The 141,758-nt window shown below is 52.2% G+C and overlaps 2 protein-coding genes across 2 annotated transcripts; one reads left to right on the plus strand and one right to left on the minus strand.

The window, feature by feature from the left end:
- Positions 1–15,522: 15,522 nt before the first annotated feature.
- On the plus strand, positions 15,523–74,567 carry IL6R (interleukin 6 receptor). Its single transcript, XM_075562509.1, has 10 exons — positions 15,523–15,645; positions 37,083–37,325; positions 38,827–38,950; positions 40,319–40,503; positions 40,985–41,145; positions 41,697–41,841; positions 54,691–54,737; positions 56,651–56,744; positions 61,517–61,610; positions 70,216–74,567. Exons 1-10 carry the CDS (start codon positions 15,561–15,563, stop codon positions 70,460–70,462), a joined length of 1,425 nt encoding a protein of 474 aa, XP_075418624.1. The 5' UTR covers positions 15,523–15,560; the 3' UTR covers positions 70,463–74,567.
- A 13,726-nt stretch (positions 74,568–88,293) lies between these two features.
- Positions 88,294–109,465, minus strand: SHE (Src homology 2 domain containing E). Its single transcript, XM_075562510.1, has 6 exons — positions 108,869–109,465; positions 106,011–106,137; positions 94,713–95,018; positions 92,594–92,753; positions 90,943–91,062; positions 88,294–88,613 (listed from the first exon to the last, which is right to left on the minus strand). The coding sequence occupies exons 1-6, from the start codon at positions 109,463–109,465 to the stop codon at positions 88,427–88,429; spliced, it is 1,497 nt and encodes a 498-aa protein (XP_075418625.1). The 3' UTR covers positions 88,294–88,426.
- Between the last annotated feature and the right edge of the window lie 32,293 nt (positions 109,466–141,758).

Here is a 141,758-nt window from a genome sequence, read left to right on the forward strand (position 1 = left end):
GTTCACTCTCCAATATAACGTTAACACAAAAGGGAGAAATGACAACACAAAACAGCTGATGTCGAAAGAGCTGAAATGGAAAAGATTTCAGAGGGCTGCCAAGAAGACAAGGCCGCACCATAATGAAATGCACAAAGACCTGTGTTAGAAAATCAGAAGGGGGTCCATTTAAAAAAAAGAAAGAAAAAAAATCAAAAAGGAAGACCAAGCTAAGCATTGGTCATGCTGGAAGAATTGAAGAAAATCCATGCCTTGAGCAACGTGTAGTCTTGGAGATTCGATGGGTAAAATATTGACGGGAGAAAGAAACATCGAAAGATGATGGGCGGAATACACACTCACTCAGCCACTTCAGGAGGTCGCAGATGATCAAGAACCGATGGTACTAGAGGAAGCAGCCCAGGCTGCTTTGGCAAAAAAACCAAACAAGGCTCCAGGGATTGACAGAAAGATGTCAGTGGAAATGTTTCACTAAACACATGTACTATTGTAAGTACTCACTTGTCTATGGAAGGAATTTGAAAGACCACCACAGACCAATTGACTAGAAATGCCTATTCCAAAGCAAGGTAACCCATCGGAATGCAGAAATCATAAAACAATATGATTGAAGTCACACAAGTAAAATGTTTACATGAAGTTGGTTGCTTCCCTTTCATTGTTAATTAAAATAAATACTCTTTGAATAAGGTCATGGAAAATCCTTTGCTTATTCATGCAATAATTATATTTTGAGTATCTACCCAAGCCAGGCATTTGTTCTAATTCGATAATGACTAAACAGCCAGGGTGCCCACAGGAAGGCTATAAGCAGTTTTAAGCAGAAAAATGACATGACAGGATGTAATTTTTTTTGAAAGATCATTCTGGATGAAGTATGGAGACTAGATTAAGGGGGCAATAGTAGATGTGGGGAGACAGTTTTCGAAGTCCAGGAAAGAGATGGCAGAGACTTGGAGTGGTGTGGCAGCCGGGACTGTGGAGACAGGCAGATGAATCCCGAGAGGGACGAGTTAGAAGCGGCATTCTCATGGGCTGGATGACTGAGGAGCGGGAGAGGCGGCATGAAGGGTGAGTCCTGGGTTTCGGCCGTGGACGCAGGTGGCGCAAACCCAGGAGATAAGGATCTGAGGTAGGGGAGCAAGTGGTGAAGGGAAGATGGTTGGACAGATGGAGCTGCACACCTGAGCTCAAATTTCAGGTGGAAATCGGCAGTTGCATTCCTTGGTTTAGAGTGTAACAGAGATGGTGGGCTGGAGAGAAAACTGAGGAGGGAATGTGTGAGGGAGAAGAAGGACCGGAGGGGATGAGTGTAACATGGTAACTTCAAAGGAGCCTGGGAAGGGGCCACCAGATAGGTGGGAGGAGAGTATGGTGTCATCGAAGCCCAAATAACCCATTCGGCAGGAAGGAGCGAAACAGGGAGCTAATACTGATGAGTACAAAAGTGGTGACAGTGCTCTGAAATTGATTGTGGTGATGACTGCAAAGCTCTTTGAAGAAACATATATTCAGACCACTGAACTGATGGCATGTGAATTATGTGGCAATATCACTGTTAAAATTAATTTCTTTTATTAAGAGATCATTTTATTGGGGGTTCTTACCACTCTTATAACCCTCCACACATCAATTGCATCAGCATATTTGTACTTATGTTGCCATCATTCCTTTCTAGACAGTTACCTTTTTTTTTCTTTTCTGCCTCTTCCTCGCACTGTCTGCCCCCTGTCCCTCTCCTCACCCAGTACTGACTAATAACCGACAGTACTTTCTATTGATTTGAGCCCTCGGTATCAACTCCTCTTTTTGCCTGCCCCCCACTATCCCACTCTCGTGACCCCTTGATCAATTATAAATTATTATTATTTTCATATTCTTACATTGACCATTGCCTCCCTTCCCCATGGTTTCCGTTGTTCCTCCCCCTGGGGTGGGGTGTGTGTGTCCATCACTGCCATTGGTTTCCCCTTCCTCCCCTCCTCTCCCCACCTTCTCGCCTGGCTACTCCCACTCCTGCTCCTGGATTCCGTGTGTACATGCTCCGGTCTAGTCTTCAGTGAAAGGCAGTACCCGGGTCATGATAGTGGGGGGTAGGGCAGCCCCAAGGATAAAATGTATAACTTTCTCCAAGGCTTCTCTGAGGTTAAATACAGGGACCCTGGAGTGCACCACTGTGTTTTTCTATTTCCTCCTGGGATGACAGTATAACGATGTTCATTGTAGTTTTGTTTGGTAGATGTTAAATATTGTAAATATTGCTATTATTTTGAGATGATTTTAAAATATTGTAAACAAGATTTTATATAATTTAAAATATTGTAAATAAACAATAAAATCAGTAGTAAGAGGCACTAGAGCATTTTTAAAAAAGAGCTTTAAAAGTGAACAAGATTTTGGATATCCTGTCCTCCATGGCACGCTGTTAGCTAACGCTGTCGCTGTAGTTCTGGACAGGCAGGCCAGTGAGGGAACAACATGCCTTTGGCTAGGGGCAGTGGTCCTCAACCTTCCTCATGCCGCCACCCTTTCATAACGCTCCTCATGTGGGGGTGACCCCCCCAACCATCACATTGTTTTCATTGCTACTTCATCACTGTCATTTTGCCACTGTGATGAATCGGGTGACCCCTGTGAAAGGGTCGTTCGACCTCCAAAGGGGTTGTGACCCACAGGTTGAGAACCGCTGGGCTAGAGATTCATTACGTCTGTCCTTGGAGGACGAGATGAAAAGCATGAAGAGAAACCACTAGTTCCAAGCCCAGATTCATACTTTATGCATGTAACAAGACAAATTGCTCTTCAATGAGGTATCAGCCTCCGGGAGGAAAAGCCTGACACACAAGGCTGTCCTGCAGGAGAAAGCAACACTAATGCTCCACCGACTTCCAGAATTCCTGCCATGTCACAGAAAGCCTTCTCAGCTCAGCAGCTCTGCTTAAGCTACCAAGATAATGTAGGTACTAACTTATTTTACCACCACCTCCCAAATACAAGGCAGTGAACTCCTATTTTTAAAAATCATTTTATTAGGGGCTCATACAACTCTTATCACAATCCATACATCCAGTCAAGCACTTTTGTACATTTGTGGCCCTCAGCATCTCAAAACATTTGCTTTCTACTTGAGCCCTTAGGATCAGCTCCTCATTTTTCCCCCTCCCTCACTGTGTTAGTCTGGGTACATTAGAGAAACAAATCCACAGAAACTCATGTATAAGAGAGAATTTTATATAAAGGTTAAGTGTACACCAAGAAAACATCCCAACCCAGGGCTGCCCAAGCCCACAAGTCCAACATTAACCCATTAACCCATATGTCCAACACCAATCCACAAAGTCCTCCTCCATCTCACAAAACACACGCAGTGATGCCGACTGCAGGAGAAAAGCCGAGTCAGTGAATGTGTAAGCATCTCAGCGCTGGCAGGGGTCTCCACACGGCTGCTCCAGCACCCAGGGCTGCATCGGGGTAGGTCCATGTGGCTTCTCCTCAGGGATGTCTTGCAGGAAGTGAGCCTTTCCAGTTGGAGCAGGGAACTGGCTAAGGCAGCTGCACCCTGGTCCAACCATCAGAAAGCTAGAGACCCAAGAACTAGAAAGGCGAGGCTCACCGAGCCATTTATCCCTCTGCCCTTCAATTAACCCCACATGTGTTTGTCAGTCAGGTTGGCACAATAAACTAACTACCTTACTCACCCACCTTCCCTCCCTCATGAACCCTTGATAATTTATAAATTATTATTATTTTGTCATATCTTACACCATCCGATATCTCCCTTCACCCACTTCTTCCGCTGTCCATCCCCCAGGGAGGAGGTTATATGTAGATCCTTGTAATCTGTTCCCCCTTTCCCTCTCAGCTTCCCTGCACCCTCCCTGTATCGCCACTCTCACCACTGGTCCTGAGGGGTTCATCTGTCCTGGATTCCCTGTGTTTCCAGTTCCTGTCTGTACCAGTGTACATCCTCTGGTCTAGCCAGATGTGTAAGGTAGAATTGGGATCATGATAGTGAGGGTGGGGGGAGGAAGCATTCAAGAACTAGAGGAAAATTTTATGTTTCATCATTACTATACTGCACCCTGACTGGCTTGTCTCCTCCCCATGGCCCTTCTGCAAGGGGATGTCCAATTTCCCATAGATGGCCCTGGGTCCCCATTCCGCACCACATTTACTTATGCACCTACTTTGTCCTCAGTGACCAAGTTGGGATAGGCTGGTGTGCTTCTTCCATGTGGGTTTTGTTTTTTCTCAGCTAGATGGCTGCTTGTTTATCTTCAGGCCTTTAAGACCTCAGATACTATATCTTCTGGTAGTCAGGCACCATCAGCCTTCTTCACCACATTTGCTTGTGTACCCGTTGTCTTCCGTGATTGTACTAGGAAGGTGAGCATCTCAGAGTGCCGAATTGTTAGAACAAAGTGTTCTTGTGTTGAGGGAGTACTTGAGTAGGGGCCCACAGTCCATCTGTTTCCTTAATACCAAACCTATACATATATGTACATATATCTATTTCCTCCTCATTGTATATAAATATATTTACATCTGCATATGACTGTATTTAGATCTCTATAACTGCCCTTTGCCTCCTAGTTCTTTCCTCTATTTCTTTGTACTTTCCTCTTGTCCCACTATCATATTCAGCCTTCATTTGGGTTTCAGGAATTCTTCTGGGTTACATTGCCCTTGATCCAACCCTGTCAGACCTCCTTGCCAGTGATTTTGGATCACTTGTTGTTCCATTGTCCCTGGGCTTGTTAACACCCACTTTCTTCCTTCCCCCCACCTCCCCCTCTCCCATGTCCCTCCCCACCTGAATTGTCATCCTGTTGTTCTCTCTTCTGGCTTGTTTATCCTGCCTGTCCCTTACAGGTGGACATGCAGCAACAACAATATGTACCATCACAAGACTGAGTACAAGGCAGCAGCAATAGAAAGTAAAACCATAGCTATAACGACAACAATACAATAAAACCCTATAAATGGTTCAGGGTCTATTTGTTGTCCTTCATGAGTGCTTTCCAGTCAAGTCTGATGGGGTACCATACCCTGGCCCACATCTCTCCCTGGGGACTTCATTGCTTTGCTCCCCCTCACCCCCTGCTCTGCTGCATGCCCCCAGAGGCTGGCTTCAGCGTAGTGGGCTCAGGGTGGGCACAATTCCTGCCATGTGTCTCTAGTGTTGTCCACCGTGGTGTTATGGGTCAGTGAGGGACGCTGTGTCCCGTGGTGAGGCTGACCCTGTGATCATCTCTGTGCATTGCTGCTCTGAGCAGAAAAACTGTCCTCAGAGTGTGATGAGCCAGGATGTGCTTCACTCTTTTTTTTTTTTTCCCTTCCCCCTTGTTGGCTCCCGTGCACTCTGATAGACAGGTCCCTCTCCTTGAGCTGTAGCTTCAGTGCTGTCCTCTGAAGTGAATTCTTCTGGGGGTTGGGGGGAGGGGGGAGCTGTCCACTTAGTTGGTAATGGGGCTGGCCCCTCAGGCCTCTCTGTCATGTCAGTGTGTTTTTTTCCCCATCAAGTGTTGATTATGGGGGGGGGGGAATTAAGTGTACAGTTTTAATTGATTGGGAACAAAAGTGTTTCTCTGGTGTAGCGGTTACTTGTTGGGCTGCTAAGGGCAAGGTCAGCAGTTTGAAGCCATCAGCCTCTTTTCGGGAGACAGATACTCTCTTAAAGAGTTACAATCCCAGAGACTCACAGGGGCAGTTCTACCCTGCCCTACAGCCTCACTGTGAGTGGGAGGCAGTGAGCATGGTGAGCTTCTTAGAATGGAATCAAGCCGCCTGGAAATCAAGTCTTCATAGCTCTGTCACTACGTGACATGGTCTTTTTTTCTTTATCCATTGGTTTGTGGATGGCAATCGGCTCATTCAAATGTCATGCATTGGTCCTTGCTGCTTGCTTGAGGCTAAAAGAGTGTCATAGTGTCAGCCCTCACTGTATGGTGACAGAATGAAGGCAAGTGTCTTTAGAAAGACCCAGTCACACTTTACTATCTGACGATAAGGCTCCTCAGCTGCTGGCGTTCAGTAGGTACCTGTTATAAATGCAATAACGTCTCCGAACAACACACTGAGCTGATACCTCAAAAAATTCAAGGAAAAAAGGGATGAAAAGAGCATGGCATTTTCCCCACGCACTTTTTGCCCCCCTGCCCCACAGGAAGTGCTAAGGAGTCATGCCCATGATCTCATCGATCAGTTCATATGCACCCTGTGATTGTGCTCCCAGGGCTGGCCCTGCAGTCACGGACAGGGAAACCAGAGCTGGATGAGAGGACATACCTAATACGATGGCTGGAACCCAATCTGTCTGACTCAAATGATTGACGCTTAGTACATCTTGATGCAATACTGCTTCACACTAAATTAAAAAATCCACCGCACCCCCACCCCCAGCACGATCCACTTTCTGGGCCAGAAAAAGCGTATAATACATTGACTTGGGAGGCTCGTGGAAGTTAATCATAATAGCACTTTTCCTTTGGAGGGAAATTTCCGGCAACTGTACATGCTGAATAGCATCAGCGTTGACACTGCCCGAGCATCAGAATCATGCGCTACGTATTTTTGTTGTCTTAGTTAATCCTCACAACACCCCGTTTTCACCTGTTGCCTTCCGGCAGATTCTAGGTGTCAGAGTAGAATTTTGATCCACGGGGTTTTAAGGGCTGCTTTGGGGGACGCGATCACCAGGCTTTTCTTCTGAGGGGCCTCTAGGTGGGTTCAAAGCTGGACGCTCCTGGTTAGCAGCGGAGCGCTCAGCAGCGTGTGCCACTGAAAGCCTCGTTCTCGTCAGAGACAAGGAAAGCGAGGGCAAGAGAGACTCAGGCATTGGTCTTGGGGTAGAGTCTGCTTACAATGTGCATCTACACATCTGTGAGGAAGCACAGAAGGATGTTTGGAATCCCTCCCAGCTGCTCACTGAAAGGTTACAGGTTCGAGTCTACACCAAGTCTAGTGGTGGACGTTTGTGGTATCAACCTTTGAACCCCCTGCAGGAGCACAGCTCTTTCCTGGCCAGCCAGGGCTGTCCCCAGAACAGCTGCGGAAGAACCAGCTAATCCATGAAAGCATGGCAAAGGACCAGGAACTGGAAGGGCGATGATTGCTCAACCCTCATTCCGTGAAAACCCAGAGCTGATGCTGGGAAGGGGCAGGATGCAGAACTTGCAGCGATTAGTGCGACCCAAGGGTAGACTATCCTCCAGGAATGATGGAATTGCACACAGGGCTAGTGGCTTGAAGAGGCCCCAGATCTGCCAACAGATCTGTGCACAGTGCATGCAAACTCTGATGATAAACTGGCTCGTAAATCAATGGTTCTCTCATCTAGAACAATGCTAAGTCCACAGAGCGAGAAAGGACCTTTTCCGTTAGCTGGTGCTGTGCTGTCCTTAATCCATGGCCACGCCTCGAGAGAAAGATGGGTTTTCCTGACCCTGTAAAGAGGTACAATCTCAGAAACCCGCAGGGGGAGTTCTTCATTGTCCTACAGAGTCGCTAAGAGTCAGAATCAGCTCCTCAGCAGTTGAGTTGGAGACTTTGATTCTGATGTTTTCTTTCCTTTTTTTAAGTCATTATATTAGGGGCTCATACAACTCTTATCACCATACACACATCAATTGTATAAAGCATATTTGTATGTTCATCCCTTCACCCACTTTTCTGCTGTCCGTCCCCCAGGGAGAGGTGATATGTAGATCCTTGTAATCAGTTCCCCCTTCCCACCTCACCCTCCCTCCACCCTCCCAATTCTAATGTTTTCTTTTTTTTTTCACTCCACTGAACCACCAGAGATCCTTCCAAAACAATAAAATGTGTTTAATGGAAAACAGTGACTTACTTTTAAAATTTTAAGTTTTTATTACTTGGAATTCAATTCAATTAAAATTAAGTTCCTTAGTCTCATTAATTACATTTCAAGTACTTATAGTTACAAGTGGCTATTGACTACTGTGACAGATAAGAGACTTCTAGGCCATTTTTGGATATGTTTTCTTACACCTTCGGCGTACATCTTTTTAAAATTTCTTTGTTTTTGTTTTTTAGTGAGAGAGTGAGAGTGTCAGTGAGTGAGAGTGAGTGAGTGGGTTAGTGAGTGAGAGAGTGAGTGATTGAGTTAGTGAGTGAGAGAGTGAGTGAGAGAGTAAATGAGTGAGTGAGAGAGTGAGTAAGAGTGATTTAGAGAGTGAGTGAATGAGTGAGTGAGAGAATGAGTGAGTGAGTGAGAGAATAAGTGAGTGGGTGAAAGAGTGAGTGAGTAAGAGTGAGTGAAAGTGATTTAGAGAGTGAGTGAGTGAGAGAATGAGTGAGTGAGTGAGTTAGTGATTGAGAGTAAGTGAGAGTGAGTTAGTGAGTGAGACTGAGAGAATGAGTGAGAGAGTGCGTGAGTGAAAAAATGAGTGAGTGAGAGTGAGAGAATAAGTGAGTGAGTAAGTGAGTGAAAGAATAAGTGAGAGAGAGTGAGTGGGTGAAAGAGTGAGTGAGTGAAAGAGTGATTTAGAGAGTGAGTGAGTGAGTGAGAATGAGTGAGTGAGAGTGAGTCTCTAATGTTTTCTAACAGCTAAATGTTACATAAAGGGGAGAATCATTTATAACTCCTACCCCAAAATAGTTCTACACACCCAGCATGTGAGAGCACAGCATGCTGTACATCGAGTAGACACATGCTTGGGGCTCCACTTCAAACAGGGGGCGGAGGCGGAGTCAGACGGTTTTGTTGCCAGAACTGAGGACCCTGGGTACCCCAGGCAGGCTGAAGGTGCCTGACCTGGGCTGGGGCTGACTCTAGGGGGCACTCCTGGCCCAGGGCACTGACTTGTGCTGATCAGAAAATCCCAACCAAACCCCGTAGCCCTTGATCTGATTCATGGTGACGCCACAGCAGCAGAGCAGAACTGCTTGTGGGGTTTGTACGGCTTTGGGGAGCAGGTTGCCTGGTCTCCCAAGACATCTCTAAGTGGATTCGACCCACGAACTTTTCTGCTAGTAGATGAGTGCTTAACTGGCCCCAGCTATTAACTGTCCCACGTACTGTTCACCTCCTCCCAGGCAGGAGGAAGAGGCTTCAGGGGCACCTTCCCCCCCCCCCCCCCCCCGTTATTGATTAACCAGCAGAGAACTCAAAGTCAGGCTGGGGGAGGTGCTTTGGATAAAAACCAACAAGGGTAGGTATTTGTCTTGACAAACCTAAAGAAGCTTAAGCTCTTCGGGGTCAGAGGTGAGAGACGCCTTGCTTGCGATGAACGGGTCTGACAGAGGCCCGTAGCTGCAACTGCTTAGGACAGGGGGCAAGTGAGGGAGGGGGCAGGACGGAGGGGTGGGTGTCAGGATAAGGCCCTGAAAGAGTCTCATTTGTCCAGCCCACCAGCCTGCGTTCCTCCCTTTTCCCAGGTGCCTCATGTAATGGGGCCGACCCACATCCCGGTCTGGAGCTCACAGAATCCTTCCCCAGAGAGATTTGAGGGCCAGGAGCCAAACCACACTGTGGACCTGCCATCTGTGGTCTTGGACATAGTGTCACCATTCTGAGTCTGTGTACTCATCTATAAATTGGGGCCCAAACCTCCCAGTCCTCGAGGCTAAGATGCTTACAGAAGGTCAGCTTTAGCTAAAACCCTTGGGAAAGCCGTGTCCTTTGGGTGGGAGTGGGGGATCCCTGTGTACGTGCACTCCAGCAGAGGACCTCCATGCTCCTGTGGCTAGCCGTCCAAATGCAGCTCCCTGCCCTCGGGGCCAGTCGGACTCAGCAGCTCTATGCCAGAGAGTGGGGGTGTTCCACAGGGCTTCTGAGACTGTACGCTTGAAATATAAATGAGGGGGTACCAAAAATGGAATTTCCCACCCCCAAAGCTATGTATTTAAATTTTTTAAACAAAACAACCTTATCACCTTCAAAGTACTCTCCGTTACACTCACCACAGTTGCCAAATCTGCCATCACAATCTTTTTTTTCCCCCTCCCCTGCATTCACAATCTTGGAAACATTTTTCAAACTCATCTCTTTGGATGGTTGTTAGCACCTCCCTTGTTTTTTCCCCGTCACCTCTGCTTCGTCAAACTGCTGTCCTTTCATGTCCTTCTTAATTCACAGAAACATAGAGAAGTCACACGGAGCAAGGTCAGGTAAGTCAGGTGTGTGAGGCAAGAGAGGCATGCTGATTTTGCCCAAAATTGGCACATGGAGATGGCTGTGTGAGCAGGTGCATCGTCGTGGTGGTAAGACCAGTCTCCCGTCTGCCACAAATCAGGTCTTTTTTGTCACACAGTGTCACGGGATCTTTTTAGAACCTCTAAATAGAAAGCTAGATTAATAGTCTGATCTGGCGGAACGAACCCCAAATGCACTACAAGTCGACATTTTCATCTTTAGGGAAGTTGACGGATGTTCAGAATGAGGTTTGTCATCCATCGACATTTCATCTTTTATGAAACAAGAAAGCCACTCATACACTTGAGTTTCCCCATAGCGCTGTCCTTGTAAGCTGTGTTCATCATCACAACAGTTTCTGTGGCATTTTTTCCAGAGCAGGGAACAAAATTTCACAGCTGCACACTGTTCTCCTAAATTAGCCACCACCAAAAATGAGGTTCGAATGAAACTGCTTTTATAAAAAATTCACCATGACCAGAGAGAACCTTCCCAGGTGATGCCACTGGGTGTACTAACTCAGAGTGAGTTGCCAGATGCTCACCTAAGGAGGGAAAAATGCCTATAACGAAAGCTTTGCCCAGAGCAATTCCGATTTTTTTTGGTATCCCCTTACATATACTGGCATGTAAGTCACATATCATCAATTCAATAGTTCAGTCACTGTCTATAAATATTTGCAGAAGCAGACTGGCATAACCCTCTCTCCTGGGGCAGCTGATGGGTTTGAACCACGAACCTTTCAATGACCAGCCCAAGGCTTACCCCACTGTGCCACCAGGGCTCCTTCGATTCGCAGAAGCATGGCTGAAATTGCCAGGCCCCAGGACACCCTTTCTGCTTTTGGATAGCTGATATCCTCATGCCTTTCTGCAATTTTCCCAGGAGCTCTAACTTCCTCCATGCTTCCACAGGCCTGAGTCTTCTCTCCTCTCCTGGGGATGAGAAACCAGGCAGAAAGACCTGATGTCCCATGGGTGCTGGCACCAGGGACCAGGCAGGGAAGGGATTGGGGGACAGATCAGGTTGAATGGAACAGGTTTTCTCATTCTTATTTCCCAACAAAGCCTGGAATGTTGACCCAAGAGTTTGGGGGAGAGTTTAGATCTGGTCTGATAGAGGCCAGAGAGCTTGCTCAGAGAGTTCCTGGGAGAAATCATTTCTCCAGGAAAAGGATCATCCCAGCTGCAAAGCCGTGTGGCGGGAGGTGACGACAGGAATGGTGACAGAAGTCATTGTGGCTTCCAGGGAGGCAAGGTGGGACATCTCACAGGACCTTGTGAGGATGATAGCATTTTAGGAAGCGGGAAGAGACCAGGCAGGCTTCCCAGAGCAGGCATTTAGGCGAGTCCTGAGGGTGAGCAGGGTGTAGGACAAGGAAGGAATCCCTAGCAGAGGAAATGGCTTGAACACACTCCTGCAGCCTGTCGTTGCTGTGGTGGTGGTGAGTGACCTGGGGCTCACGGAGACGCTGGTCCGTGTGAGTAGCCCTCACATAGGGTGCTGTCGGTGACCCTTCAGAAGGAAGTCGTGAGGCACCTCTGGGTGGGTTTCAACTGCCAACCTTTAGGTTACTAGTTGAGTCTACCTCGGGATGCAGAGGAGACTGGGAAGGGAAAGATAGAGCAAGGGCTTTTAGTCTGAACCACCCCACCGTTACTGTGTGCACTCCCTCCCCCCTCCCCCCGTTACATGAGACAGCTTGTCCTTGCCCTCTAATGTTAAACACAATTTATTCTAACGCAGAATCCCTAAGGAGCCCTGCTGGCACTGACCAGTAAGCGCTGCTCATGGCTGATTCGTGGCCCTGAGTGAGTGATGGATCCCAACACAGTCATCACAAACACCTTCATTCTCAGCACCCCAGCTGCTAGACCGGCGGTCCAGCTGGGAGCCTTCTCTTGCACTACCCCGCTGCCCGGAGTCCAGTCCGACTTCCGAGGGCTCTGCCCTGCATCGTGTTTTCAGGCTGTGAACCTCTGCAGAAGCAGACAGCCTTGGCTTTCTCCCCAGGAGCACCTGGTGGGTTTGAACCACAGACCCAGTAGTTTGCATTCTGAAACTCACCTGACAGCGCCAGCAGGAGTCCTTTCTCAAACGAAAACCAAAGCAAACGGAAACTCAAAACCAAACTCGCTGCCATCTGGTCCACTCATTCTAACTCAGGGACGCTGTAGGACAGAGCAGAATCGAACCTTTGGGCTTCTAAACTTTAAATCTGCATGGGAGCAGACAGCCCTACCTTTCTCCGGCAGAGTAACTGGTGGGTGCGGAACCACTGGCCTTGTGGTTGTTAGGAGCACAGTGAGCAACCCACTACAAAAAGTCCAGATAAGAACGCTATGTAGCTGGTCCCACTTACCTACACTCTTAGGAACAGAGCTCATTCATAAGCCAGCGACTGCCTGTCCAGGAAACCCTGTGAAAACTGACGTCTGTGTAAATCAGAAAGCTGCCAGGGAAGGGGGAGTCAAATGCCACTCCACCAAAGGGTCGGAGAGTGGCAAGGCTGTTGAAGAGGGGAAGCTTGCAAGACCCGGCAAACACAGCAGTCCCCGGAGCCCTGGTTCTCAGAGGTTTCTTTCCTTTGCCCTCTCTGTCATAGGTTTCACTCTACATTGTTGCTCTCATTGTACACACCAGGAAATGGAGGTTCAGAGAGATTAAGAAAGCTGCCTCAAGTCACACAGCCATCAAGGAGCAGAACTGGGCTGGGAACAAAGCCTACCTCCTCACAAACTGATTTTGGGGAAGTCCACTTTGGTGCGAAACGCAGTGGGAGATGGTCTTAGACAACTGGTCTCGGATCTCTGCATCCCTCTTTTCTGCTCCTGGTTCTGCAGCTTTCTGGTTTCAGGCTGGCAGCTGGTATCTCACTTTGATTAATTTCAGATCTGCACCTGCCACACCTGGAGAGGAAGGGGGCAACCACAGTGGGGACTAACCCCGGTCCTGCCACAATGCCATTTTAAACAGCAGAAAAGAGGTTTAATGGTCAAAGGATCCCCCTACCACAGCCCTTTCTTCCCCTGTCTGTGGGCACGGCTGCAGCAAGCCCACCCAAACCAGTCTCATCAGGAAGTGCGCCAGGGTGGGTCTGGTTCTGCTTGGCACTGGTGATAGCTGGACCGGGTGCTCCTGTCTGAGTGCTATATTGCTGAAGTTCTGTCCCTCCAGGCCAAGGGTCCCTGGTGGCGTAGTGGCTCATGCATCTGGCTGCTAGCTGTAGGGTCAGTAGTTTGAACTCCATAGCCACAGTACCGAGAAAGATGAGACCTTTTACTCGCTTGAAGAGTTAGTCTCAGAAACCCACGGACGCCTAAAGAGTTGGAATCCACTTGATGGCAGTGAGCTTGGTCCCCCTGTGCCAGAAACTTCGGTGGCACTGCTGGGCAAGCACTGGACTGCTAGCTGCAAGGTGGGTGGCTCAACCCCACCAGCCGATGATAGGGCTCTCTGCTCCCATAAAGATTTACAGCCTGGAAGCCCCATGCAGGGTCACTATGAACTTGAGTGGACTCAGTGGCAGTGGGCTTAGTTTGGGGGTTTTGTCCCTCCATGCCTGGTCCCAGTCACTGGGGAGGCTCCTGCCAGGCCACACCCATTCCGGCTGGTCCTGATCCAAGTTAGGATCTGTCTGAAGCCCAAGGTGGAAAAGCACGTTCTCATTAGCAGTTGCTTGTCCAGAAGCCAGGAGTTCGGATGGCGTAGTCACTACGCTGTAGTGGGTCGTGAGCTGAGCTGCCAACTAACTACAAGGTCAGCAGTTGGAAGCTCCCAGCCCCTCCAGGGCAGAAAGGTGAGACCGCCTGCTCAGAAACCCCAGGGGCAGTTCCACCCTGTCTGGAGGCAGAAATGACTTGATGTCAGTGAGGTGTTTTGGTCTTTGTAAGTCACCCCAGGGCCGCTGACTGCAAGGTCAGCAGTTAGAGCCCACCCTCAGTGAAGGTGAAAGATGAGGCTTTCTGGTTCCATAAGGTTTTACGGCTTTGGGGAAAAAACCATGAGGAGCTGATACCAAGGGCTCAAGTAGAAAGCAAATGTTTTGAAAATGGTGGCAACAAATGTACAAATGTGCTTGACACAGTGGATGGATATATGGATTGTGATCAGAGTTGTACGAGCCCCCCAATAAAATGATTACCAAGAAAAAAGTTGCAGCTTCGGAAACCCAGGTTGACAGTTCCCCTCTGTCCCACGTCGGGTTGCTGTGGATTGGACCTCAGGGTGGTGAGTTTGGTTTGGTGGAGAGTCTTCTTTCTTAGTCTAGACTTTTGAATTCTTCCTTCTCTCCAAACTCAGCTTTGAGACCCCTCTATCCGCTCCAGACCCTGGCAGGGGATTTAGGTTTGCTCCTGAAGATGTCTGGTCAGTTTCTGTCTGCGCAGTCAGGGCGTGCAGGATGCAGGTTCTGACAGTTTTCTGAGCATCTGTGGGCCAGGCCCTGTGTCAGGAGCTTGGAAGCCAGCTCTCGGAGCCTTTGCAACTGTCCAGTCCAGGCTGTCTTAGCTCCGTCTGACAACGCAGCACAGGTTCTAGGGCAGCCACAAGACACCGGTGCGGCCCGCATGGAGGGGAACGCAGGCCCGCTTGCTTGGCTCCAGAGCCCAAAGCCTTCTTTGCCTCTGCTGCAGACTGGGTTGCCTAGGGCGGCGAGAGAAGGTACCTTTAAGGTGATGTGTGCCGATGGTCAGGCCTCACCTGGGCCCCACTACATCGGGTCCGGTGGTGTTGCAGCCCCCCAGGTAACTGAAGCAGATGGTCTAGGCCACAACTGCGGCCGGCCGTTACTTTAGAGTGGCGACAAGGCACATCTGCCGAGGGGCGGGGGAGGACGCTCTCTCCAGGTGCGCCTGGCCCAGCGGTTATCTCGTTCGCGAAATCAGAAATCAAAACCACGCTTGTGGCGGTGGAGTCCCCGCCAAACCTCAAAAACAGGACTTGGAGGAGGGGCCCCGGGAGGTCTGGTGCGCACCGCGCTCCGAGGTTCCTGCCCTCGGGGTTCAGGTGCGGCGCGGAGACAGGAAGCCGCCCCCTCCCGTGCCCGCGGGCCGGGCTCTTGCGCCATCCGCTCCGGGCTTTCGTAACCGCACCCGGGGTTGGCCGAGAGCCGCTGGAGTTCCTCAAATGTTTTCCTGCGTTGCCGGGACCGTCCGCTGCGCGCGGTCACGTGCAAGCGGGGCGTCGCGCTGGCTCGGAGCGGGGCCCCAGCGAGGCGGCGCCGCACGAGGCCAGCGCTGCGGAGAGCGCGCGCGGGCCCCGCGGTGGGAACTGCCCTCGGGGCCCCAGTGCGCCCGCCCCCCGGCCGCCCCGCCCCGCCCCGCTCCGCCCCGCCCGGGCCGCCCGGTCTTGACCAGCGCGCCGCCGCCGCTCCAGAGCATGGGGCAGTAGCCGAGCAGGAAGCATGCTGGCCGCCCGCTGCGCGCTGCTGGCCGCCCTGCTGGCCGCACCGGGGACGGCGCTGGTCCTGGGGGACTGTCCCGCGCTCGGTAAGGGCTTGGCGCGCACCTGGAGGGCTGGGGCCGCCGGCGGCTGGAGGGAAGGGCCCCCTTCCCCGTGGCTAGCGTGGTCACCGCTGACCCCGGGTCGGACTCTGGGCAGAGCCAGCTTTTCGGTCGCGGGCGCCACCGGCCGCGTCCTGCGCGTCCAGCCCGGCGCGATCTTCGCCCCCACCTCCACTCCCCCTACTGCCCTGTGCAGGGTCTGCGGGCAGAACCTGTGAGTCCTCGGGACCCTGAGGCTGAAGTGAGCCTACAAACTCCGGCGTCTCCTTCCCAGTGCCCCTCCCCACCGCGCCGCGGGGAGGAGAGAGCCCTGGAGGGCGCGCTTTGGGGGGTGGGTGGGGGTGGGACATCCATTGTACCAGCAGGGCTCGCGCCCCTTTTCTAATGAGCTCACCCTCCCCGGTACCCCCCGTCTCGTGGGTGTCTGTGTAGATGACAGGGCCCTGACTGTGAAGGGTCTGACATTACGGGCGCTGAGTCACCGACCCTCCCGCGGCTGCACGCACTGACTTCACCGGGCACCAGCTCCGACAAGCCCGGAGCCCCAGCCCTGGAAGTGGGAGGCTGGGCAGGCACTGGGACCTCTTGGAGCTGGCACGCGCTGGAGTCCCCTTCCAGAGAAAGCCAGGAAGGGCGAGGGAGGGCCCAGGGGGCACTTGTTGCTCCTGTTAAGTGTAATCTGTGCCCAGCAGCCAGCCCCTTCGCCATCTTCTGGCTGCGTGCCCAGCTGCGCGTCTAGCCTCATCGCTCCCCGAGCTGAACAACTGCTCTCTCCGGGTTTATTTTAGGACTCTGAGAGCTGCAACCGCGGAGCAGCTGGAAATCAAGAGGGCAACAGGCAGGCTTCTGGGATCTGATGGCTGGGGCCACTGTGGCTCGGCCTTTCTTTGCGGGACCATGCCTGGGCCGATGCCCTCCGCTGGATCTCTTCCCACAGGCCGGGAGCATGCTGGAGCTCAGAGGCTGTAGAGCTGCCTGCCATCTGCTTTCTGGAAGATTGGGCTCCTTTCAGGAGGCCTGGTCCTGTAGGGGGTTATGTGTTGGCAGTTCGAAACCACCAGCAGCTCCGGGACAGAAAGACTGGGCCACTGTGGATGGAGCCCCCTGGGCTTATACCTAGGGCTAACTATCTTGACTCTGCTAGTCAAGATTTGTAGAAAGTCAGAATTAGTCAAGATTTGTAGAAAGTCAGAATCAATCGCCTGGATGGCAGTGGGGCTTTGTTTCGGCTTTACTCAGATTTTCAAATCCTGATCCAAATGTATGGCTTAGTTGCTCTTGCATGGCTTCTGGCCCCGAGCGATAAATACTATGTGTGCCGAGCAGAACTGTGTAAGGGTTTCCAAGGCTGTGACCTTTCATTTCAGAAGCAGAGGGCCAGGCCCTGGCTTTCAATGTGCCCCCAGCCCGCCCGGCCCCCCCGGAGGTTTGAACACTAGCCTTTCTGCTAGTCTTTGAGCACTTAACCATTTGTGTCAGCCAGGGGCTCTGCCCAAAGAAAAACTTTACTCCATTCCAAAGAGGAAACCGCTGCACGAGATTGGTGTGCAAGGTTGCCAGCCCCCCTCCCCGTGTGGTGGAGACCTGCCGCTCCCATGGCTCTGGCTGTGGCAGGCATGGATCCCCAAGACTCCTAAACATGACCTCAGCTCCTCAGGCATCGTTCCTGCAAGCAAGCTGCCACTCACTCCCATCTGCCTTAACTTTGGGGCAGGAACAGCTTTGGGAGAGGAAGTGGAGGCTGGAGCTTGCATACCTTGCTGAGGTGTGGGAAGGATGCCAGGCACTGTTGAGGCCTCCATTGTCAGCCTCTGGAGGGAGGAAGGCTCCCATTGCCTGCCCCTGTTGCTAGTCATGCAGCAGCCCCAGGGCACCTGCCCCTCGGGAGGAGACTGCTGCCAAGGCGGGTTCTTTTGGCTTCTTCGTGGTTGCTGGGCCCTTGGAGGGTAGTTGGACAGGAGCAGGAGGGACGCAGCAAGGTAGTCTCAGGCCTGGACAGCCCATGAAAGGCAGAACCGGGAGTTTGGGGAGGAAGTGAAAGCCCTCCCAGCTCAAAAGGAAAATGCAGAGAAATAGAAAATACTCAGTTTCCCTCCCGCCCCCACGCAGGCTCGGCCCACAAATTGGGGAGTGAAAATAAAACAGTACAGGAAGCATGGAGCAAGTGACCGTGCGTTTCTGCCGAACTTTAGAGAAGTAAGAAGCCAAAGGGTAGAGACTGGCATTGGTGGGAGGGGAAATCCGTTGGCTCTGCGGGACAGTTGAGAGCTGGGAGGTTTCCTGAGAATCAGGTGGGCACCCTCCCAGGGTGCCAGGCCACGGAGGTGCAGGATCCACCTAGGATTAGCTGGAATTTTCAGCTTCCAACCCCGACATTAGGTGCCAGGGGACTCATGTTCCCTTGTTGCATTGAGAGACAGTGCATAAAACAAGGACGTACGGATACGTGCAGGTCTCTCCAATTCTGAATGTCCCCGGAGTGTCACTTTTTCATGTGTGCCCCCTACCCCCCTGCTTCCCTAACTTTCCTTGCCTCATCCTAAACCAATGTTGCTCAGAAGGGTAGTTCCCAGCGTAATTGCATCAGAACCACTGGGGTGTGGATCAGGGGCAGGAGGGCTTAGTGAACCTCGCAGCCCTCACCCCAGGTTCACCAACCGGGCCAAGCGGGACTGATGTCCAGCTGCCCCTAGTGACTCTCGGGCTCACTCCCTTCAGTTTGAGGAGGCCGGGCTGAAGGGTGTGAAAGCCTCCCTCCCTCCCTCCCTCCCTCCCACCCACCAGCCAGCCAGAAGCTCTCCCTGTCTCTGGCTCTCTGCCCCTTGTTTATTCAGTGCAGCAAATATTTATTGGTTCAAAGCTCTGGGAGGCCTGTGTGGGGTCAGCTGAGCAGGCTCCACCCTGAAAGGAGCCTGGAAATGGTCTCTGGTGTCCATTCCTGTGATAGGGACTGACCCATTAAGTACCGAAGGAAGACCGCAGGAGAAACTGGGGCGGGGAGGAGGCGGGGGGGGGGGGGGGAGGGGTGGGCGGGCGTGGAATGACAAGTAGAGGACAGCAGGAGGAAGAAGCTCCTTTGAGAGCCCTGAGCCTCACAGACTCTAGTGTTCCCGGAGTCCCAGCCTTCCAGGCCCTCTCTGTAAACAGAGCCTAAGCTTACAGCTTGACAGGATTGTCCTCTGTAACCATGGCCCCCAGGGCTGGAAACCAGTAAATCTGTAAATCTGCACCACCTCTTCCCACCTCTTCCCACCCCTTCCCACCTCTTCCCACTCCTTCCCACCTAGCCCGCAAGCTAGGACCAACAAGCCGTCTAGAGCATCGGTTCTCTTTGGCGGGGGGTGTCCAACATTCCTTTTACAGGGTTACCTGATTCATAACAGCAAAATTACAGTGATGAAGTAGCAACGAAAATAAATTTATGGTTGGGGTGGGGGTGGGGGTGCCACTACAACATGAGGAACTGTATGAAAGGGTAGCCGCATTAGGAAGGTTGAGAACCACTGATCTGGAGCATTCTTGTCACCAAAGCTCTGTCTTCCAGAGTAGTCTTAAAGACATGGAGCTGAACTCACATGGTAGCCACCAGCTACCTGAAGCCATGTACATTTTAATGAGTGAAGATTACGTCCAAATGAAAGCTTTCTTTTCTTCTGCTCAGCCTCTGCAGGTGGCCAGTGGCTACTGCACTGGGGGGTGGGTAGGGGCACAGACCATTTGCACCCTGCGGAGAGGTCGAGGTCTAGGGCTGGCTTAGGATGCTGAAGGCTTTCTCCCACTGTTTCTTGTTGCCCCTGCCCTTACCCAGCTCTCTCACCTCCACCTGCACAAAGCTGACCTTACAAAAGTATTGGTCAAGGCCCTGGAGCAGGACACAAGCTCTGCCCAAAGCCCAGCAATGCTGTCGAAATACTATAGCGGTGACCTTGGCCAAGTGATTAAACCACTCTGGGACTCTGTGTCCTCATCTAGAAACCACCAATAATGCTGCTACCTGGCAGGGTGGCCACCAAGACTGAATGAGCTGGGTGATGCGATGCCTTAGGCGTTGAACTGTGCCCCCCCACAAATATGTGTTGTAAACCCGGACCTCCCTGCCCATGTTCATGGCGCTGTCTGGGGACAGGTGAGACTAAGGAGGGAGGATTAGGCGAGGGTGTGTTTTGACTCTCTTGTGAGATGCAGAGTGGACTCCGACAAGCCAGTGGAGAGTAACAGAGACAGGTAAAGGCAGGTGCCGAGACAGGGAGCTCTCCAAGGAACCGGGAAGCCCAAGTGCAGTCAGGGTGCAGGGAAAGCCTTCTTTCCCCGAGAGCCCGTGCTCTCCTACCTGCTGAACCGTGAGAACACAAATGCCTGTGTGTGTGTGGCCTTTCTAGGGAAGGGAGACAAGATGTTAGAGAGAATGTAGCAAAGTACTTACACAGAGCAAGTACTTAATTCCGCGGGGCTAGTCAGTCATTCTTATGGGAAATATTTTGGGGCACACACACTGTGTGGCCAGGCCCTGTGCTAAGATGGAGACAGGGGTGGACATAAAGATCCCTGGCTTCTTCAAGCTTTATTCCAGTGGGGCTGACAGCTAAGAAACAGGACCTACGTTAAAGATCGCGTGTCCCGGTGACTCTGCTAAGGAGAAAACGAAGCCGGGCCGGGACAGAGGAGCCGCCATGTACTGTGCTGTGCTGTGCTGTGCTGTGGGGAGGGCCGTGGGATTGAAATCTGATTTGGGAGGCAAGGAAACAGCTCCCTGAAAAGCTGATGCTTGACTGAAGGCCTGAGGGAAATGTAGACACTGTTAGGAATTCCCTGCATATTTCTGCTGCTTTTCTTAAGATCCTGCCATTCCCTGGGGGCCCACTGTGTTCTAGAGCAAAGGGCTCTGTGGGGACATATGGGTGCCCCCACACTGGAGAAGCTTGGATGTCCAGGCTACTGCCTTTCAGTCACCTTGAACTAACTCATCTGACCAGGGGAGTGCTGACCATCGAATCACAAACTGAAAGTGAGTTAAGAGCTAAGGGTCTCACTAAGGTGTGGCAGGGCAGGTTGGCATATCCCCTGGGCTCCACCCGAAGGGGGCGCACCCAGGGCAGTGCCCCTTGCCAGCTGTGAGCAATCATTCAGTTATTTGAAAATGAATACTTGGGTGTTTGAGAGCTTCCCTGGGTCACGGGAGACTGTGTGCGTTATAGAATGGGGAGAAACTGGGGTGAGGTCGGGGGGACCATTGTCACCCACTGTTCACCCCCAAAAGCCAGGAAGGTGCAGTTGTCCTTTTCCGGTAGTGCCACAGTGTGTTAAGCAAGAGAAGAATGAGCTTGACTTGTCTTTTTGAGCTGATATATGACAGAGTACTCTAAAAGCTGTGTGGACCATTGCACAGAGGTGTAATTTCAGGGCCTGACTTAGCCGCCGTGTTCTTTAGTCCCATCTCTGGTTATCTGACTCATCGCAACCCCAGAGAGGGTTTTCGAGGCTGTAGACCTTGGTGGGAACAGACAGTACCATCTTTTCCCCATGGAGCTGCTAGGGGGTTTGAACCATCAACTCTGCAGTTTGCAGCCTACTGTCTAACCCTCAGCGCTGCCTGGGCTCCTTTTAGATGCAGCTCTCACTGTCATTAGCCACCCTGGTGGGCAGGGTAGAACTGCCCCTGTGGGTTTCCCAGGCTGTCACTCTACAGATATAGAAAGCCTCTTCTTTCTCCTGTAGAGTGACTGACTGGTGGTTTTGAACTGCTGGCTCTGTGGTTAGCAGCCCAGTGCAGAGGGGTGCAAAACTACATGTTCTATGGCTAAAGAAGTGGGATTGAGGAAAGAGAGGGTTTTGTTGTTGTTTTCTAAAAGTGAGTGAAAATGAGCATGCTTACATGCTGATGGAAATTAATGAAAGAATTTAAAGGCAAGAAGCCCTTGAATAGGTGAGAGGAAACTGAGGCTCTGAATGGTTAGGCAACTGACTGGAAGATCACACAGCAAGGAAGTGACAGATTTGGGCCTTGAACTTTGCACCTGTCCTTGCACTTCCCACCCTTGCACGTGTGTTTGCAAACAACCCGACCCTTCCCATAGGCCACCCTCTCTCTTCCCAGCATCCTCCTGGGAGACACAATCCCCACACTTACTGGTGTGACTGAGATACAGCCCCCCTTCACCTTTGGAAGTGTCAACTGCCTTCTCTTAATAAGGAATCCCAAAGGCCACGATGAATAATTACGATATTGCAGTGTACCCCCTCCTTCCCCACTCCTTGGCCCTTCTGTTTATGTCTTGTAGCCACTGGGCAGGCAAGCAACAGTTTTGCTAGTGCTGTGGATGGCAGGGAATTTGTTTTTTTGGTAGCAGAGGAGCCCTGGTGGCGTTAGGTGATGGGCTGCAAATCACAAGGTCAGCAGTTCAAAACTACCCGCCATTCCATGGGAGAAAGAAGAGGCTGTCTACGGCTGTAAAGAGTGACTTCTGTAAGCCCACAGAGGCTGTTCTGCCCTGTCCCACAGGGTGGCTCCGAGCGGATGGGCCTGAGAGAGAGTTGCATCTAACAGGAGCCCTGGCCAGACTGTGCACTAGGCATTGGGCTGCAAATTGCAGCATTGACCTTCCAAGGAAGGCTTCAATTTGAGCAAGTCACTAAGGACTTAAAGACTCCTTGAGGCTGAAGTTCACAAAATCCCTCATTGACTGACAAAAGGAGGTGTTTAATAGATGTGTCAAGAAACAAGAAGTAGGTGTTCAATAAATCTTAATTGTTTTGATGGCGGGAGGAGGGGCTAGTAAGGCAGTAGGTGGACTTTCTCTCCCCGAGGGGAAGAACACCAGGGCTTATGTTAATCTGCAAATCACAGCAGTTTGAAGTAGGCATTATTTCCAAGTTATGGAAGGGAAATTGAAGCCAGGGGAGCCTGAGAAACCAGTCCAAGGTCATATAGCTGTTAGCCTCTGAGCTAGGACCGGAGCTCAGGGTCATCGACTGAGGACCTTAGATTTGTAACCACTGCCCCCAAATAAATGGACTATAGGAAATAATATTTATGAAATAAAAATGCTTCCTCTCCTTTTTTGGTATTTCATTTATATGGCATTGCCAGGTTTATTTACCAGTCTTGCTGGCTATTAATTATTTCCAGTCTCGCTAACAAGTTCCTTGCTCTTAGATTCCCTATCTAGTCCATTGCTATTGTTCCACTTTGAGTGGTCTTGAAAGCGGACAATGATCAAGGAAGACATTCTTTACTAGTTAAACTACGCTCTTGGTGTAAAGATTTCAGGTGATATTTTTTATTTAAGGTTTAAAGATTACCTCAAGGCAACAGTTTTGGGAGCAGGGCCTCTTCTGAACTTGATTGTATCTAAAAAGTTACCATTTCCAAATAAGGGTACTTCTCAGAGGCTGGGGCTGGGACTTGGGGCTTGGTTCCCCAGGTAGTGTGGTGGTTCCGCACTTGGCTGTTAACCATAAGCTGCCCTGTTTGAAACCACCAGCCTCCCCACTTCTGTAAAAAGTCACAATCTTGGAAATTCACCGGGTTGGGGGCAGGGAGGGTGGGGGTTGGGGAGCAGTATGCCTTGTCCTATAGCATCACTACCAGTCCCCATGGACCTGATGGCGGTGAGCTTAAAGTCGGGGCTAGGACTTAAATGTATCTTTTGTGGGGATACAATTTAACCCACAACCCCACCAGCTCTGCCACCCACAAGATTTTCAAATCTTCAAAATTCGTGTGCATTGCTCCTGAGGCTAGATAACTGGTTTGGTTATAGACTCATACCTCAGAGAACAAAAACACCATTGCCATCGACAAAATTGTGATTCATAATGACCCTATCGGACAGGGTAGAACTGCCCCCGTGAGTGTCTGAGACCTTTCTCCCACGCACCGGCTGGTGGTTTGAAACCGCTGATCTTGTGGTTTGCCACCCAATTCGTAATCAGTACACCACCATGGCTCCAGCCTCACTCCTAGTTCAGTTTTATAACCTTCGCTTCTTCTGAAAGGACCTGGTTAGCTAATCCTGGTAGCTCATTTGGAACGGGTTCCATGTAAGGAGCACTCTGATGAAGCTATTTGGGGTTATTTTTGAGCCTTCTAATCTCTCTTGTAGCTTTGTCTGCCTGATCCTATGCTAATACTACACCATTTTAATTACCGTCGCTTTACCATATGCTTTACAGTTTGATAGTGCTAATTCCCCTCTGCTTTGTCAATTTTCCTCTTTTTAAAAAAATTGCTTTTCTTCTAGAGCTTTAGAATCCCCTTGGCTGGTTTATGTGGGGTGCACTGTAGCGATAGATTTAGGGAGCTTTGCTGTATTCATAATCCCACATCTTCCTACTTGAGAACACAGTAGGGCTGGTGGGACTCAGTTTCCTGTCCCATTCCAAACGGTTTCCTTTGGGGTGAAGATGACGGAGGTGTATGTGTGTGTGTGTGTACACACATGCACGTGGGAGGGGTGGGCGTGAGCTTGGGCAGGCAGGGTGTGGTGAGGGGAGCTGTGGGAAGCGAGGGCTTTGGAGCTGTTACAGAAATGTTTCACGTCGTGGCAGTGTGGCGTGCACACAGTATGCTCAATATAAAGCCTGATTTCACAGTCTGGAAAAGGGCATACCCAGGCGGCCACCGTTCAGACTAACAACTGGCCGTAAGCAGGCCCTTAGAAGCCTCCCCTGTGCCTCCTTCCGGCCCTTCTCTCACCCACCTCCACTGGGCAGCTTTGAAACTAGCCTTGCTTCCTCAAGCCTAAAGGGGCAGCCCTCCCCCCAGGGGGTGCACATATTGGAACTAAGGAGCCCCGTGGCTGCCTTGGGTGAAGCTGGGCTGCTCCTCACAAGGCCGGTGCTTTAGACCCAGCAGCCCCCCTCTTTGAGAGAAAGACGAGGCTGTCTGCTCCCATACACATTCAGTCAGAGAAAGGGAGGTTTCTGTCCTCTAGGGTCACGGAACCGGAATTGTCGGCAGGCAGTGCGTTTGGGTTCTTTCGGGACTCTTGATTCCCTCGCCTCATGTTCTACACGCTCTGAAAAGATTCCAGGCTCCTGCCTGGACTCGGAGGCTGTGTCCAGACATGCAAAGAGAGGACCCCCGTAGCACTGTGGGTGGCCCTGCTGGCATTTGAAATCCTGGTGGCACAGCATGATAGCCATATGACCGGACGGATGGACAGACAGACAGGCATGTATGGCTAGGGTAATTGCAGCCCTAAAACAGCGATCTGATCCCCAGCCCATGGCTGCAGCCCAGGCCCCTCCTACAACTCTCTTTCTGGACCACTGTCCCTGTGTAGGTCCATCTGCGAGCATTGGTGACTTCTTCTCAGCCCCTCCCCCCAACTCCTGCCTTTAATTTCGTGTTTCTAAATCTGCTGGGGGGCTTGGTGGGGGGCCAGGGAGTTGAGTTGTTTGTGCTTGTTAGATATCCCTTCCTCTCACTGGTTTATAATCCCCAGAGGTGACCCAGGCCAGACCTTCCTGGGGGCGGGGGGCAGGTGGTTATCTGCGATGCTGCCAGGGGGGATTAAGTGCTTTTCTCTGTTGAGTAGGGCACATGGGCCGGTGTCTGGCTCAGCAGCCAGAGGATCTTTTCCTGGGTCCAAAGTGGCCTCCCGGGCCCTCTCTCCACCAGTGTCCTATGCCTATGGGGAGGAAGGGCTGAGCCAAGGCAAATACTGACTCAGCCAAAAACAAGACAAATCCAAGTAGGTACGAGGAGATGTACAAACACATTAGCGGAGAGGAGGGAGCAGGGCTTGGTACCCGAGCTGGTGAGTTGAGAGGAGGGGTGATGGGACAGAGAACTTGGTGACAGGCTCCAGACGTGCCTCCGCCTTCTCACTTCCCACTCCCCACCCCACTGCCCAGGTAGCTCGGCCCTGCCTGCGGGGAGGGGGGGGTCGCCCCCACCCCCGCCCCCAGACGGAGATTAGGAGTGAATGCCCTCCAGGTGTAGGATGCTGCCTCTGTAGGGTGCAGGGAGAGAGGTCCAGGGCCTTTGGCCTTTGGCTCCCCAGGAAGACTCCTGAGAGAGGAGACCCTGCTCGCTCCCTCAGACCTCAGAGGTTCTTCCCAGATAACCTGCAGAGGGAGGGAGGAGCTGGTGGGATGCTCAGAGACCGGCTGCTGGGAGCGGGCCATCAAAGCCACCTGGCTGCCAGGGGTTGGGGTGTGGGGGGTCGAGAGACACTGATAGAGCAGGAGTCGACAAACTTTTGAGATGGAAGAGCCAATCCTGTCCCTCAGAACAATTTAAAAACATTCAAGAGCCATACACACATTTTTACAAACCCATCCCAAAATGAAATCACCTTCTCTGAATAACATCCTTTAAAATGTTGCGATTTTACTTGAGAGTCTCTTACACATAAGAGCCACATATAGCCCGAGAATTGCAGTTTGCTGAGCCCTAAGTTTACTCACCTGCACCCAGTGCGTTCTGTCTCTAGTGCCCACAGCCGTCAGGCTCATGCGGACTCAGAGGGACCCTGTGAAACTCCCAAGCCCAGACTCACTGCCATCGAGTTGTTGCCAGTGTTGAGCCACCTTCTAGGACAGGGTAGGGCTGCCCTGTGGATTCTTGTAACTTTTGATTCTGTAACTCTTGATGGGAGGAGAAAACCTTCTCTTCCTTCCATGGAGCTGCTTGTGGTTTCAAACTGCTGACCTTGCAGCCCAACTCGTAACCATTACGCCACCAAGGATCCTAGTGACCCTACAGGACGAGAGTGTAATTCTGTAGGGTTTTTAAGCCTGTAAATCTTCTTGGAAACGACTGCCTCGTCTTTCTCCCGTGGAGCTGCTGGTGGGTTTGAAGCGCTGACCTTTTCGGTTACAGTGCAACTCTTAATGCACGGGGCCAGCTGGGCTCCTCCTCTCTAGAGAGCTGTGTGGATTCGGGAAGATCCTTGACTTCTCTGAGCCCCTCTGCCCAAGCTTGCTGGGAGGAGCAGAGAGCTCCCAGGTGCAACTCCGTGTGGCAGTGATTGTTAGTTACCATGGTGGAATCAGGAAGTAGAGGACAGTGCTTGGGTGAAGATTACAGTGGGGGAGGGGATGGAGGGCACTGGGCATCTGTCCTCCTTACCAGAGGACCAAGTTCTGCATTTGTTTCCATTTGATTTAAAAAAAACTTTATTGGGGGCGCCCTGCAACTCTTATCACAATCCATCCATCCATCCATCCATCCATCCATCCATCCATCCATCCATCCATCCATTGTGAAGCACATTTGTCCATTTGTTGCCATCATCATTCTCAAAGCATTTGCTTTCTGCTTGAGCCCTTGGTATCAGCTCCTCATTTTTAACCCTCCCTCCCCACCCTCCTCCCTCATGAACACTTGAAAATTTATAAGTTATTATTATTTTGTCATGTCTTACACTGTCTAATATCTCCCTTCACTCACTTTTCTGTTGCCCCGCCCAGGGAGGGGGTTATGTGTAGATCCTTGTGATCAGAGCCCCTTTCTACTCCCACTTCCCTCCACCCTCCTGGTATCGCTACTCTCATTATTGGTCTTGAGGGGTTCATCTGTCCTGGATTCCCTGTGTTTCCAGTTTCTCTCTGTATAGTGTACATCCTCCAGTTTAGCGCGATTTGTAGGGTAGAATTGGGATTTTGATAGTGGGGTGGGAGGGGGGCGGGGAAGCATTAAAGCCCACTTGATTTTTAGGTGTGCACATATTCTCCTTCCCCTGGACACTTCTTTCGGGGGCACCTACATCCTTTCCGGTGTTCTGGTCAAAGCATATTTATCCCTTTAGTTCCCTGTGACCCCACTTGTAATCCTGCACCTCTATAACCAAGAGGCTGTGGAGCTGGGAGCTGCCCTGTGCTGCCAGCTGGTCCTCCACAGGGACCTTGAGTCCCCACGCAGAAACGGGCAGTGGGATTAGTAGGCACACGCTAAGCTTGCAGCCGCCGTGGCACTGGGCAGCTGGTTCACCCCTTACATAAGCAGGCCAGGAAGTTGAACTTGTTTTTGCTGGCAAGAGCAGTGGCAAGCTGCAAGAGATTGAGAAATCCATGTCTCCCTGAGCGTGTTTTTTCTGGTTATTGACATTTACAAGTTTACTCGGTAAGAGATAAAAGCACAAAACAACAAAGCCTTTTGGAGTTCTGGTGTCCAGCCATCGGTCCTTGCCCAGGGAAGAAAGAGCCCTGCCTCCCGAAACTGAGCTGCCACCTCCCCAGCTTGAAGGGTGACTGGGGGGTGGTGGCAGGGCAGTCTAGTGCCTCAGGGGGCTGAGCTGACAGGGACATGGGGCCCTGCTGCGATTTCTGGAACTCCATTCTCCTTCCCTGGCAGCGGAAGCGAGTGAGGTCCCTCCCCAGAAGCTCTGTGCCCTGGCGGCACAGCGGGCAATGCTGCAAACCCGAAGGTGTGCAGTTTGAACCCACCAGCCTCTCGGTGGGAGGAATGTGGCCACCTGCTTTTGCTGGGGTGACAGCTTGGAAACCCCGGGAGGCAGTTCGACTCCGTGCTGGAGTCCCTGACTCCACAGGCGGGTTTGGTCTGAGTGCTGCGGGGTGAGGGGGTGGGGGGTGGAGAAGCAGTTGTTCTCTTCGGCTGTCCCTCTACACGCGCCATCTTCTACAAAATAATAAATCCATAGATGAGTTGCGTATTTCACTGTTTGAGGTAAACAAGCGTGCTTCCTGCTCTCTGAGAGCTAATGATGCAATGTTCTAGAATGGGGTAGTGGGGCCAGGCAGGGACCTTCTGATCAGAACAGTTCAGATCCGAACACATCTGAGGTTCCGCTGTGCTGTGCTAGGCTGGGGTAGGGGGTTGGGTGGGGTGTGTGTGTGTGTGTGTGTGTGTGTGTGTGTTGCCCATGACCTCCTGGAAGTTGCAGGCAAAACAAGGACTGGAGCTCGGGTCTCCTGGTTCCTCTAAGCCGACTGCCTCTGCTTTTAGAGACATGTTTTATCAGAAACAACAGACACAGGCAAGATTGTAAATCTGTGTCGGCCTGACCCCACCCAGCTAACAGTGGCCACACTGAGACCAGACCAGATGCCCAGGATGCTGGACTGTGGAGGAGGGGGTGTGGGGAGACCTGCCTTCAGTGCTGCAGGCAAGCGTTGGACTACTGGCCACGAGGGCTGGCGATTCTAATCTCCCTCCAGCTCCTGGGGTAGGGTGGGAGGTTGAGGCTGTCTGCACCCCAGAAGGGTCCCAAACAGAGCTGCTGTCATCGGGAGTCCAGGACAGGGGTGATAGCCTCTCCACGGGAGCCCTGGTGGCCCGGTGGCCCTGGTGGCTGCCAACCTCAGAGGTCTAATCTCACCAGCCCCTCCTCAGGAGAAAGTTGTGGCTGCTCCTAACCACAGAGGTTGGAGGTTCAAACTGCCCTGGGCTCCATGGGCGAAAAGGCCTGGTGGTGCGCTCTGGTAGCAAGGACAGCCCATGCGCAGAGAGCACTGTTCTCTATCACCTGACTCAGCCACTCGGACTCACAGAAGTGCCAGCTTCTTCCCAGCGGGATTAGAAGATTTGGGAGCAAGAAGCAGTCTCTTCTGCCCTGGGGTGGGAGGTGGGCAGCACTAAGGTTTCCCCAAGAAGAAGCTTGTGAGCCTTCACACTCTCCGAAGAGCCTGCCTCCCTCCTCACTGTGGGCCAGGCCTCCAGATCCCTGCTCTTCCCGTCACTGCCCAGAGGGAGGGACTCACTCCTGGATGCCCTTACACAGACTGTTCCCACTTGGGGAGTTGCCACTCCCGGCTCCCCCTTGTCAAAGGCCTGCTCAGTTCTAATTCAAGTCCCCCATCCCCTGGACCCCACTTTTTAGGCTTCATTTTCCCTCCTGGTGCCCCCAGATGCCCAGCACGTTTGCCTCAAGGCAGCCTGCGTGAAGACCTATAATTTTAAGCTCTGCACAAGGTTTTGTGGGGGCTCAAGAAGATTAAAATACAGGAGGCTGAGAGGAGTGGCTGCGCACAGTAGGTCTCCAGGAACTGCTTGATTATCAGTGTCTGGGCTGGCACATGACGGGTGCACAAGAAACTCCTGACTTCCTAAGGAGGGGCAGGCACAGACTGGCAATCCTGGCCCCAGGGCAGATGATAAAGCCAGTGCTCTTTGCTAAATGTCAGAGGGCGCTGTCCAGCTCCATCCCACCCCAGTCCCCACTCATCCCTGCCCAGCCTCCTGTCCAGGCCACCCTCAGAGCAGCAGGAGGGGTGGTGCCTGAGGTGATTCTCCCCCACCCCCTTTCCCTGCTACATCGCTTCTTTGGGGGAGCTGTGGCAGACTCCAAAGGAACAGAGAGGAAGGACTCAAAGCCAAACTAGGGCTGGTGACTTGTGGCTGCAGGGAAGGGTGAGCTGTGACTGGAGGGAGCAGGGAAGGTGACAGCGGAGCTGTTAGTTTGGAAGCTGCCAGTTGTCCCTCACCTCTCCCTCCTCCCTGGATGTAACAGCTCAGAGATGCCCCTGTTTCCACAAGCTCCTTGTAAGCGTGAGACACACCCCTTAACAGTAAAAGTGAGGAACCACAGAGAGATCGAAGGGAGAAAGAAGTCACCTTTAGTCCTGGTCCTTTGGAGAGGGGACCGGGCTGCAAGGAGGACATCACGTCTTCACAGGGTGGCCTGGGCAGCTCCCACACTTGAGGTGGTAACCCCAAAGTGTGCTAGAACTGACTCAGTTTCAGGTCAAGAGGCAGGGGTGGGTGGGTGGGGAATCGAGGCCTGCTCTGACCTGACCTAGAATCCACGGCCACTACTTGATTCTGACTCATAGCGCCCCTACAGGACAGAGTGGAACTGCTCCCTAGGGTTTCTGAGGCTGTGAATCTTTATATATTTTTTAATTTTAATTTTTTAAATGGAGGCTGTAAATTTTTATGGGAGCATACAGCCTGCCTCATCCTTCTCCCTCGGAGAGACCGGTGGGTTTGAACCATTGATCTTGTGGTTGGTTGCCCAGCCCTTAACCCACCATGCCCCAGGGGCTCTGCTCGGAGCTTAGTGAGCATGTCATCATCTTTCCTTGCTGTGTATTTTATTGAGATCATTCTGCATCAAAAGTAAAGCGATTAAAAGCATAGTTAACATAGTGTCTCCCACAGGTTCCGGAAGAGCGGGATTAGGAGAAAGGCTTGTAATAGAGAGCACTTGCCAATGGGTGGTTTAATTAGCTCCCATTAGAAACTCCCTGTGACTCAATGTAAGGGATTCAGAAAGCCATGAGTCACGTTCCTTGGCCCTGGAAGTGGCCGTTCTGTTGCTCCCGCAGCTCTGCTTTTGTGGAAGAGGGAAGGCATCTTTTCATGTGGTACTCCTGCGCCCCAGCTGCCCGGATCCTTTGGCCATTGTCAGCAAGTCCAGGAGCGGCCCAGTCCCTGCTGTTGTCCAGGCTGGTCACTAAACGTGTAAAGAGTTTCCGTTTAAACTGAGCGGGGAAGGAAGTGAGGCACACTTCCTGGAACTGGCAAAGGCAGAGCAGAAAAGCAAACTACAGGGGCCTCCAAACCCAAACCCGCTGCCCCAGAGCCGATCTGCAGCTTTATGGGAGCAGGGATGCCCGTGTCCGCTGCTCTCCACCCCTATTGATGACAAGCTGGCTCCTGATCTCCATGTGAGACACAAGGGGGCGCCACTGGGGACAGGCGAGAGGCGTCCATGGAGCAGCTGCTGAGTTTATTAAAGGTGGCCCTGAGTGGTGCAGATGGCTGGTGCTTGGCTGCTAAGAGGGAAAGGTCAGCAGTTTGAATCTCCACCCAGAGGTGCTTAAGAAGAAAGGCCTAGCCTTCACCGAAGAGATGGTCCCAGCCATGGAAGTCCCTGTGGAGTACCGCTCTGCTGCCAGTCGGGACTGGGCTGAGGGCAACTCTTGGTGGTGGTGCAGGCTTTTAAGCACCCACTGAGTTCTCCAGCCATGCTGGGCGGAGGGAGCTCACCCGACTGGGGCGGGGACCTGTACACAGATGAGATCGGTGAGCGTCTTGGGAAGAGCGCCCCTGAAAGGAGGAGCTGCCCATGGACTTGACCTCCTCCCTTGGACTTACGTGCAACCTTTACTTGCACCTGTTCTTCATGGACCTTCTCCAGCTGCGAGGTCTGTGCTGAGGGCCACGCCCCAGCTGGAGGAGTCCCGTTTGGGCCGGCAGCGTGCGTCTCCGTCTTTGTTCCGGTGACACTCCGTGCATGAACCTGTGCCTCATTAGGTGTCATCCTAATAGCCACTTTGCTGAGTAGAAAATGGAAAGGGAACGCAGTGCTAAGAAGAGCAGGCCCAGGTGGAAATGACCGTGCGGGCTGGGTCTTCCTCCAGCCCCGCTCCCTGTGGAGCTGTGTGGCCACTTCTGAAGGGAAAGACACATGTGACTGCACACCCCGAGGCCGAAGCCCCAGCAATCACACCCCAACCCTCTCAATAGGAGCATGGGACAGCTGCCGACCGTGGGTGACTCCGGGTGCACTAGTGAGTTTTGGGAAGTAGATTGCCAGGCCTTTCTTTTGAGGCACCAGCCATGTGCGGAGCAGCCACGCACACAGAAGAGCGATAGCTACATGCTGGTAAATCATGGGCTATAATAAACCCCAAGAGCACATCACAGAAGACGATATACAAGGCATTTTTATAAAGCGCAGAAGTCAAGCCAAGTTAAGAAACAAAGGCCTGTGTAGGCAATGAGCCTACTGCGTGTACAACGTGTGTGCTGTGATGACCGACATGGAGTGTGCGATTGGAAAGGTGGGCGGCCGGGAAATGGTCTCACAGAATACAATGATCATGTACGGGTGAGGTTAGTGGACAGCTTGTGTTTTGTTTACACTTTATAGCTTTTCTGAACTAAGTTGCATGTGTTAAATTGTGACTGATACATTTTGAAACAATGCCAGAAGTTCTGGGAATATAGTATCAAAGGTCATGTATGAAGGGCATGTTAGGTATAAGGAGGGCTTGGTATGATTCTTTTATGGAGCCTGAGTGGGGTGTCAGGTTAAGCACTGCGCTGCTAACCATAAGGTGGGTGGTTCTAACCTATCAGTTGCTCCGAGAGTGTGAGATGAGGCGGTGTGTGTCCGTAAAGATTGTTGGCTTCTGAAATCCAGTGGAGCAGTTCCGCCCTGTGCTCTAGGGCTGCTGTGAGCTAGAACGGACTCGACAGCAGTAGGTGAGTGGGTATGATCCTTTTAGTGCCCCACCCCCCAAAATTCAAAATTCACTGCCATTAAGTCAGTGCTGACTCACAGTGACCCCATGTGGATTTCCGGGACTGTAACTGTTTATGGGAGTAGAAAGCCCAGTCTTTCTCCGAACTGCTGACCCTGTGGATCACAGCCCGATGCCAAACCTCTGTACCACCACCAGGGCTCCTCCTTTTTTTTTTTTTTTTTTTACATTTTATTAGGGGCTCATACAACTCTTATCACAATCCACACATATACATACATCAATTGTATAAAGCACATCTGTACATTCTTTGCCCTAATCACTCTCAAAGCATGTGCTCTCCACTTAAGCCCTCTGCATCAGGTCCTCTTTTTTTTCCCCTCCCTCCCTGCTCCCCCCTCCCTCATGAGCCCTTGATAATCCACAGATTGTTATTTTGTCATATCTTGCCCTATCTGGAGTCTCCCTCCCCCCCCCCCCGCCTTCCCTGGGAGGAGGTCACATGTGGATCCTTGTAATTGGTTCCCTCTTTCCAACCCACTCACCCTCCACTCTCCCAGCATCGCCCCTCACACCCCTGGTCCTGAAGGTATCATCCACCCTGGGTTCCCTGTGCCTCCAGCTCCCATATGCACCAGTGTACAATCTCCGCAGGGCTCCTCCTTTCAGTCCTGAGTGGCACCAATGGCTAGTACACTTGGAGGTGCACGCAAGTCCACTCAGAGGTACCCTGGGCGAAGGGCCTGGTGAGCGACTTCAGGAAACATCAGCCCCTGAAGACGCTGGAGCACACGTCTTCCCCGACACAGGGGGCTGTCAGAGTCAGCTCCGTGGTAGGTGCTCTGGACACAGAAGCTTCCCTGTTCCTCTCAGCCAACTCCTAAAGCTAGAAGCCATTGCCATCATTGCCATGGTAGAACTGCTCCTGTGGGTTTCTGAGACTAAATCTTACAGGAACCAAGAGCCTCATCTTTCTCCCTCTGGGGAGATGGGTTTGAACCGCTGACCTTGTGATTAGCAGCTCAATGAGTCTCCTTCTCTGCTAGGGGTCTAAGGAGCCTGCACGTGCTCACCGGGATGCTCAGTGAGAGTCAGCCAGTTTCTCACCCAGGTCCAAGGTTCTGGTAGTGCAGAGAGAGGCTCAGATGATGGTCCTTCGGTCCCTTCGACAGCACGGAGGCAGGGGGCTGTAGCATCATGAGGGACCTGCCTATGTCCCCCTTCCCCACGGCTCTCTTCCCATTCCAGCCCTTACAGTGTCCTTAGTGATGCTTCTGATCAAGTTTAATCACGGTCATATGTGATGTCATTGTAAATTGCTTGCATGTAAAACGAGGAGGTTTCAGGAAGGTCATGGAAAAAATTCCATTATCTTTTCATTTCATTTTCCCACAAACGTTTTGAAGTTATAAAGTCCCTTCATATGTCTCAGATGGCATGCATACTAACACATCTTTCTACATTGAATTATAACGTTAGTTACGTGATTATTTTTAAAATGAGTAATTAGTTTAGAAGTTAAATTATTATTAATAATATTATTTCGAAAATACCTCTCCTTTTCCTTTAATTGCAACTTGAGTCCCCAAGGAGTTTTTGATTTAAGTTCACAAGTATTACTTGCCAGATACTGTACCCAAAATGTCAAAGATTTTAGGGAAAGAAAAAAACAAAACCCAGTGACTCTCAAAACACGGGCAGCAGTGGGAATTGCAGCTTAAACTGGTAGCAGATGAAGCCACGTGATCCAAGCATCTTTGTCGTTGGCTTCACCACGGCCGCTCTGGCCGGAGGGCCCGAAAAGGTTCTAAAAATAAGCGAGCAGAATTGTAACCTGTGAGTCTGTACTGATACGTGTAAGCTGGGCTTCCAAAAAACATTTTTATTGTTGAGCTTTTCAACCCTTTGCTGTCACCCCCTCTGACTGTCGCCCGTGTGGCCCGTACCCCCACGTTGCCCTCCTGACAACACTAGCAGGACCTGCCAGGATCAAGGATGCAGGCAGCAAGGGGTCAGTGGGAAGGATGACGTGGAGTCTGTGTGGCAGGCCGGCCCTTGATGTAAGGTGGGAGGTGTCTGCCCCTTTGAGGCCTGGACCAGTCTCCACAGACAGTGTTGGGGGAAGATTGCCTGGGAATATTGTTGCCCTGGTCCTGCCTCTCCGACAGCCCCCTTGAACAGGGTGGGAGGGAGGACCATCTCCGTTCTCTGCTGCTCTTCCAGAAATGCCACAAGTGGACAGCTGGAACGAAAAAACATGATCTTTCCCAGTTTGGGCTCCTTGAAGTCCCAAACCAGGGGGCCAGCTCTCGGGGTATGCTTTCTTTCTGTTGGCTGTGGGGGAAGGTCCTTGATGCCTTTTAACATCTGTGGGCCTGTGTTCGCTAGAGAGCTCGGTGTGTCTTGGCATCAGTCTTTCGTTGAGTCGAGGAGGTTCTCCGCGCAGGGACCCTGGGTCCAAAGGATGCCCTCACTCCCAGGTCGACTTTCTTGGGTCGGCCTTTCTCTTCTTTCTTTCATCTGCTCCTTCTCTCTTCTTTCATGTCTTAAAAAAAATTTTTTTTAATTGGGGGCTCTTACAGCTCTCTTAACAATCCACTCCCCTCCCCGCCCCAACCCTCACCCCGTGCCTTCTCCCTCTTCAGCTCAAAGCAATTTTGGAAAAAGTTGCAGCTTGAACGAAGCCCTGACCCAGCTTCAGGAGCTGCAGGCGGCCATTCGAGCTGCTTAAAGAGATGAGCCAGTAAGGGCCTGCTTGGCTTGAGCTCACCTACGGGACCGAGCAGCGGGCCTGTGACCTGGAGACCCTGAGAACAAAGCAGAATCCGCCCTAGACGAGCTGACCCTGTGCTTCTAAGCCCTGCCAGGTGTCACCAAGGCCCTGCACCTGGCCATGTGGCTGGAAGAGCAGGCCAGCCAACAAATCGGCAGCAAGAAATGGCCCCAGTGGTGGCTGCACATAAATTTAAAAATAATGGAGATGTGGGAAGTTTCCCACAAACGTGTTGAAGCCCCCTTGTGTAGCTATCACACTAGTTTTGCCTGTTCAGTTATTTACAGGTTTAAACCTTATTAACAGTAATTGCAAGAATCTGTTTGTAAGCTACCATTGTAGTTTCTCCATCTCTGCTACCTCCACCGGCCGCCTTCTCTATACTGACCCTACTAACCACTAATATACTTTGACATCTTAAAAAAAAAGGTTAATTTGCTGTTTTAATCTCTAACCTCCTGTTCCCTTGAGTGGCACCCAGCTCCCCCGGGAGTGGGGAGAGCTTTATCAGTGTGCTCTATCAGCTCCTAGAATAAAATGGCAGAGACCTACACGGTGAAGCCGGCTGCTCTGGGGTGCTCCCGGGAGCACCAAGGAGGGAACCAAGAGCATTTGGCATCCTAGCTCTGCAGCTGTCTTGGGCACGTCTGTGTCTTTGTGTCTCAGTTTATCTGCAACATGGGCCACCCTATCACAAAGACCTTGCAATCCCCCTCCCCAATAGCTTTATTGGCATATAATCTACATTTCATACAATCCAACAGCTCAGTCATATCAGGCGAGGACCCTGTGGTTTTGAGACTTCCTGTGTCCTTGTGCGTCTTGTGGGTACAAACACCCCTGGCATTCATTCACATGTGTCTCCCTGCATGCACCCATTCGGCCAGGCACAGGATGCAGAGGGCCTGTTCTCATAGTGCAGTGGCTACACACTGGGCTGCTAACCACAAAGTCAGCAGTTCTAAACCACTGGCTGCTTCATGGGAGAAAGCTGAGGCTGTTCACTTCCGTGAAGGGTTACGGCCTCAGAGACCCACAGGGGCAGTTCTACCCTGTCCTTTCGGGCCGCTGTGAGTTGTTATCAATTTGATGGCAGTGAGTTTGGGTTTAGAGTCTTGGGCAGGGAGACAGACGTGGAGCTGGTTTTACAGTAGTGAGTGATGAACACGGGATGGGATGGGGGTGTGCTCCTTTCTAAGGGGGTCTGCTGGGGTGAGCCAGCGAGCTTGGACTTGCTACGGACCTGGCAGAGCCTGAGGGCTTTCTAGTGAAAGGGGGGGTGGCCCAACCATGACTTCAGAAGGCTCGCTGAGGGTGGAGAGGGTCAGGCTGGGGCCGGAGGCCACCCGGAAGCTGTTCCTGGAATGGGTTGGTGGCCAAGACCAGGGCGGCGTCTGTGGGTGTGGGGGACAGTGGAAGGACTTGGGTGATGTTCAGCACTGAGGACTGACCATGGTGGTTTCCTCTGATCAGAACCGAAGCTCCCTCTTCTTGTGCTGTGAGCTTACAGAGTGTCTTTTCTCATCCACAGAGGTGGGGCGAGATGTGCTGGCCAGAGTGCCGGGGGCCAACGTCACCCTCACCTGCCCAGGCGTGGGACCAGGAGACAACGCCACTGTTCAGTGGGTGCTCAGGAGGGTGGACGCCCACCACGGCACACAGGCTGGCCTGGGGAGGAGGCTGCCTCTGATATCGGTGCAGCTCAACGCCTCTGGCAACTACTCCTGCTACAGGGACGGCTGGCTAGCCGGGACCCTGCGTCTGCTGGTGGAGGGTGAGTGCTCCCAGGCCTGGGACACAGCCTCTGGAGGCTCAAGTTCTCCTGTGCATTCCAGAGAGATTCCTGGCCCAGCCCTCTAGACAGCAGTCATTTTCTGACTTGGGCGGGGGTGGGGAGACTGGGGGGGGGCGGGCTCAGCGAGTGAGTGGCCAGTCCTGTGGGCAGAGGCATCTGGTTGGTGGGTGCCACGGCAGGCCCGTTGGAGCTTGCTTACGTGGACAGGCTTACATGGGGCCTGGAGCTAGGCGTCTTCAAATATGGATTCTTTCTTCCACCCCTCAGTTTCCTCTTTGGTGAAATAAGGTTAATATTACTTAACCGCGAAGCTTTGCTACGGAGATGAAGTTATTGAGTCTCTGTGTGCGTGTGTGTGCACGACGCTTACCGCTGTATACAGCATATCTGAGCTGTCAGATTCTCCAAACTCACTGCTGTGGAGTCATTCTGACTCACAGTGACCCCATAGGGCCTAGCTCATACACACCACACCACCAGGGCTCTGCTATCAAAGGAGAAACAGGAAACAGCAAACAGCAGAGTCGATTCCAACTCATATCGACCCTGTAAGGCAGGGCAGAACTGTCCTTGTGAGTTTCCGAGACTAACCCTCTACAGGAGAAGAAAGCCTCGTCATTCCTCCTTTGGAGTGTGGGTGGTTTCGAACTGCTGGCTTTGTGGATAGCAGCCCAGCACATCACCACTAAGCAATCAGGGCTCTTTTGTCAGATGAGCTACTCTTATACTAGTTAAGCCTTTAAAGGAGCCCCGGTAGCATATTGGCATTGACTGGATGGCAGTGAGTTTGGGCTTTGGAGTTTTATATTTAAGCAGTAGCAGTCTAACGGCAAGGTTGGTGGTTCAAACCCACCAGCTGCTGAGCAGGAGAAAGAAGAAGCTTTAAAAATTTGTTTAAGAAGAGGCTTTCTGTTCCCATAAGATTTATAATGTCTAAAAAGCTGTAAAAAGGGTTGTGTGCATTGGAACGACGTCATTGGTTTTGGGTCATTTTTAGAATGACCAGGTTCTTGGCTCTCTGACCTCTAGATGAAGAGGCAGGAGGAAGACTTGGGAGCCAGATGTGCATGCGTCCCCTCTCCCCCCGTGTCAACAACCCCTGTTCTGAACATGTTCCTCCTTGGTGGCCCTCAGGGGATTCTCCCAATGACCTGTGAGAGGAAGCATCTTGTTGTCCTGACAGTTTTATAGAGTTTAGGCCTTAGTCAAGGCCACAGAACTCCTTGTTCTTTTTGGTCGCCCCCTTCTCCCTCTCAGGGAGCCTCCCCCCCCCTTGCCCAGCACCCCAGTTCTCAACCTGGAAAGAAGACTGTGATGGCCTTTGCTTTCAGTCCCAATGAGAGTGGCCGGGGGCTTTGGCCAGGTTTGGAGGCTGAGTCAAGTGCTCTCGAACGGGTGACCACACTGTCCCCCTAGCTGGAGGTGGACTCCTGAGGCCATCCGGCTGCCCCCTCACACCTGCTCTGTGATGCCGTTTCAGCTCCCCCTGAAAAGCCCCACCTCTTCTGCTCCCGGAAGAGCCCCTTCCACAGCGTGTGGTGTGAGTGGAGTCCCCACAGCACCCCCTCCCCAACGACCAAGGCCCTGCTCTTGGTGAAGAATTTGTAAGTATCATGGACTGGGCTTTGCCTGTGTCAGTGTCTCTCCCATCTTTACTCGGATGGTGGTGGGTGGGGGCGGGGGCAGAAATTCTCAAGATGACAGCGGGGGCTGAGATTTATGTCAATGAGCTCACCCTGTGCCAACAACACGGACACCCATTCGGTCAATGCCGTGGAGTCGATTCTGACTCCGAGCGACTCTAAGACAGGGTACAACAGCCCCCGCGTGGGTTTGTGAGACTGCAACTACACGGGAGTAGAAAGCTTTGTTTTTCTCTCGTGAAATGACTGGTGGGTTTGAATTGCCGATCTGTGGTGACCAGCCTTCCTGAGCTCCAGAATCCTCCTAGGCCCACCGCCTCCAAAAACATAGAGAAGCCTATGCCTGGTGGGGCGCCCATCCCCACCACCCCCACAATGGCTTTGCCTGGTCGCTCATTGGTTCAACAAGCATTCGGTGCTATGGGTTAGGTGCTGTGCCAGGGGCGTTGGGAGATGCTGAGGGGAATGATGCACATGTCTATCAGCTGAGGATTCCCATGTTCTCAGGGTCGTATTGGGTGGAAGGGAAGCCTGGCTGGTGCCAGGGGGAGGAGATCAGTAGGCTTTTGTCAGCTTTCACCAGAGGCAGAGCCTCCCATGGACTAGACGCAGACCAGGCCCAGAGTCAGAGGTTGATGACTCACCTCGGTGGCCTGGGCTGGGGTGAGTGTGGAGGTGGGCTCGTGGAGGCCTCACCTGCCCACATAGAGGCGGCTATGGCACCTGTGTTGGGCATCGCCCTAAATGGGTGCCACTGAGTTTCCATCTCCAGCCTTGAGAGATCGTGAACCCATTTAAAACTAATTGCCACGGTGCAGTAGTCCATGGCCAGACCACTGGCCCACACGTGTCACAAGTGGGTGAGATCACAGGCCGTCTGACGCACCTGGGAGGCTCCAGTCACCTAGGAACCTGTCCTGGGTTCACCTGCCAGAAGTACACTCTCCTGTCTGCCACCCTGGCTGGTACCTGGTGCTCCTCCACTGCATTTACAGGCAGTCATTGGAGGGCAGGGCTTTTTGTGAGTGTGCCAGTGGCCTTGAGGCTCGGGTGGGGGTCCTGGATTCCTGTCAGCTTCCTAAGGCAGTGCCAATGACACAGGACCGGCATGAGCAGGAGCTCGGCACACATATGCCTGCCACAGAGCTCTGTTTCACATGTGGGTGCCGGCTGCTCACACATTTCTCAGCCCTAACCACAAGGGCCTGTGAACCTCCTTTCAAGTGCCTATGTTTGACTTCACCGTTGACTCTGAGGGCCCGACCATCTCTCTCTTCTTGAAGAAGTGCAGGGACCACTATGCCAACCTTGCCCTGGTTTTATCCCCAGAAGTCAGCAAAGTCTGACCCCAAACTTCCAGAAGGCATGCCAGTATTCTCAGCAACGGCGCAAGTTCTCCTGCCCGTTGAAGGTTCCACAATCAGACAGCTCGCTGTACGCCGTGTCCCTGTGCGTCACCAACAGCGTCGGCAGGAATTCCAGCAGAATCCAAACATTTGAGGGCTTCGATGTCCGTAAGTGAGACTTTTTTTCTTTTTCCCTTTTCTCCCTAGACCCCTTGCCCTCTAGTGGCTTTTGAAAAACGCAATGCAAGCCCTTGGGTAATGATAAAGAGTTAAGTGCTCGGTAGTTGACAGTAAGGCTGGAGCCTTGAACTCGCCCAGAGGCGCGTCGCAAGAAAGGCCTGGCGATGCGCTGTGGAACGCTTGCAGCCCCTGAAAGCACTGGGGCACAGTTCTCGCACACGGGGACCGTATGAGTCTGACAGGCTCCCAGGGAACTGGAAGCCCGTTAGACTTCGTGGGGGCACCAAGGAGGGGGCTGGCTGCGGGGTTTGGAGACTGACAGGTGTGGGCCCAGCCCAGGTGGGCGTGATGTGCGAGGGAAGCGTGCTGGGGGCGGGGCCTGGCCTAGTCTTCACAGCCTGACACCCCTCCCCACCCGCACCGTGTTTAAACGCCGAACGGGCCTCGTGCTGTCTTACCTTTCCCACAGTGCTGCCCGACCCGCCTGTCCACATCAAGGTCACCCCCGTGGCCGGGAAGCCCCACAGGCTCCTGGTCACCTGGAAGGATCCCCCCTCGTGGAACTCTAGTTTCTACCGGCTGCAGTTTGAGCTCCGGTACCGGGCGGAGCAGTCAAGGACGTTCCTGACGGTAAGTTCCCCCGTCACTCTGGACCGAAGACTGCCCCTGGATGCTCGAGGGTCGTAGAAAGGGGGCTAGGAAGAAGCAGCAGGTACAAACTTCCGGTTGTGGGACCGATTTAGACTCAGTAGAAGACAGGAGACCTGCACCACCGGTCAGCAGGGCTGTGACACCCTATGGAAGGAGGTGAACTCATCCTGCTCCTGCAGAGCGACTGGTGGGCCCAAACGGCCCACGCCGCCACCCCTGGGTTCGCAGTGCAACCCAACCACCTGGGTTACGACCTGGGATGAACCCCGTGACCTCTGGGAGCCTCCTGGCTTCCTTTAGGAGGGAGGGTTAATTTGAATGAGATGTGGGGGCTGGGGCGGTAACTTACAGTGAACCCCGTGGAATCCCAGAGGCCCCGCCCCATCCCACTGAGCCTCTGAAGCAGCTCAGCCCCATCACCCATGGGAGCCAGGTCACCCACGGGACCGAGAGGGCGCCCCGGAAGGGGCAGGAGGTGACCCAGTCATACGTCGCAGGCCCTGCCCCACAATCCCCACCTCTGCCAACAGATCACGGAGAAGCAGAATCACCACATCACCATCTGCGACGCCTTGCGAGGCCAGCCGCACGTGGTCCAGGTGCGGGCCCGGGAGGAGTTCAAGCACGGCTTGTGGAGCGAGTGGAGCCCGGAGGTTGTCGGCCTTCCTTGGATAGGTACTGTGGTGTGGGGGTGGAGGGACTGGCTGAGGGCTGTCTCAGCTCTGCTACTCTGTCAGTTGACCCAGTGTTATGTAAATGTAAGCCCCCCCCCCAAAAAAAAAAAAACCAATGGCTCAAAACAGCAACCACTGACAGGGCCCCCGGATCTGAGCATAAGTACTAGGCAGTCCTTCCCCTTGTCTTGCCTGACTTTCTCACTAGTGCAGCCGGGTGCTGGCCTGATGGGCCCCTCACATGTCTGAGGGCTGAGGCTGGCTGCTGGCCTAGCTCCGGGAGGCCTCTCCACAACTTGATGGGAGGAGTTGTAGAGCCTGGTAGCCCTATTTAGCCAGCCGTAATTATGGATGCGTTTTATCTTCACAAAGGCGCTGAGTGCCATAATGGCTACCTTTGGGGATTATTGGGATGAGCTTGCTTGTTATCGAACATAAAACATTTCAAAGAAACATGACTCAAAAGGCAGTAATTATGATGGCTAGCATCTTTATGAAAATAAAATGCACACTTGTCTTGGAAGAAGTCCAGCCAAGCAAGGCTGGTGAGACTTTGTCTCATGGACTTTGGACATGTTATCAGGAGAGGCCAGTCCCTGGAGAAGGACATCCTGCTTGGTAAAGTAGAGAGGAAGGCCCTTCACGACTGGCCCGGTGGCTGCCACAGTGAACGCTTACTTGAGAACAATTGTGAGGAAGGTGCAGGTCTGCGTGATGTTTCATTCTGTTGTGACTGGGTCCCTATGAGTCAGCATGTCAATACCATCTGACAACGACAACATGAATAATCTCGGTCACCAGGATTCTGATCATGTAGAGAACTTGTTAGCAAACTTCTCTCAGTACATGAAGTGTGTGTGTGTGTGTGTGTGTGTGTGAGAGAGAGAGAGAGAGAGAGAGAGAGAGAGAGAGAGAGAGAGAGAGAGAGAGAGAGAGAGAGAGGTGTGGTGGCAAGCATTCTCCATTCCCCGTGTTATTAAACATTTTTTGGAAATAGAAAATTTCATAGCTGCATGATTAACTTTTTTTTTTAACCCACTGGGGCTCCTGTTTTGGGTTAAGTGATGAACTTTCTGCCAAATCAATACATTTGCACAGCAAAGAAGGGACCGTGCTAGTCCCTTGCCCCGCTGTCCCCCATTTTTGACTACACTTTCTAGACCAGTGGTTCTCAACCTTCCTAATGCCATGACCCTTTCATACAGTTCCTCATGTTGACCACCCCCAACCATAAAACTGTTTTCGTTGCTACTTCACAACTGTAATTTTACTACTGTTATAAACCGGGTGACCCCTGTGAAAGGGCCATTCGACCCCCAAATGGGTCTCTACCCACAGGTTGAGAACCGCTGCTCTAGGGGAAGCTACTTAACTCTGTTTCCGGGTCTTCTGTTGTCAACTTCTTTCACTCCAAGTAAAATGCTGACAAGGTTCTTTTTCTGATTAACAACACCTGGCGATGCTATCTACTAGCTCTCTGCTAGGAGAGGTGAGAATTGAATAGACAGCCCCAATGCAGGAATCTCCCTGACCACAACCCAGAGATCAGTCACCCAGACTCTTCTCGAATGTTCTCAGAGAAGGGAGTTGACTGCTCCTTGTAGCCACCCATTCCTTGCCTCCAGTGGTTTATGTTGTGGAAGGGCTTCCACTCCTGCAGCCCAGTCAGAGCTCTCTAATGCCTTTGAGTTCACTCTGACTCATCGTAACCCCACGCTACAGTTTTCATTGATTTTTTTTTAGAAGTAGATTACCAGGCCTCTCTTCTGAGTCAAGACTCAACCGCCAGTATATATGCCACCCGGCCTCCCAAGTCTCCAGCGTTTACTACTGTACTCATCGAGTTGATGCGACACATGGCGACCCTCAGTGGGACTGGATAGATCTGTAACTCTTACAGCATAGTAGATCAAATCGATCAGGCTTACATACTAGGTGTCGACAAAACCCGAACCAAACCATTACTTTAGTGTCTGTGGCTAAAAAGGAAAGGTTAGATGTGATATCAAGTGCCCAGTTCCTCCCCACCTCTGCTCCTTCCCCCTGCCCTGGCTCCAGAGGGAAGACTCCGATGATCTGAGCAGGATAGGTGATGCAATGGGAAGCCTTTGGTTGTACCCAGTGGGAACCTTGTCTTTCCTGTGCCCTGGAGACCCTGGGGAGTGGCATGGGTCTAGGCTGCCGTCCTGATCGGAACGTGTAAGGTCAGGGGTGGCGGTCCCTGGGAGGTGCAAACAGTTCATGCGGTCAGGGTTAGAGGTTCAAGTTCATCCAGAAATCCCCAGAATAAAGGCTCCTGTCCTGGTGTCTCCAGCCCTCTTCTCTGCCCAGACATCTCCCCAGCTCCTCTTTTTTACCCCACCCTCAGCATGACTCACTCTCAACACATCACTGTCCCTCCTGCCCCTCCCTATGCACCCCCCTCCAATACAGGCCGCACCCCCCTCACCGTACCCCACCCCCCACAGCTCCCTGGGCTGGGAACCTGGGCATCCAGCTAGACCCGGCCCTGCCCCTGGTTCAGGTGCTTGTTGCTGCTTGCCTAAAGTCTTAAAAAAAATTGTTTATGGTAGCCTCTGGAAGAATTTTCCTTGGTAACCATTTTTTAAGGTCACACTTCAGTGGCATTAGCTACATTCTCATGTTCTGCAGACTCCTAAAATGTTTGCATCCCCCTCCTGAAAGAAACTAAGCATCATTTAAGCCAGGGGCAGGGTGGGGGAATGCCCAGCCCGAGGGCCACAGAAGGCCTGCAAAATGATCGCCCCAGCGAACCTCACGTGCCTCATCAGGGAAGCTGTTCCCGCCATCATTCAAACCAAACGAAGCAACACACAGACTCACTGCCCCCGAGGTGATGTTGACGTACAGACCCCGCAGGGTGGCGTAGAACTGCCCCTCTGAGTTTCTGAGATGGTAACTACAGGAGTAGAAAGCCCCGGCGGCGTTCTCTCTTGGAGTGGCTGGTGGTTTCGAACTGTGGACCTTGCAGTGAGCGCCTCAGTGCATGATCACAACCCACCCCAGGCTCCCCAGCCATCCACAAGAGGCGAGTTCATTGAGGGTCTGACCAGTATGGTCCACAGATGATGTTATGAATATCCAGTGGCCCTCCGCAGAATAGAGGTTCCCCATGTCTGCTTTAAGTCCCACGCGACCCCTATGCTCTTGGTAACTGTGCATCAACTTTTCCCACAGATTTTTTTCCCTTTTGATTTTATCATCATTATTCTTCTTATACACTTAAAAAAAAAGCCAAAACACCTTTTTGTGCATTAGGTAGGAGTTGTGATTTAGATGAACATTTTTGTATTCCACACCTTGAACTTAACAAACCTCCCAACACCACCTGTCCACCCCTCCCCCCTTTATCCCTCTTGTCTCTCCTGAAGGTGTGTGTTCCCTTCCCCTTGACCCAAGTTGATACCCATCTGCCCTCTGCCTGGGAGAAAGATGGAGCTTCCCACTCCGTGAAGAGTTAGTCTCAGAAACTGGCAGGGCAGTCCCTGGCCCACAGGGACGCGTTGAGCAGGGATCAGCGCGGAAACAGCTTGGTTTCCTGTGCCCGCTCCCAATGCCTCCTCTACCCTCCCCTTTGACTCTGGTAACCATCAACGTGTGTCTTCTGTCTTGGTTTTCTTTTGCCACGGTGGTCTGGTACAAGATTGGTCAGGATTTTGTGTTTTGCCGACTGCACTCGGCCTAGTATCCTTCACACCGCCCTTGCCGGGCCCTGTATCAGCTCACCATCATCCTTTGGTGATGCGTCGTGGTGGATCGTGGCTTTGTGCCAAAGGGACCCAACCTCCAACCGACGGCCGTGTGGGCGCTTCCATCCTCCCGCTGCGGTGCGTCGTGCTGCGACGAACACGGGTGCCCACGTCATCTGCCCGTGCGCGGTTTCTGTAGGGCAACGCTCGACAGAGAGAGGGATTGCGAGGCCACATGCTATTCCTGCTCCTAGTTGCTTGAGAAAGCACCAGCACCCGCGAGTGGACGGTCGGTTTTGCAGTCTTACAGAATTCTTAAAATAATCTGCCCCACGCTGACGACCTGCCTTCTGGTGAGCACCGTCGTGTGCCTTCCCCACCACCTCCACTGCCATCTTTCCAGGCCACCAGCCGGGGTCTGTTACCTTCAGCTCGTGACCAACCACCCTCCGGTCCATTTTGCTTTCCGGATGATGTCCAAGCTCCCGAGGGCTGCTCAGGCTGCCCCTGCCCACCTGGTCCTCAGTGGCTGCTTTCCCTGGAGTGGGGTGGGGTTCACTGCCTGTGTATGGCCCTGTTCTCATGTCCCCGTGGCTTGTATTCATCTCGAGAACGTGGCATTTCCTCAGTGGCCTCTCAGGCCCACCTTGAGTTTTCCTTGAACAGTAAGTCCCCGCCCATCCCCAAGCTCCCGAGCCTTCCAGACTTGGGAGGAGGTTCTGTCAAAGGTCAAAAATAATTCTGGGGACGAAACCAAGTTGTCACCTTCTAGTTTTGCTCAGTAAGGACACGAATGGTTGGGGGTGCAAATGGTGACGCACTTAATGGGAGCTAAGAGGAGGTCGGAGGTTTGAATCCACCCAAAGCCCTCGGAATCAAGGACTGGTGATCTGTTTCTGAAGAAGGAGCTAGTGACAAACCCAGTGAAGCAGCCCCTTAGAGGCTGCCCTGCCCCTGTGGGAGGGGACCCCTCCAGCCTGAAACGAGACCCACCGTGCAGGTCCAGCTTTTAGCCACAGTACCAAAGTCACAGTCAGTGCCGTCAAGTCAGTGCCGACTCCCAGGCTCCCCGTGGAACAGAGCAGTGCTTCCCCTGTGAGTTCCCAAGACTGAAACTCGGCTCTTTCAGGGAGTAGCAGGCCCTGTCCTTTTCCGGGGAAGGGGCTCGTGGTTTCAAACTGGCGACCTGGTGGTCAGAAGCCCAGTGTGTGAGCACGACACTGCCCGGCTCCTGCAGCCATAGTCCCAGGTGCATAAGAACACCGAGGAAGAACGTACCGCCCACCATATCAGTGTTTGCCGCCCGAAGCTCCCAGGGAAGGAAAGGGCAGGAGAGAAGGATGGACGGGCAGAGGGACCGGAGTGTCACGGGGCGGGTGGGGAATGCGTATCGATTGTTGACCAGGAAACTGATGTGCTCTGTCAACCTCACCCCCAAACCGCAGCAAGGCGCTCACAGCGCGCTCTGGACACAGCGCGGTTGGGCCACCCACGGGCTCCTGGGCGTTGGGTGGACGTGATGGCCAGGGCTTGAGTTGTTTGAAAGAAAGGACATCACTTGACAATTGGGTACACGAAGCAAAAATAACACCGGCTTTGCACCCTCCCCCTTGTTTCATCCAGAAAGGCTCTGACCGCAAATGGGGCAGGCAGGGCTGTGTCCGAATGCTGGACGCTCTTGGGCCACCGTGCCGCGTGTTCTGCAGACCTTCCTGGGTCGTGGTGGGGGCCCAGCGGGCAGCCATCCATTCCTCCCGGGAAGCTGCGAGTGAGGGGGTGTGAATGCACAGGCGTGCTCAGCCCCTCTGTCAGTGAGAAGCGGTGTGCAGTCAGCCAGGGGCTCCGCGGAGAGCTCCGCCTGTCATGGTAGTGGGGTCCCCTCCCTCTCCTTGCTGCTGGCCTCTGCCCCCCTGCAGCCCCCTGCCCACTCTCCTTTCCTAGTACCTTCCCGTTCCCGCTGCAGCCACCCAGAAACCAGTGGCTGTGGGGTCGGACTGCTGCCCAGCCCATGTTTGCCAGTCGAGCTGTGCTCCACTGATTTGTTTACGCACTGAGGCGAGACTCCTCACCAGGAAGTGGGCACCACACCGATGGTTTTGACAAGTACCATTCCGTTGTCGATGCCCGACTTCCTTCTGGGGTGCGTCTCCGGGACTTTGTGCCGAGGGGTTTCTGGGAGACTCAAATTCCCACCTTCTTGGTTAGCAGCTGAGCAAAGGGGCCATTGCCCTCCTAGGGACGGCCCTCGGCTCCTCCCTGGCCATAGTTGGGAATTTTCAAAGATCTGAGAAAGAAGGATGTTTTCTGTGCACTTATCTGGACTTGAGAGCCAGCCGGGTGGGCTTTTAAATAAGTGAATGGGGCCCAGGCTGGTTTCTCTCCCTCTCGTCTATGAGAGAGAGAGAGAGAGAGAGAGAGAGAGAGAGAGAGAGAGAGAGAGAGAGAGAGAGAGAGAGAGATTGAGAGAGAGAGATCTTTGATGATCTGTCCAGGCGGAAGCCCGCTCCTTGCTTGGTTTGCTTAGTCTTGTTAGTTGCCGTCAGGTTGACTTGAACTCACGGGGGGCCCGCTCCCCAGGAGACCCGCTCCCCAGGAGCGTGAGGGGGAGAGTTAGTGGAGACGACACAGCCACACCAGAGGCCCCTGCACGTTTCTACACGTAGACCTCAGTGCCGCGGTGGCGCTGGTGCCGTTGGGCAGCCGTCTCTCGCTCCTGGTCTGACCCACACTCACGGCCCCTGAGGAGTCCGTCTGATCTTCCCAGTGGCTGGGGCCCGTGTGGTCCCCCCGCGTGGCACCATCTTTAAAGGACACGGTCTCGACCGCTCACGCTCATCTGTTGTTTGGCTTGGCGAAGACTTTGGGGGATCTTTTTAGCTCGGGGGTTAAGGATGATCTCGGCAACGATTTGGGGGATTCATCCAACCTCAACGGATGCAAATACTGGGTTCTATGAACATTTGAGATTCTCTTCTACACCGCCCCCCCCAAACAAAACCCAGGCCTCTTCCTTCTAGTTCTTGTGGTCTCATGACAAAGGAGACAGCCACATACTCCATTTTCTCCCGTATTCTTGACTCTACCTTCCTCTCTGGCTTCCTGTGACTACAGGCCCAGGGTGTGCCTTCCAGGAGGAGTGGTGTAGTGGTTAAGCATCGGGCTGCTAACTGCAAGGTCACTGGTTTGAAACCACTGCCACCAGCAGCTTCTCGGGAGAAAGGTGGGGCTTTCTACTCCCACAAGGGTTACCGCCTTGGAAACTCCCAGGAGGGTGCTTCCCTGTCCCTTACGGTTGCTGAGGCGCATCCCCCAGTTTAGACACGGGGGCGAGCAAGGTCTAAAAGAGGGTACCGCCCCTCGTCCAGGAGCACGTGGTACAGACAGCTAGGCCTCTGCCCTCCGATACTGGATTTCTTTGTTCAACAAACTCAAGCCAACTCCTGAAGCAACAATGTTTCTCTTCTTAAAAACTCAGAGAGGTGGTCTTCTGGTTATTTCTTTTACTGGATTTATAGTCATTCATTCATGCAATTAGTTGTGGGTGTAAAAGTATATGATAAGAGCTGTATGAACCCCAATAAAATGATTTTATCCCCCCCCCCCGCTAACACAGCGGAGTCGTGAGAATGGAGCCTCATCCTAATTTGGGCACCACCACGTGTACACAGCTGTTCGGCAAGATGTCAGACCCGCGTTAAGTCCTGAGCGTGCAGTCCTAGAAACCCAGAGATGACGTAAACAAAATTAAAGATGAAATTTATGCCTAGAGCCAGGTTAATGATTTTTTTCCTTTTGCTTCTTTTTAACGTCAGGGAAGTTTCTTAGTGCCTCTGTGCCTCTTATAAAGTTTCCCCACTTACAAAGTGAGGCTAACAAAGGTCCTAGCCCAGGGAGCTGCCCCCGCTGCCCTTGAGCTGGTTCCGACGCATAGTGACCGGTCCTGCGCCACGCTCATGCGTGTCCTGTACTGAGTGCCCGAGTCAGGCTTAAACGAGTTAATTCAGGTCCAGTGGCTAGAAGATGCCTGCCTGGCTTAGACGGGGGAGTTTCACAGAGTTCCCGGGGAAATGGAATTGAAAGCGAGTGGAATTTCTCCACCAGCTTTCGGAAGCCCTCTCACCAAAACGTGTTTCATGCTTGTGAGGCGTTTTTGCCATTATTATTGTTTTAGCACCATCACCACGGCCAATTCGAAACCCAGCCTGCTAACCGAAGTGAGATGGTAATCTTAAAAATGAAATCTAAAAGAAGGTGCAAGAACTTCCTAAGTGGTTGGTGGGGGGGGTGGGGGAGGGAAGAAGACTTGATTGCTTCCTTGTTTTGCCTCCGATACGTGGCAGCAGCAAGCCAGGTGGCGGTTTCCGAGCCTCGCTGTCTTTGTGAAATGCGGTGGCAGTAGCTGCTTCATATGATGTGATTGCTAACATGGACCCGATGGCATGGTACATAGCAAGCTAGCCAAAGTCTCTGCTGGTGACATTAGTAATATTAGTGGTACTTTATTTTATTATTACTATTTTATTTTAAAAATTCATTTTGGGGGGCTTTTACAGCTCTTGTAATAAATAATCCATCCATCCATTGTGTCCAGCACATTGGTACATATGTTGCCATCATCATTTTCAAAACGTTTTCTTTCGACTTGAGCCCTTGGTACCAACTCCTCTCCCCCCCCCCCTACCCTCGTGAACCTTTGGTAATTTAGAAATTATTTTTATTTTCATATTTTATATCATCTGCTGTCTCCCTTCACCCATGTTTCTGTTGTTCAACCCAGGGGTTGGGGTGGTGGAGGGCAGGAGGGGGGGTTGTACGTCAATCACTGTGATGGGTTCTCTTTCTCCCTCTTCTCTCTCCACCTCCCCCCTACCCTCATGGTATCCCTCCTCCCATTACTGCTCCTGAGGGGTTTATCTGTCCTGGATTCTGTGTATCGAGAGCTCTCATCTGTACCAGTGTACAGGCTCCGCTCTAGCCGGATTTGTAAGGCAGAACTGGGGTCACGATAGTGGGGGTGGTGTGGTGGGGAGGAAGCAGTAAAGAACTAGAGAGGAGTGTCGTGTGTTTCATCGGTGCAACACTGCACCCTGGCTGGCTCGTCCCTTCCTTGTGACCCTTCTGTGAAGGACCATCCAGTTGTCTGCAGATGGGCTTTAGGTCTCCACTCCGCCCCCAGTGGCATTTTACTCATTGCCATTAGGATCACCTCCACCATCCTTCTGTCCGCTTGTTACGCTGTGGTGGCTTGCTGTGATTCTGGAAGCTCTGCCCCTGGTCTTTCCAGGACCAGCTGGTCACCCATGGCGGGCAGGTTTCAGTGGAGCTTGCAGACTAAGGCCGACTCTGGAAGAAAGGCCTGGTATGTACCTCAGGAAACAAGCCAAAGACAGTGCCGTGGCTCACCATGGAGAGGCTGATTAGTCCTGGAAGATGAGCACACTAATGCACAAGGGCCACAGCCATAGCCCGAGCGAGCGTCCCCGTGGCTGGGGCGACGGCACAGCACTGGACGGTTTGATGTGCGTCGGTGGCCCCTTGCCATTGGTACCCTGGCTGGTTGACTTCTCCTGGGGTCTCAGTTCCCTCTGCAAACAGGGACGGGTGGTTTTTAGCAGCCTCTCAGGGGCACCACCGCCTCTCTCCAGCTGCCCGGCGACGTGGTTTGAATCTGAGGCTCATGGAGGCATCTGGAGAACGTTCTTTAAAAAAAAAAAAACACCCCTCATTACTTCAGACTTAGCATCATTCTTTATTATTGGAAAATTGCATTCTGTTAACATTCCTGGGCTATTGAGATAATACCAAGCAAATTTTCCAAATGCTTCCAAGAAGTCAGAGGCTCTAGAGGCCGAGTGTCTGCTCTGGGTCACTCCCATGTCGGGGTCAGTGCTGGGTGGGGAAGCCATTGGGGCTCTCTTCCTGGGGCTCCCAGGAGGGGCTGGGAAGCCTTTTACAAGCCCTTAGGGGCCCTGGTGGAGTAGCGAGGATGCGTTGGACTGCCAGCTTCAGGGTCATTCGTTCAAAACCACCAGCCACACTCCAGGAGAAAGATGAGGCTCTCTATTCCCGGACAGAGATACGATCTCGGAAACCCACAGGGGCGGTTCTCCCCTGTCCTATAGGGTAGCCGTGAGTCATCATGGGCTCGATAGCAGTTTGGATTTTTAGAGAGTTTGGATTTTGGGTTTTTAGAGAGTTCTGTCTGGCTGCATGAGTCGGAGTTTACAAACCCTGATGGCCGCATTCCCTCTTTAGCATGCTCAGGATGTAGGCTTGAGGGGGCCTAGCCGGCTCCCAGAAGGTGCTGAGCCTGGGCTGGCACTGGAGAACTACTGGGCCGAATGGCCATTGGTGGGCAGCTGTCTCTTCTCTTTAGTGCCGCCCCCTCCCTGCTGCCCTTTGCTCGTGCCCCGCCCCCTTGCTGTGCACTAGTTCTCTGCCCCTGGGGCTGGGAGCCACAGAAGGGGAGCATGAACTCTCCCATGACTTCCAGAACTGACTCTGGACCCCGCCTTTAACTTGCTGTGAGACCACGGGCCAGCTGCTCACCCTCTTCGGGCCTCTGCTTTTCCCTCTGCACAATGGGTCGACAGGACCGCTCCTCCAGGCGTGTGGTCTTCTCCCTTGTTGGGGGAGAGCGGTTCCTGCGAGAAGTTCTCTCCCAAAAGGAGCAGGCTCACTCCCTCCTAGTACTTTCTTCTCTTCCGGGCTCAGGGGTCTTTGTACAGTCATCACCACATCAGTTTTAGAACACGCCTCCCCTGCCCCCAGGGCTCAGTCGCCTTTAACGTGGGTTGTGTGATCAGTTCTAGTGTTCCCTCCCCCCCTTGGGTGTCTTTGTGTAAACACTTGGGTGCTTCATCCTTAAAGCTTGATGGCAAAATACAGTGGGCTGGAAAGAAAGCGGCATCTGGGGATGTGGCGCTTCCACCGTCACTGTGCAGCCAGCGCCCGACCCCTCGGGGCCTGGTTTGCTGCCCAGCACTGGCCCCTGCCCCGGCTCTCCCTCGGTCCCTGGCCTCCTGCAGCCTTGAGGGGCTTCTGCAGAAACTTCCCGTGGAAGGAAGGCCTCACGAGGGTGCCTGGTCCGCAGTCCTTCTCCTACCAGGTGGCCCCAAACCCACCCACCTGTTAGTTGCTGTTCAAGCTAACTAACGTTTTAGGACAAACAAAAAGGCAGTGTCGGGGGAAATGACTGTCTATATGGGGTGATGCCGGGGAGGGGGGAGGGTGAGTGAAAACACTGCCACAGAAATCACGGAAGCTTTTATTTGGCACAAAGATCGGGACGTGAGGCCGCAGCCAGCTGTCATACAGGGTCTGCATGCCTGGAGGTGGGGGTTCCATCTTGCTAACCCTTTTCCGATGGGGCCTGGCCGTGCAGTGGTGCTGCGCTAGGCTGCAACCCGCACGGTCGGCAGTTCGAGACCACCAGCAGCTCCTCGGGAGAAAGACTGAGAGTTCTACTCCCGTCAACAGTCCCAGTCTCGGAAACCCACCGGGGTCACTGTGAGTCAGCACTGACTCGATGGCAGTGCGTGAGAACCCTTCCCTGGGGAATTATGCGCCCTGGGTTTATGCTGCAGCACCTGGGCAGTTTGGCATCCTCAGGACCCAACGTGTGCTCCTTTTAAACGCTCTTTGCTTTTTGGGGCAAAAAAGGAGTGTGAAGGGGTCAGATCAGCACCGTAGGTTGGAGGGGGTAACATTTCGACAAACTTCTCAGAGTCTCTTCCCGGCCACCCTCAGAGAATGAGCAGGAGGAGTGTTGTGTGGGAAGGAAACCTCTCAGGGCAGCTGGCCAGGCCCTTTCTTCTCCAGTGCAGTTTAAAACGAAACCAAACCAAACCAAAGCCTTCCTAAGAAGCCTTTGATCGCCCTCTGCCCTTGGGGCAGATCTAGCAAGATGTTCACCTTTCTGTGGGGGTGGCTGGTGCTCTTGGTTGATCTGACTCACTCCTGGCTCCGTGCAGGACAGCCTGGTTCAGCATCATCCTCACAGTCGTGATTTTTGTGCTCGTTGCTGCAGTCACCCCGTCTGTCCATCCATCCATCCCCTTGAGGATCTTCCTGCTTTTCACGGACCCTCTGCTTTACCAAGCACCATCTCCTTCAAGGACCCGTCCCTCCTGGTATCATGTCCAGAGGATGTGAGCTGAAGGCTCACCCTCCTGAAGAAGCTGTGCGTCTTTCTAGACAGCCTTGCTCTCTCTGGCCAGCCCATGGTGCAGTCGGCACGTCTCTGGACTTCTTCCACATTCATTGGCTAGTTGTTTGTGTGCGCCGGGTTTTGCTTTTGGAAACCAGTCACCATGACCTTCTGAGCTGACCCTCTCTGCCTTAAATTCATCTGTGAGGTCCTCCTGACCTTACTTACAGTGCTTGATCTATGTAAAAACTCTTATTTTATGTGGGACCGCATCTTCACAAACGTACCGCAAAGTCTCGATGATTTGGGAAGACGTCTGCTTTGATTTTTGTTAAAAATCTGATATTAGTTCTGACTTAAAAATTGATTTTCCCCCCCATGGCAGAAAAATTGTTAGTGCTTTTTTTTAAGGTGGTAAGGCTAAGATCACATTAGCATAAAGGCAAAACGACCAGTCCTGTTGTTACCTCGTGAAGGCATTGCAGTACTAACAAGTGGGTGACACAGAGGACTTGTCTGCTGCAACCCCCCATTGACTGCAGACACGTGCTTTAGACAGGGTTTGTGTGGAATGAGCGTGTGCACCTATGATCCGGAGCCCTCGCAGCAATACTTTGGACCAATGTGCTTATCATCTTCCATTCTCTTTGGCCTGTGTGTGAATACATCCTACCACGTGTCAGATCACACACACTAAGGAATGTCACAGAAATCTGTGACTTTAAAACCTTGTGTCAAACTGCATGGCTGGGCTCTTGTCTAGCCTTTTTCACACAGCCCACTCTGCCATCAGTATCTTTCCCAAAGATCTCTCAAGCCTCCAATGCCCTGTCTTAATGGAGAGCTTGTCCCTTGGTGAGGGGTCTTTGCTGGCGTCCAGTGTGGTGCTCCTTTGAACAACAGTGCGATGAACTGCCCTCGGTTCTCAGACCCCTGCAGCCAGCACGCAGGGACCCTGCCCTGGGAGTAACCACCTTTTTTCTGTCTGCAGATCCCGACACTCTTGGCCCTGAGATCGAGGTGCCTGCCTCCACCCAGGTGAGTTCACGTCTTGTGAAATGCTCAGGGCAGCAGCACCTAGAGTTAGGCTGGTGCCAGGCAGAATTTGGCTCCACTCCTGACTCTGCCACGTCCTGAGAATGTGGCTTTTCCCTGCTTCTGTAAACTAGGGTGAGGGCCGGGAAAAGTGTCTGCAGCCCTCGCCTGGCCTGTTGCGTGCCTGCTGCTTGAGCACTGAGCTTTCTGGGCATCCCTCATGGCTTAGCCTGGACTCTGAGCCCTGTCGCCTGCGGATTTCATGGTCTCATAATTCGCTGGGAAGAGGATTACTCCTGAAGCTGCTTAGCACGCTTTTCTTTTTTAATAGTATTATCGGCATAGAAGTCACACACCATACAGTTCCATTGTTCAGTCCCATTGAGAAGATTGGTGCAATCCTCACCACAGCCAGTCGCAGAACATTCTCTTCTCCTCTTCCTTGTTGTTAGCTCCCCGTGTCCCCCCAGCCTCCTCCGCTTTTTGGCCCTAGATAATGATTAATCCAGTTACTGTCTCTACAGAGCTGCCTGTGCTGGATTTCACATACCAACATAATACGAAGCAAAATAAACAGAAACCCAACAGCATCAACAAAACAAAACGGGGAAACCTCCACCAGAGAGAAGGCAGGACGTATTAAAAAGGGAAACAGCTTTAAAATGGGTCAAGAGGGTGATCAAATGACAAGGTGTTGTCCTTTAACCTCACGGTGTCCGTCCACCGTAATCGACTTTACAGTGCAGTCCGCCAGCTAGGCTAGTCCTACCCCTGCACCGCGGTCAGAGGGGACTCACCAGAGGCTTCATCCAGGTGGGGACCCTGCAAATGGAGTTTTGACTTACACGGTCAAGCCTACTGCAAACCGAGTATTTAGAATTTTAGCTCTGAAACCGTTCCCTCCTTCAGATGTGGAGTTTATTATTTACAATTCTTGGATCACGGAGGGTGACGTGCTTCTTCCTTGGTGGGCTTAGCTGATGCCGCCACAGACTCCTTGAATAATCCAGTTTCTCAAGCAACCCTATCACCTTCTGTGGCCTCTGATTCCCTACATGCTAGGCTGGGAGGCTCAGGCCCCTGAGCTTCATGCACATTTGATGTGGAGCTGTTGAGACCTTAGGCATAGCTCCGGGGTGAAACCCAGCCTGCAGGGCCGAGGAAGCTCCCCTTCCGGGAGTGGGGAGCTGGCACTGGGAGCACAGCCAGGTGTCCCCAGGGCAGACTCCCCTGTGTTTCTTATCTCATTTGATGCCCACATTAACTCTGTGAAGAATTAGAATCCCTGAGTAGACGAGGGGGAAGTCGGGTGTCCAGTGATAGAATTCTTTCCTGCCTTCATCCAGGAGACCTGGGTTCGAGTCCCAGCGACAACGCTTTATGCAAAGCCACCACCCTGCTGTCCGTGGCAGCCTGTGCACCGCTGCCGTGCCAAGAGGGTTTCCGCAGAGCTTCCACGCAAATGTGGAGCAGGAGGAAAGGCCCGGCCACCTAGTTGCTACAAAACAAAACCCAGCCAGTGCCAACCTTAGGGATCACAGCAATTCAGTGCCCTGCTGGGCACCCACATGCCGGGGCTGACTTGGCAGCAGCGAGCAACCCAAGGAAGGAAAGCTGAGGTCCAGGGGGTTCAGAAAGCTGGCACGGTCTCCTAGCTAAGGAGAGGTCGGGTTCTGATCCACGCTCTTCCCATCAGTGGCTGCAGACACGGCTGCTGCATGCTCTGTGGGAACAGGTTTAGAGCAGAGGCAGGTTGAGTCGGCAATGTCTGCACACAGTGAGCTCACAGGCTAGTGAACACGTCGAGGGGGACAGAGGCCAGGTATGGAGGGGGCCGCGGGGTACAAGTTGCCACCGCAGCTGGGGCCACCCCCTCCAACGAGGAGGTCACAGTGAAGCACGTGCGTGTCTTTCAGGTCTTGGCTACCTCTCATGACGATGTCGACAATGACGACGATGGTGACAACAGGCTGCCCCTTGATGGTCCTAAAAACACAACAAGCCTCCCAGGTAAGGCCCGGCTGTTTCTGTGCGTGTCTCTTGGTCCGAGGGGCGCACACACCTCATCTCTGTAGGGAGCTCTTTCTTACCTGGCAAAGGTGGCCGAGGGTCAGTCTGGCTTCCTGTGAGGGAGCCCTGGCCAATAGTCTCTCGCTGCTTTCTGCATTCGCGTTTGATCTATTGTTAGTCAGGAAATCCTGAGGGGCCCCTGAGAGACCAGGGCAGAACAAGCAAAGCCTTTCACCCCCACCGCCAGGCCCATGAGTGTGCTCCCAACAAAACGAACAAAGTCTGAGATGGAAAATGTGTTGAGCGACACTTTTGTTTTAGGGACCTCCTACGGTAGTGTTTCTGAATTATGCCCAGAACTCCCTATTCCTGCAAGACCTGGAGAGCTTCCCCGCATAGGGTCCGGGGCAGCCACTGGCCCTCCGTTGGTTTCGAGGCGGTCTGGCGGCACAGGGGTTCCGTGCTGGACCACACTGTGACATCTTGACGTTCAGACCTACCCAGTGGCTCTGTGAGGGGAAACCCTGGCATCTGCTCCTGTCAAGATGACAGCTCCAGGGGGCCGTCCTGCCCCGGCCTATGGTGTCTCCACGAGCCGGAATCAACGCAAGGGCACGTGAGGGCGTGTTGGCTGGACCGTGCATGTGGACTTCACAGAGGCCAGACTCCCGAGCTTCTGTGGTTGAGAGTGTTGGCTGTGGGCTTGCTGAAGATGTTCTCAGGGCCGTTGGCCTTCCCCGGGCAGCTTCCTCTCGGAGCTGCTCTACGGCAGTCCCATCCTGGCGGAGAAACCCCACCGGGGGCCCCTAGGGAATTCCTGAAGACTCCTTGGGGCTGAATTCTGCACAGCTGGGGACTCAGAGGGAGCCAAATCCATCCCTTGTCCTGATGAGCTGCAGTGAGCTTGGAGTTTGGGGCTCCAGGAGTCTACAGCCCAGCAGGCGGGCTCTGATCAGGAGTAACCTCGTCACCGATAAAGCGCGGGCTGTGGGCTGTGCCTGAAGGGAGGCATGGGGCAGCCGTGCTGGAAGAGATTCAAGGTGGCGTCCCAGTGGGGGAAGGCAGGAGGGTTCAGGGAAGGGGTGCCCATTGAAACGGAGCTTGCAGGACATGGAAGGAGGGCAGGGTGTTGGGTGAGAGGAGCCCTTGAGTTTCCTCCCTCTGCCCTCATTCTGGGTCTCACGCCGGCCCGTGTCTTTAAAGACTCTATGTAGTAGGGAGCTCTGGAGGCGTAGTGGTTATGAGTTGGGCTGTGATCTCAAGGTCCGCAGTTAGAAGCCACAAGCTGATCTCCGTGAAGAGTTACAGTGTCGGGCAGAAACAGGGGCAGTTTTACCCTGTCGCACAGGGTCACTGTGGGTCGGCATCAACTCGATGGCAGGGAGTGGGATTCGGTGTTTTTAAAGACAATGACTCCTTAAATATCAATAACTCCATCCCTGGCCTTTTGCCGAGGACCAGGTCACCCGCACCCCCCTGCCTCGCTGACATGGCCACTTGGAAACCTACCCAGTGTCTGAGAAGTAGCACACCTGAAGCAGAATGGTGTCTCCTGTGGGAATCAAACCTCTTTGCAGTCCCTCGACACCAGATGTGCCGGTCCATCCAGATCATGCGATTGTTCTTTCTGCTTCTCCCCTGACACCAGTTGCCCCTGCAGCGCTGCTTCCCCTGACCCGACCGCCCAGAGCTGGGCAGATTTTGTCACTGCAAGAGCCTGGTCCTCCAGCCTCCCAAGTCTGCCCAAGACCACTGACCCCAGCATCTCGCTTGTTGTCCCCATGCCCTGCTGGCTATGGATTTGGGGCATTCTCCCCACCCCCTCGGGACAGGATCAGCCGTAGCTCGAAGCTCCGGGCTCCCTAGGACCCGCCTCACTTCTGAGCCGCTGGCCTCCACTGCTGCCGTGGGTTTGATCATGTGCCGGCCTGACTCACAGCACGGAGGGATGGACACGTAGGAATATAGCCCTATCATGATAAAAACGAGACAACGGAAGAGACTCGTTGGGCAAGGTCTGGGAGGCTTCCCTCCCACGTGTAGCGATGTCTCTCATTAATCAGAAAGCCCGTGGAACATCCTGGCCCAGGGCCTTTATGAAAGGGGGCTCTTTGTGACTGCTCGAGCCCTTCTCTCCGAGTATCGCTGATATCAAGCATCGGCTGGGTCTTTCTGGCCTGGTCCACTCCTCATGAGTCAACTGATAGTAAACTGATCTGGGTTGATCAGCACAGGTGGTCTGGGGGGGACCTCATACATGAGGGCAAAGACCAGACTGTCAGATAGTTCGCTTCTTTCCTGCACCCCACCTCTTCATCACAAAGTGGTCCTTCTCCACTTCCCCCACCCTAGATCACTCCTTGGGGCCTGTGGGACTGGGGAGACTTCGTCTCCTACCCCTCATTCTGAACTCAGCCCAGGCCCCGTCCATCAGTTTATACCTCGAGTCATGTCCACAAGGGACCACGCCCAGTACCAGCATCCCGGTCCAGCTGCTGTGGTCCCCTCCGGCAGGACTTCCCCTCCCTGAAGACACCAAGGCGTCTGTCTGCTGGCTCCAAACTTGACCTCCAACGGGCAGTCTTCCGATCAGCAGTGAGAGGAGCTTTCCCTTGTTCAACTCGAGCTCCTAACGAGTCAAAGCCCGAAGTCCTAGCAAATTCCCTAACGTCTCTCTGGGTCCCTTCCTCCTCCCTGTTCCTCACTGTGTTCGGTCACACGGCCCTCCCGCTCTTCCAGACAGGCTCTGTTTTGGGCTTTGCACCTGCTGCTTGCTCTGTCTAGTGGATGCCATTCCCCAGGCTTCTACAAGGCTGGTTCACACCATCCGGGTCTCTGCTTAGTGTCCTCTTAGCGTTCTCTGGGAGGTCTTCCCTGAGCACCCATCGGACCGCCCACTGTCACTCTCCCTGCCCTGTGGTTGGTTTCCACTGTCGTACTTGCCACACTGACGTTACAGTACACATGTAGTCGATTGTGTCCTTGACGAGCAGATCAGGCCCTGCACTGGGTTGTCCTTCGCTGTATCCCTGAGGCTCAGAACAAAGGCTGGCAGCGGCTAGGTCCTTCATCTCTGTTTGCGGAGTGAATGAAGGGACAAATACAAAAGGTCAGGAACTGGCAGTAAATCAGCCAGCCAAGTGTCCTGCTTCTGTCACACGTCTGTCTCTGCACCCAGAGAGCCTTGTCCCCATGGCAAATGCTGGCTCGCTTGCCCGGACTCCCTGCAAGGCCGGCACACGGTGAGCATCCAAGGCGTTGCCGGGCAAAGAGCATCTTCATTCATAGCTGGTGCATTTGGGACAGAAGAGCTTGAACCCCCAGTGCATGCACCTCTTTAAGTGCTTGCATCCCCAGCAGAAGGAGAGGCGAAGTTTTTGCTTGGATGCGCACTCTGGCCCAGGGTTCCTCTCTGGCAGTAGGAGGGTGGGCCTTTCGGGGGTGGGGTGGGCTACGGACATGGCTGCTTGAGAAGTGGGCTTCCGTTTTCGTTCTGTTAGCATAGGCTTTTGGAGAGCCTGCTGTGTGCTGGGCACTGGGCAACTGGGCTGCAACACCGAGACACACACCATGGGGCCTGCTTCCCAGGATGGATCAGGAGGGGCTCTGCCCAGCTTGGGGTGGGCTCATTCTCAAAGGCGTTCCCTAGAGTAGGACCTGGGTGGTAAAGGCGTGCAGCGGAGGGCGGGAAGAGCCTTCTGGGCAGACGGAGCCGGTGTGCAGAGGCCCGTGTAAGAAAGCACGTGCAGAGAGGCTCATGTGACTGGTAGTTGAATACAAAGGGCTGGGGGTGGGGCAGGCACAAGGTGGCACCCCAACGGAGAAGATTGCTTCCGGCTACTTAGGGCTGTGACTTACAGCGTCTGAGCCTCCCAGATGCCGCTCTTGGTGGGGCTGGCCTCAGTGAGTCCCCACAGCCTTCTCTGTCTTGCGAGGGCCTTGCGAGGACAGGCCACCCCTGCCAGGAAAGCCAATCAGAACGCGAGCGGCTGCCTGCAGGGCTTGAAGCTCTGTGCTCCGGGTGCCTTTCCTACCAAGTCGAAAACTCTTAAGAAGTGGTCAGATGGTGCTGGGGTGTGGGGAGCAGAGAGCAGGAAGAGTGCATATGGATGGATCCTGTAGTCTCATAGATTAAGGAGCTGGCAGCCTGGCTTTCTGGGGTGGAGGGAGGCCTTCACCCTTGTGAGTTGGAGGTGAGTCCCAATCACATTCGCACAATATTGTTCCCCATTATCTCCTCCCATCCTAGTGCTATCTTAAAGTTACCTCTTACAAGCACATGGCTGATTGCTCTGTCGCCGGCAGCTTAAGAGGCAGACATGTGTCTATCGCTGTCTAGTCTCTGAAGACGGCCCCTTCCCCTTTACCTGTCCCAATATACTCCCTCCAATAGACTCAGGGACCTTTAGGGTTAGGGTACAGCCCACTTTGTTACATATGTGGTTCCCTGCAATTAGGGGGGCTTGTACACCACCACCCCCAGTATATATAAGTCTTGGTTGGAAATATATTTTGCCTCTCTCTCTGTGGACCTGGCTCCTGAAGTCGTGGTTGTCCCGGAGGTGAGCCCTTGCATGCCTTTTCTTGTCTGATCTCTTTAATTTTACCCCTCAGTTACACAACCGCCCCTTCAATTGTTGGGACTTGTACCCCACACTGGGGTGACCCTACTAGGGCTGGTCAGCTTGTCAAGGGGACTCTTGGTTGGCAGAGTTGCTTCCTGACAGCACCGACTGAGTGTTGTTTCTTTCCTCTTTTTTTTCTATCCGTAGTGCAAGATCCCACGTTGGTGCCCCTGTCCACACTCCTGGTGGCTGGAGGAAGCCTGGCCTTGGGGACGTTCCTGTGCATTGGCATCGTGCTGAGGTGAGATGGGTCCTGGGGGATGGCCCCGCAGTGTTTTCCCATTTAACCTTGCTGTGCCCATTACGTCATCAGACACGTGTAGACCCCTCATCATTCGTTTAGCCATCCACCAAAGGCCCCGTGTGCATGCTCACAGCACCACCCCGTGTTAGGTGCTCTGGGAGACAGTGCTGGGTCCCACATTAGAGATAGACACTCAGTGGTAATGAATGACTCGGGCGGTGAGAGTTAGAGAAAGAGCAGTCATGGCAAGGAGCACTGACCTGGAATGAAGGACGACCAGGGACTGGCCTGGTGGAGTAGGAGAAGAAGAAAGTTCCAGAAGAGCGATTCAGTCTAAAAGGTACTTTTGAGTCTGTGTGTATTATGTGGGGGGTGTGGAGTGCGGGGGAAGGAGGGGAGACTGAGACTCGTGAGATGGTTGGAGCCAGGCCAAGCAAGGCCTTGAAAGAGAAGCGGGCTTTTAGGCCTTCTCTTGGTGCTGGTGCGTGTTGAAGAGTCCCACAAAGAACCTGCTCAGGTTTGTAGTTTTAAAAGATTTCTTAGTGTGGAGACAGGATGCTGGTCCCAGGGGCTAGATCCAAGATCGTGAGAGTTTCTGCCAGCTCGCGCACTTGTGGTGAGAGTTGCGGATGACTTCCAGGTCCCTTTGAGAGGGGGACTTGACCCGATGGCAGATGCGATTACGGATGCAGGAGCAGTCAAGGGTGGAGGAGGAGGCTCAGGTTCAAGTTCTCATCAGGCATTAGGCAGACAGTGGAGGCATCCCCTAAGACTGGAAACGCCAAGGGGAGAACAAAGTTGAGTGAGAGATGGTGCTTCCGGTCTGGAAGTTTCTGAGTTTGAGGTGTGTCTGAGCGCCCCTGAGGGAGGGCGTTCAATAGACAGGTCAGCATGCAGATGGGAGTGGATAGGATGGAGGAGGGCGGAACCCGGAGTGGACAGTGGGAGAAGCCCCACCACAGAGGCAAGTTCAATCCGTGGTGCCAGGCTAGACCTCGTGGGACTGAGGGGTGGGTTCAACACGTGTATGGGAAAAGAGACTGTGGAAAGACAGTGGAGTGTCCCACACACTTTGATGAAGGCCACTCCAACTCTGGGTCTCAATGCACGCAGACATAGAGGTCACCTCTAGCTTCTCTGGTCCAGCGCTCTTCTCCTGCCGCGTTCGACAGCACCCTTTCAGCCTGAGTCGGCGCCTGGGAGCACCCAGTTTTTCCCGTCTCCGTGTTGTCATTCACTCTGAATTTTGCAGCTAGTTAGCTGACAGTGCCCTCTTGACTGGGCAATGCAGACAGCCGCCGGGTGTTGGGGAGACCTCACAACAGGGCCTCGCAGCAGCGTAGCAAATGTGGGAGAAGCCAAAGCAAGCGGGACAGTCATCAGTTAGGGTGACACTAACTGGGCCCCAGCTCCTGGTCCGGGGAGATGGACGGCCATTGAGGGTATTTGGCATGGAAGGTGAGACTCTGACAGAGAGCTTTTCGCATCTTGGTTCATTGGGCCCTTCTGGTGGCCCAGAGCTAGCTCAACCACCGAAGGGAACAGGGTTGGAAGGTGGCAATCTGTACTGTGTTCAGGGAGACCGTCAATGAGACCGTGACCTCGTGGTCCAGTGTGCAGAAGATAAGGGTCGTAGGGTAGAGGTGGCCTCAGGAGTGAGCCGAGGGCTCACTCACTGCCTTTTCTACCTTTGGGCCAGAGTGGGCCCAGAGTATCAACATTGAAGAGACCACCTGCTGGCTTCTAAGAGAGTCTTTGCTTCACCCCAGCGTATATGAAGGGGCTCCAAACAGTTTGTGGACATTTCCCATGATCTTTTCTTTCCATTTCTCAACAAACTTTTTCCCCCTCCCTCATTTTATTGTTGGGAGCTTACAGATGTTGTACCAACCCCTACTTCAATTAGATCAAGCAGAGTTGTACAATTGCTGCCGCCATCATCTTCAAAACATCCTCCTTTCTTCTTCTTGAACTCTTTGATATAGCTGCCCTTTCCCACGGACTTTTTGAAGTCCCCTCAAACTTCTGTGTTCTGCTTCCGTCTACTTCACACCATCAGGACTTCAATGGGTCTTGCTTCTGACTACCTCACCACAGACCTGACAGAGGTACTATCGTGGGCTCCCTTTGACGGACGACCGAGGAAACCACAGCAAAAGAAGTGAGGTGGTTTTAGGTTTAAGGGACCAGACCGAGGTTTAGAGCAAAACTGTATGTTCTTTTAGGTGGGGCTGTGAGGCTACCTCGTCACACTCTTTATTTAATGTTCGGATGTTTCCAAGATAAGTTTTCAAATGTTTCCTAGAGATGAAGTGGCTCGTCTGGGGGTACACTTAGGTCCTTATAAGTCAGAGTCAGGGAGTCCTGGTCAGTGGCGTGGTTGTCTGCAAACCACAAGGTCCACAGTTCGAAACCACCCGCGGCTCTGCGGGAGAAAGATGAGGCTCTCTGCTCTCCTAAAGAGCTACAGACTTGGAAACCCACAGGGTCAGGTTAGCCCTGTCTTGTGGGGTCGCTCTGAGCCGGAATGGACTCGATGCTAGTGAGTTTGGTTTTGGGGTATACATAGCAAACCCACGTCTAGAATACGTGACTGAGAATCGCAGCCAAGCAGCAGGCCGGCTCCTCTCCCTCTGTTGGCACTTAGCAAGCAGCTCTGGCTTTGTGCCCTGTTAAGGGCTAATGAAGACGCAGTAGGCTAGGAACCGGCCGCAGTGGTGATAGATCTGCTGATCGGTTGCTGGTGTTTGCCTGCTGGCTGGTTGCTAAACAACCAGAGTCCCTGGATGCACAGCCAGGGCAGGCTCCCTGTGCTGAGAACACATCAGTCACTGGTTTCCTAGGCTGGCGAGTTTTTGTTTCCTGCCTTATAAGGAATTATTAAGCAAATCTCTTTGGAATGGGCCGCCTGTTCAAGCCATGAAAAACCCGGCCACTCCTAGAGTCTCCCAGTCGAAAGTTTAGAGCCGCTGTGGGAGCCGCAGGGGAGAGGAGACAGGCCAGTCTCTAAAGCGGTCGTCTTAAGAATCCTTTGAACATTTATTTTGGGGCTTCTCAGCCGCGGTGGTGTAGTGTTGTTCAGGTAAACAGACACGTGTTTTGGGGCGTGCGTGGGTTCACTGGGAGAGGCTGCTGTCTTCATCAGTGGAAGGTGAGCCTTTCCAGGGCCCGCTCCCTACATGGAGCCTCTCTCATGACACCCCGCCAGGTACGGGGAGGGGGCTTCTCTGCAGGCGGCTGGCTTGCAGTGACAGAGGACTTCCCCTTGGGGTGCCTGTGGGTTAGGGACCATCTTTTTAAAAATCATGTATTGGGGGCTCGGACTACTCTTACCACAATCCATCCATCCATCCATCCATGGTGTCAAGCACATTGGTACATTTGTTGCCCTCATCATTCTCAAAACATTTGCTTTCTTTTTTTTTTTAAATCACTTTATTGTAACTCATACAACTCTTATCACAATCCATCCATCCATCCATTGTGTCAAGCACATTGGTACATTCATTGCCCTCTTTTTTTTTTGCGATTAACTTTTTCTTTCCTTTCCCCCCTCAGTTTTTTTTAAATCGTTTTATTAGGGGCTCATACAACTCTTATCACAATCCATACATACATCAATTGTGCAAAGCACATTTGTACATTCATTGGCCTCATCATTCTCAAAACATTTGCTCTCCACCCAAGCCCCTGGCATCAGCTCCTCATTTTCCACCTCCCTCCCCGCTCCCCCTCCCTCATGAACCCTTGATAATTTGTAAATTATTATTTTGTCATATCTTGCTCTGTCCGATGGCTCCCTTCACCCACTTTTCTGTTGTCCGTCCCCCAGGGAGGAGGTTATATGTAGATCCTTGTAATTGGTTCTCCCCTTTCCACCCATCCTCCCTCCACCCTCCCAGTATCACCACTCACACCACTGGTCCTGAAGGTATCATCTGCCCTCAATTCCCTGTGTTTCCAGTTCCTATCAATACCAGTATACATCCTTCTGGTCTAGCCAGATTTGTAAGATAGAATTGGGATCATGATAGTGGGGGAGGAGGAAGCATTTAAGAACTAGAGGAAAGTTGTATGTTTCATTGTTGCTACATCACACCCTGACAGGCTCATCTCCTCCCTGAAACCCTTCCGTAAGGGGATGTCCAGTGGCCTACAGATAGGCTTTGGGTCTCCACTCCGCACTCCCCCTCATTCACAATGATATGATTTTTTGTTCTGATGATGCCTGATACCAGATCCCTTCAACACCTCGTGATCACACAGGCTGGTGTGCTTCTTCCATGTGGGCTTTGTTTCTTCAACATTTGCTTTCCACTTGAGCCCTTGGTATCAGCTCATTTTTCCCCTCCCTCCCCACACCCCCCTCCTCCCTCATAAACCCTTGATAATTTATAAATTAGTATTATTTTGTCATGTCTTACACTGTCCGGTGCCTCCCTTCACCCACTTTTCTGTTGGGTTAGGGACCATTTTGCCATGAATGTCTATCTGCTCATTCCCAAACTTCCAAGCCACAGGCCCTCCCAGCTCTCTCCGGGCAGGGCAGGGGAGCTTGCGGGTCTGGACCACCCAAGTGGCTGGGTGCAGTGGGACCCCTCTGTGGTCTTGATGGGGGTGGGAGGCACAGGGAGCCCTGTGGTGGGGGCGGGCCCACTTATCATTGGGTCATGGTTTCTACGTCACTTTTTCTTAAGGGTGAAGGTTAGTGTATTTTGAAGATTGTTTTGGCCACAGACCTTATTTTAAACAGATTTTATGAGGCTGGAGGAGGTTTTAACAGCCCCCCCCGCCCCCGCTGTCTCCCGTGTCACCGTCAATATGCTCTCTCCTGTTTGTGTTTCACTCCCTTCATCTGGGCCCCACCTGTCCCCCAATGTCACCCTTGTGGGCTCCCTTTGGAGTAAAAACAAAACTTCATGAAGCCCAAATAAGCCAGCAGGTGGAGGGAGGCTGAGGCGAAAATGAGTTCTGGTTGCTCAGCCGCTGCCGCTCTTTATCGGACTCTCCCACTCTCTCCAGGGCCCCCGGGCTCTACTCAGAACCCCCACACCTGGGTGAGGGAGTGCCAGGGCGGGACCTCCCACGCTGGCCAGTTTCAAGGGCCTTTCTGATCTTCTTGATGTGCAGTGGAAGGGTACCCCTCTTTCTCGGTTACCCCCAAACCAAAGCAGAGACTTTGTATTTTGATGAAATGAGGTCCACTTTGAAAAGTGGCCCATGGTGATTCATGACCAGTGTGCTCCATGCTGACCTTTGGAAGTCAAGGGGGCAGAAGCAATGTTACCCCAAGGAAGATAGCCACTGTTAGCCTTCCAAGTTCACGTCCGAGTGTGACCAGCCTGATGCTGGCCAGGTCCACACACCACCTCCCCCCACCCCCCAGTAGATAGCCACCTAGGTTGTCGAGAAGTGACTGTGCTCATGCAGGCAGCCCCCCGATCAAGAACATTTCAACCCTTCGGAGTGCTCTTTCAGTCCCCGTGGCAAATGGACAGTAACATGGTGTCTGCCGTGCCAGCAGTCCCCATGGGGACCATACTGTTCAGCCGTCCCATTCACAGAATTAACCATTAACCGAGTTTTCCATCACCATGGGCAGAGGGGCTCTGCACCTCCCAAAATGAACATGTGACACTCGGTGCTTGCTTCTGTGTAGTTGTGACTCTAGTGTGTCTGGGACTCTGGACTCTGTGACGCCAGGTGCTTTGGCGACCTCACCCTCGTGAGCTGCAGACACCCCCTCTGAGGCAGACGGACCCAAGCATCTTTGACCAACCTCCTGTTGCTGGTGACTGAGGTCGTTAATTGGCTTTTGTAGGAAGCACGGAAGTGAGGATCTTTATGCATCAAGCTGTTTCCCTAGCTCTGTTCGCCCCAGCAGAGGAGCTCCCGGGTCAGAGGGTCTCGGGGCGTATTGTGAAAGCCATAGGGTATAATGGTTCTCTCCTTGGTCCTCTGGGGGGCCGGGTGGGGAGCGGGGGCCCAGTGCGGCTGCCTGCCGCCCAGTAAGCACTCCCACTGGGCTCTCTTCCTGTGGAGCGTCTGCTCTGTGAGACGAGCCCGAGGAACGCTCTGCAGATTGTTTATTCCAGTTGGATACCAGGCGAAGAGCCAGCGCCAGATCTGGAGGCAGCTATCAATGATTTAGCATAACCAGGACAGGAATAGCCGATAGGAGAGAGCGAGAGCGAGAGAGAGAGAGAAACACAAGGAAACCCCCCAAGCCTTGTTTTTGACATTGGCTTCCTCTCCTTTCCCAGAACCCTCCCAGCGTGGCCGACATCCAGTGGGACCACGGGCAGCCCACCTTCGGGCTCACGGGCACTCGGCCTGACGGAAGGGAGTAGAAGGGAGGGGCTGAGACTTGGGCTCAGGCTGCTGCTGGCAGCAGCGGTGGCAGCACCAGTTCAAGGGCCCCTTCAGGAAGGAGACTTGATTGTACCTCTGAGATCGATATCACCATCTCATCTCATCTTTCTCTGGGCGGTCAGGCGACTTTGCTCAGTTACCGAGCCCTGGCTTCGGGCCCGCTCCGTGAAAGAAGCTGTGATCAGAGAGATGTCTATCTCCTTCCTGTTGAACACCCACTTTCCCGTCAGATGAGTCATTTGTGCCCAAGTGGTGCCCACGGTGGAGTCTATGAGAACTCCCCTATGTAGTAGGAGTGGGCCTGGAGGTACAGGGGGAACCGGGGAGGATGGGGATGCTGGAGAGGGAGGAGCAGGAGGGCTGTGGGGGGAGCGCCCCCGACCTTTCATGCTGCTGGTCAGCGGGGCCCACACGCGAGCTGCCTGCTGCCAGCCCTCGCTTAACGGAGGCCCACGTTCCTTCCTGGCCAAAAGGTGAATCAATCTCTCTCTCGTTTCTCCATGAAAGGACTTAGGTGAGCCTTCTATGATCAGTATAGCAAGGCACCACGAAACTGGGAGCCTTAACATGACAGATGTTTCCCCTCACAATTCCAGAAGTCTGGACAAGGGGGACAAGGCCTTGCTCGCTCTCTGGGAAGACTGAGGGAGCACTGGGCTCTTCCAGCTGCTGGTAGCCCCCGACATGCCTTGGCTTGTGGCACCATCACGCCTGTCCCTGCCTCCGCCCTCACACGACTGCCCTCCTCTGTGTCTCTGCCCCTCCCCTCCTCTTGGCAGGGTAATGGACATCTTGGATCAGGTCCCACCTAATTCTTTAGGCCACTATGTTAACCTATTTATATCTGCAAAGACCCTATTTCCAAATGTGACCACACCCACAGGTCCTCCAGGAAACCAGACTCCCCGCCCTCAAGTCCATTAGACTCCCAGAGACGCTGGGGGGCCAGGTAGAACTGACCCAGTGGGCTTCCGAGACTGTAACTCTTTGGGGGGGGTTTAGGGGAGTAGGCATAAGGTAATGCTATTGATAGTGCCCTTTATTTAACCAATGGTATAGAATCTAAAACCCTATTGAGAAAAGAAACACCAGTGTCAGCTGGCTAGGAGCCACCATACATGAGTCGCTGACACATACTCTTCAATGACTGGGCACTATTTGCACCCAGGATCTGGTTTGGTGAGAGGGCAAAACTCTGGTAACACTCATTCACAAAGGCAGGGCCCTGCCCACCAGATCATGAAGCAAAGAGGGCGTGGACATAGTGACTGTCGGGCAGTCCTGGGCCACATTCACCGGATGCCCTCAAGGCAAGAGATCCAGACCCAACTCCAGGGACCGCAGTTCTTGGTCCCTGGGCAAGCAGTCAGTCATCTGCTGCTTCTCACACTTTGGAGGTTCAGCCTTAAGTCCAGGGCTTCAGGTGAGTCAGGGTAACGCCCATTCCCTTAGTGGGGTCTCCACTCCGGTCCTGTACAGGATGCTGTGCACCTCCAGAACAGGGCTGAAGTCCCAGATGGCTCCAGCACACGAGCTGGGGCATCAAGGGCCCGGCCGCCAACAAACCAGGTCAGAAGTGACCAATCGGGAGCACAGTATCGGGCGGGAGCAGAAATCCTTTCTAGGGGTGAGGAGTTCAAAGAGCCCACGGGGAAGACGGAAAGGAAAGATAATGAAATTGCCCCCAACTTGTTGAAATCCCTTCATCTTGGCCGAGGAGACACGGTGCAGCCCAACGGGCAGCCTCGGGACAGGACAAAGGGAATCGCCAGTGCCGTCGAGGGAGACTCGTGCCTCAGTTTCCCTACCTGTAAACCAGGTCGACAGTGTGTTCCTATTCTTTTTAAGTCATTTGAATGGGGCTCATACAACTCATCAGCATCCATCCATCCATCCATCAGGTCACGCACATTTGTTTCCATCGTCATCCTCAAAACATTTTCTTTCGACTTGAGCCCTTGGTATTGGCTCCTCGTTTTCCCCCTCCCTCCCTCCTGGACCCTTGATAATTTATAAGTTATTACTATTTTGTGTTCCTATTCTTTCGGGTCTTTGTGAGACTCACAAGCGTGTGGGGACTGCCCAGGTGGCCGGCTCCTTGAAGCTCAGTCCTGGGGGCACCAGGCCCCGCAGGGCAGCAGCCCGGCGGCGGCGGTGGGTGGTGTTTCCACTGTGTGGGTTCCTCCCAGGAAGAACTAAGCATCCATGTGTGGTTTGTTCTTGTGTGCAGGTTCAAGACGACGTGGAAGCGGGGAGCTCTGAAGGAAGGCAAGGGGAATGTACACCCACTGTACAATCTGGGCCATTTGGTTCCTGAGAGGCCCAAGCCCACTCCGGTCCTTGTCCCCCTGATCTCCCCGCCGGTGTCCCCCAGCAGCCCTGCATCTGACCACACCACGGGCCACAGCCAACCAGACGCCCGGGATCCTCAGAGCTCTTACGACGTCAGCAACAGAGATTACTTCTTCCCCAGATAAGCCGTCTGCGTCGGGAACTGGGGAGCGTCCCAGACGCCGAGCCGTCTGTGTGTGACTGGACCTGCGCTGGCTTAGCAAAAAGGTGCTTCCCGATGCCATTCCAAGTGGTCTCCATTTGGGAGACCTCCGGCTTGACCCTGCCAAAGGACCTCCCAGAAGGTTCTACGTGGTGTGAAAATACATCGGCTGATCTCTTCAGAAGGAAGAGGTGATTGAGGTGCTCACGTCACCCTTCTGCAAATGCCCCGCCTCTGGGGCTAGAGCGGTGGTTCTCTCCTTCCTCACGCCGCGACCTTTTCACACAGTTCCTCATGTGGCGGTGACCCCCAACCAGAACATGATTTTCGTTGCTACTTCATCACTGTCATTTTGCTACTGTGATGAATCGGGCAGCCCCTGTGAAAGGGTCATTTGGCACCCAAAGGGATCTCGACCCACAGGTTGAGAACTGCTGGGCTGGAGGGAACTCGGGCTCACCCAAAGCGACAGGTGTCGGGACTCTAGTGGTCAGCAAAGCGTGGTGTGGAGAACCCGCCGACCACCCTGCCACGCCTCATCCACAAGCTAAACCCCTCTCCTGCCCCTCGGACGGGCGGAGTGGACACAGCCAGTCATCCATACCTCCATGTCCACGGCAGGCTTTCCATCTTCTAGCTCAGACTCTTGAAACCCAAGTGCCTTCAGAATTCAGTTTGCCTAGGCCTGGGGGGCTCTCACTTAACCCCCCAAGGCCGGGAGGGGAAACTCCCTGGACTCTCACCTCCTTCCCGCTCCTGGAAAACAGCTACAGAGTTAGGAGCAGCATCTCAGGACCTGGTGGCTTTGAAGCACAGTGGTCATTGCTGGTTCTCTGTTAGGGTTTTACAAAATGTGAATGATCGCCCAAAGCACTTGCCAGATTCAGAAGTGGCTGTACTGGCTTGATTTTCCTCCAAGAATCCCAGGACTTCAGGAGAGGAGCTGAGAGCCAGGGGACTCGGGGACCCGCCTCTGCCCTCTCAGAAGCAGAGCTGAGGCCTGAGGGCCCGCCATCCCTGCAAAGCCACCACTCGGGCAAGAAGGGGTCCCAGTTAGGACTTCTGCCTTGGTGAAATTGGAATGTTTTTGCCCCAACTTTATTTATTGTGTTTAACGGAGCCTTAGTAACTAGGGGAGATGAGAATGTTCATGGGAAACAGGCATGCGAAAGGGGTGGGGTGTTGAGGGGGGTGTGCGCGCGGAGAACTTGACAGACATAGTTTAAAAATTTTGCTTAAACCCCCCAAAAGCAACAACAACAACAACAAACCCCCTCCAGCTGAAGGTTTATCCTCAGAGGGCTGTCAGTTCCAGTATTACCTGGGTGTCGGCATATAAATAACTTGGGGAAACACACAATGGCTTTGTTTAGCACAAAACTGAGTCAAGTGAAGGAGGAGGACAAATATCCCCTCCCGTGAGATAAGAGATTCTGGTTTCAGTCTATTTTCTGCTTTTGTTTCCAAAAAGTCGTGGGAGGGGGGGGGGGGTGGAAACAAAAAAACCTCCCTCTTCTCTAATTTTAGGGGAAGGCAGCTTGTTCCTGCTCCCACAGGCGACTGCGACGGAAATGGGCTGGGTTCCCCTCAGCTGGGAGCGAGCCTCCCACGAGGGCTAGGAAGGATCCTGAGAAAGTCCCCCCTTACCCCCTCGCTCCCCACCCCCCGCTGAAAGCCAGGAGCCTTCTGTTAACGAAGGTTATCGCTTGTCAGCAGGTTCTGACTCACTGTGACCCCGTGTGGTGTGTCACCACGGCGAACTGGGCTCCCTGTGGCTTCCATGAGCTGGGTTTCAGAAGCAGATCACCAGGCCTCTATCCACCGGCGCTCCTGGGTGGACCCAAGCTGCCGCCCTTTGGACAAGCAGCGGGGTGCGTTGGCCATCTGCCCCACCCAGAGAGTCACCTCATGGCCAACAGCCTGGCTCCGTAGAACACCCCTTCCCCTGGCGCCTTCCTCTTTTTTCTCCCTGTAATGGCTCAGTCCAGCTCACACCCACCACATGCCAGCACCGACGCTGCCTCCAGGCACCTCAGCTCGCTCTGGTGTCTGGGCTCTGAGAGCGCTGAGGCCAGCGGTCCCCCGGGCGGTGCTCTCGTCACTGTGGGGGGATCCCTGAAGTGGAGCCACGATTAAGGGCAGTCATGTCGCCATGGGCCAGACACTCCTGAAGAAAGACCTGCTCGGGACGTCTGTCTCTCCCTTAGCGAAATCACCACCACCAGACGGGTAGCACGAGGTTGGAAGTGGCCAGCCCCAACTGTTGCCTCCCACTGAGATCCTGTGGCGCCTCGGTGGCACAGCGGCTCAGTGTTTGACAAAAAGGTTCATGGGAGAAAGTGAGGCCGTACGTGTGCTCTGTCCTGTGGGGTGGAGGGAGGCGGAAGCAGCTGGCCTGGCAGGAGGTGAACGGGGGTCGCCCCTTGAAGTGACACATCGGTGTAAGGTCACAGAGTCAGCCGGAAGAACAAAGGGCAGGTGTATCGGATTGTAGTTTGCAATATATGAAGTTTCAGGGACTTGAGAACAGCAAAACTGCTGTTACAGGGAAAGATCTAGAAGGAGAATCTGCATGAGAAAGAGCAAGGACCTGCCCACGATTGTTCCTCCCCCTCCCCCCTGCTTCTTTACAAGGTTTTACCCCCCTCCCCCCCGCATATTACCATAGCCAGTCCCAGCTAGCCAGAGATGTGACATCCAGAGAGCTCCTGATGGTGGAGAGAGGGCAGCTTTGATCTACAAGTTGTTATTGCTTTCGTTATTATTGTAACGGAACTGTTCTGGGTTTTGTTTTGTTTTTTTCTTTTCTGTTTTGCTTTTTTGTACCGAAGAGGGCTTTATTTCCCTTGGTTTTTAAAAAATAAGCTAGTCTAAATGAAGGACCAGTGCTTGTCTTCTCTGACTCAGGGCAGGCAGCGACGGACACCCCCGGGAGTTTGTGGTGGCCCCACCCGAGCTCCCCCCTCAGGTCGGTCCTGGGTGTCTGCAGCGCACGCCCTGCCTCTCCTCACTCACATCTGCAGCAACCCGCCCCACAGCCAGATGTGCAGGCTGAGGACAGAGGCGGTGTGTGTCGGGCAGGACAGTCCTGCCGGATGGGAAAAGCTAAGTGTTCGCTGGCTCTAGGTCTCAATTAAATGGAGCCATTAATTCTTGTGGCATTAATGAAATGGAGGGAACATGGGACATTTCCATAAAGCCTTAGATGGCTCTGTTGAGGGCCTTGACCTTGAGGTCTGTGTACCGGGCTCTGGCGCCCTGTCTACACAGCCTCCTTGTTGGGCCATGGGAAGGATACCCCCCCCCACACACACACACACCAGGTGTGTCGGCTGCTCTCTGGCTAAGCTGCACAGAGAGAGACGAGCCGGTGGTGAGCAGAGCTCCGTGGGGCAGGCTGGGAGTCTTCACTCTGGGTAAGTTTTCTCAAGACTGCAGCAATGTCTTGCCCTGGACCCTCAGGGATCAAGTTTCATGATCTCATCCCAGGTCTCGCAGAAGGCTGAGCCGGCTGGGGAGGATGCTTAGCACCCACCTTCAAGGTGCAGACAATCCCTGGCCCACTGGAGTGTGAAGCACCTCACCTAGTTTTCCCAGCTGCTGTCGGCAGTGGCTTTGGGAAGGCTGGCTCAGGTTCTGCGAGATGTTCTTGAGTGTCCCCTGAAGCTCCTTCCATCATCTTGCCCTCAGTGTGGTCAGGCGCCAGCTTGGGCGTGGGGGGGGTTTCCATGGCAACCGTAATGCTTCCTAGGGAACGCTGTCAGTTTTAGGAACATATGCTCAAGCTAAGCTCTGCTTAGGAGGAAGGGAAGTATTGGAGCAGCGTGTAGCAGGCAATTAATATAGAGACCTTACTTGGAAGGAGATCGCACGCACATCTGTTAAATAGAATACCTCAAGTGTACACTGCCTTTTTAAAATGTTTTTGGAGAGCATGAAATAATAGTTTTTAAGTTTCGTGTGTTTGCGTGCGTGTTTCCCTGATGAATTTGCATGCCCACCCTAAGGCGATGTCTGTATATGGGGCGCAGGGTCAGTATAGTACATTTCTATTGTTTTCTCTTTTTACCAACTATTTTGCATTTAAGTGTTTGAAATAAATAATTTCTAAAAAATATGCTTGAGGTGTCATTATGTTTTGGGTCCTGGAGTCCTTTCAAAGCAACATTTGAATGATTAACGAGGGGGAAGGGTGAGAAAGCATTGCTGGTGACGTAGGACTTTAAGGAGGTGGGCCGCTGTGTGTGTGTGTGTGTGTGTGTGTGTGTGTGTGTGTGTGTGTAACAGGAGTGAGTCCAGGCAAGCTCAAGAAAGCTCGGGTCGTAAAAGCGCTTCGTGTGTGTGTGTGTGTGTGTGTGTGTGTGTGTGTGTGTGTGTAACAGGAGTGAGTCCAGGCAAGCTCAAGAAAGCTCGGGTCGTAAAAGCGCTTCCCCAGTGAGCCCGGGACGGCTGGGGCAAGGGCGGGGTGAGGTTCTGTGCTGTGGCTGTGTTCTCAGAAGATGGGCCTGTGGGCAGCCACGCGTGGGGGCCAGGCCAGCTCCTCGCCGCCTTGTAGATGGAAGAGAGCCGCTCGCCAGGTTTCCTTATGGAAGCCCACTGCAACATCTTTCTTCCCCAGGGAGCCCTGTGGGTTTGAACCCCTGATCTTTTGATTAGCAGCCCAGTGCTCGCCCCCCTCAGCGGGCAGGGCTTCTATGACTCACCTGAAAATGGCCTTGGGCAGGAACAATTGGGGCCAGGCCACCTGTTTGCAGCAGAAGCGCCCGCCCTCGCCCTCTGCGGCTGCTTTAATGGAGAAGTTATTGTCTATGGAAATAGGTCAGGGTTGGGGAGGGGTTGTCGCATCTGAAGTTCCAAGTGTGAATCCCTGCCTTGGAGGGCCCCTGCCCCGGAGGACCCCAGAGGGAAGGCCCAGGACTGTACCCAAGGGCTGCCCATCTCCTTAGGACACCGTGTTCTTCTTCTGGGGGGTCGGTCCCTGTCTCAGCGCAGGAAGCAGATGTCCCCGGGGTGGCCAGGCTGAGTGGGCCGGGGCGGGGGGGGGGCGGGAGTGGGCATGGGAGCCAGGAAACGGAAGGAGGTGCGTCCCTTCTCGACAGCATCGGAGGATGACTGGGCGAGCTGCTCTTTCCAAAACCTGGGAGAGCAGATGGTGGTGTTTGCAGAGGACGCCAAGGAACAGGCAGTGATTGGAACAGCCTCGTAGAGCATTCGTTCTCCCGATTGACCACCGTGGCACAAGCGCCTGGACCTTTCTCCAAGTCTCTGGGAGCCTGGTTTTCAGGACTTCAGCCTCCTTGGTGCACTGTGTGTGTGAGTGTGTGTGTGTGTGTGTGTGTGTGTGTGTGTGTGTGTCTGTCTTTGCAGGGCGGGGGCAGGGGGCGCTCAGGACCACTCCTCAGGCAGGGGCAGGGCTCACCACGGGGTCTGTGGCTTAGCCATCCTAAGTAGGGAGAGCGAGCCCAGCACCACCCCTCCCACCCTGCCCAGCCTCTGGCTTCTCCGTGGACGTCTCCACTGAAGGCTCCAGGTGTGCGCTGCTTCAAGAAACACAAAGTCACCTTCTGTCTCTTGCTGAAACCCTTTTGGTGGCAATCCCACCTGTGAATAACATGACCTAGATATGCCACAGGTGTGTGTCCTGTCCAGTGAATGGCTGGCTTGCCTTCCAAGATAACCCGGCTTTGTTCCATCGAGCTGCCCAGGGGCCGCAGAGAGAGCAGCTCAGTGTGTAGCAGGAAGCTGCCCTCCGGTATCTCGTAGGGAGTTTTTTAAAGGCCATCCTTTCTGAACAGGGGAGCTGTCCTTGTCTGCCAGTGAGATGTCCGTGCGACGCGGTCAGGGCTGGGGAATGATGGCAGTGTAAGTGGACAGTCCGGCCGGCAACAGCCGGAGGAGCGCCAGCTGCTGTTGCTACGAGCCGTGGCGTTGCCTGGCCCGTGCCACCTTCGAGATCGCTGGTACAGCTTTGTCCCTTGCACCCTGCTCGTGACCGCTCTCACGGTGCTGGCCGGCCTGCAGAGCACCGCGTCTCTGGTACCTGCCGGAATGGACACCGCCCGGCTTGCTCAGATTCCCATCTCCGGAGTTCTCGGAGACTCCAGGTCCACAGGCCGGATGTGGAGCCCGAGAAGCTGAAGAAGCTTCCTGGTGGTTCCGATGGAGGGGATGAAATGCCCTGGAGGTGGCCGTCCACCAGAACAGGTTCTGTGATGAGGTGGACACTGGTGGCAGCCTCAGACTTCAGAACGCAGGCTGCCCCAGTGGGTCACCGCTATGGGTGGGTGGGTGGGTGGGTGCCCAGGGGAGGCCTAGGGTCCAGCCCGAGCCCCCAGGATCCCCCCAGCGAGCTGTGTCTGGCCCATGAGAACAAGTTCCACTAGTGATTCTGTTCTGCAGCTAGGATCCGGGACACCCAGGGGAGCCTCAGAGAGACCTGGTGGTCTACTTCTGGAACTTTAGCCAAGGAGCCCCCTCCGACAGGGAAGCACAGCTCCCTCCAACACGTGCACTTGGGTGTAAGTGGCTCACCCGTGTGCTGGGGACACGTTCCTTGTGTGGCTCCATGTAGCTTGTCCATAGGAATGTCTCGCAGGGAGAGTAGCAGATAGTGTGGGTGGGTCTGGCCTCCAGTGAGCAATTTCTCTCTGGAGCACTCCCAAATGAGGTCATCCAGCTGCCACCTGAGGGACAGGCTAAACTCCACCCCTTCACTCTGAATAGTTTCAAGTTGACACCAGGGGATGTAAGGACCAGACGCTGTGTAAGGACCCTTCCTGTGTGGGAGACCTGGCCAGCTCACCCTAGGAGGAGATGGACTCTTCCTTTGGTTGGTCACAGATGTCACTGCCAGCAAGGGCTGGGGCCCACACATCTCACCCCGAGTCCATGAAGGACGGAGGGAAGGCATGCCCCAGGTGGGCCCGAGACGCCCAGACTCGGGTGCTGCTCAGGACGATCCGGTTTTCCCGGAGTCGCCGCAAAGTGGAGTTGCGCTCCGCGGGTGTTCAGTGGCTGTTTCTGTTTGTGTCTGAAGCAGATGGGCAGGCCGTCGTAGTCAGGACACACACGCGGTGTCCGGGAGATGACTTTAAGACTTTGTGCGCCGGTGGCTGGCAACCACGGTGTATAAAGCACCGCAAAGGTGCCTGGCCTAAGGCGGGATGGGCGGCGACCGCTCCTCAGACTTGGAGATCCTTGATCAGGGGCCCAATCAAACCACTTCCTCTCCATCTGCATCTTCCCACCCTCCTGTGCCGTGTGTACCTGACTCCTTTGTCTGCCCTGCTTCCTCCACCCCCTCCTGCCGCTTTACCTTATTCCTGAGCCAGCAGCACCCCCACACTCCTCTACGTGCACGAGCGTTATGTTCAGGGCTGACGTTCTTTGCGTAACGTTCGGTAAGGAGCCGGGGCCAGGTCAGTAGTTCGAACCCAGCAGCAGCTCCGCAGGAGAATCAGGGGACTTTCTGCTTCCGCGAGGATTGCAGCCTTGGGAATTCAGGAGCAGTTCTCCCCTGTCCTTCCTGATGGCGGCATGGACAAGGGCAAGGGCTGTGGTCTGGACACCTTCTGCGTCCACTGTCTCTGAGGGGACAGACAGCCCCAGGCCTGGGTGGTGGTTTTCTCTGGACAGTGAGATTTGGTCAGGAAGTTGTGACTGGGACGCCATGCTGGTGGAGGTCCGAGCAGAGGTCAGAGCCCCAGGAATGGCTTCCCGTGGGCCTGGCCCCTTAGAGGGAGCCCTACAATGAACTAGCAGCTCGTGTGGGAAGTTGGGGCAGTTGGGGCTCTCGGAGCAAAGACTTTTCATGGTCCAGGGAGTCAGGGAAGGAAGCCGAGGACAGACAGGTGTGAGGAGGGTGCCCAGGGCTATTCCAGCAGAGGGCCGAGGCGGGAGGGAGACCTGGCAAGGCCCCCTTGGAAGGCAGGGCAGGGGTGGGCCTGAGGGAGGCCGTGCACTATAGTCAGCAATTTTGCAGTATTCTGAGAGCATTAGGGATTGGCTTTCCTTTTTCTTAGACGCATAGTTGACATGTTTTCATGAGCATGCAAAATTTTCTAATTAGAGAAAACAAACCAACAAACCCCAAACACGCTTCATTAGAAAGGATTTGCAATCCCTCTGTTTTTTAATGGTTCAGCCACTTTGTAGTCCTATAGCGATATGTGTATCAGAAAGTTCGAGACGCAGTGTGAGACTGGCTGAGCTAGTGCAGGCCTCACGAGATGTGTCTGTTAGGCGCTGCTGAGTCGGTCCCGAGCTGCCCTGTAGAGTCTCCTGGGCTCTCCTCTTATGGGAGCAGGGCGCCAGTCTTCCCATTAGCCCTTCACCACTGTCCCACCACAGCCCATTCTAGCTGGTCCTTCTCCTGTTGAGGAAGTGCAAGCATTTTAGGGAGAATGTTTCACTTGAAAATGTGCCATTTAAAGAAAAGTCAGGATGACTATCAGCCCATCTTTCTTACCACTTTTGAGTAAACTGCGATCTCACTTATCAAAACAGATCGTTGACGGCTTGATCAACAAATAGGCTTTGGAGACACGAAGAACTTACACAGGCAGGCGAGCACTGAAGATGGCTCTCTGCCATCGAATCCAGATTCGTAATCCCCCCTCTCCACACAGGAATCAGGATCCCACAAACACACAGGTCACCTAGGAAGCGGTTTCCAGTTTGAATCAGGATGACCCACCCTGTGTGATTTGTAGAAGGGGTGGGGGGACCCCTGGAGCTACGTGTGGACTGCTCGTGGAAGGGTAGCCTACGTGCACTTTGGGGTCACACAATGCAGTAAGCACAGATTGTTAGTGCTTACTGCAGTGGAAAATTTCACTTCTTTCCCCCACCACTTCAAAGACGGTGCTTCTGGTAAAAACTGGCATCTGTCTCTGTCCCAGCCCCAAAGCCTCTTCAAATCTTCAATCCGTGACAGGGACACAGTGTCCTGGAAGCAGGGGCTTACTTATACTTGCTTACGGATCTGTAGGGAAGCGTTTCATGTCTTTCTTCACATCAAAGCCAGTACAACGCGTGTGAGATAGTTCACTGTAGATTACTTCAATCTAAACCCCAAATAAAACCAAACACGGCCGCCGGGCAGATTCCAACTCATGGCGACTCTGCAGGACAGGGTAGGACTGCCCCTGCTTCACGGGCGGAGAAGCCTCGTCTCTCTCCAGTGGAATGGCCGGTGGGTTTGAGCGGCTATTCTCATGGCTGGCAGCCCAAGGCGCTAACCCGTCATGCCACCGGGGCTCCTAAAATGAGTGAGTAAGCACACCGAAATCTGCTTACCTTCCTTATTGAGCAACTCACACCTACATCTCTCTCAGTGTCACACCACTGAACGACCTACAGAGTCATGAAATCTTTTCAAGTGTACGTCCTCCACAGGGCGGGAGTGCCATAAGCAAGGTGGCCCAGGCGTCCTGATGCTCCCTTGTGAAGCTCATGAAGATCGTGGGTAACTGTTCACGCATCTCACTACCGTCCAGTCCTCCCTAGACAACGGAGTAGAACTGGCTCTGTGGCATTTTTTTTAACTGTGCACTACAGACTAGTAAAGAAGCACACATAAGCCTGCCCTTATCCTGCTTCTTGGAAAATCCACCCTGTGATCATGAAGTTTGGGGCCTCTTAGCTCAGCCAATATCATCAGTGGTTGGGCAGTGAGAGTCTGAACAAACATGCTACAGAACCCAGCGGCATCAACTTCATGACAGGCTATGCTGTGAGCAGCCAAAGCTGTCAGAAGATTCGAGGCATGTGACCTTGTTCAGGTCACAGACCTGATGAAGTCCCGTTGGGGATGTAGCCTACTTTCTATAAAAGTAAGTGCTGTGGGTGAGCTTCCTTGATGGTCTGGATGCTGCATCTGGCTTCTCTACCGCTGATTCTTTGAACTTGAGCAAAGAGCTCACCAAGTTGCCTAGGAGCCATCAGGGACCCGCTGACCTTGAATTCATTCAAGTCTGCAGCCACATGCCTGACCTGCTGACCTTGGCTTCATCTGCCTCTGTAGTCTCGTTTCCTGGTTTGTCAGTCCCTGTAGTTACCTGAGTCAGGAGAAGCTGCCAGCCTAATATCTGACCCACAGACTTGAACCAGACTTAAGCCATTTTCTTGATATAAAAGTCTCTGTCTCTGTAAGTCATATATCTACATATCAGTGTATGTAGACAGTGCCCAGCCTAACCCATACCCCTGTCCACATGTTTGAGTGACTTGCCACAATATAGATCAGACAGACCTATGTCATGGCAAGACTGCAGACGACTCAGTCCCAAAGGTGGGCCATCACCCAACTGCCTGCCCAGTGTTGTCTCAGCAGTCGGGGGGGATATTCTGCCAGCTCAAACCCAATTCCGACTTCCCTTGTCCTGAATCCCGGGGCTTGCCCACAGGGAGAACCACGCACCCATAGGGACCTCATGGCCGCCGGAATGTCCCCTCTCCTGGGTACGTTTTCATTCCTCGTAAAGAGGAACGTGGTGTTGATTCTGATCTTGAAGTTGTACATTCTCATCACATGAGCTGCGCTTTCACTGTAAGGCGGTGGCTCTGCAAGTTCTGTACGTGCGTGTGTGACTCTTTTGCTTTAAAGACGTTTTCTGCTTGCTGATGAAGAGCAAGAGGCTAGTTCATCCCTCCTGGCCCCACTGGCTGGAGCGGTCATGCTCCTGCTACATGAAGGTGTCTGCAGCCAGGCAAGCAGTCTCGGGGGACGCAGTCTCGGGGGATGCGGAGGCACAACAATGACAGCGCCTCTGGAATCCGACCTGGCTGCCAGGGGGCTCTACCACCCCTCAGGCGACCCCACACGCTCTAAGACCATCTGGAAAAGGAGGTGGCCCGACTCACTGAGTCGTGAGATTGAAAGGAGGGGCTTCTTAGGGGAAAGCACTTGTGGGGCAGCACACCCGGTGCCCACGGAGGGCCTCTTCCCTGCCACTGAGAGCTGTCTTTCATGGGCTCAGAATCCAGCAAGGAACGCCCAAACCCCAGCCAGCTTTGTACCATCTGTGTCCAACCTGAACTCTGGAAACCATTGTTCTCTCACTGCTCCAGTGGGGGTGGGGGTGGGGGGGAGACGACCTGTCTCCATCCGAGCCTCCCTTTCTGTGAAGTGCAGACGGGGCAAAACGATGGCACCTTGCACCAGCCTGTGGCAATTCATATGAATGTCTGATGGATGAAGGCCCGCGATAGTGCCGGGTGCCAGGCCATACCCTACACGCACCCTCCCAAGCGAGTCGATTCTCTGTTTTAAACTGTGCCCCCAGGGACAGTGCTCAAGTGGTGTACCACGATCCCCTGGGACGAGAGAAAAATTACACACGTGCAAGACTTATTGCAGCCAGGGAGTGTGGTGTGCGTCTTCAGACGGGCTGACTGCGGCTGGTGGAGACAGGGCCGTGCTCCGCGGGGGCTGAATGCCAAGCTAGTTCACGAGTAGTTTGCCAGCCTTTCTCCCGGGAGCCTTCTGGCCTTGGCATGGCATGAGACGATCGCAGCCGGCGCTCCACTGCAGGCACCGCCAGGGGCAAAAGGAAGCCAGGGCCGACGCCTGGTCAGTGTTGCGCACAAACCAGGGTGCTCTCGGGAGGAAGGAGAGTCCCGGGAACAGAGGGAGATGTCATTGAGTTGGGAAGGAAGACGTCACCCAAGCACAGGTCAGCGATCACATAGATACCGTGGCGGCTTGATACCTTTCCTTTGCCACCAATCACAGGTCAGCCTTTTGGCCGTCCCAGCTCCACGGTGACCCCTGGAGTGTTTTCGTGCCCCCCCCCCCACGTGGAATGAAGAGAAGACCCTGTCATTTTCTTGGAGGCGTGTTTATTTAAAGTGACCTTTTGGAGCAAGTCATCTTCGGCGTGGCGTGTGGCCCACACTGGCTATGCAATAGCGCATTCGGAAATTAATAAAGTCTCTCAGCTCCAAATAAGGCTCCCGAGAGAGGCCCCTTCACTACGCATCTTCATAGCGGGTAAACAGTTAAAACTCACATGTTCAAGCCCCCACCCGCACCCCCGAGAGTAAATGGGTAAGAACTCCATACCATGAGATGCCTGGCTCCGTGATCCGTTGTGTACAAGGTAAGATTCGAAACCGCCCACCTGGCCACAGTCCAGGACCCAGTGATGAAAGGTGGACGAGACTGCACTAGCAGAGCGGACTTCAAGACGCAAACCTCCAGCACATCATTTTACCCGGTTATGGACCATATCAGAAGCCCTTTAGACAGCCCTGAATGGAATCAACACCTCAGGGCCACTCGGTTCAGGAGTATCCTTCAATGCACTGCTGGTCCCCACTGCAGTTTACGCTCTGTCCGTTAGATGGCAGTAATAGACCGTCTCTTTTCTATACAAGTCAGAAATTAAGTTGAAGAGCACGTTCGCTGCAGGCCAAGTTGCTCTGAATCTAAGTTACTAGAGGGTGGCTTCAGAGAGACCATCAACAGCACGCTGGTGTGACTGCTTGTCTCTCCCCATCCAGAGGAAAGAAGAATGCTAAAAATCCATAGACACCTGGAAATAACTAGCCCGACAGACCACACACTAGTCTCCACAGTTCAGGATCAGAAGAGCTAGAGGGTGCCACCTACCCCCACCAACTGCTCGGAAAAGGAGTCACAGTAGAAGGTTCTGGGTACAGTGTGAGAAAATGTGGACCAGAACTTGAAATCTGTGGTGAAGAAGGCTGATGGTGCCCGGCTATCAAAAGATATAGCGTCTGGGGTCTTAAAGGCTTGAAGGCAGACAAGTGGCCATCTAGCTCAGAAGCAACAAAGCCCACATGGAAGAAGCACACCAGCCTGTGCAATCATGGGGTGTAGAAGGGATCAGGTATCAGACATCAGCATAACAAAAAAATCATATCATTGTTTATGAGGGGGAGAGCAAAGTGGAGACCCAAAGCCCATCTGTAGGCAATTGAACATCCCCTTACAGAGGGATCACAGGGAGGAGACGAGCCAGTCAGGGTGCAGGGTAGCAACAATGAAACATACAACTTTCCTCTTGTTCCTAAATGCTTCCCCCCACTCCACTATCATGATCCAATTCTACTTTAAAAATCTGGCTAGACCAGAGGATGTACACTGGTATAGATAGAAACTGGAAAAAAACAGGGAACCCAGGGCGGATGATCTCTTCAGGACTAGTGGTGAGAGTGGCGATACTGGGAGGGTAAGGGAAGGGTGGGGTGGGAAGGGGGAATCAATTACAAGGATCTACATATAACCTCCTCCCTGGGGGACGGACAACAGAAAAGTGGGTGAAAGGAGACATTGGGCAGTATAAGATATGACAAAATAATAATTTATAAATTATCAAGGGTTCATGAGGGACAGAGGAGTGGGGAAAGAGTGGGGAAGGAGGGGGGGAAATGAGGAGCTGATGCCAGGGGCTTAGGTGGAGAGCAAATGTTTTGAGAATAATGAGGGCAATGAATGTACAAATGTGCTTTACACAATTGATGTATGCATGGATTGTCATAAGAGTTGTAGGAGCCCCAATAAAATGATTTTAAAAATGAGATACATAAAAAAACTATGGTTAGCCTTCAAAACAAAACAAAGCAAAAAGACCAGGCTTCCTGCTCAGACAGACCTGTGGGACCCCTCAAGACCATGGCTCCTAGTCCTCCTTCAGGTCTGAAAGGGAACTCACCTGTTGGAATCATCCACCATTTGAGATGAAAAGGGCAGCGTTTACTGGAGGATGAGGCTCAGTGGGTGATCGAGGAGAGGGACAGGATAAGGGGAAGGAGGTGGGGCACACACGGGATGACCCAGAGAGGGGACTGCAGTGAACAAGTGGGAACAGAATGCAAAACTGGTGATCCACTCATAAGCCATCACCTAAGCCATCATAAACCATCACCAACCTAGTCTTGATTGTGAAAATAAGTCACGGAATGAGCAAAATTAAGAGCCCTGGTGGTGGAGTGGGTGTCCAGATGGGCTGCTAACCCACGGCCGGCAGTTCAAAACCACCCTCCGCTCCTTGGGGGAATGATGGGGCTTTCTACTCTTGCAAAGAGTCACAGTCTCGGACACCCACAGGGGCAGTTCTACCCTGTCCCACAGGGTCGCTGTGAGTCGCACTGACTCGACTCGACGGCAGGGAGTTGCTTCTCTATGAGATGCGAGAACGGGCTCAGTAGAATTCTGCTCACCAAGGGATTTAGATGCAGAGGAAGGAAATGGAAGCTAGGGAAGACCGGCATCGACCTTGATTAAACAGAGCATCTTAGTCAAACAGAAAGGCCACCCTCATTTAGAGGGTGGTAGACCTCTCAATCCCTGTGGGAGCCTGTGGGGTTCCCAGCCAGGGCACCTCAGCACAGCCAGCACCTGTCAGCGTGCTTCCATCTGCTTAACAGGTTTCGTCAGAAGAAAGGCAGGCAACCCACGGCCTCAAGTCGGCCAATGATCTGATCTGATCCGATCACAGGATTGCTGCTGTGCTCTGTTGTGCGTGGGGTCCGCCCCCGCGTCAGGGCAGCATCACCCCTCACAGCTAACAATGTAACCGAAAACCACCCGGAACGGAATGCTCACAGTGGCTTTCCTCACCAGCTTCCAAACTGCCCCGTCCAGGCAGAGCCTGTGACAAGAGTAAACAGCACAGCAAGGTCCCAGGGTTTACCAGGAGCAGCGGCTCGCAACCTGTGGGTCGCGGCCTCTTTGGGGCCGAACAACCCGTTCACAGGGGTCGCCTCATTCCCAACAGTAGCCAAATGACAGTGATGAAGTAGCAATGAAAATAATGTGATGGTTGGGGGTCACCACCACATGAGGGACTGTATGAAAGAGTCGCGGCATCAGGAAGGTTGAGAACCCCTGACCAAGTGCAAAGACTAAGGGGCAGTCGAGATTATACATGCTTCTTCGGATTTCTTCAAAGGACGCTTCTGCGCCCGACAGCGAGCAGCCGTGTCCACACGTCCCTTGCTTCTTCACACACATCCACAGGTCTCCATGATTCCTCCCTCCGCTGAACACACACAACCCCGCAGGTGCATTCACCTTGTCAGGGGCAGCTATGGCCCCAACCGGAAAAAAAAAGCAAGCCAACCTCGTAGCCCCCAAGTAAGCACGGGTTGACTTGTGCTTACCACGGGTTGTGGATGTGGTGAAAATACGGAAGCTCTTCACTATAGATGAGCAAGGTAGCTGAGTAAGGAGGCTGAGCTTACCCTGCTGACAGGGCGTTTCAGTGGCTGTTTGGGACTGCCAATTGGAAGAGACTCTGATTCTGTTGGAAGGAGCTGTGGGGCCGGGAGAGAGGCAGATGCCCAGCCATGTCTAGCAGCAGAATCTAGGATGTGGTGGGAAAAGTGTGAGTTGGTTCCCACAGATTAAGTAAGCACAAGGCAGCTTTGGCTTACCTTGCTTATTGGGGAATCCCACCCTGTCCTTTACCCTCTGTTCTTCTTCACTGGGCAAGCGGAGCAGCCGAGTGAGTGAGTGAGTGAGTGTGTGTAGGGGGTGGGGATGTGATAAGAGAGAAGGGCAGACAGAGCCAGCCCAGGGCAGCCACATTCAAGGCCAGTGAAGACCAAACGGCCCGGAGGACTTTCTGTGCAGAGAGGCAGGAAACATTCTGGGAAGAGGATGCCCTCGCAAGAATGAAGACCCCGGGGAGGAAAACAGTGGCAGGAGGACAAAATGATAAAAAGCCAAAGCATTGAGCACGCAGCCAGGGAGCCTGTCACCCGCTTGAGATCAGCTGGCCCGGGAGGCTTAACAAGGAAGCCATTAGGAGCACCCTGCTGGGCCTAATTGTTTCTAGAACATATGGTACTTTGTGCCACCGCCCAGCTGTGAATTCCTTGGCTTTTGTCAGCTATGTCACCACCTTAAGAAGAAAATAGCAGCTAAAACCCCCCCTTCCACTAATTTACTGTGCTTCTCTAACCTGCAGCTCCGTGAAGCAACAGGGCCTACACACACGGGCACTCCCTCCAGCTTGCCTGTCACGAAGAAGGCAACGTGGCAGACACGCGCGGTCTAGGAGAAGCCCAACTGACACTCCGCGTGCGCTGGGTCTACTTTCAAAGCGTTATTTCAGTTCATATTCATTCCAGGCGCTGGGTAGGGGCCCCAAATAATCAGCGCACAAGGAGAACGTTATCAAAGCATTTCGCATTTATTAAAATTTGGATAACTGCATATTCCTTGGTGAAAAATAAGGCATCGTGTAGAGAATGCTGAACCACAAGCAAGTTTGACATAATGGCTGGTTTTGTCAATGGAAGACACGCCAGAAATGTCCGTGGAACCAAAACTATGTGTGCTGAAAACTCAGAGCGGCGTCTTGTCCTGCAGATATAGAGCACACGGACCAATACAAGCTTTCCCATGGGAATGCGCTCTGAAAACCAACCCGGCCTTTATCAATAACAGCGTGAGAGTCCTCTCCGTTTTTAAAAACCGAAGACCACACAGCCCTTTGGTTCACAGCTGAGCTGCAAAGGGAAGCAAAATTCCAATAACCTCCACGTCCCCACAGTAAATTGCTAAGAACTCGAGAGAGACGCTTCTCGAACGAAGCAAATCAAAGGGGCATTTTCATCCTTTTAAAAGAAACTGCAAAACGTTCACTTTCCGCGGGTGGCAGCCAGCACATTTGCATCTGGCCCAGTTTTGTCAACCCAGGGACAAGACCCCGGACATCTGCTCAGCCTTCGTTACGGAGCCGCTCAGCAGAGGACTCTTCTCAAAGGGCGCCGTGCCCACAGCTTGTTGTCTTCGTGAGCTTTGTGTTTGTTTGTTTTTTTCACAGTAGATACATTGGCATTACAAGTTCCCGATATATCACGCAGATAACAATACTAGGCATATTAATTTAATATCTTATAGCAATCGTAGTCATAGGAAACCTTCCAGTTCTGAAAAACACCGCCGGTCAGTCTGCGTTGTTCCCAAGGGCGGAATCCTTGCATTGAGGCGGTTGTAGTCACACGACCAGACCCCAGGGGCCTTGTGTCCCTCCTCAGAATTTACCCAAAATGCACAGCAGATCTAATTCTCATGGCAAAAATAGCAAAACAATCCGAAAGCAACCAAAATGCATCCAGACAAAAGATCTCAGAAGTTCTGGGCGATTCGCTAATAATAAGAAAACAAGTTGAGCTTGGTAGATTTTTTTCAGATTAAAAAAAAATCAGAACTGAAATGACTTGGTTCTGTAGTGTGTTCTATAAATTCCAAATTATAATCAAGCCGCCAATAGAATTGTATTTGTAATTCTGCAAACCTACGCATCTTCCGGCTGATTGATAAACCAGGAAGTCAGTCCCCGAGGCGGAGAAAACACATACTTTCTTAAAAGGCAGAGCCACGAAATCGCCCTTTTCCGCCAGCCCCTCGAGTTGTCAGACGGCAGCTGAGCCTAACATGGGGTGGAGGGGGTGGGCAGATGGGTGCGGGGCGCGTTGACCAGGACACCCACCTTTCCCATTTCCCACTATCCCTCTGTTTTCTCAAGGGGTGGGGGACGACATGTATTACAATTCTGCTGGTCCAAACTGTCGTTTTTCAAAACTCATTTTGTGAAAACCAAGGGTGGTCCAGGAAGCAAAGTGATTTTTATTCGTCTGTGCTCTGGGACCCGGTAACAACTAGCCTCTTCCTGGGCATCCTGAGGGTTTCCCAGCAGCGTCTGAGCCAGGGACTGCAGAAGGACGCCTGCTTTCCTGGGCGACTTACCTCTCCCCCGGGCCCTGCCCCGAGAGTGGGGCGACAGGCAAGTGAGGGCTTCTCATGGGAGGAAATGACAGGTCAGGAATGAGGTGTCACCCATGGACTCAGGGCCGGGTGGGGTGGGGTGGGGGAAGATCCCACTTCCTGCTAATGATGAAGAAGTCCAGCCTGGTCCAGGGAGAGGTCGGCCCGTGAGGCGAGGGAGCAGCTTCCAGGGGCTGAGCAGCCTTAGTGCAGCTTGCTGTGCACAGGGTAGAGTAAGGTCATGTGCTCCGCCCCCTTGAAAGGCAGCTTCTCGTTGGAGTAATAGTGTACCACTTCCGGGATGCTGTCAAACACGGCGCTTGGCTGGTTCAGCGTGTACTTGTTGTCCTTGGTCTGAGCCACGATGATGTGGACACACCCTTGACTAGTCCTGCATGCAAACACATGGGGAGGAGACGTGAAGGAGTGAGCGGCCGCCATCCCGGCCAGCCTCAGCCTGTCCCTGGTGGTTTTCCACAGACAATGCACCCGACACCTCGGCGGAGCTCAGAAGTTCCACCACCCACTGCCAGGGCGTCCAATTGGACCCACGGAGGCCCTGGAGAGAGTCTCTGAAGATGAAACATATGTGCAACTTTAAATTTATTGATATTTATTTCACAACATTTTTGCCATTGGCTTGGCCTTGAGTGCCCTTGAAGTCCAAGGCTGACTTCTCATACACATCTACAGCTGGACCTGCTCGTGGAAGTGGCTGTTGGAACACAGCATCGACTGGTACTCCCAGTGGGCGGATTTCGTAGCACTGTGCCAAGAACGTAAATCTTTATGGGAGCAGACGGCCTCACTTTTCTCTCAAGGACCGGCTGGTGGGCTTGAACCGCCGACCTTGAGATTAGCAGCCCAACACCCTAACCCACAGCAACCGCTGGGCTCCTTAGAAGGGTCACAGTCTTTGGTTAGCTGGGCTTCCTCCTTGAATTGCTTATCTTGACCAAGAAGAAAGCCAAGCAACAGAAAGGAAGTCTCTGCTTGCTCTCAAAAGGCCACAGGAGTGCTTAACTGGGGCAGGTTTAAACTCAGCGTCCTCCCCACGGTTACAAGGACCCAGGTAAGGCCTCCTCCGCCTTCTCTTCTCTAACCAATGCCTTCTCTGTCTGGGCCCATATTGGCAATAGTGACTGGAGAGGTCAGATGAGAAGCTTAGTGGGCGGTGCATTTATGTCAATAGGGGACGACCACTACGGGATTGGATTCCCAGAATGGCAGTGATCAATGCCAGTGAACCTAACAGAGAGGCATTGCTGAACTGGTGTAAGCTTTGCTGACTCATGCTTTTGGCTAAGATCAAGTGTAGTTTTGCTGAGTCTGTTCCCCACCCCACCCCTCAAATAACCTAAAAGTAAACAAGAAGAGAACACATAAAAACAGTAAGAACCAACAGTTTCCCCCAAATCTGGAACGAACGCTGCCGGCAGTGTATGCTGACAGCTGGCCCCAGAGGCCCAGAGGTCTAGCCCACCAGCAGCAGTTTCAGAAACAGAGCAAAGCTATTCCTGCTATTGTGTATCTGGTGGCCGCAGTGCTTGCCCGCCCCCCTCTTCCCCCTCCAGCCTGATTGTTTCAGCTGCAGGGGCTCAGCTTCCTGAGGAAGGAAATGCTGTGAGGGATCCTCCAATACAGCACTGCTCCACTCCGAGCAGCCCGAATTTCCATGATCCAAACGCCGCCGCCACAGGGCCGCGGGCAGACGCGGCTTCTCTGTGCACAGTGCACGGCGGGGGGGCTGGGGGGGATGGGAGGGGCGGGGGGGGCGGGGGGGGCGTGAGAGGCATCAGAACTACAAGTGGCATTTTGACAAACCAGGGGCCTGGCTCAGCGAAGTCCACAAGGCTTGACGAACTATCCTATCGAAATTATCCTTAAACTGAAATGATTTCTTCACTGAGAGGGGCTGCTGTTGGATCAGCTAATATCATGTGAAAATGGACTTCAAGCCAGCCAACCAACCCCAAACTCGCCGCCATTGAGTGTTCTAATGCACAGCCACCCGACAGAACCCAGTAGAATGGGCCCAGTGGGTTTCCAGGCTGGAAATCTTCACAGGAGCAGAGCGCCTCATCTCCCTGGTGGTGGTTTAGAACTGCTGACTTGGCAATCAGCAGCCCAGTGTGTAACCCACAACACCACCAGGGCTCCTGGAGGGGGGCTCAAGCTCCCCAAACTCAAACCCACTCCCATCGAGTCGATTCCGATTCACAGTGATCTACAGGGCGGGCTAGAGCCGCCCCGGCGGGGTTTTCCCGGCTGAAACATCCCCAGGAGCAGCTTGTCAGGCCTGCTTGTGGCCTTCTCACACCCCTGGACGCTGAGTCCATTCCCACTCAGTGGCCCGACAAGGAGGAGCAGGGCTGTTCAGAGAGCTCCCAAGGTGGTCAGCCTTTCTGGTAAGAGAGCGTCACAGTGTTCTCCTGCAGAGCAAGCAGCTGGGGGCTTCAGCGGCTGAGCTCTTGGCGCGCAGCCAAGCGCTTAAACCACTGTGCCACCAGGGCTCCGATCCCGCTCCTCAAACCACTGCCACCGAGTGGCTTCCAACTCTCAGCAACCCTGTAGGGCAGGGGACAACTGCCCTGTGCGTCTCTGAGACGGCGACTCGTCACAGGCGCCCAGGGCGCGGCTGGCGGTTTATGACAAGGGCTGACATGCACGCCGTCAACATCTGCATGCAGACAGGGAAGGCGCGGGGCTGAAATACTTACTTGAGGGCAATGGAGTACCTGCTGTTGCCCGACTCGCTGTTCCGGACGAGGTAACCTGCTTCTCTGCAGGGTTGTAGCAGAGTCTCAGCCTCTGCCCGCGTGATAGCACCATGGTACCACCTGAAAAAGGGGGGGCGCAGGAGTGTCAACCCACACGTCAGGATAGGTATGACCTGTGAATACGCCATCCAGAACACGACTCAAAAGAAGAGCCCTGCCTGACCCCTGGTTACCGTGGGCGAAGGGGACGGAGCTGCTGCTTCGGGGCGCGGAGTGCATGGGACCACTGGGGGTGTCATTTGGAACGGGCCCAGCCATAGTAGCTGTCTAACTTGGGGAGTGTAATCGATAGCATGAGGATTCACATAGGAGTGGTGCAATGGCAGAATGCCCTGGTGCGGATATTTTTGACACAATTAGGAAAAAAAATTCCATGAATACCAATGAGTACCAGGAAGAAGACAGCGCTCTAGAACTGATGTGGTGGCAGTTGTACAAGTCTTCTCGATAGGATTGAAAATTGAGTTGTATGACATGTGGATGAACTGCTAAAAAAACTGTTATGAGATCGAAAAAAAACACCTGTAGATTCTCGGTCTTCTGGCTAAGATCAAGTGTAAAAGATTAAAACAAAACAAAACCCAAACACGGACACTCGGTGGGCACTCCGCAGCCTGCGCTAGATGCGGCTTCCTACCGAGAAAGGCCCACGGCAGGGCCTGGGTGAGACGGGGCTCAGAGCCCCTCCATCTGCGAGCCGAGCGCTAGCGGTGGTGCCACTGTAAATGCTTTCACGGAACAGGCACTTGAATCTGAAAACACAGGCACTGGGCTTCCAAGATGGGCTGTCACCCATGGGTCCTCCGGCTCCCCCGCCGCCCCGGAAGAGAAGCATGTACCTGTATGTCCCCTCAAATAGGTGGTGGAATTCTAACTCCCATTCCTGGGAATTCTCATTGGGAATCGGTTTTCTTGGTTGATATGATCAAGGCCAGATCAGTGAGGGGCGTGTCCTGTACATGACCCTAAACCTCTGAAAACAGAAGGGATGGATGCAGATGGGGGTGGGGGTGGGGGGCAGTGGGCGGAGACAGCAGTTGCATGTGGGTGAAGTTCACCAGGAAGGAATGGAGAGAAGGTGGGTGGGGCCACAGAAGCGAACTGAGACCAGGGTTTCCTGCCAGGGCAGGCAGAGTGCCACTGTGCCCTGAGTTCACAGACATCTAACCACCTACCCCAAACCCCCAAACAACCTCATTGCCATCGTGTCGATGCTGACTCGCAGTGGCACTATAGGGCAGGGTAGAACTGCCCTGTGGGTTTCCTAGACTAGCTAACCCATCATGGGTGTAAAAACCTAGTCTTTCTCCCGTAGGGCGGCTGGTTTCAAAGTGCCGACTGACTTTGCCCGGTTAGTAGCCTGGCGAGGACCAGTGCGCCCCAGAAACCCTTTTCCCCATGCCTAACCTCCCAGGCTGTAGGAAAACGACTGTGTGGGTGAAATCACCCTCTTAGAGTCTTTGTTACCCAGAAGCTGAGGTAGTACGCATGACCATGTTGAGTGGTCCCCTGTGCCATGGCTCTGCCCCCTCTCCCCCTTCCCCAAGGCTCCCAACCAGGGTGTGTCCACGTGTCCAAGCAGGAGACTCACGGCTGCTTCTCCAGGGGCAGGGCTGGGTCCACTCTCTCCCCCTCGCTGTGGTCGGACAGGGTCGGCTTCAGGATCTTCTGGGTCCAGCTCTTTTGCCGGTGGTGTTGCTGCCTTCCCGGCTCCTCCCTGGCGGAAGGTCGCTCGGATCCTTCGAACTGGACTGGAAGGAAAGCTCCATTTAGCACCAGAGCCCACTGCAGGGATCCCTGCACGCCTCCAGGAACACCCTTCCTGGCTGGCCACAGCTCAAGAGAGCAGCTCTCTCCGCTTTAATGAAACTATATATAAAGCACGCTGTCAGAGCTGAGCCTCCCGCTGGCTTCGAGATCTAATCACGCCGTCAGCATCCCTCGTTTGCTGGGAGATATTCATCAGTACGGAACAGTTTTAGAATATGAGAGGACACCACTCTAATACGTTTCAGCAGGCACTCTTGACAAACTCTTCATGTTTTATCGTTTTAGAACCAAATAAGAAGCAGTGACAGGCAGCGATTCCTAGCAGGAGTGGCTATCAACCTGTGAGATCAGTTGACCAGCGCTTACTAGGAAACCATAAAACGAAGAAATGCTACAAGAGCAAGGCTGGATGGAAAACCGAGGGGTAAAGTGGGCAAGACCCAGCACACTCAAAAAGCCAAACTCACTGCCGTCGAGTGGATGCCGACTCTTAGCGAGCCTCCAGGACTGGGTGGAACTGCGCCTGTGGGTTTCTGAGACTCAGACTCTGAAGTGGGAAGCCTGGTATTTCTCCCTCGGAATGGCTGCTGGTTCTCTTCTGCTGGCCTTCCCGTTAGCAGCCTAACACATGACCCACTCCACAAAAGACAGCCATTTGTGAGGAAACAAGTACAAAGCCCTCAGATAGGGTCTCAAATGGACGACGACATTTGCTGTCCGATATAATCATCTAAGACCTCATCAGTTGCCATCCAGTGCCTTCAATGGCAGGGCGGCCCCGCATGTGTCAGAGCTGAACAGCGCCCCGTCGGGTTTTTCAAGGGCCGGCTAGCCATTGGTGAACTCACACCCCCAACCCCCCAGCACTGAGCATTTGCACGGGCACACCTTCTCTCCTGCAGTCCTGCACGTGGACTGTGCTGGAAAACAGCTAGTTTGGCTTTACTGCTGGAGGGCAGAAATACCCCTGACATCTTAATCACAAAGAAAAGAAATTATGCAGAAAGCCAAGCAGAGAAACCAGGTCCTAGGAGAAGAAGGAAGAAAGGAAATAATTCTAATATCTATTGTCAACCTATTAGAAGAACTGAGACAGGACTTTTCTCACACACACACACACACACTCACACACACACACACACACACACACACTCACAAAACGGGAGAAAAAGCTAGCTTCATCCAGTTTTCCAACAGCTTCCACTTGTGAAAAATAGATTTGCGAAGTCGCGTCAGGGAAGAGTTAGCCAAGGCTGCTCCTGGTCCCATCGGGTCAGTGGTGGTGAAGCAAGACGTACAGTAATCAGGTAAGCACACAGAACGACAGAGCCGCCATGAAAGGCGTTTCCAGGGCAGTAGCACAACCCAGAGAGACTGGAAAATCAAGGTGCCCAGAAGGATTATAAATAAATACATAAATAAATGAACAGATGCAGCATGACAGAACTCAGCCAGGTCTTCCAAGCAGAGCTCAATCCCGACTCCAAGCCAATCTATAGGGCAGAATAGACAGAGCTGCCCGATGTTTCTGGGCCCCACTCCCCCAGCCCCCACCAAGGCCTGACTGATAATTTGTTATTGACTTGGCATGGTTTTGTCCAATAGAGGAGCCGCTAGTCAGACGTGGCTATTCGAATTTAAATGCCAATCCGCGATAACAAACGTATTCTACTCCTGGGTCCCAACCTGTAGCTAGTAGCCACCATGTAGGACAGGCCACGTGTAGCACATCTATTAGACCTTCCAGGCAGTTCTCAGGGGCAGCCACCTTGCAGGGCAGGTAGAACCGCCCCTGCCGGTGGGTTTCCCAGGCGATCACGCTTCACGGGAGCGGAGAGCCTCGCGTCCCCGGCTGAGCGGCCTGTGGCTTCCAAGTGCTGGCGCTGTGGTTCCTCCGCGCCCTCCCCCGCCCCGCGCCCCTCTCCGCGCCCCGCGCTCACCTGACAGCGCGCGCACGATCTGCTCCTTCTTCCACTCCCACGGCTGCTCGTACTCGGCCGCCGGCCGCTCGTCGTTCTCGGGCAGCCGGCCGTCCCCGGGGCGCGCCTTCCGCTCGGGGCCCGCTTCGGCGGCCGGCGGCTCGTAGGGCGTGTCGTACAGCTGGGGCGGCTTCCCCAGGAGCTCCTTGGGGTTCTGTCTGGGCGCCGGCGCCTCGGGTTTCGGGCTGTTCTCCGCGGGCTCGCAGGGGCTGTCGAGCAGCTGCAGCGCCTTCACCAGGGGGTCTTTGGAGCCCCGCCGTCTGATTTCTGGAAGCACAGAGGGTGTCAACGCGGGGGGGGGGGCTGTTGTTGGCACACTGCATACCTAGGCACCACCCGCTGCTGGACGGCATGGATCGCCCCAAGGCTGATCTTCAGTGGGTTGTGCTCCGGGTTGCTTGAGCCAGATAATGCCATTGAGGCAGGCTGCTGGGGGTTACATCGGAGGGAGACAGGCGCCTCCAGGGAGCCCTCAGAGTAGAATCTGACCTCAGGGGACCTGCCTCTCTGCCTGGTTGGAAGGAATCTATTTTCACCTTCAATATTTTACTTATTTTTTTGCATCTTGTTAGGAAGCAAATAATCAATGTTAACAGATGTCAGCTGAGTACCTGCAATGTTCAAAGGCGTGGGCACCTTAAACCAGTGGTTCTCGACCTGTGGGTCACGACCCCTTTGGGAGGTGGAATGACCGTTTCACAGGGGTCGCCCACCTGCTTCATCACAGTAGCAAAATTACAGTGAAGTAGCAACGAAAATAATTTGATGGTTGGGGGGGTCACCACCACATGAACTGTATGAAAGGTTGGCGGGGTTAGGAAGGTTGAGAACCACTCTATTAGAGAGAGGGGAGATCTATGTACATGCGTGCGTCAGATCCGACTCTTGATGACCCCATCCATGCACGGCAGAGGGAAACCTCCGCAGGGTCTCTCAGAAGTAGGTCACTCAGCATGCCTCCCCCAAACAAACACTGCCGACGCATAGGACGGGGTAGAACACCCCTCCCTGCCACTTTCCCAGACTGTAGCTCTTCACGAGAGTGGAAAGCCCCATCTTTCTCCAGCAGTGGCTTCCAACTTCCGACCTTGCTGGTCAAAGTCCAACCCGTAACCACTAGTTCACCAGGATTCCTCTGGGTGCTTCTGGATAGACTCAAACTGCCAACCTTTCTGTTACAGCCAAGCCCATTCATTGCTTGCAATGCAGGGTGGGGGTGGGGGGACTTCTCCCAGTCTCCAGTCTGTGTTAATACTGTGTGTGCGCGTGCGCGCGGGGGGAGTTCATACTGTGTGTGTGCGCGCGCAGGGGGAGTTAATACTGTGTGTGCGTGCGCGTGTGCGCAGGGGGAGTTAATACTGTGCGTGCGTGTGTGCACAGACGGAGTTAATACTGTGTGTGTGTGTGTGTGTGCGCAGGGGGAGTTAATACTGTGTGTGTGTGTGCACAGGGGGAGTTAATACCGTGTGTGTGTGAAGGGGGAGTTAATACTGTGTGTGTGTGTGCAGGGGAGTTAATACTGTGTGTACGTGCGCGTGTGCGCAGGGGGAGTTAATACTGTGTGTGCGTGTGCGCAGGGGGAGTTAATACTGTGTGTGCGTGCGCGTGTGCGCAGGAGGAGTTAATACTGTGTGCACGTGTGCACAAGGGGAACTAATACTGTGTGTGCGCGTGTGCGCAGGGGGGGTTAATACTGTGTGTGTGCGCGTGTGCGCAGGGGGAGCTAATACTGTGTGTGTACGTGTGCGCAGGGGGGGCTAATACTGTGTGTGTGTGCGCGTGTGCGCAGGGGGTGGTCAGAGGCATTTACAGCTGTTGTACAGGCTCATCAATGCAGGGTACTGCAAAGTGAAAGTGGTGTTGGGGGTGCGGAGGAGATCCCAGCAATAACAAGGCAGTCAACACTTTCCAATGACTTACTGTAGTCAGCACTGTCCTGCGTGCTTTGCTATTGTCACAAGCATCCTATGAAAGAGCGACTCCCTGAGGCACAGTGTTCAGCGAGGTCCCCAAACCAGCAAGTGCTGAGGGCTGGATTCAAAAGCAGGAAGTCGGGCTCTAGGAACCACACTCTTCACAACCGCACTTGGATGAGCTCCAAGTACCAGAGAGGTGGAAGGTGAGTCGACGTGGACAGGAAAGGTCGTTTCCAGGGGAGGAAACTGCCTGAGCAAAGATATGGAGGTGGGGATGCTGCAGGGCTGGTTCCCGTGAGGGCCAGTGGAGAGATAAGAGAAAAGGGAAGGAGGGCAGCGCAGGAGAGAGGCAGTGGTACAAGTGGGGAAAGCAGCCGGCCAGGCACCCAAAGGCAGAAGTTTTCAAAGGCGAGGATACAACGTGGAGGTGATTCTAAATGCCACGAACCCCTAAAAATCATCAAACCAACCAACCAACCGAGCGAACAAAACACCAAACTCACTGCCCTGGACTCAATTTTCCCAACAGGCAACAAGGATTATATTTGTGTTTCCATGAAAACGGTAGTGTGAGATAAGTCAGAAAAGTTTTATTGGAACTGAGATACAGAAAGGGATGCTGCAGAAACCTCGATGCACATCAACCAACCACCAACTAACTGGCCCGTCAGTGGAAGGAAGCCACATCGGCACTGGGTTTACGAGCGTTTGGTCCAGAGGCCTTGGTAGCGTCACTTAAAGACGACTCATTCGGTCTAGACCAGCAGACCAGCAATGGAGCAGAATTCCGAACCATCATGTCCGTATGAGGAATCTCCCACCTGCTTATAGACATGGAAGACTCTGCTCAACCCCAACAGCTGGTCTGATCACGAATACCTTCTCTCGTAAGTGGTAGACGACGTGCAAGGTGCCCGGCATACACAGCTTGACCGGTCCCTCTCCAAAGTCTCCTCTGGACGCCACCCAGCCCGTCTCCCAGCAGCTCCAGCGCAGTGGAACGTCTGCAGTTCTTTGCGCACGACTCTGACGTGCACTCTTCCGGTGCCCGCTGGTATCCTGCTGGTGCCTTCCTAAGGCTTTCCGATCTAAGCCAGCACCTTCTGCTTTCGGGAGAAGCCTTTCCTGTCCACCTGCTCCTCTGCTGACCCACAGAAGTGGCCACCATCACCGTCTCCCCCTGGTGGTGGGCAATGATGCCCGTTGCTCCCCCTGTACTGACGGGCTGACCTCGCTGTATTTCCGGCTTGACAGCCACTCAGCCCAGGCAGGCACTACCATGTTTTATCGATCTCTAGGTCACAGTTGTGTTAAATTGACGATTGGCGTGATGGATGGAGGGATGGAGGGATGGACGGACAGATGGATAGGAGGGGGAATGGAGGAGAAAGGGGAGGAGCTCTGGAATTCTCCCGGCAGGTGACAGCGGGGCTGTGGAGCTCAGCAGGGAGATGAAGGCCAGGGGATTTATTCACAGATCAAGGAATTCATCACAAAAAGATGGCCTTCGGTACTGGGGGACGAAGCCAATCACCACAGACCAGGTCAGAATGAAGTGGAACGAGCAGCAGAGGCATTAGCTGGGACTCCTTCCGTTAGGGGCAGGCTGAAGAAGAGGGTCCAACAAAGAAGACTGAGGTGCAGTCAGGGGAGTGGGCAGAGGAGCAAAGGCTGCAGGGGCCCGAAACAAAGGAAGGAAAGCCTTCCTACAGTGGACCTGGTGACACCTTTCGAAGAAGAATCCCCGACTCCCTGAGACCGCTGCAACAAGAAAGAATGACCAGTGAGAGTTCGGGAAACACGTTACTACAACCAGGAGACTGAATTCAAAAGAGCAACGTTCATTGGTAAGACGAGGCCACAGCTGCTTTTGCACAGGCGCTCCTGTCGGAATGGGCTTCCATCCTGTCTACTGGGATTCTCTACCACGGCTCCCAGCGCGATCTCCCGGGGAACGTACAAAATAAGGATGCCTGGGTTCTGATGGTACAGCCTGATACGAATGAGCCACTAAGACAGAACCTTCTGACCTCCCCAGGGCCCACCATCCCTGTCTCAGTCCCCCCTGCTTTCCAGAGCTAATCTTGTCCTTGCTACCAAACCCCGAGGAGAGAGGACTCCTGGAATGGAAACCTTCTCAGACAACAAGTGAGAGCCAGAAGAAGGGCCACCAGTCCCCACCCCCACCCCACCCGCCTGCCCTGGAAAGGCACCCAGGGTCCTCTGAGGTCACACAGGAGTGGGTGACTTCCAACCGTACAGCCCTGTTTCTGCGTTGCCTATTCTAGATGGCGATACGGAGAACAAGAAACAAAAACATACTCTGCTCTTGGTTCAAGTAAGATAAGAGTGGAATTTTAAAAGAGCTACGAAAATAAAATAGAAACAGAAAACAAAAGAATCCTAAGGACAAATTTAGAATTTTGAGGTTTCTGATTAAATCTTCAATTTACCCTCAGCTCAGACTCTGTGGCACGGGCCCCGAACTCTTTCTTTTAACACCTCACCTCCATTGTGTCCCAGCTGGGAGAAAAAGAGTTTGTTCCGACTTTAGGAGTCCTGGTTGGGCAGTGATTATGTTCTGGGCTGCGATCCGTATGGTCGGCAGTTTGAAACTACCATCAGCTCCTTGGGAGAAAGACTGGGCTTTCTACTCCTGTCAGCAGTCCCAGTCTCAGAACCCTTCAGGGGGCGCCATGAGTCTGCAACGAGGAGATGATGGCAAGTATTCCAACTTTAAGACGGGAGTCTTGCTCCTGCGGAAATGTCCCAACAGGGGTTGACACGATGTACAGCTATGAGCTCTTTTTGCACACGCATCTGCGTTTTTGCCTTTGAGTGAGGTCTCTCTATTTCTTCTCCTTTGGACAGGAGTCCTGCGCAAACATGGAGAGGCACTCCATTGGGAGCGTCTTCGGTTCCAGGAGTGAAGGGCTCAACGGCTCACTGAAAGGCTGGGAATTCAAACCCACCCGTAGCCTATGGTGGAAAGACACTGATCTGTAGAGATGGAGGTAGGTCTGCACAGAACGTGCCCAGGTTGACGGAAGTGCACACACATAGAACGTGCACAGCTCGCCTAGTAAGCTCATAGGAAGGGGGATCTGCCCAAATCGGGTCATGCCGGCGTCATTCTCTCCCAGAGCCAGTAGAGCCTAGAAAATCCTCTAGGGCAGGTCTATCCTGTCACATGGGATCATTACGGGTTGAAAGCGACCAACGACCACAACAAACAGTGTTTCAATAAGGGAAAAAAACACTCCTTCAAGCCGAATAGCCTCCCAGTTGGTCCACCACCTGGCTGCCCCCAACCTGAGGGACGGCAGAAACAAACAATCGCGGGGCGCGAGCCGACCCTTCCTGCAGGGAGAATAGCTCCTGACGTGCAGAGGGAGATCCAAGAGGAAACAAGCCTGAGAAGGAGGAAATGGCAAGAGGAAGCTACACCCTGGCCGCCCATCGAGGCGGTCCACCACGGCAGATGACAGAATGCAGGGCTCAGGCTGCAGACAAACACCTACTTGCAGCAGGGCTAATGCTGAGCGTTGGTCGGCACTCATGGGAGTGGGTGAGTGGTGGGAGGGAAGCAGCATCCGAGCCCTGAGGTCTCCACGCTCAATTCCTCCCAGCTGCATGTCATTTTGCCATTCACAGGTTAAACTACTGCCGCATGGTAAGACTTTCTCTGACAGCTTAATAGTGGTTAACAAGGAATAAATAAACAAACAACCCCTCCCCAACACAAACAAGACCCAAACTCACTGCCACAGAGTCTGTTTCAATCACAGTGACCCTACAGGACAGGGTTCAACTGCCCTGCTGAGTTTTGGAGAGTGTAACTCTTTACAGGCACAGAAAACCCCATCTCTCTCCTGTGGAGCTGCTGGTGGTCGCGGACCTGGCACTTAGCAGACCAATGACTGACCACTATGTCACCAGGGCTCCCCAGTAATCCATGCTGTTGGCCAGCCAGTTCCGACCCATAGGGACCCCAAGCACATCAGAACGGAACTCAACCCGGTCCCGTGCCGCCTTTGCAGCTGTTCCTCTATCTGAGCCCCGCGGCGCAGCCACGGTGCAGCCACGGTGTCGGTCCATCTCATCAAGAGTCTTCCTCTTTCCCACTGCCCCTCCATTGTCACCGTCCAGATGTCTCTTTGAAAATGGACGGTTCTCTCTGAGTGTCTACATAAGTCCAATCCTTGGGTGGTGCCAAAGGTTAAGTACTGGACCGCCAACTGCAAGGCCGGAGGTTCAACCCACCCCCCCCAAAGGAGCCACAGAATAAAGGCCTGGCAATCTGCTTCCTAAAAAGCCACAGCCCCGACAGCCCTACAGAGCAATCCTACTCTGGCACTCATGACTTTGTCAGGCGTTCGAAGAGGCTAGACTGCAATTACGTTGTTGTTGCTCTTGACACACCAAACACAGACTAAGGAGCCCTGGTAACATCGTGGACTGCATGTTGGGCTGTGAACAGCAGTCAGCAATTCAGACATACTAGCTGATCCTTGGGAGAACCGAGGCCTTCTGCTCCTGTGCAGATGGACGGCCTTGTAACCCCCAGGGGCTGCTCTCCGTGCCCAGCTTGCCTAGTAAACTCATAGGAGGGGGAATCTGCCCAAATCGGGTCATGCAGCTGTGTGTTGGAAATGACGCAATGGGAGTGAGCTTGCTTTTTTGAGAGATGGATACCTAGTATTTCAGGGGCATCCCATACAGCTGGGAGAGACGTGTCACCCATTTTCATGGGCGAATAAACTGAGGTCTCAGTTGTGCAGTGCTGAGGGGAGGAGCCAATGACGATTCCTTCTGGAGACCCCAATTCCTCCATCTTACTCCACTTCATGCCCTAAAGGAAGAGCCCACTTAAAATGTTAATTACAACATCTAAAGGCTGCGTCTTTCCCCCTCACCCATTTCCCAGTGTTTCCCAAACATTAAGCCAAGAGCCTCTGATGGTTGTGTGCGCTGTTCCTGATAGAATCTTCAACAGGGCCACTGGGCAACTGTTAAACTTCATCCCTCACCTATGTTCGTTTTCAATATTTAAACTTCCTTTAGGTATTTTCCAGGGAGCCCTAGTGGGGCAGTTGGTTATGCACTGGCTGCTAACCTCTAGGTCAGCGGTTCAAACCCACCAGCCAATCCGAAGGAAAACGCTACACAGCCTTCGACCCCGCAGGGAGCAGTTCTACTCTGCTCTCCTGGGTGGTCACCTGACTCAGAATCGACTGGATGGCGGTGGGCTTAATATTCTCTTATTAAATAAGTCTCACGATCTGAACAGGATCAGACATAATTCAGAAAACCCAGGAGTTTGTGTGTAAGAAGGGAAGTGAACCGAATGACACACAGTCTCTCTCTCTGCTTCATTTGTTTTCATGTGGAGACCCAAACAAGGAGGGGGTCTTTAGATTTGGCTATTTAAATAAACTAGAAAACTCATTTTCAGGAAAAAAAAATGCCCCCCCCGCCCTTAAACCACCTTTCAAAACACTCCGTTGAAGTCCTGGAGCTAACATCCAAAGGTTGAGTGCGCATTGACTCGGTCCTCTCCAGTCTCACCTGTGTAATCTGGACAAGCTGTCGGAGCTTTCTCGGCCCACCCGCCGTATGTCAGACACCAAGCTATGAAGTCCTCTTCAGACTCACGAAACACATGCAACGATGCCAAAGCAGGACGGTCACAGGTCGGTGTGTGGGAAGTCTTGTGGATCCAGTGGCTACCGGAGCTTTCTGTGCCCCAGTTTCCTCAACTGTAAAGCAGAGATCATGTCCAGGGGGCAATCTGGAGTGACTGGCACCTTGCAAGTGCTCAACTGCTGGGAGCAAGGATGGTATCGGGGCAGAAGGAATGCTCACGTGGAATGGTGGGGGTCTTCAATGCAGTGTTTTGATTTGGCGGTTAAAACTTAGTGTTAAATTCCACAGATGATTCCCACTTGCTATTTTCGTTCATGTTATCTCAATAAAAAGGCAGTAAGGAGCTTTACAGCCTGTATTCACAGCCAACTTTTTGTGAGACATCCTTTGGGTCAATTGAAGCGAGAGTGTGGCCAATCAAGGCTGTCGGGCAGGGGTGATTCAGGGAAGTCGGGTGCCTGCCCCACAGACATGCAGTGGCCACAGGGAGGCGATGGGTGAACTCTTCTAAGCTTCTCTTGCTTCTTCGGGTCCCTGCTCCTGCCTGAAGCAGCCTCGGTGTCCTGGGCTCCTGACTGCGGACCCATGGCAGTCACCACACTTTGCCTTGCCTTATTTTCTCCATTCCCCTTTAGGCGATCAGCTGGGGCTTGTTCCTTGCTGGGTGCCCAGGGCCTACTACACGGCAGAGAAACATCTAAAAGGCATCTGGCAAATGCATAAACACCCTTCTCTCTCACAAGGCCACCAGTAGGCAGCATGCCACCCCCCCCCTCCCACATGGGGCTAGGATCAAGAGTGTGGTAGCCCGCCCTCCCAGGGAGAGCGTGGCCCTTCGGTGCAATGATGGCCACCGGCACCTTTCCCAGCTCATGCAGAAAGGAACTAGGAAAAAAACAAAAGCCATATGTTTCTCAATACGCATTGAAAAAAAAAGAGCTAAAGGTTTGAGGGGGGGTTAAAAAAAGAGAAGGAAAAACCCGCAGCACATCTTTCATTCCAGTTTCCGGTAGCTCACTTCCTGTTATTCTGTCCAGCTGTGTAACCTGCGGGTGGACTCAGGGGAAGTAGGTTCTTGACACTGAATGAGAAGGGGCCTTGTGACACGTATGTTCAGGGAATACACTCTAAAATATACTAAGGTCTTTTTTTTTTAAGTTAAGGAAGAAGTGGATTTAGACGATTAACTGTGGAAGGGTTAGGTTTCCGATAGCATTGGGGTTTATTCACGAGTGTGTACACTGCTTTTGCATTTCTAAATAAGTTTACTCATAGCCACTGCTCCGGCCGGAGCCCGTAACTTAATAAATCCTCGGGTTTTAAATGCTCATTGTTATCATTCTTACATGCACTTCCCGTCCGACAATCTTCTAACTTTGGAGTTGAACTTGCTTTGTGCATCTGAGCAGAAAGCTGGCTGATTTGTGTGTCAAGTTTCCTGTGTTCTTACACGCAGCGTGTCAGAGCGCGGTGTGTGTGTGGGGGAAGACTTGGGTTCTAATTTCTCCCCTGTCGCTTACAAAGCCATCGAATGGGCGAGTCACGAGTTGGCCCTGGCATAGGCACTACAAAGCGAAAGCCAGATGGGCAGCTCACACCAACCAGCCGCTCTCAGGGAGGCACAGCCTCAGAAACCCTGTACGGTATGTGCTCCAGAGGGCCGCGACGAGTCTGAATTGACTTGGCGGCAATGGGTTTGGTTTAAATCAGGGAATAGTGTGGCCATCTCCCAGCTTACAGGGATCTTGAACGTGCGCGCCGGGGAGAGTCTAATATGAAAAAACAATTGCGTTCATTGTAAAAAAAAAAAAAAAGCCTAGCATCTTCCCTATTCTCAGCGTGGCGGCCCAAGTCCACGGCTGCTAGAGCACAGAGAACCCACCGAGAAGAAGAAAAGCCAACAGGCAGAGAAAGGAGGTCTCAAAATTAAGCATCCGTCCCCCTCTTTATTAGCAATCCTTTCCCCTCAATTTTACATACCATTAAGCCCATTTTTCTATCCCTTCCCAACGTCCACATATTTTATAAAATTCTAACTAAGTCCAGTTTGCATTTCCTCTCATTCACAGATTTCATGAGTGGTCACAGCCCTGGGGCCCGTAGGGTCACAGCCTGGCCAGGGTGCACCCTTCCCAAGCGCACACCTTATCTCTGTCAGCAGAGAAGCCGGAAACAGGGCAGCACTTTCCTGTTGGGGCTCACTCCGTGCCGACCCTTCCAGCCTGTGCTCAGCCACTCGGGGAGCTCAGGAACGAGCTCGTCAGCGTCTCAATCGATTCTTAACCGCGACAGACAAAGTCTTTAATGTGTGACCCATTATTTCTTTCCCAAGCATGAAACCCAGGATGCTCGGACAAGACTCCCTTGAGTCGGCATTCAGAAATTCCATTTTTTATCCCAGCTCAAAGACTGTCTGAGAGAAATCGGAGGACCAAATAATTTGCTTCTGAAATTCAGCTACCAACCCCAGGCACAATGCTCTGTGTAAGTCTTGTCTGCCCAAATGTATGTAAAAAGTGGGGGGAAAAGGTGACCCTGAAGATGGTAGTGTTGCTTGACTCACAAGTTGGAATGAAGCCAACTGAAAAATTACAAGCGTAATCAGGTTTGGTTTTAGTGGGCTCACCTTGACTGACTTGTTCACGCCTGTGATTAGTGCGCACTCCTTACTAATTACACTTGTTGCCCCAATGTTGTACAGCTTGTTCAGAAATCAATCTTCTTTTGATCCAGCCCAGCGGATTGCGTCTCGTTCGTTTGCACCTCATAAGGATCTAAAACCCTGTATGTATTTGTCCCTTGGCACAGATGGATGACTTCCATCAGGGATGCCAACGCTTCTGAGCATGCCCAGAAAAGTATATAAATTATCTTAACACAGAGGACCATGATCTGAGCAGATCTGCACACTTCCTGGTGTCAGCTTGGCTGGAATTCAAACGTGACGCCACAGAGTCAAGGCCGACTCACAGCGACCCCCTGGACGGACGGGCTAGCAGTGCCCCGTGGGTTTCCAAGACTGTAACTTTGCAGGAGTAGAAAGCCCTGTCTTTCTCCTGCGGAGCTGCTGGTGGTTTCAAACTGCCGACCTTCCAGTACACCACCAGGGCTGGGATTAGGAGGGCCTAAAAGATGGCCGCAAATTCCCCAAGGATGCAAAGCTATGCAGGAAGTTAATTCGATATTTCAGTCTCACTTTTGAGTCTAACTTTGAGGTCTTTTCATCAGTAGGATATGGTTAAGTCACTTATCCCTCTTTCCCAGCGGTTCTCCACCTGTGGGCTGCGACCCCTCTGGGTTCGAACGACCCTTTCACCGGGGTCGCCTGATTCATCACAGTAGCAAAATGACAGTGATGAAGTAGCAACGACAATAATGTTATGCTTGGGGGGTCACCCCACACGAGGAGCTGTCTGAAAGGGTCGGGGCGTGAGGAAGGGCGAGGACCCCTGTAATCTTTCCCAAATCTCTACTGGTTAGGGTTCGCATAGGCGTCCCCAGCGCTGCCGGAAGATCGGTGGCCCACCGGAAGACTGATCCGCTTAGGGTGGGCCACAGCCTGGAAAAGCCTCTGGAATTCTGCTCTGCGTGCCCATGGGGTGCCCGCGGGGTGCGCATTAGTCAGAACCGGCTCAACGGCAACCGGCACACAGCCAGGGCGAGGGTCCGTTCTTCCTGAGAGTGCCTGGTTACAAACCTGTGATCATTTGCTGGGCGTCGTAGGGTTCCATGTAGCCGTCGTTCTCGCCGGCTCTCTCGGCGTCCCTCTGGCCTTTCGTCCGCTTGGCATCATACGGGTCAGCATAGTCTTCTAAAATGATGACCTGTGAAAGCCCCAGGGCGACAGTGGTTACGGATTATCACCTGCCCAGTGCCAGTGCCATCAGATGGCAGCTGCCATCCCCAGAAGTCCCAAAGAGAGGTCAAAATCGCCAGCCAGTGGTAAGGAGGCTTTGCGGCACTCGAACACGTTACTTACTCTGTTGGACAAACATCTAAACAAAACTCTTTTGCTGTAATTCACCTAACCTCGGTCTGGATCCCGGTGGTCCTCTCTGCTTCTCTCAGCAATCGGGCACTTGCTGGGCTGGAGAGTGGTGGGGGTGGGCGTGAGGAGTGGGGCGGGTCTTTGGCTTCAGAGCAGGAAGGATCAGCCGGGTGACTGCCGCATACGGCAGGTGAATGGGTCTTTGAGCAAGGCAGTTCTCATGGGTTAGCCAAGTCACCCGAGAGCTACTGAAGGTCCCGCTTGAGGAAATCCATCACCTGAGGCTCCCGAGGGAGTCCAAAGAAGCCCAAGGCTGCTTCCTCTCAAAGAAGTCATTAAAGAAATGGGCGGCATCAATGAACAAGATCGAGGGAGTCCTAGGCTCAATAATTTGTAGGCAGACTAGTTTGCATAGGCTATTGCCAGAAACGGAAAGGACCAAGGACTGCCAAGAGGACAAACAAATCTGTCCTGGGAGAAGTACAGGCAGAAGGCAAGGATGGTGAGACTTGGCCTCAAGTACTTTGCAGCTGTGTCCCTGGAGAAGGCCATCATGTTTGGTCAGGTGGAAGGGCAGTGAAGGAGGGAAGGCCTTCGGCAAGACAGATTGCCACTGTGGCTGCAACAATGACCTGACACCTAAGAACAATTGTGAGGATGGAGCAGGACGAGGCGGTGTTTCATTCTGTTCGACTGTACGCAGGGTCACGACGAGTCAGAACCGATGGCACCTAACACCAACAGGAGTCCTGGTGGGTCAGGCATTGGTTGCTATTGGCAAGATCAAAGGTTCAAACCCACCATGTGCTCCAAGAGAGACAGATGAGGGTGTCTGCTCCCCCAGAAAAGATTTGCAGTCCCAGGTACCCTGTGTAGGGTCTCCATGAGACAGCTCAACTTGATGGCCATGGGCTACAGGCAGATAGACAACATTGACGCTTCCAAACACAGGGACGTGGTAGAGAAGCAGAGCGTGTGGGCAGCCCTGCCTCTGCAGCAGCAGGGAGCCTCACACCGGGAAACTATGCCTGCTGCCACCCAGTCGATGCCAACTCTCAGGAGCCCCGCCGGACACAACAGACCTGCGCCCGGGGGTTTCTGAGACTAAATCTTTACAGCAGAAGAACGCCTTCATCTTTCTCCAGCGGCATGGCTGGTGGTTTCGAACCGCTGACTTGCCGTTAACAGCCCAACGTATCATCACCATGTCATGAGGGCTCCCCGTGGGAAGGCTAAGGAACCCTTATCTGGTCTGCTCCCCAAAAAGGGAGGAGGAGGGAACAGACTGGGCAGAGCCCTCCCCCTCAGAGGTGCGGATCCAAGAACCCCTAGATGTCCAGAAGCGACACCGCTGCAAAGGAGCAGGCAGGCCACTGCAAAGGGCGTGGCTGCCACACACTGCCTCCATCCAGTCTTCTGGCTTGCCCACTGTGTACACCTCGAGCATCAAACCCGGCCCCCGGCCCTGGGCTCCAGGCACCCAGGAGCCAGTCAGGTAGAACAGCGACTAAGATGTCTTTCGTGGCGCTCCGCTCGGTGCTAGGCACAGGTAGGTGTGCTGGAAACATCATCGGTAGGAAGAATGAAGGCCGGGGGCAAGACAAAGCGGATGTTCCCACGACAGGAAGTCAGGGCCTGAGCTGGAGTCTGAGACCCTGGTTGGAGTTCCCTCGGCCCCTTTCAGAGGTGATTAAATAAACCAATTCATCCGGTCAGAATGGCGGGAGTCCCTCTGCTCATTCCTTTTCTTAACTTTCCCACGTTGGACAGCACCCAGAAAACATCTCGTGTGTAAAAACCAGGAAACACCTTCTTCGTTCTTAATCTGTAATTTCCTTAAGGGCATTTCCTTGTCACAGTCTGTATCCCCCCAGCAGCCCTTGGGCCCTGGCCCCCTTTTCCTCTATGACTGCTCTCCACAAGTGCTCACAGAATACATGACAGGGGGGTGGGTCTTGGAGAAGCTTCTGTGCCGGTGGGGGTGGGGGGGCTTTAGTGATTCTTATACTCTAAGAGGGATCCAAGTCCGATCCAATCCTAGCTCTGCAACTTGCCCTGCACGTCCACATGGAAGCCAGCAAGCAGTGGCTGTCCAGTAGCCACTGACCCATGGCGGCCTTAGCCTTTCGGTCCCTAGAGTTTTTGATGGCTGGTGTTCCAGAATCCGATTGCCAAGCATGTCTTCCGAGGTCTCTCGGAGGGAAGGCAACTTCCAGTCTCTCGGTTAGCGGCTCAGCTAGTAAACTGCACCGCTCAGGAGGGCCAATCCTATCTACCAGGTCAAACTTAAGAGAAGGACATCTCCATCGAGAGTGCACTGTGAACTATTCAAAGAATCCGGGCCTGCAATGTTCCCAGGCCCCGGAAGGATTCTTCAAGATTCTTCAAGATGCAGTCCGCTAAGTCACTTAGGAACCACTGACTTGTCAGACCTCCCAAAACACAGCCTCCCCTCCTCCTAGGTAATAAGACCCCTAAGGCTGAGCGGCTCACCATCTATACTTGCCTCCCTCGGCTTCAGTTCTAGTAGAGGTTAAGGGTCCGAGGGAGGTTGTTTGTATTCTTACCGTGTCTTGCTGCTTCAGGATCTTGCCCTTGTCCAGGTCTGGGCCCAGGGACGACAGGGACGAGGACTCGGAGGAGCTGCTGCTGCTGCTGCTGCTGCTGGCGTAACTGCTCTTCCCGTTCTTCTCCTGGGTGTCCACCTTGATGAGCCTGTTGATGTAGGTGCTGCAGCCCGAGCTCCTGGCCGCACCCCGGTGGGGGGGCTCCTCGTCGGGAGTCCTGGAGTTCTTGCGGCCCTTGCCTGCGGCGGCCTGGATCAGCCCCTGCAGGCTGTCCCGGGACAGTCGGCTGTCCTTGGCGGGGGCGCCCCCCGCCCGGCCGCTCCCGTTCCCCAGCTCGGCCGCCGAGTTCTTGCGGCCCTTGCCCGGGGTGGGCCCGGCGCCACACGCCTCCGAGTTCTTGCGCAGTTTGCCGCCGCCGCCGCCGGGCTTGGCCCGCTCCGAAGCGGTCTTCAGGTTCAGGGGGAACTCTTTGAACCACCTGGCCGCCATGAGGGGGCCCCGGCCGGCTCGGCCCAGGAGCGTGGCGGCCGCGGAGCAGGCGATGGAGGAGGCCCAGCACAGACCCGGAGAGGCGCCAGGGGCAGGGGGCCACTGCATTCCCCGGGGCTGGGGCGCTGCAGGCCGGGCGAGGCCCCGCGAGGGCTGCTCTGCTCGCCCGCGCCCGGCAGGGTGGGGTGCCCACAGTCCAGGGCGGGGGACCCGGGGCGCCGAGCGGGCGGGCGCGGGCCGCCGCTCCGGACACGGACGGCGACAGGCACGACGCACCGGGGCCCCGCCCGGGCTCGTCTTCAGCGCTCTCACTGCCCGGGGCTTCGCGGAGGTGGCGGACGCCAGGTACCCCCCCACTCCACCCCCGTTTCTTCCTCCCGCGGTGGGAGAGGCCCGGCTCGCGGAAGCCCCCCGACAGCCGTTCCCAAGCGCCTAGGGATCGGAGGGGTAGGAGCAGAGGTGGCCGGAGTGTCCCTGGCGCCGTGGCGGTGGACAGACAGACGGTGGACCGCCCACCCTCTCTCCGCGCCCCTCCCCTCCGTGGTGGCGCCTCCCCGCCCGCCACCTCCCGCCCAGATCCGGGGGGGAGGGGTCCGGAGGGCCCCCAGGTAGGCGCCTTGGACCCTGGGCAGCCGCGACCTCCACGCCCCCCGGAGGGGCTGATCGGCTAGGGGGAGGGGGTGCAGGGTGCGGAGACTGGCCGCCGCAGCCACACGTGCTGCCGGGCCGCGCCCTCGCGAACTGTGCGCCCCACTTGTGCCCCAGCAGGTCCCCTCTGCCCAGAGCGGCTGCCGTCAAACCGCCTAAGGACGCGCCCGTGCGCCCTGCAGACCAAGGAAGAGAGCCTAGAGCTCCCCAAACGCCAGGCGCCCCCCCAGGGCAACTCTTTGCATGTAGGGGGCAGGGGCGGGGACAGCGGTCGCAGGGCTTCGCGGGACCCCGCTCTCCCCTGGCCCGGCTGTCCGCCGGGGGCCGGGACTGGCGGCGGCGGAGGGGTGCCGTCGCGCGCCGCTGCGGGTCTCGGAGGAGGCGGCGCTGGACGGGGCGAGGGTGCGGGGGCTCGGAGACGCGGCGGGGTGGTTGCAGCCGCAGTGCCAGGTGAGCAGGGGCGGGATTCGGCACTCGGAGGCAGCGTTGGAAACGCCCCTTGCCCGTGAGGCCGACGGTAACAGCCAGGGCGGGGGCTGGAGCCTGTCGCTGCCCTGGCTAGCGCGTCCCTCTTCCCCCCCCCACCCCCGAGGGCGTGGGCCCGCCATCCTAAAGGGGGAGACGTGTTGTCACGGTTTGGGTGTCCGTTCCTCTGACCCCGAATGAAGTGGAGTACCGGTTGGCCGTTGGTATATTTTTGGAGAAATGTTTATTCAGATACTTTTCTCATTAAAAACAAACAAAAAGAAGGCCGTGTGTGTATTCGTCTCCTTATATAGCCGAGAAAGCATAATGAGCTATTTTACCGGACTAACAGTTGAGGGGGACCCAAGGCTTTGGAATCATTAGGGTCCAGAACAAAAACAAAGACCCTAAGTTTTTCCATTTGGGTGGGGAGATGAGGCTCCGCACGTCACAGCGTGGACGCCACTTCATGTCACTGTAGAAACAGACTTTCGGTGGTGGTTGTTTGTTTTTGATGCCTTGGTCCAAAAATAAATTAAACGTGCTGTAGGGATTCCCACAGCACTTTGTAAATCCGCTCACAGCACGCCAGAGAGCAGGATGAAGTCACCCAGGTCCGCGCATCATTTGGGAGGGCGTGAGGGGTAGGACGGGAAAGAAATGCACGTCCACAGCAACTCGGAAACCTGCGCCCTGACTTTTAAAAGATGTACCGAGGCAAACCTCACCCATTTGATGTGTACAGTAGATGTTCAGTAGTTCTTTGTGTATTTGGAGAGTTAAACAACCACCGTTACAATGAACGTTTATAACCTTTACATCATCTCTTAAAGAAACCGAGTGCCCATTAGCATTCGCTCATCCGCTTTCCATCGCGGCAGCCTTTCCATCGCGGCAGGCTTGCCCATTCTAGGTTTTCATGGGCATAGAATCTTACAGGTGTGGTCCTTTGTGTTGAGCATCACGTTTTAGAGGCCCATCCATTTTGTAGCATGCAGCAGTGCTTCATTCCTTTTATTTATTTATTTTTTACATTTTATTAGGGGCTCATACAACTCTTATCACAATCCATACGTATACATACATCAATTGTATAAAGCACATCCGTACATTCTTTGCCCTCATCATTTTCAAAGCATTTGCTCTCCACTTAAGCCCTTTGCATCAGGTCCTCTTTCCCCCACCCTCCCTCCCCACTCCCCCCTCCCTCACCTTTTATTTTTTTAATAATAAAGAATAAACGATTTCCCCTTAATATGATTCACACATCACACACTTCATAGTTCCGTCATAGTAAAAAGAATTAGCTGTATAGATGTCACCACAATCAGTTCTGGAACATCTTCTTTCTCCTGTATTCATTATTTGCTCCTATGCCCCTCCCCTCTCCCTGCATCCCCAGTAAGCCATCACACGAACTCCGTTGCTTTTTATGGTCCAGTAATATTCCACTGGACGGCTGTAGGGTGACCTGGTGGTGCGATGGTTAGTAATTGTGCTGCCAACTGAGCGGTCAGTGGATCCAGCCCCCAGCCACTCTGGAGGAGAAAGCTGTGGCAGTCTGCTTCCACAGACAGATCTGCATCCTTGGAAGCCCCTTGGGACAGTTCTACTCTGTCCTGTAAGGGGGCTATGGTTCAGAATCCACTCCAACGCCACCTATTTTCATGAGCGTGGCTCTATCACTTTTTACATATCCATTCATCCCTTGGATAAATATGTTTTTATTCCACTTTTTATCTAGTATAAGCAATGCTGTTATGAACATTCTTATACAAGTCTGTGTGGGAATAGGTTTTTATTTCTCTTAAGTAGATATGTAAGAAATGGAATGCCTGTGTGTGTCAGTCTGGTTAGACTAGAGAAATCAGAAACACTCATATTGGTGTACAAGAGAACTTCATATCAAGAAGTAAATATGCATCGATAAAACATCCCAGGCCAGTCCAAATCAAGCCCACAAGTTCGATATTAGCCCATAAGCCTGATAGTAGCCATGAATTCCTCTTCAGACTCACACAGCACATGCAATGATGCCGAATGCAGGAAGATCACAGACTGGTGGGTGGAAAGTCCCGTGGATCCAATGATGTGGACGCATCTCCAGGGCTCTGGCTGCCATCAGCGTGGCTCCATGTGGCTTGTCAACAGGAATGTCAAGCAGAGAGAGTATGTGGCCCTCCTCCAGGGAGAAAGAGAGGTCTTTCCCAGAATGCTCATGAGAAGGGCATGCCCACCGGGAGGCATCTTCAGGCCATGACGTGATTGACAGGCTAAACACCCCTTCCCTTTCTTTTATCACGTTTACATGAAGTTGTGTAACTACCACACTGGGTCACATGAAAACTCCACGTAGAATGCTTTTGAGAAAGTGCCAAACCCCAAGAAACCAAAAGGCCCAAACACATGGTCATCCAGTAGGTTCCAGCTCAGAGTGATTCTATAGGACAGGGTAGAACTGCCCCTGTGGGTTTCTGAGATTGTAACTTCACAGATGTAGAAAGCCTCATCTTTCTCCTGTGGAGCAGCTGTTCATTTCGAACGGCTGACCTTGTGGCTAACGGATCAAAGCGTAACCCTCTACACCCCCCGGGCTCCTTTCCTCCAAGCTGTCCCATTTTACCTTCCCGTCGCAGTGGGGTCCTCAGCATGCGTTCACGCCTGTCTTTCGATGCTAGCCATCTTGTGGGCAGGAAGCACTGCCATTGTGGTTTGGGTCTGTACATCGCCGATGACTAATGAAGTTGAGCATCTTTTCACGTGCCTGTCGCGCATCTGTATATCTTTAGAGAAATGTCTTTTCGGATCCCCTTTTCCATTTAAATTTGCTTTATCTTCTGGCTATTGATTTGCAAGCGTTCTTTCTAGAGCTTTTACGTCTTTCTTTAAAGCAACAATAAGATATTTCTCCAGACGATGAGATAGAGTGGGAGCCCAATATTTTGAAGTTAATAAGGTCAAGAGTTAAGATACAAAACCCTCAAACCCCGGCTTTTTCATGAATAAGCATAGATAGAAAGTTATTTCTGACAGATTGCCAGTATGAGAGGAAGAAGTCTAGGCTGCATGGAAAGCATTGGTGGAAACCAAGCCTCCAGGAATTGATGGAATACCAACTGAAGTGTTTCAACAAGCAGATACAGCACTGAAGATGCTCACGCATCTAAGCCAAGAAATTTGGAAGACAGCTACAAGGCCAACTGATGGAAAGAGATGCCTATTGATGTCCATCCCAACAGAATGAGGACATTATTGAACAATATCATTAATATCACTAAAAAAATTCAATTTGCTGCCATCGAGTTGAGTCTGACTCATAGCGACCTTATAGGTCAGGGTAGAACTGCCCCTGTGGGTTTCTGAGAGTGTCATTTTTTTCTTTAACTATTTTATTGAGGGCTCCTACAGCTGTTGTAACAATGCACACATCAACTGTATCAAGCACATGTTTACATATGTTGCCATCATTCTTTTCTTTCCTTTTAAAAAATCATTTTATTGGGGGCTTGTATAACTTTTATCCCAATCCATACAGACATCGATTGTATCAAGCACATTTGTACATTCGTTGCCATCATCATTCTCAAAACATTTGCTTTCTACTTGAGCCATTGAGATCAGCTCCTCATTTTTCCCTCCTTCCCTGCCCCGCCTCCCTCATGAACCCTTGATAATTTATAAATTATTATTTTGTCATGTCTTACACTGTCCAACGTCTCCCTTCACCCACTTTTCTGTTGTCCTCCCCCAGGGAGGGGATTATATGTAGATCCTTGTAATAGGTTCCCCCTTTCTACCCCACCTTCCCTCCACCCTCCCAGTATCACCACTCTCACCACTGGTCCTGAGGGGTTTAACTGACCTGGATTCCCGGTGTTTCCAGTTCCTATCTGTACCCATGTACATGTTCTAGTCCAGTGGGATTTGTAAGGTCAAATTGGGATCATGATAGTGGGGTTGGGGGGATCATTTAAGAACTAGAGGAAAGTTGCATATATCATCGTTGCTACATTGTAACCTGGCTGGCTCGTCTCCTCCCCAAGACCCTTCTATAAGGTAATGTCCAGTTGAGATGGTCACTTTTTACAGGAGGAGAAAGCCTCATCTTTTTCTCATGTAGCAGCCGGTGGCGTTGAACTGCTGATCTTGGGGTTAGCAACCCAGTATGTCACACACAAGTAAAATTTTGCTCAAGATAATTTTAAAAATGGTTACAGCACATCAAGAGGAAGCTGTTGGAAATTCAAACTGTAGTCAGAAGATTTGAAACAAGACATCAATTCTGATATCAGATGGAACTTGGATGAAAGCAGAGAATTCCACAAATATATTTGCCTGTGGTTTATTGATTGGGCAAGGGGTTTTGACTGTGTGGACAGCATTGTGAAGAATGGGAATTCCCCAACAGTCACGCTTATGCGGAACCTGTGCCCGGACCAAGGAGCAGCTATTCCAATAGAACACGGGATACTGCATGGTTTAAAACCAGGAAAAGTGTATGCGAGAGTTGTATGCTCCCCATACTTATTCATGTATGCTGAGCAAATAATCTGAGAAGCCGGACTAAAGAAGACCAATTGAACAGCAAGATTGGTGGGAGATTTATTAACGACGTGCAGTGTGCCAGTCATGCAACCTTGCTTGCTGACAGTGAAGAGGACGTGAGGTGCTTGCTGAGGAGCAAAAGCTACACCATTCAGTATGGATTATACTTTAAAGAAAACAAAAATCCCCACAATTTGACCAGTAAACAGAGAAAAGATGGAGGTTTGGGGGGGATTTTATTTTACTTTTACATCTGGATAAAAACAGCAGTGAAGAAAGCAACGGATGTACTCCATTGTACACATCTGCTGCAAAAGATCTTTTTAAAGTGCTAAGGAGCAAAGATGTCATTTTGAGACTAGGGTGTCCCTGACCCAAGTCTTAGTGTTTTCAACACCTCATCTGTACGTGAGAGCTGGATGATGAATAAGGAAGGCCGGAGACGGACTGATGCCTCTGAACTGTGTGTTGGTGAAGAATATCGAATACTTCCCGAAGAATGAACAGATGTCTTAAAAGAAAGAGAGCCAAGTGCTCCTTAGACAGGAGGAGGATGAGACTTGTTCTCATGAACTTGGAGCATGTCATCGGGAGGGATGACTCCCTGGAGAAGGGCAGCATGTTGGGTCAAGTTGAGGGTCAGTGAAGACCTTCAGTAAGATGGGTTGACACAGAGGCCGCAACCTTGAGCTCAAATGTCGGGGAAACAGGAGACTGGTGCAGGACGGGCAGTGTTTCATTTGTACTCACAGCCACTGTCAGTGAGAATGGACTTGATGGCACCTGGCAACAATGCCCGAGTCTCTTTAGGCTAAAGCGGTTTCCAAGTTAACCTGGGATAGGCAGATAAGACAAGCGTGCTTACTGAGAATGAGGACTCGAAGCACTTGCTGATAAAGGCTAAGGGTTACAGCCTTCAGTATGGATAATGAGCCAATGTAAAGAAGATCAAAATCCTCACAACTGGGCCAGTAGGGGACATTATGGTAAATGGGGGAAAGATTGAAGTGGTCAAGGATTTTGTCCTGCTTGGGGCCACAATCCACGCTCATGGAAGCAGCAGTCAAGAGATCACAGATGCATTATGTCAAACATGCTGCCCAAGGCTTCTTTAGGGCATTCAAAAACAAAGATGCTACCTAGAAGACTGGGGTGCTCCTGACCCAAGCCCTGGGATTTTCCATCACCTCATATGCTTGTGGAAGTTGGACACAGACTAAGGACGAGTCAATGCATTTGAATTATGCTGGAGAAGAGTATTGAAAAGACCATGGACCGATAAACGGGCAAACCTATCTGTCTTGGAAGAAGTACAGTCAGAGTGTTCCTTAGAGGCCACAATGGCAAGACTTCATCTTATGTACTTTAGACATATTGTCAGGAGAGTCCAGTCCCTGGAGAAGGCCATCTTGCTTGGCCAAGTGGAGGGGCAGCGAAGGAGGGAGCAGGACGGATTTGACAGAGCGCGCCCAGGGGCTCAGGCACAGGAACGACTGTGAGGATGGCACAGGACGGTGCAGTAGTCCGTTCTGTTGTGCACAGGATCACCAACTTGATTCCACGGAGCAATAACTGTGCCAAGCATGATAACCGTCTGCAGAGACGGGTGTCTCCTGACAACATGGTGAACGTACTTGAGACAAAGTCTCACCATCCTTGCCTCTAAGAAGCATTCTGGCTGTACTTCTTACAAGACAGATTTGTTTTTTGGTGTTTTTTTTGGAAAGTTCCTGGTACTTTCACTGTCCTTCTCCAGCACCATCATTCAGATGCATTGATTCTTCTTCGGTCTTTCATATTCAAAGTCCAACATTCCCAAGTGAAGTGGACCTTGATGACATGAATGGAGCGAAGCTTTGGGGACCTTCCTTTGCTGATACGGCATGATGCAAAATGAAAAGAAGCAGCTGTAAGTATCCACTGATATTTGGAGAGTGGAATATAGGAAGTAGGTATGTCGGAAAATTAGAAGTCATCAAAAATGAAATATATAAAGATTACTATCTTAGGCACTAGTGAGCTGAAATGGACTAATATTGGTTGTTTTACACCAGACAATATGGTTTACTATGATGAGAATGTCGACCCATATAAACGCTGAAGACGAATGGGTGTATAAGTAAGTGTGCTGAAGAAGGCTGCTGGTGCCCGGCTATCGAGAGATATAGCATCTAGGGTCTTAAAGGCTTGAAGGTAAACAAGCGGGCATCCAGCCCAGAAGCATCAAAGCCCATATGGAAGAAGCACACCAGCATGTGTGATCACGAGGGGTCAAAGGGACCAGGTATGAAACACCAAAGAACAAAAAATCATATCATTGTAATGAGGGGGAGTGTGGGATGGGGACCCAATGCCCATCTGTAGACAACTGGACATCCCTTGCAGAGGGATAGTGGGGAGGAGATGAGTCACTCAGGGTTCAGTGTAGCAACAATGAAACACACAACTTCCCTCTAGTTCTTAAATGCTACCCCCTCTTCCCCCCCACAATCATGATCCCAATTCTACCTTACAAACATGGTTAGACCAGAGGATGCACAATGGTGCAGATAGGAACTGGAAACACAGGGAATCCAGGACAGATGACCCCTTCAGGACCAGTGGTAAGAGTGGCGATACAGGAGGGTGGGGTACAAAGGGGGAACCTATTACAAGGATCTACATATAACCTCCTCCCTGAGGGATGGACAACACAAAAGTGGGTGAAGGGAGATGTTGGACAGTGTAAGATATGACAAAATAATAATTTATAAATTATCAGGGGTTCATGAGGGAGAGGGGCGCGGGGAGGGAAGGGGGAAAAAAGAGAAAAATGAGGAGCTGATTCCAGGAGCCCAAGCGGAAAGCGAATGTTTTGAGAATGATGAAGGCAATGGATGTGTAAGTGTGCTTTACACAATTGACGTATGTATGGATTGCGACAAGAGTTGTATGAGCCCCAATAAAATTATTTTTAAAAATTCAAAAAAAGAATATCGAAGAGGAATAGGGTTACATTAATTATTAAAAAGAACATTTTGGCTCACTCCCTGTGAGACATTATTGACACTGAGCCTGATGGAGCTACGCTGATACAGCCAGAGCCCAGGGAGTTAGAGGAGCCACGTGTAGACGCCTGCCAGCGCTGAGATGTCTCCACTGACAGTGGATCCACAAGACGTCCCACCCACTGGCCTGTGATCTTCCTGCATTCAGCATCATTGCATGACTGTGTGAGTCTAAAGAGGAGTTTATAGCCTGGTATTGGACATATGGGCTAATGTTGGACTTCTGGACTTGATCTGGCTGGGCTGGGATGTTTTCTCAATATGCAATTGCCCTTGTGTATACAGCTCTTTCTTACACACACACACACACACACACACACACACACATTTCGAGATCTATCCTGATGTACAGTCTGTCAATGGTAGAACAACACCCATACACCTGCAAGGAGGACCTGCTAAGACAACTGTTACTCGAGTTTCATACAGTGTGAGGCCGGGGTGACTAAAGAAAAAAGTCCAGAGGCACTCATGTGTGTGTAAGAGAGAGCTCTAGACGAAGAACTAATTATTAACTAACAAGAAAACATCCTAGCCCAGCCCAACTGAAGTCGATAAGTCCGATACTGGTCCATAAGTCCTTCTTCAGCTTCACGCAGCCACATACAATGCTGCAGAATGCAGAATTGCCACAGGCCGGTAGGTGCAAAGTCTTGTGGATCTAACGGTGGTGGCTCTGGCAGCAATCAGGGTCCGCCAGCACGAAGGTGAAGGCAGAGAGAGAAGGGAGGTTCCCAGGACCCTCCTTATGAGAAGGCCACGCCCACAAGGAGGCACCATGAGGCCGTGACCTGATTGACAGGCTACATTCCACCCCTCCACTTGTATTTATCTTCAAGTTGACATGAAGTTATGTAATTACTACAACCGCTAAAGCAAATGTTGAAAAAATGGAAGAATTCTAGTAACTTCTACGTCCTGAAGTGGATCTAGCATGCCGTCAAGACACATTAATAGTAGACGGTGATTGGAATGCAAAGATGGGGCACAAAGAAGGGTCTGCAGTTTGAAAATATGGCATAGGTGACAAGGACGATGCCTGAGGCCACCCAGTAGACTTTTGTAAGAGCAACATATTCATTACAAGGCCATGGCTGGGGAGCCGAATCAAAGCCACCCCTTGCGGCTTATTCCCACCAGAAATCTTCACCCATTGAACAGTGCTCTGTGATCTCTTAGTCCCGGGGCTGGCAGGCGTGTGAGACGGAAGAGCCCATCCTGTGCCTCGTAGCAATTAGACAATTGTTTGAGAGCCATAACATATTTTTACAGATTGAGACAATTGAAGATACTACTATAAATGAAGCTATGGTACTTTGCTTGTCGGCTTCAGTTTGACTTCAGAGTCCCCTGTGTGTACGGAAAGAGATCGGTACGGCTCCAGAGCTGTGGTGTGTCCACTCTTGCCTTCGTCTGTGTGGCTAACTGTTGTTGGGTTGGTTCTGACTCACAGTGTCCCTGTGTCCAACAGAGCAGAGCACTGCCCGGCCCCGTGCCAGCCTCACTATGGTCGAGTCCAGTGTTGCAGCCACTGTGCCAATCACGCCATCTCATCCAAGGCCTCCCTCTTCTCCGATGACCCTCTACTCTTCACCAAGCATGACATCTGCTAGGGACTGCTCTCTGGTGGGGGCTTTAGGCCCTGGTAACCGCTAATTTACGGTCTGCCTTTACCCATTTAAAATAGCCACGTCGGTGGGTTTGTATCACATTTGTCGTGTTGTGGCTGACGCTCCCTTAGCATGACGTGTTGAAGGGCCACACTTTCTCGTGGTGGCTGAACAGGCATCCATGGTGGGTCTTCACCACATGCTGTTTGTGGAACCGTCTGGAACAGAGGAGAGGGTGGTTTCCAAGTGGCTGCTCGGTTGGTCAGTTGGTGTAGCAGAGTCCGCAAAGACAGCGTTCCAACTTGGGTGAGTCACAGCAGGGGCCTTACAATTGTGACTGGCCAGCTCAGGTGCAACTACTGGTCTCTCCCTGTTGGTCCAGGCCAAGGAAGCATGAAGGGAAACAGATACGCAGTGATCAGTGTCCAGCGGATGAATGGACCACCAAACCACAGCCCCCGTGACCCTGAGACTGGAAGATACATGGTGACTCATTACCTCTACTGACTGCTTTGAATGGGATCACAATCGGAGGTTCTGGTGTGTGTGTGTGTGTGTGTGTGTGTGAGAGAGAGAGAGAGAGAGAGAGAGAGAGAGAGAGAGAGAGAGAGAGAGAGAGAGAGAGAGAGAGTGGGATTGTAGAACAAAATTCAAATTAATAAAAAAGACCAGGCTTACTGGTCTGATAGAAACTGGAGGAACCCCCAACGCTATGGCCCTAAGGCACCCCTCAAACCTGAACCGGAAGCCCCGCCATGGCTCCTCTTTCAGCCTGACGATAGGTAGGCCTGTCAGAGGGAGAGTCATACCAGCAGGGGTGCTCTCCCCTTAGAATATCCAGCCCAGGATGATGCTCAGGCTGGAAGTAGAGGAAAGAGGAGAACGAACGGGACCAGGGTGCAGAGGGGAATTGGGAAGCGTGCTGTCACGTTGTGGGGCTTGCAGTCAGTGTCACAAGACAAAGTGCAGGTGGATTCTGGAATGGAAAACCAATATGCGTTGTAAACTTGAACCCAAATCATGCTAAGAAGTTTCATGAAGCCCAAATGAGAGGTGCTCATGCTGCCCGCGTCTCCCATTGGCAGGCATTACCATGGATGTTGTAGCTTCAACAGCACAAACGTACTTTCTGACGGCTTGGTGGGATGGGCACCCACAGGACTCACTGAGCTGGCAGCGTGGTTCCTCCCTGGAGCCTCGCGGGGAGAAGGCTTCCTTGTGGTTGCTAGCTTCTAGAGGACCCACCGGCCAGGAGCCCTGGGAACGTTGTAGTTACTGCAAGGTCAGCAGCCAGGCTTTCTGCTCCTGTAAAGAGTTACAGTCTTCCTCTGGGATGAGGGCACATCCTCCTGGAGGCATACAGAGGAGGACTGCACGGAGATCTTTGACTTCCTGCCTGCAGGGAATCACAGCGTGCCCCACAAACTTCAATGGCTTGAAACAGCTATTCGGATTCATTGATCTCAGCCTTCATCATCTGAGCATCAGATATATATATATATATATATATATATATATATATATATATTTAAGGTTTTTAAACATCTGTTTTTCATTTGTATAAGTTTGTATGAACCTCATGGATGTGGGCATAGGCAAGTGACAAGTCACGCCTATCTACTGCTAAGTATAGTCTATCTTAAAGTTCAGTGATGCGCACACACATGCAAAAGAGATGCCGTGCCGGACACTCCTAAGGGCAGATCGTCCCTGTCCTCTAGGGTCACTGTGCGTAAGAATTGACTCGGTAGCATGAGTTTTTTAGCGGCCGCCCCAGGAGCTCTGGTGGCAAAGTGGAAACACCTTAAGGCTGGGGCTTCAAACCCACCCGACGTTTGTCAGAAGAAAGACGAGGCTTCTTGCTCCTGTAACGATTTCCAGCCTCGGAGACCTGCAGGGACAGCTCTGCTCCGGTCTGACTGTGATTGAGAATCCGAAAAGGGGCAGTGCCTTAGGAGTGTGGCAGAGGCGACCGGGCTCCATGCCATGGCTCCTTGCCATCTTCAGAGCCAGCAGAAGCAGGTAGGACCTTCTCCCACGATGCCCCTCTAAATCCTGTTGTCTTCTACTTTGATGGAGCCCTGGGTGCACCGGGTCAGGTTGTCACCTCCAGGTGGGATGGAGGAACTCTGTGGCAGCGGGCTGGTTTCTTTTGACTCAGGGATGACTCGGGGCTCGCCCATATCATCCAGGGGCCGTCGAGGCTTATGCAGAGCCCCTCTCTGTTGGTGCTTTTCTAACGCGTTATTACTGCCGGTTGAGTGAAGGTTCACAGAGCAGAGCACCAGTTTCACCTTCGGTTTCAACTCATTCCTGGCTGCCTCTTCCACATAACATCGCCCATCCCACCGCCTCCCTGCGCTTCAGGTCCCTCCCTTCTGAACGCTGTCCTTGGCTCAGTGCTGCCCCCGTGGTCCTAAATGGCCAAGGACTCTAAAGTGGGCACGCATCCGGAGTGGCAGTATTCCCCTTAGAGGCCCGTTTGTTAATGGGGCTGAAAACTGAGCCACACGGGTGAGTTCAGACACACAAGGTGACCCAGGACCATAGACTCAGGGGTTTCCCAGTGTCTATCTGACCAATAAGCCTGGTCTTGCCCAAGCTTGAGGCTTGTTCCCTGCCGCACCCCTCCCCGCCCATAATTTTGAGTTTTGTTTTCCATTTTTTTTTTTAAAATCATTTTATGGTGGGCTCTTAACAGCTCTTACAACAATCCACACATCAATTGTATCCAGCGCATTTGTACATATGTTGCCATCATCCTTTTCAAAACATTTTCTTTCTACTTTGAGCCCTTGATACCAGCTCCCCCCCCACCCCCGCCGCCCCATTTCTGTCTGTTGACATTTCACCCACTCTGTCCAGTTCCTTCTAAGGCGGTCCTTTTCGGAAGAGTTGGTGGTGGTCTCCAGGCACCCTCTGGTCCGGTCTCGGGGTCATGCAGAGTGATGTTGGCGTGGTGCACGGTCCGCTGGACTCTTTCTGTGCCTCTCTCATTTTCTGCACGCTTCTTTCCTGCAGAGACGGGTACAGACAGGCCACGAGTTGCCCCCGAGGGCTACTTAAGAGGACTCTTCTTCTATAAACTCACTGCCATCCAGTCGATGCCAACTCAGCGGCCCAATAGGACAGAGTAGAACTGCCCCTGTGGGTTTCTGAAGCTGTACATCTTTATGGAAATAGCAAGCCTCGTCTCTCTCCCAAGGAGCCACTGGTGGTTTTGAATGGCTGACCTTGTGGTTTGCAGCCCAATGAGTTCGTTACCCACTACACCACCAGGGTTCCTTTGTATGCCTGTTACATATTCTATACCCGTTGTATATTTCAGGGCTTCATCTTCTCTTTCATGTTGTTGGACTCTGGGTCTGGGAGGTGTGATGCTCACATTTTTGTCTGGCAGGTCCTGGCCTAGCGGCGACTGCCAAATTGTTCGGGAGAAATGGAGAGTTAGAAGGAGAGTTAGCTGAAGGAGTAAGCTGCTGAGACCCTCTTCCTGTAGTCTGGACTCTGGTTAGTGATGCCCAGTCCATCCAAGTTCTGTTCAAGCCCCACGCTTGGGGTCCACCTACCTCCTACCCCTCCCTTTCTTTCACCTGTTGCGCCCCTCCCCTCCCACCGCTGTGCCAGGGCCGTCATGCAGACTGTGTTTGGGTCTCTGTCGGCACCGTTCCTAACATTCTGTTTCTCTTTGCTCTTCTCCCATTTACCCGATACCACTTCCAGAGTGGTGTTTCTAGATCAGGGTATGCTGATGCTGCCCCCATGGCTAGACTCCGGCCCACTTCCCACAGCCCCGGGGCTAAGCTTCCTGGCCGCTAGCCACACCCACTCATGCGTGCAGTGTGTTCCTGATCACATGAACATTTCCCATGTTTGTGTCGCCGTGTCTTGGCGTGTGCTATATCCTCTGCCTCGGTTCCCTTCAGCCTCACTCCTGCATGACCCCCCATCTCCTCTCCCTAATGAAAACAAACCCAAACACCCACACTCGACCCACTGCCGCCAAGTGAATTCTGACTCATGATCACGCTCTGTGGGGGTTACAGGCGCCGGCTGCCGCGTCTTTCTCCCTCAGAGCAATTGGTTGGGTTAGCAGCCCGGCGCTTAACACACTGCACCATCAGGACTCCCTCCCCCCCCCCCCAGGAAATTTAATGGTGACTCTGTGAAGCCCGCTCCCCTCTGTCCTGAGGTACCGCATGCAGACCTCGCTGGAGGCAGCCGGTCCTGCTGGGAGGGTGACTGTCTCCCAGCCCGGGGCGCCTTGAAGGCAGTGACATCTGCAGCCACCACTTAACCCCGGGCCTCCTGGTGCATGATCAGTAACTGTCGAGTGATGGAGTGCACCGTATATACACTCACTGCCCCCAGGGAGGAAGGCGTGTGTGTGTGTGTGTGTGTGTGTGTGTGTGTGTGAATACTTCAGCCTTGAGAAAAAGTGAGTCACTGAGCACATGTCCTAACTGGATCCTCTGATCTTACACCTGCCTTTTCCCTCCCAGGATTTCAGGCAGGAAAGAGGTGCTTTGTTGGCAGACCTCTGCTGGGGGTCTCTGAGGGCTCCGCACTCTGGGAACAGCTGCCTTTCATTTTCTCAGACTCTCCTCTACCCCCTGCGGCTTATTCACCTGTCAGTGATATCCTGGTAGCGTGGTGGTTACCAGTTGGGCTGCTAACCTCAAGGCCAGCAGTTCCAAACCACCAGCTGCTCTGAGGGAGAGAAATGAGGCTTTTTATTCCCGTAAAGTTACCCTTCCAGAAGCCCACAGGGGCAGTTCTCCCCTGTCCTATCGCGTCACCATGAGTTGGAGTTGACTGGATGGCAGTGAGTATTTGTTGTTTTTCAATCTACTTCCACCAGTGCTAAAGATATTTCAGAGGTGTGAGTGTGTAGTCAATCCGTCGGTGACTCGATTGACCAACCCAACCTGGTTTTCCCTGGACTTTCCCAAAGTTGGCACTGCAGGTCCAGGGTTTCGCATGGTTAAATAAAACCACTTAGAAACAAAAACCAACACCTTGTTGCCCTGGCCTTGATTTTGACTCATAGTAACCAGCCCCCTGTGTGTTGGAGCCCACCTGTGACCCATAGGTTGTCAATGGGTGGGCTGCTACAAGTTGACCCCACAGGTGTTTCTTCGGAAGCACCTCTGGGTAGAATTAATGATCTAACCTTGTAGTTAGCAGGGAGCATGTTAACTGCGCACGCCCCCCCTCCCCCCCAGTATCCTCCCTGGTTGGGCAGTCCCTCTGCTTATCCCAGGCAAACCTTATCACTCTGAGTTAAGGGGCTTCAATAAGGTGTGCGTTTGTTCAGGTTGACTAGAGAAACAAGTCCATAGACACTCATGTGTAAGAGAGAGCTTTCTATCAAAGAGCAATTGTATATTGAGAAAACATGTCAGCCCAGTCCAGATCAAGTCCATAAGTTCGATATTAGCCCATATATCTGATACTAGTCCATGCATTCCTCTTTAGACTCACACAGCACGTGCAATGATGCTGAGTGCAGGAAGATCACATGTGTGTGGGTAGAAAGTCTTGTGGATCCAGTGGTGGTAGAAGCATCTCCAGAGTTCTGGCTCCATGTGGCTTGTCAGTGAGGCTCCATGTGGCTTGTCAACAGGAATGTGAACAAGAGAGCATGTGTCCTGCCTCTAGAGAGGAAGAAGTTCCCAGAATCCTCAGGAGAAGGCCATGCCCACACTGAGGCACCATTGACTATGACCTGATTGACAGGCTAGACTCCACCCCTTTGCTCAAGTTGACAGGAGATCATGTAACTGCCACAAGGTGGTGCCTCTTTAGGAGGGGCCTTGTGGGTGTTCAGTGTCTGGTAGCAGGTACAGTTGAGTCTCAACCAAACACTCCACTTACTTGACTTTGAAATGAACTAGTCTGATCAGTAGCTTGTGTACTTAGAAAGTTGAAAGGAAATGACAGTCTTTTTAGACCTAGGAATCTAACAATTTATTTGAGGATGTCACAGAAGTTAAAGCCCCCAGCTACTAACGGAAAGATCAGGGGTTTAAATTCACCAGTCACTGGTGGGAGAAAGATGTAGCATGAAGATGTATAGTCTTAGGTACCCAATGGGGCAGTTCTACTCTGTCCTACAAGGTCACGTGAGCTGGAAGGGAGTGTCTGGCAGTGGGTTTTGGTGTTGTTAAGCCACTAAAGATGAAATAATTATGGGACAACAAACATGCTTACACTTTAAAATAACTGCATTTGAAGTCCAGATGGAAGGAAAAGGAAATATAGTCTACTGAATTGAACCATCCTCTGACAGTCTAATTTTTTTTAGTATCTACTATATGTGAAATAATGTGCCAGAAGTTTAGTATAAACCAAACCAAGCTCACTGCCATTGAGTTGATGCCAACTCGTAGTGCCTCCATAGGGCAGGGCAGAACAGCCCCTGTGGGTTTCTGAGACTGTAACTCTTTACAGGAGTGGAAAGCCTCCTCTGCAGTGACTGGTGGTTTTGAACTGCTAACCTTATGGTTAACATCCCAACGTGTAGCCACTGTGACCCCAGAGCGCCTGAGGATTGGTATGCTTAAAGATGAATAGCCTAGCCTTAATACTTATGGAGGGAACCCTGATGGCCTAGTGGTTTCATGCACTGGGGTTCTAGCTGCAAGGTCAGCGGTTTGAAACCAGCTGCTCCTTGGGAGAATGGTGAGGATTTCTACTCCCATAAAAAGTTACAGTCTCAGAAACCTACAGGAGCTGTTCTGCTCTATCTGCTAGGGGCTCTAGGAGTTGGAACTGATGATGGTAAGTTTGGATTTTGGAATGCTCAAGGAACTCCATCTGGGAAGCAAGGGACAGAAATGGGCCCCCTGAGGAACCCTTACTCTGTGCCAAATCGATGCTGAAAAAGTCCCCAGTCTCCATGGCCTCACCCTGATTTGTTACCTGCAATCCTTTCTGCCAACTTGTCCCTCAGTGTCACTGTTTGGTGTATGCCAGGATGTGGGCTTTGGACTTCAGTAATGTGGTTTGATTCGATTCTGGAACCACGATGAGTGGTTGGGGGAGCTCCTGTTTGGGAGATGAGCCTCTGAGAGGCAATTCCTGCACCAGGAACATGGAACTACAGGTCTGTCTGCATAAGACAAGCTGGATCAACAATCTGGAGGAGAAAACAACGGGACCAACAGTGCCAGGGGGACATGGAAAAGGAGGAGGTGGGGGAAAGGAAGTGGTGTTAACAAACCTAGGGGCAGGGGAACAACAAGTGATCCCAATCGGTGGTGAGGAGGGTGTAGGAGGCCTGGTAGGGCATGATCAAAGGTAATGTAACTGAGAGAAATTACTGTAACCCAAATGAAGGCTGAGCATGATAGTGGGGCAAGAGGAAAGTAAAAGGAAATAGAGGAAAGAGCTAGGAGGCAAAGGTCATTTATAGAGGTATAAATAAAGGCATATACATATGTAAATATATTTGTATATGATGATGGGGAAATAGATCTACATGCTTGTATTTATAGATTTAGCATTAAGGTAGCAGATGGACATTGGGCCTCCACTCAAGTACTCCCTCAATGCAGGAACACTTTGTTCTATTAAACTGGCATTCCATGATGGTCACCTTCCTGACACAATCACTGAAGACAAATAGCTGCATAAGCAAATGTGGTGAAGAAAGCTGATGGTGCCCGGCTCTCAAAAGATATAGTGTCTGGGGTCTTAAAGGCTTGAAGACATACAAGCGGCCATCTAGCTCAGAAGCAACAAAGCCCACATGGAAGAAGCACATCATCCTAAGTGATCACAAGGTGTTGAAGGGATGAGGAACCAGGCATCAAAGAACAAAAAAATCATATCATAGTGAATGAGGGGGAGTGTGGAGTGGAGACCAAAGCCCATTTGTAGGCAACTGGACATCCTTTTACGGAAGGGTCACGGGGAGGAGACGAGCTAGTCAGGGTGCAGGGTAGCAACGATGAACTTACAACTTTCCTCTAGTTCCTAAATGCTTCCTCCCCACCCACTCTCATGATCCCAGTTCTACCTTACAAATCTGGCTAGACCAGAGGATGTACACTCTGGTACAGATAGGAACTGAAAACACGGGGAATCCAGGATGAATGATCCCTTCAGGACCAGTGGTGTGAGTGGCAATACTGGGAGGGTGGGAGGAGAGTGAGTTGGAAAGGGGGAACTGATTATAAGGATCTACATATAACCTCCTCCCTGGGGGATTAACAGCATAAAAGTGGGTGAAGGGAGACTTGGACAGTGTAAGATGTGACAAAATAATAATTTATAAATTATCAAGGGTTCATGAAGGAGGGGGGAGCGGGGAGGGAGGGGGGAAATGAGCTGATGCCAGGGGCTTAAGTGGAGAGCAAATGTTTTGAGAATGATGAGGGCAACGAATGTACAGATGTGCTTTACACAATTGATATATGTAGGGGTTGTGATAAGAGTTGTATGAGCCCCCAATAAAATGATTTTTTAAAAAGGAAGAAAAAAACCACCATGGAGCTAGAGCGTGAGTGATCTGCAACAGTGGGATCCAAGCCCACCATGACAGCCTGTGGCCACTGCCCAGTGACCTTGTGAGGGTTCCTGGCGGTCATTTTCAAGGAGCAGACAGCCTTATCTTTCTCCTGGTCATTTTGACCCACTGACCTTGTGGTTATTGGTCCAAACTTTCCTGAGAATCCACCAGGAATCCAGTCCAGTTGTCCCCAAATCTCATGTTCTTTGTCTTATATAGAACCACATAATTGAAAAGACAACTAGCTCATCATAAAGGTTTACAGCAGCGGTTCTCAACCTGTGGGTCATGACCCCTTTGGGTGTTGAACGATGCCTAAGGCCATTGGAAAACACATAAATATTTCATCATATACAATTACATGTTGTTTTGTGATTAAGCATGATACTTTAATTATATTTAGTTATGTTCAGTTTGTAACAATTAAATGCATCCTGCATATCAGATATTTACATTACGAGTCATAACAGTAGCGACATTTCAGTGATGAAGTAGCAACGAAAATAATGTTATGGTTGGGGTTCCCCATCACAGGAGGAACTGTATGAAAGGGTTGTGGCGTGAGGGAAGTGGAGAGCCCCTGCTCTACAGCCTCAGAAACCCTGTGTGAGGGTCAGTGTGAGTTGGAATCGCTTTGATGGCAGTGGGTTTGGTTTTGGTTTGTCGTGTTTTTAACCTGACGCAGAGAGCAGAAGACTGGCATTGGAACACAGAGAAGGAAGTCGTCATCCTGACCCAGTCACTGAAGTCACATTCTGTCCAAGAGGCAGTTAGGGCTTCCTGGCATCTGATAGAGGGTGTCTTGGGGCCAGTCTCCCCAGCTCACCTCGGAAGGCTGGAATAACCTGCTACTTAACAGTGATGTTGAGACAGAAGTCTCCAAGGGCAGCTCCTGCAGTGGTCTAGGGAGGCCAGGCACTGACCAGTTTGGTCACTCCTCTCTAATGGACCCTGCTTCAAAGCCCCACAGTTCCGGCCTGGTTGACCATCCAGTCTCATAGCACAACAGGGCACCTCAGCTCCTTGAACTCCCAAACTCACTATTTTATAGGGAATATTTGAAGTAGGCTTTAAAGACATAATAGGGGTTAAAAAAAAACAAAGTTTGATCATAAAATCAATGCCTTGTCCAGAACTGCGAGATTCCTGCTGCACTTTCATGGAGACAGAGATGGACGACTGCTTAGGACTCACGGGGATAACAACAGCCAGCACGTTGAATGTCATCATTTTTTATAGCGTATCATTGATTGTATCCGTCTCTTTCTTTCCCCCTTCATTGAAGTGTGTGGTACAGTGAGTTAAGTAATAGGACTCTTCTAAGTTACAGTCTTACATTTTTGATGAGTTGGAAATCATCGCCTTTATCTTGTGGTTATAGCATCTTTTTGGACAGAGTTGTTCGTTGTGTTGAGCAAGCAAGACTAGGGTGGGATATCTTGAGTCACTGCCCTGTTTCTTTGAGGATAAAGTCTGTACCCAGTATATGAAAGGGCTTCAAAAAGTTCTTGGAAGAATTCCATTGTCTTTCAATTCCATCTTCCCACAATTTTTTGGAAGCCCCTTGTATATGAATGCTCTGGATTCTGCATTTGGCCCATCATCATCTGATCTCTGGCTCTTGGAACTTGAGCCAGCGGCCTGTTATCTGACTTGCCGATTTGGGTTCACCAGCTCCTGCAACCATGGGGGTCAGAAAAATCCACCAGACGAACTCTTGACCCACAGATTTGGGACTTGCCAACACCCACAACCTGGGAGCCATCTCCCCGATGGCTCTTGAGTTCTGTGAGACATTGTAGCAAATCATGGAAGCCAAAGACAGGAGGGGAGGACTGGGGGTAGGAGGGATAGTCTGTGTTAGCGATGATGGCATGTTAAACTCCACTTTGGGAAAGTTGGACACATGGTTCATGGTTTTTCTCTGCCTCAGAAGAAACAGCATGGGGCTGGCTCTCCTAAAGGACATGACCCATGCAAAATGTCACGCACGATTTAAAGCGTCCAGTTCTGTGGTTTCTAGTCCACTCCCAAGGCTGTGCAACCAACACCAGTGATTCCAGGACATTTGCAGTCCCTCACACGGAAACCCCAGACCCGGGACTCAGAGATGGCGTCTGCCGTACCCCTGAAGGAGAAGCACCTCCTGGATGTCAAAACCATGGAGCTGCCCGGCTGGTGCTGATGGGGATCGCACCCCCACATGATTGGGTCAGTGTTATTAGGGCATCAGTGTGAGGAGGGGGAGGAGCGTCTCCAGCGTGTCCGTGGTGTTGGTGGTCAACAGGGCTTTCAGAGACTGCCTCTCCTACAAGGAGCTCAAACACTAGAGGTCAAGGAAGTACCACTGTGAAATCTGGGGCCATGGGGCCACCTGTTTTCCTGGTCTGGCCACTTGTCCTTCTCCCCTCCCCGAGGAAGAGCCCTGTGGCATTTACATCATCTGTCAGCTTGAGCGAAGGGGTGGAATTTAGCCTGTCGATCCGTTCACAAGGGAACACCCACCAGGAGGATTCTGGGAACGTCCTCTGTTTCTCCTGGGAAGAGGACCACACGCTCTCTCTGCAAGACATTCCTGTTGACAAGCCACATGGAGCTATGCTGATGGCAGCCAAGGACCCGGAGCTGGAAGAGCCACGTGGAGACCCACACCAGCGCTGAGATGCTTCCACCACCACTGGATCCATAAGACTCTCCACCCACTGGCCTGTGATTTTTCTGCATTTGGTGCTATTGCATGTCTTGCGTGAGTCTGAAGAGGAATTATAGACTGATATCCGACATATGGGCTAATATCAGACTTAAGGACTTGATCTGGACTGGGCTGGGACGTTTTCTTAATATACAATGTCTCTTAGACAGAAAGCTCTTTCTTGCACACATATGGGTGTTTCCGGAATTGTTTCTCTGGTCTTCCTGGACTAACGCAAGCCCTTCCCCACGCTGAGGACACGTGCCCAATGAAAGATGATAGGTCAGAAAAAGAAAGAAAAAGGAACCGGTGCCCGTGATTAGTTTCTCCTCCTGTCCTGTTTCCTCGGCCCTTGGCCACCGCGAAGCCACTGTTTGTCTCTGTGGGTTTGCTTGTTCTGTGTGTTTTCATATAAATGGAATTCTATAATATGTGGTCTTCTGTGCGGGCAAGGTTCATGCACATTGCAGCTGGTCTCTGTGCTTCGTTACTTTGCATTGCCAAATAATGCAGCAGGACCCAAGTGGAAGCCCGTCAGAGAAGTGAAATGCCAATGTTTCCCCCTCAAAACAGGAGCTTTGGAAAAGCGATAAGACTGTACCTTGTCAGAGGAGGCAAACTCGTGAGGTACAGCAAAGCAAGGCAGGTCATCAACCTCTGACTCTCACAGGCCCCCAGGTATTCTCACTGGATGGGTAGATCCGATGCTGTTGACCCTTCCGTCAGTTGATGAGCATTTGGGTGGCTTATCCCTTTGGGCTATCATGAACAATACAGCTGTGACCATTCCTGTCCCCGTTTAGTTTATTTTTTAGGAAGGTCACACATTCTGACACTAATAAGAGCTGACATTGATGGAGTACATCCATGTGCCAAGAATAATGCCAAGCTCTGCCCTCGGGTCACCTCACAGTCTCAGAACACGTACAGAGTAGGTACCAACACTATCATCATGTTTTACAGAAGAGAAGGCGAGCCTTTCCACAAGACCACACAGAAGTGGTGATGTCAACACAGAGGCACAGAAGTTGACTGGTAAGGGAGTCAAGCCTGTGTTTCCCAGGCTCTTAGGAAAGGCCACGTGCTTCATTGACATTCACTGTGGTGTCTACGGAGTCCTCAGGGTAGGTATACAATTTCCATCTCAAAAGTGGGAAACGGAGACTCAGTGGTTCATCTCCATCTGTTTTCTTTGAGCATGCTACTGTGGATTATGATCAGCAAGGAGGTCTGTATCCTCAAGCCATTATGAGCTTTTGCATCTAACACTTCTCATCCAATGAACGGGAATGAGAATTCTTAGCTCAGGACATCAGTGCTCTGGGGAGCAGTTCAGGGATGTTCGGCTGAACTACCTTTCTGCAGAGGCTTGGCTCAACTGTGATAGACCTGGTGATTACGCCTTCAACCTCTGACAGTCTAACTTTCTTTAATATTATTTTTAATACAAAACGATGTGTCATTCCATGATGTTCACCTTCCCAATATGATCAATGAAGACAAATGGGTGCATAAGCAAATGTGGTGAAGAAAGCTGATGGTGCCCAGCTATCAAAAGATATAGCGTCTGTGATCTTAAAGGCTCGAAGATAAACAAGTGGCCATCTAACTCAGAAGCAATAAAGTCCACATGGAGGAATCACATCAGCCTGTGTGATCATGAGGTGTTGAAGGGATCAGGTACCAGGCATCAAAGAACAAAAAATCATATCATTGTGAATGAGGGGGAGTGGGGACCCAAAGCCCACCTGTAGGCCACTGGCCATCCCCTTACAGAAGGGTCAGGGGGAGGAGATGAGCCAGTCAGGGTGCAGTGTAGCAATGATGAAATATACAACTTTCCTCTAGTTTTTTAATGCTCCCCCCCCCCACTATCATGATTCCAAGTCTACCTTACAAATCCAGCTAGATCAGAGGATGTACACTGGTACAGATAGGAACTGGAAACACAGGGAATCCAGGACAGATGAACCCTTCAGGACCAGTGTCGAGAGTGGCTATATTGGGAGGGTGGAGGGAGAGAGGGGTAGAAAAGGGGAACAGATTACAAGGATCTACATATAACCTCCTCCCTGGGGACAGACAACAGAAAAGAGAGCCGCCGGACAGTGTAAGACATGACAAAATAATAATAACTTCTAAATTATCAAGGGTTCGTGAGGGAGAGAGGCTAGGAGAGGAAGGGGAAAAAATGAGGAGCTGATACCAAGGTCTCAAGTAGAAAGAAAATGTTTTGAGAATGACGATGGCAACAAATGTGCTTGATACAATGGATTGTGATAAGAGTTGTACGAGCCCCAAATAAAATTATTTAAAAACAAAACAATGTGCCAGAAGTTTAGTATAAACCAAACCAAACTCACTGCCATTGAGTTGATGCCAATTCATAGCAATTCTGTAGCGCAGGGTCGAACAGCCCCTGTGGGTGTCCGCAACTGCAGCGCTTTACGGGAATAGAAAGCCCCCTCTATGTCCTTTGGAGCAGCTGGTGGTGTTGAACTGCTAATAGTATGGCTACCTTCCCATCATGTAACCACTCTGCTTCCAGAGCGCCTGAAGTTTAGTATGCTTAAAGATACATTTAAAACAAAACAACACGAAACTTTTTATTGTGGAATAGTGAAGGTTTACGGGACAGATCACCATTTTCACATCCCACTGTTCGTACATCTTTTGTTTCAATCCCTCCACTGCAAACCCTCCTCCCCCTATGTGCCCTGCTGGCTTCCTGGAGAGAGGAAGAGGAGGCAGTGGTTATGTTGGGATTGAGGCTGGGTAGGAAACGGGCTGTGGTGAGATGGGACAGGCTGGGTGACCTGTATGCACCCAACCCACGCTACTTTTTCTCTCTCTGGAAATAAGGCACAATGTAACAAGCATGTTCACTGTCTTCTGTATCTTCAGACTGTTTCTTTCCCCTGAACTCTCAACTCGTATGTTCAACCATCTAGTGGTTAGCTCTGATAGATGACAAACAGGCCTTGGAGGTTCACTGTGTCCAAAGTTAAGCTCCTGACATTGAGGGCTGGCTGCTGAGCTCCTGACATTGAGGGCTGGCTGCTGAGCTCCTGACATTGAGGGCTGGCTGCTGAGCTCCTGGCATTGAGGGCTGGCTGCTGAGCTCCTGACATTGAGGGCTAGCTGCTGAGCTCCTGACATTGAGGGCTGGCTGCTTCTCCCACAGCTGTCCTGGTCTCCATAAGTGGCAGCATGTTCTTCTCAGGCCCCAAACCTGATAAATATTCCTTTCTCATACCTCACATTTCTCTCACACTTCACATCCAGTCTGGCAGCATGTCATTTTCTGTATGTGTTCTCTCTTAAATATATATCAAAAAGCAAATAATCAAACATAGGTGTGCACTTATATAGATGCATTAATTCATAAAAATAGAGGTATTGGTCTATGTACATATATTTATATGGCAATACATTAAGAAAGTTGATGGACTTTGGGCTTCTGCTCAAGCCCTCCCTCAACACAAGCACACTCTATTCTAACAACCTGGCATTCTGTGATGCTCACCCTCCCAACATGATTGCTGAAGACAAAGCAGGTGCATAAGTAAAGGTGAAGAAAGCTGATGGTGCCTGGCTATCAAAAGATACAACGTTCAGGGTCTTAAAGGCTTGAAGTCAAACAAGTGGCCATCTAGCTGAGAAGCAACAAATCCACATGGAAGAAGCACCCCAGCCTGTGCAATCATGAGGTGTTGATAGAATCAGGTAACAGGCACCAGAAGACAACAAACAAACATATTGTTGAGAATGCGGGGGGTCAGAGAAGAGACCCCAGACCCATCTGTAGACAATAGGACATCCCCTCACAGAAGGGTTACAAGGAAGGAATGCATCAACCAGGGCGCAGCATAGCACTGATGAAACACACACTGTTCCCCTGGCTCTTTGAGGCTTCCTCACCCCCACCATCATGACTCGCCCTGCCTTTCAGTTCAAGCTAGACCGGAGCATGTGCACTGCTACAGATGAGAGCTCACAACACACGGAATCCAGGTCAGACAAACCCCTCAGGAACAGAAATGGGAGTACCAGGAGGGTAGGGGGAAGGTGGGGAGAGGAAGGGAGGAAAGAGGGAACTGATTGCAATGACCGACACAGAATACCACACCCCAGGGGGGTGAACAACAGAAACATGGGTGAAGGGAGATAGCGGTCGATGTAAGATATGAAAACAATAATTATAATTTATTGGGAAGGAAAAAGAGGAACTGATACCAAGAGCTCAAACAGAAAGCAAAGGTTTAGATGGTGATGCCAACCTATGTACAAATATGCGTGAGACAATTGATGTGTGGTATGTTGAAAGAGCTGTAAGAGCCCCCATAAACTGATTTTAAAAAGAATCGATCTTATGTGTGAGAAGGGAGGAGAAGATGTAATTTTTCTCTAAATTGGCGACAATAAACAGTGGTGGGATAAAAGGGAGTAGGGAAGGTTACCTCTAGAGGGAGGGGAGGGAGAAGAGGTAGCATTCATGAGGAAGCATGACTTCTAATTACCTCATATTTTGTTTAGACCTAAAAGTACAGGTAGCCCCCCACTTTGAAAGGGGGTTCCTCCTGAAGACTCTATTATATAAGTGGGTTCTGATATAAGTTGAATATTTTAATTTCATTATTATTGTCTTTTATTACCATGAGAATGATAACGTCAGCACATTCTATACTGTAAGATTGTACGTGGCGCGGATTACTAATGAGAGGTAGGGGGAAAGGAACAGTCATAAATACTGTTTGTAATAAAAAGCACATCCTAGAGACGGAAAAGAAGTTGGCAACAGAAACCATTTGGTGTCAGAGAGAGGAGAGGTATTCAAATTGCTAATAGAATTTTAAAACCTTAAAACCAAACCCCTTGCTATTGGTTCAGGGGCTTCCAGGCTGCAAATCCTGTAACAAAAGCTACTGCCTCATCTTTCTCCCACAGAACACATCGGTGAGTTTGAACCATCAACTTTCCAGTTAGCAGCTGCGTGCTTAACCATGATGCCACCAGGACTCTGTCATTAGGACAGCATTTTCACTGTCTATCCCTGTAGGACATACTATATTGATAAAATTAATTCAAAGAAATCCTAAACTTAATAGCTTTGTTCTAAGTAATACAGTTATAATTGACTGGGCTAAGCTGAGGCAGGCCGGGGCCCCACTTCCCTGCACATCCCTGAAGGTCAGCAATTTCCCCCTGGAAAGAGGGCAGGCGCCAGGGATGCCTGACTCCCCAACAACTGGACACCCTGCCTGCCAGAGCTGATAAACTGCATCCTGAGCCATAAAACTTACCGCTGACCTCGTAGGCCATGAACCTCATTGCTGACATCCTGGACCATAAACCTTGCTGCTGCAACCCGGACCTCCCTTCCCTGCTTTCCTTTAGAAATCCCAGACCTCAAACCGGACCGTGGGATTCCCCTGGACTACTTGCTAGACCATGGGGCTTTGCCCGGGAGCTCCCCCACTAATAAAGATATTTCTGTTTCTGTTCTCCCTTTGTCCTGTCAACTATCTTTGTCTGTCTCCCTGTGCCTCAGTTTACCTCTCACTTGGCCTGTTCCTCAGTTCGTCTTTACAATTCTTATTTAGAACCTGTGTTAGGCAGGGTTCTTCTAGAGAAACAAAACCAGGATACTTATGATTTTATATATATACAGTGAGAAGGAATAACGGCTAATTAGTCCACACAGAAGTACAGAGGGCTCAGTTCAAATCACTTTCGTGGAACAGTTCATATACTATCAGCCCAAGGGCCTGTGGTTGGAGCACTGTGAGCCCAGTGAGTAGCAGGCTCTGGGGCCTTAACACCACGTTGGTGAGGATGGACAGACAGGCACGTTCATTCCTGAATCTCCAAAGCCATCAGATAGCTTTAACCATAGCAATGCTGGTGACGGATTGGGATGCCGCCATGAACACTCATGAGGCAGAAGAAGGATGTATTGGCCTGGGAGTGATTACTGCAAAGTTGCCATGGTGGCAAAACAAACAAACAAATAAATAAATGAAAGTGACTTTAACGATGTAAATTCTTAATACCAACATCAGATGTACACCTGCCACGTCCTCCTGTCTAAGTTATTCCAGTGATTCTTTCCCCACCTACCTGGTTTGAGAGTGTAACTGTTAGCACTTCCTAAGAGGCAGCGCAACGTCACAATTGGGGCCTGCCCACAGATGTCAGGGTTCCTCCCACTCGCTGTGCATGGTCACCCTGCCTTCCGCTGACGCGATGACCTCTCCACAAGTTACGTTCCTTAGAGGAAAGATGTTGGCAGGGAGTGTGCATTTGGGGGGAGGAGAGGGTCTTTAGGACTGGCACCCAGGTGTGGGGTCAGAGGCTCTAGCTCATTTCCTTCTCACTCGCAAGTCCATTTTCTGGAAACTAGAGTTTTCTGAAAGAAGCCACTGGTGCAGTGGTTACAAGTTGGGCTTTATATATATGTGTATATATATTTAATTAGGGGCTCATACAACTCTTATCACAATCCATCCATACATCAATTGTGTAAAGCACATTTGTACATTCATTGCCCTCATCAATCTCAAAACATTTGCTCTCCACCTAAACCCCTGGCATTGGCTCCTCATTTCCCCCTCCCTCCCCGCTTCCCCCTCCCTCACGAACCCTTGATAATTTATAAATTATTATTTTGTCATATCTTGCCATGTCTGACGTCTCCCTTCACCCACTTTTCTGTCGTCCATCCCCCAGGGAGGGGGTTATATGTAGATCCTTGTAATTGGTTCCCCTTACCACCCCACCCTCCCTCCACCCTCCTGGTATGACCACTCTTAGTACTGGTCCTGAGGGGATCATCTGTCTTGGATTCCCTGTGTTTCCAGTTCCCATCTGTACCAGTGTACATCCTCTGGCCTAACCAGACTTGTAAGGTAGAATTGGGTTCATGATAGTGGGGGTGGGGGGAAGGAAACATTTAGAAACTAAAGGAAAGTTGTATGTTTCATCATTGCTACACTGCACCCTGACTGGCTTGTCTCCTTCATGAGACCCTTCTGTAAGGGGATCTCCAGTGGCCTACAAATGGGCTTTGAGTCTCCACTCCACACTCCACTCTTCATTCACAATGATACGATTTTTTTGTTCTTTGATGCCTGATACCTGATACCTTCAGCACCTCATCATCACACAGGCTGGTGTGCTTCCTCCATGTGGGCTTTGTTGCTTCTGATCTGGATGACCACTTGTTTACCTTCAAGCCTTTAAGACCCCAGATACTATATCTTTTGATAGCCGGGCACCATCAGCTTTCTTCACCACATTTGCTTATGGACCCACAAGTTGGGCTGTTAACTTCAAAGACAGCAGTTCAACACCACCATCTCCTCTGCAGGAGAAAGATGCGACCTTCTACTCTCATAAAGAATTAAAGTCTTGGAAATCCACAGGGGCAGTTTGATCCTGGCCTACGTAGGTCAGAATCAACTCAATGGCAGCAACTTTGGTATTCTTTGTTTGTTTGTTTGTTTGTTTGTTTTCTCAACCTGGCTTGCTGAAAGTGAGGAGCACTTGAAGTGCTTACTGATGAAGATCAAAGACTGCAGCCTTCGGTATGGATGACAACTCAACATAAAGATGACCAGGCAACTCATAACTGGACCAATGCACAACATCATGATAATTGGAGAAAATATTGAAGTTGTCAAGGATTTCATCTTGCTTGGATCCATAATCAGTGCGCATAGAACCAACAGTCAAGGGCTCAAAGGGCACATTGCATCAGGTAAATCGGCTGCACAAGTCCTCTTTAACGTCTTGAAAAGCAAGGATGTCACTTTGAGGACTAAGTCGCACCTGACCTTAAATCCTGGCAGCTTCAATGCCCTCATACGCGTGTGAAAGTTGGACATTGCACAAGGAAGACCAAGAAAGAATTGATGCACGTGAACTATAGAGCCGGCAAAGAATGACGAGAGTACATTGACTGCCGAAGGAAAAGGCAGATCTGTCTGGGAAGAAGTATTGCTAGAAGGCTTCTCAGAAGCAAAGAGGTTGGCGAGACTTGGCCTCACGTACTTTGGACATGTTATCTGGAGAGCCCAGTCTCTGCACAAGGACTTCATGCGTGGTAAACAAAGGCGTGGAAGACCTTCCAGGAGATGGTCTGACACAGTGGCTGCAACAATGGGATCAGACATGAGAACAATTGTGGGGGGGGGGGATGCAGCACAGGGTGGGGCTTCATTCTGCTGTACAGAGACTCGCAGTGGGTCAGGACTGACTGGGCAGTCCCTGACCAGGGCTTTCTGAATCTGCTGGGTACTACGTACCTGTTGTTTTGTTTTTACTTTGGCTGCATATTCAAATCATCTGGGAGTTTGAAACAATATTGAGGCTTCAGTCCCTCCATGAGAGATTCCGATTGTACTTGTCAGGGTGGGTCAGGCATTGCATTGATGGTTACAAAGCACAGCAGCATCTCTCCCACGGGCTCTCACTCGCAGCCATCCTTGGGAGACTGAGGCCCATCTCTAGAGAACAAGCGTCGGCGGACTCCTGTAAAGGTCAGAGCGACGATTTTAGGCAACCATTCTGCCCTTCTCTCATGAAAGCAATCCGAGAGAAAGCAATGTGCTGCCTGTGTTCCCAATAAACCTCTCCCGCCGAGGCGGTGGGCTGGACGTGACCGAGGCTGCTGCTGAGCTCCCTGCTAGACCAATTACCCTCAAGTGGACTCTCACCCCTGACAGCCCCATGTAGGTCTAGTATAACCGTGCTCCGAAGAGTGCCCAGTGGGTGATTTTTAAGATGTGGGTTTCCAGGCCTTTCTTCTTCGGTGCTTCTGACTGGATTCCCAGTTACAACAGCTCCACAAGCAGGCGAGCATGTTAAATAAGCCGTTTCTCCCACCCAGAGAGACCCCCGCTTCCTCTACCCACCGACAGCAATAGGACCACTCAGAGCTGTCGAGTTGGTTCCAGCTTACAGCGGCTCTGCAGGGCAGAGAGGAACTGCCGTCAGAGGTTCCCAAGACGATGGGAAGCAGAGGTCACATCTTCCTCTCATGGAGGGCTAGTGGATTTGAACTGCTGGCTTTTTGGCTGGCAGCCAAGTGCTAAACCACTGCCCCACCAGGGTTCTTTGCCCCAAAGTATGAAGGGCACAGGAATAGCGAAGCTTGAGTAGCACACTGGTTTTGCGTGATGCCAGCAGCAAGATGTGGAATTGGAAGGAGTTGCGAGTCTTGGGTCCGAATCCGGACTTGGTAGCTGTCTGTGTGGTCTTAGAGAAGCCACTGGCCCTCTCTGGTCCTCACTGTCTGCCTCTGGGCAGTGCAACATACATAACGTGTGCTTCACAGGCCGGTTCCAGAGAGCAAAGGGGAGCCGGTATGTGAAAGCACTTCAGAAGCTGAAAATGCTAAGCACATACTGCCTGTTCCCACAAATTGCTTGTTGCTCAGCATCTTGCAGCTTCGTGTGCAATAAACATTAAATATTTAAAAGTAAAGCAAATTAGAAAATTTAAATTTAAATGTAATATAAACATGAAGACTGAGCAAAAGGAATGGTGCACGATGCATTTTTATCTTCCTAGGCCAACAGAAGTGATTTTAAATCGGTAAAATAAAAAAAAATAGAGTTGCCTCTAAAAGATGGTATAAATATACATCTTTCCAAAATAGAATTTTCCAAGGAAGAAACTGTTTTCATCATGGCGGGTCCATAAAGTGTTCGAGGGGAAAGGCAGGGGAGGAAGCGAGGAGAGAGGCAGGTAGGGCCAGGAGGAAGCCTGCCCTTGGTCTATTCCTGCAGGCCACCAGACAGGAGTGGGCCAAGAGGCAGTGGAGCCTTAGGCCAGGCAGCCCTTTCTACAGAAGCACAAGACAGGAGCAAGCTCAAGGGGTCATTGGGTTTCTATAGAAGTTATTTCCAAGCAAGGGTGGGGATGGAGGGTCCTGAGCCAGCAGAGTGGGGCCAGGAAGGGGTGTGGTGGGGTCCTAGGGAGAAGACGGCATCTGAAACCAAGAGCGGGTTGTAAGTTCTGCCTCTGGATCTCTGTCGGGTTCAAACCTTCTTGTTGCAGGAGGAAGTTCGGAATCTCCTCGAGGACTTCAGCCCTCGCTCTCCGGCTCCACAAGGCCCGGAGCAGCTGCAGATGGCAGCAGCGGCCCTGCCTTTGTTGTCTTTGGAAAGCAACTCCTTTCCTCTCCGTCAGGTTTGCTGATGCCGGATACTGCCCATCAACTCCCAAGCCCCCACCCATGGGTTTGGCAAAGGGACACTGGGGAAATCCCCTTTCCATAGCTCGCCCTCTGACCAGACGCTGCCTTCTCCAATACACCTTTGGCTTAGCAGCCCTGAGACCGGGGTTTATTTTAGGTTAAGGCCCTGCTGTGTTTTCTGATTCTCAGCAGGTAAGTTAACACACCTCCCTGGGCCTAGGTTGCTTCTGGAAAAAAAAAAAAAAGTATCTACTTTGGTTCTCTCTTTCTTCTTTTCTAGGCAGTAACATGGCTTTGAACTTTGGGGAGAGTAGCGTTAAAGAGACAAGAAGAGCCGTGGCAGTGTAGTGGTTGTGCCTTGGGCTGTTGACCGCAAAGTCAGCGGTTTGAAACCACCAGCCACTGCGCAGGAAAAAGATGAGGCTTTCCATGCTTACAGCCTCAGAAACCCAAGGGGCCAGCTCTACTTTGTCCTTTAGGGTCGCTGAGAATGGGAATTGACACGAAGGCTGTGAATTTGATTTTGGGTATTAGAGAGAGTGTTGGTGGTTCACTGGTAGAATTTTTGACTTCCATGCGGAAACCCCTGGCTTAGTTCCTGGCCAACGCACCCACCGCCTGTCTGTCGTTGGAGACATGCATGATGCTGTGCTACTTAGCAGGTTTCAGTTGAACAGA

Source organism: Tenrec ecaudatus, chromosome 1, assembly GCF_050624435.1.
Source record: "Tenrec ecaudatus isolate mTenEca1 chromosome 1, mTenEca1.hap1, whole genome shotgun sequence".
NCBI classification, from domain to species: Eukaryota; Metazoa; Chordata; class Mammalia; order Afrosoricida; family Tenrecidae; genus Tenrec; species Tenrec ecaudatus.

Excerpts from the sequence above, each read along its gene's own strand:
- IL6R (XM_075562509.1), top strand. The coding sequence starts at position 15,561 with ATGCTGGCCGCCCGCTGCGCGCTGCTGGCCGCCCTGCTGGCCGCACCG. Across the intron at positions 38,951-40,318 it reads CTGCTCTTGGTGAAGAATTT|AAGTCAGCAAAGTCTGACCC; the intron begins GTAAGTATCATG and ends TTTTATCCCCAG. Across the intron at positions 61,611-70,215 it reads TGCATTGGCATCGTGCTGAG|GTTCAAGACGACGTGGAAGC; the intron begins GTGAGATGGGTC and ends TCTTGTGTGCAG.
- SHE (XM_075562510.1), bottom strand. The coding sequence starts at position 109,465 with ATGCAGTGGCCCCCTGCCCCTGGCGCCTCTCCGGGTCTGTGCTGGGCC. Across the intron at positions 106,138-108,868 it reads TCCTGAAGCAGCAAGACACG|GTCATCATTTTAGAAGACTA; the intron begins GTAAGAATACAA and ends GGGCTTTCACAG. Across the intron at positions 91,063-92,593 it reads CTGCCCCTGGAGAAGCAGCC|GTGGTACCATGGTGCTATCA; the intron begins GTGAGTCTCCTG and ends CCCCTTTTTCAG.